This window comes from Glandiceps talaboti, chromosome 20 (assembly GCF_964340395.1).
Source record: "Glandiceps talaboti chromosome 20, keGlaTala1.1, whole genome shotgun sequence".
Classification (NCBI taxonomy): Eukaryota; Metazoa; Hemichordata; class Enteropneusta; family Spengelidae; genus Glandiceps; species Glandiceps talaboti.
The window spans coordinates 2284782-2428960 of NC_135568.1; the positions used below are offsets into that span (position 1 = coordinate 2284782).

Consider the following 144179-nt stretch of genomic DNA (forward strand, 5'->3'; position numbering starts at 1 on the left):
TGAATTTATTACGAATTAACCACTAAGTCGCAGTTAGTATCGAAGAACAGAGAAGCCATCACAGTGTGCCTGAGTTGTTGAAGTACAACAAAACAGCTTTGAATCTAAACCAATGTTGTAGTGAATCAAGTAGTAAGGCCATATAATCAATATTGATGTAATCTCTACGCTTCCAACTACAACATTTTCAATTCTACATTCTTCATGATGGACGGTTACCCAGGTAAGAACAAAATGACGTCATTTAGCATCTGACAAATTCTTAAGATATTTATTTGAACTAAATTCCATTTTGAGACCTTGATTATAGTTTTTAGCAAAACTGAACTGATAAAGTTCAGTAGTGAACAAAAACCATTAAAAAATGTATGCAAATATATCTAGCAACATGACCTCGCCCATAGCAACAGCCAAATGATTGTGTATATCGCAAAGATAGCAACATGGTTGGATAGGCAACTGGCTAGTCATTCAGCAAATGAACACCTATTGTTAGCATGGACTAGCATATGGATAAACATTTTTAAAAACTGTACAGTTGTGCTACAATGCCATTGGCAGTATTTTTTGACATGTACAGCTTTCAAATAAACCCTTTAAGTTGACAATGTTCATGATAGTTATCCAGTTCAAAACAAGTTTTGTTAGTCCCTTGAAGAAGAGACTAATAGTATTATAATGCTCCGTCCATCCATCCATCCATCCATCCATCCATCCATCCATCTATCTATCCATCTGCCATCCATCCATCCATCCATCCATCCATCCATCCATCCATCCATCCGTCTATCTGTCCATCTGCAATACATCATTTCTCTGATATGCAATGTTTATTTTCATTCAAACCCGGCACAAAGGTGACATATCATACTGGACATACAAATTTGACCAAATGGCAGCTACATTTGTAGTTAAAAATCATTATTTATAGCATAACTTAAAAACTGTAATACACAGAGGCTTCATTCAGATCTGGAAAACAAAGTAGTTATTGTTAGAAACCACTTTAGGTTTTGATATACCAGTACAAATTGAAATTTATCCTTCAGTCCTCCTAACTACATTTCACAGTTTCTATCTTCAATGGTACTATGAGGTTATTCAATACATTGCAAAAAGCCAAAAAATGTGTAAAAATGTTTATTACAAACATTTGACACATTTATTATGCTTTTGCAATTAATTCAACTTCAAATCAATACCCAATCATCATCCATTTTGCCACTTTCTTTAATTCTTGAATTAATAGTGAAGTTCATTTTCAACAATATTGACAAAGTTCATGGTTAAAGTAGGTGACCTAGTTAAAGGTATGGCATGGTGACCTTGATATCACGTTTGCATGTAAAATTAGGTCAAGATCACCTATATCGTCAAATGATTATCCTATCAATCAGTGTATACAGAATATAGAGGAATGATACTCATAAAAGTCAATGACCTTCAGGTTCAGTTCCTGTGTTCAGTTTCACTTTTATACAGTGGCACCAGATGTTGCACTTATTACATTCAGTGAGTGCCCGTACTGTTAAAGTAGCCATATGGATGAGGATTAGGTTTGTGTTTTCGATTTTTAATTTAAAAAATAATTGTTATCATGGCTTCCTCAATGTCAAACAACGTATGCCAAGTCTGTGTTTGCAACTCAATACATTACAAAAACCTAAAAAATGTATTTAAAAATGTTGTTATTGTATGTACAATAACAAAGATTTGACACATTTATAAGTCCTTTACAATTTATTGAGTTACAAACACAGACTTTGTCAATGTTGTTTCACATTGAGGAAGCCATGATAACAATTATTTTTTAAATTAAAAATCCAAAATAAATACCCAATCATCATCCATATGGCTACTTTAATGTGTGTGTTTTCAAGTATATAACTATGATATTAGTTTTGATTCTGTGTTTATAATTAAATGCTGTTATTTTTTTAACATAGTCATAATTCTCATTCCTGGAGTACTCTAAATACATATTTCAATGTGTTTTTAATATTTTGATATTGGATATTTGAATGACTTAAATTTCATATTCGTTCTATATTATTAACATAATAATATTATGTTACAAACAATATAATTATATAAAACAATATAGTTGTGGTTTTTTAGTTACTCAAGATTTTAGGACCTAAGGACAAAGGAAGAAAGTGTTTGGTGGAACTTAGATTTCCATACCTTTTGTTTAAAAGCTCAGTAAGATACCATAGACATTCATGTAGGTTTATAGACCAGTCTGATTAAAATCTGATGTAGTAACTTGCCAGAATTTCTTTATTTACCTCTCATCAAGTTCTTTTCAGCAGTTCTGTTTCTTCTTTTTGTCAGATTATTCGGGTGCCATGAACACGACTGGTATGACCATGGGTACAAGTATGTCAGACTATGCTTACAATCCATCAACTTCTTCAGTTGCCACGACATCAGACACCAACTCATTATCACCAAGTTCACCAGACTCACCTCCTCCTCCAAGAGTTTATAAACCTTGTTTTGTGTGTCAAGATAAATCATCGGGATATCATTATGGGGTTAGCTCTTGTGAAGGTTGTAAGGTAAGGAAAACACTTCATAAATTGTAGATAAACCCTCAGGATGTCATTATGGGGTTAGCTCTTGTGAAGGTTGTAAGGTAAGGAAAACACTTCATAAATTGTAGATAAGTCCTCAGGATATCATTATGGGGTTAGCTCTTGTGAAGGTTGTAAGGTAAGGAAAACACTTCATGAATTGTAAGTATTGCAACTTGAACTTGAGTTTATACAGGGGACTGATAGAACTGGTTGTATTAATAAGCAAAGATTTGAATTCCAATTATGGAATTATACAGTAACCATTACCATTGCATCTGCAGACTTAAAAACTGCAGTTAACTTGATAACTTGAGTATAAATACTTTTTGATTACCCAACCAACAAAATATATTCACTAAAACTTTGAAAAAATACCAATAATTAGACATTGTACATGTTAATTAGTGATCAATTGGCAGGCCATTGCAGACTGCAAACAGGAAATTGAGTATACAGCGCCCTCGCTCAGATTGGGGGTATCATCACCTCATAATACCGTTTCTTAAGACGTTTGTTCCTTGTATTCTGTAGAAGTGTAAATCAGGGATGTTTTTCGTATTGATCAGACAACATGGAAAGCAGCAGTGCTCTGTGATTAACTGAGTAACCTATACCGTGCATACTCCTAGGTACACACATACAGGAAGTAGAGCGCCACCATGGCAAATTTTGGAAAGGCCTATTGTACCCAGAAGTAGTACAGTAACAGGTTGAAATCACGATTGGATTGGGACGTTGACTTTTGGCCAAAACTCCAAAATGAGTTTTGTTGGATGTATTGTATCAGCTACACAAATACATTTACCCACAGGTGATTCAATACTGTTCAGGGTGTATGATATATTTGGAGTAAACTGTTACACAGAACAAAACAGATTCAGAAAAATGTTCCCATTCCAGCTAGTGCAGCTTTTAATATATAACTGTAAATAGTAAAAACATTGACATAATTCATTCCAGTATAGTCAGATGCGCTGCGATGCCATTGGTATTATTTTTTACATACAAAATTTCTTGATTGTCCATACTTGTGTTTTCTCAGGGATTTTTCCGCAGAAGTATCCAAAAGAATATGCAATATACATGTCACAGAGAAAGGAAATGTATTATAAACAAAGTTACCAGAAATCGATGCCAGTACTGTAGATTACAAAAATGTTTTGAGGTTGGAATGTCAAAAGAATGTAAGTGTTGTGTATTTATATCTTGAGAAAACAAAAATGTTATATGTGCAAGAACACCTTGTTTTTAAATAATTGCTGTATATTTACATATGAATATAGTTATGACAACACATGCAACCAATTGAGAAACATAATGAAGGACGCCCTCATAGTTCATCTCTCTGTATACTTTTGTTTTTCAGCTAATTGTATATTTTTCATCATTTGTATTGACACAAACACATTTAACTGTTGTTTTTAGTACAACTGAACTATACAGTTCAGTAATGCAATTTATTTTGTATAAAGCAGAAATAGACAATGGTATTCACGATCCAGTTAATAATTAAAATCTCTAGTTTTTTCCCCAGTTTCCATTGATTTCCATTTTTATTTAATTTGTTTAGCCTGCCATGAAATAATGTTGTTGTTTATGTTGGAATATCACAAGAGACTCATGAAAATTCTTTTGAGCAACATACAAGAAATGTTGAACTTTGTTGCAGGACATTGTAATTATATTCAGTATTTTCTATCCCAGGTGTGAGGAATGACAGAAATAAGAAAAAGAAAGTAACTCACGAAGTAACAGAAAGTTTTGAGATGACTCCTGAGATGGAAGAAGTCATGGACATTGTGGTCAAAGCACACAAAGAAACGTTTCCCGCGGAGACACCAGCCCCAGGTTTTAAAGTGGTAGGTACAGTCAGATATATATGTGGATGTGAAGTGGTGGTTGTCTGACATATGGAAATTGATTCTAAAGACATTGTGTGTGTGAAATAGAGTTGAGTTGAGTTGTCCAGAACATGAATAATGGCCCCTTAAGATATGTTGTTAATTGTCCAGAATATGAATAATAACACCTAAAGATATGTGTGCAGTTGAGTTATCCAGAACATGAATAGTGACCCTAAAGATATGTGTATGCGAAATGAAGTTGAATTGTCCAGAACATGAATAATGGTCCTATAGATACATGTATGTGAAATAAAGTGGAGTTGTTGACAACATGACTTATGACCCAAAAGATAGATGTGTTTAGAAAGTAACCCATAAATCTAGGATTTGATAAGATTTTGAATTCAAAATGATCACTATAATGAATGTTGTTATAGTAAACCTGACATAATAGCTATCCTATGTATTTTCACAGAAATGAATTTCAAGTGTATACGTTTATTAGTCTTTTACTTTCTTCTTTTCTCAATATTTAAATTAACTTGAAGAATTTTGCCTTTATAGTGCCTCTGCTGCTGAAAATACCAAAACAGAGAGAAGCAATATTTTGACTCCTGTCTGGTATAACTTCAGTAGAGGTCATGATACTGGCAGAGTTCTATAACCTTTGCCATGTCTGGCATTTTATTTACTTCCATGTTTTCATCCTGTCCATTTTTGTACATTTTACAGGCATCAGCTCCTACGCCTGGAATTAGAACAAATGAGACTGATCTACTGATGTTTGAATACGTCACAGATATGTCATCTAGAGCCATTATCATGGTGGTGGAATTTGCCAAAAAAATACCAGGTTTTCTTCAACTTAAAACTCAAGACCAGATTACTTTGCTCAAAGCAGCATGTCTGGAAGTCATGGTAAGTTTTGTGTTTACTAGGTCTTGAATGATATACTATGAACATTAGTATCACCAATAAAGAGAACCTTAAATAAGGCACAGCAGTTAGAGAGAGAGAGAGAGAGAGAGAGAGAGAGAGAGAGAGAGAGATAGAGAGAGAGACAGACAGACAGACAGACAGACAGACAGACAGACAGACAGACAGACAGACAGACAGACAGACATATACAGAGAGCGACAGACAGACACACAAAAAAAAACAGAGAGGGAAGCAGGCTGACAGAAACACAGACAGACATACATACAAAGTAGAAGTGTGAAAGAGTTGGAGAGAGAGAGAAGTCGCAAGGAGGGAGGTTGGCAGACAAACAGTGTTGACTGTTACAACTGCCATCATTTGACTTTATTGTTTGATTTCATTTCCTTTGTAGATTCTCAGAATAAGTTTCCGATTTAACAGTGACGATGGAAGTGTGACATTTACATCAGGGTTGATGTTAACAAATGAACAACTGAAAAGTGGAGGCTTTGGAACATTAATTGACACTATTGGACAATTTGCAAAGCAAGTTTATAGTCTCAATTTAGATGAAAGTGAAGTCGCCCTCTTGTCAGCGATATGCCTTATAAGTGGAGGTAAGTATAGAGGGATGGGGTGGGGAAGGGGGGACTTAAATGAATTGATTAGATGAGGTACTCTGATTAATACATATTATTTCTCAGAAAAAAACCCATTCATGTCAGATGAGTTCATTTCAGTCATTGCAAACATAAAACCAAACAAGTGTATACTGCTTGTTACTAATCTAATCAGTGTTTTATTTGCAGATCGATCTGGGCTCCAAGAATCTGAAAGGGTTGAAAAAATGCAAGAACCGTACTTAGAGGCGCTGAGGATTTATGTACGAAGGAGAAGGCCGTCTGAACCACACACATTTGCCAAAATTCTGATGAAAATCACAGATCTTAGGAGTCTAAGTGTGAAAGGTAAGAACAAAAGTGTTTGTTGTTATTAACCCCCAATGTGCACTGAACTCAAAGAGGGCTATAGGAATGACTTACGTTTACTCCATCCATCCCTCAGTGTGTGTGTGTGTGTGTGTGTGTGTGTGTGTGTGTGTGTGTGAGTGTGTGTGTGTGCGTTTGTGTGCGCGTAGATGTGTTTACAATGTATGACAAATTATGCATGTATGTATGTATGTATGTATGTATGTATGTATGTATGTATGTATGTGTGTGTGTATGTATGTATGTATGTATGTATGTATGTATGTTTGTATGTATGTATGTATGTATGTATGTATGTATGTATGTATATGTATGTATGTATGTATGTATGTATGTATGTATGTATGTATGTATGTATGTATACATGTATGCATGTTTGTGTGTATGTGTGTGTGTGTGTGTGTGTGTGTGTGTGTGTGTGTGTGTGTGTGTGTGTGTGTGTGTGTGTGTGTGCGTTGCATGCATGTATGTGTAATGTATGTGTGTAGGCATGTGTGTACGTACGCATTTATGTATGTATGTATGTATGTATGTATGTACCGGTATGTATTTATTTATATGTATGCATATATGGCATGATGCATGATTGACTTGTATTCAGGTGTGTGTTTATATACCTGCTATTCAAGACTCATAAATTCATACCTTTGTTTTCATCACCAGGTACTGAGAGAGTGTTACACCTAAAACTACAAATTCCTCGTGAATTTCCTCAAATAATCAATGAAATGGTAGAAGAAGATGATGAGGGAGAAGGTGAAGAAAAAAGCAAAGACAAAAATGACACATCAACGACAGAAAGTGGTTCGTCAGCGTCCAAGACATCGACAGAGCTGCCAGTGAAGAGAGAAGAAGAATCATCATCATCTCAGGAGTTATCAGTGGAGGAAAGAACTCAACAACTTGCCATGCATAGTACAGATCCGTTGGATTTGATGAAAGCAGCTTTGTTTTCATGATATGTGACGGGTAGTTGTTATTGACAGATTTTATTTTAGTTAAACTTTATTTTGGTAACCCTCAAAGGGATGCTTAAATTATCCTTTCTGTGTGCCTCCAAATAATATTTCAAAATTTGAATTATTGTTTGTTTTCCTCCAGTGCAGGTTATAAAACAAACTAATGTCTACAAATTATAAAAATTGATCCATTTATATTTGTTGTCCCTCTTGAACTGTTTTCACATGACATTGGGGAGGGGGAGGGGAGAGGAGGGGAGGGGGGTTACTACCTCATGCCAGCCATCAGAAATTGAGTGGTGAGTTAGGTATGTATAAAGTCAACTTATTATAGAATATGATATGAGGCACACTTTAAACCAACAATGATAGATGACGTGAGTATGGTTTTTTTCAGATACACATACACACACACACACACACACACACACACACACACACACACACACACACACACATGTACACACACACACACACAAATATATATTATACACACATACATACGCACACCCAGCTGGAGTACAAGCACACATACACACATGTACATATACACACATATGTATACACATACATACGCACACATACACACACATATATACACACACACATACATGCACACATACACACACATGAGCTATGACAACCCTTTACATTACAACAACTTAGTTGGTCTAAAGTGGCAATATTATGTATCAACCAAATCTATTTATAACAGACATAACAACTTTTGTCAAATGGGAAATATATTTGCCTTTAATATCTTACTCTAACTTCTCTTTTCTAAACTTCCACACAAATAACTTGTAGACTTGTTCCTGAAAGAGATCATCAGGTTTATAGGAACTATTTCTTTCTTGACTTTGAGAAATCAGATTCTAATTTTCTACCTCAAAGAAATATTTATAGTTGAATGTCATGTTTGGCTGCCAAATAATAAGTAGTGTGGTGTTTTTCACTAAGTCAAGGTCTTAGGTCACTTGTATTCAAGGATATGGAAACCCCTTTACATCGCAAGGTGAACTCAGGTAAATTCGGATTCCCCTTAAAAGAGGAACAAGGCATGACTGATTATATCTTTAATTTGAATTTTGTTATGTGTAGGGGACCTGGCAAACTCATTCCATCAATCCTGCAATGTGCAACCTCTCTAAGATAATCTTACAAAATCTGGCTCAAAACAGGCCTTTTGTACACTGGAGTGAAGCATTCTGGGGAACAAACAAACAAACCTAGGAGCTAAACATGAAGCTATCCTTGGTATTGTTTTGGCAAGGGTTAGATGGGTCTTTAGCTTCTAACTTAGTTCTTTTTTCCCAGAATGCCTTACCTTGTAATGGCAAGTCACTTTTGCCAGTTTAATGACTTTTCTGTGTCTCCTTGCTATGAGCTTAATAAACATAGGTCTTAAAGGTCCAATTAGCCTCATCTGTGCCCCTCCCCCTAAAACAACTGTATAGAACATTGTGGGTTTGTTCAATTTATCAGATCACAAATTTTGTTTCTTCCCTGACTCAGTAGAAAAGTTGTGATGTGGAAATTTGAACACTATGTCTGTTTTTATATTCAAAGTAAGATCAGTATTACCAGGTTTTTTACAACAATGAAGGAAAGCGTCATTAGTATGGTTACCATAGCAACATTAACACATACAATTTTATTATCACATTTAGCCTTTACTTCTATACCACTAGTATGCTGGCTAATGACATGCCATCATATTTTAGTGCAATGAGATATTCTTACCAGTAAAAACGCATCTTTTACAACAGTGTTTACCCTGCTCCATTCTGAAGTAAATGTTAACTAGAATTTGTTCTGTATTGAGGAGGTTGTTAGTTTTCTTAAAGGATATATCGCCATTTTGTTTGTGCAAAAAAAAACTTTAGTGCTAGAATTTTGTACTCAATGTAGACTGCAGTGGATTTAGCATTATTTCAAATTACTGCAAGTAACTGTACACACAATTTACAAAAATTAAAGTGGTCATATGGATGAGGATTGGGTATTTATTTTGAATTTTGAATTTATAAAATAATTTTATCATGTCTTACTACTTGAAAAATTAATGTCACACAACATATGCCAAGTCCTTGTTTGTAACTCAATAAATTGCAAAAAAAAATAATATATGTGTAAAATGTTTGTTATTGTGTGTACAATAACAAACTTTTTTACACATTTTTTAGTTTTTTGCAATGTATTGAGTTACAAACACAGACTTTGTCACTGTAGTTTCACATTGATTTTTCAAGTAGGAAGCCATGATAAAATTGTTTTGTAAATTAAAAATCCAAAATAAATACCCAATCCTCATCCATATGACCACTTTAAAATGGATTTATTTGGTTTTAAATTTTCACTGCTTAGAACTGCCAAGAATGACTAGGGTATGCTATATCCATATATGGTCAGTATGCTATATCCATGTATGGTCAGCATGCTATATCCATATATGGTCAGCATGCTATATCCATATATGGTCAGCATGCTATATCCATATATGGTCAGCATGCTATACCCATATATGGTCAGCATGCTATATCCATATATGGTCAGCATGCTATACCCATATATGGTCAGCATGCTATATCCATATATGGTCAGCATGCTATATCCATATATGGTCAGCATGCTATACCCATATATGGTCAGCATGCTATACCCATATATGGTCAGCATGCTATATCCATGTATGGTCATTATGCTATATCCATATATGGTCAGCATGCTATATCCATATATGGTCAGCATGCTATACCCATATATGGTCAGCATGCTATATCCATATATGGTCAGCATGCTATATCCATATATGGTCATTATATACAGAAAGAAATTCATGTTTTTTCTTGTTACGTACTACCTATACAATAGGGCAGCTTAATTTATGTAACATTTAAATACAATCACGTTGTTAGTTCACTTAAAAAATAACAACTTGAAAGTTGGTCACACAACATCTGAAAATATGCAAAACATTCTGTATTTAAAGGATGTGTTTTGTTATAGGAACATGATTTTGTGTAAAGTCCGTTTTGTCATTGACCAAGTGTTATCAATGATCCAGGTCACAGGAAACCTTGTCAGGAATGTATAACCCAGGTCATGGAAAACCTGTGTGTTTTGTCAGGAATGTATTACCAATGACCCAGGTCATGGAAAACCTGTGTGTTTTGTGAGGAATGTATTTATTACCAATGACCCAGGTCATGGACAAACTGTTTGTTTTGTCAGTAATATATTATCAGTTACTGTTTTATCAGGGATATATTATCAATGACCCAGGTCATGGAAAACCTGTCTCTTTAGTCAGGAATATATTGCAATTGACCTAGGTCATGGAAACCTGTTTGTTAACTCAGGGATACTAGTGTATTATCAATGGCCTGGTCTTGGAAAACCTGTTTGTTTTGTCAGGAATATATTACAATTGACCTAGGTCATGGAGAACATACATGTTTTGTGAGGTACATATTACAATGTCCCAGGGTATTAAAATCTGTCTGTTTTGTCAGGATATATTATCAATGACCTGGTCATGGAAAACCTGTTTACTGACTCAGGAATGTATTACAATTGACCTAGGTTATGGAGAATGTATGTATTTTGTCAGGGATATATTCCAGGTCATACAAAACCTGTCTGTTTTGTCAGGGATATGCTATCAAAGACCCAGGTTATGAAAAGTCACTCTGATTGGTTGTAAAATGTCAAATATATATAGACACATCATATGTAAAGTGGACACTACATAAGACAAACTGAAACAACTGAGTAAAATATGTTGCCATGGTAATAAAAGGATAGTTTGAGACAATGGTCTGCACATCAGCAAACCGAATGTTGTTCACACTGATGATCACAGGAGTACTTTCACTGCTTGGCTGTGTTTTCTAGCTACTTATTTTGTGTTTGCTCAAAACATCTTCCTGTAGGCATAACTTTGTGAAAACAAAAGAACTGTATTTAGTAGACTGTGAGGGCAGCAAACATAAAATCCCTCCTCCCAATGTTAGGACAATTGAGATTTGTACAGCCATTAATTCATGTGGCTTCAATTGTTTACTTTGGTACTGTTATTAATATTACACATAGACACATGATTTTTATGGCTTCAATCAACTTATAAGCAACTTGACTGCTTGTCAGTTTCTGCATCAAAACTGTGCAAGGCATCTCTCTATGTGGGGTTAGAAGTTATCTGTGTTTGTGTCCCATAAATGAAACGTTACACCAAACCTGGTTTTACTGTAATAGGTTCATTCTTGACTTAAAAGTGTGACTTTTTTTTCAATCCTCTCTGCAGTTTTGAAAGTGTGAAGCAGACATCTTTGTAAGTTGCAGTAACATTGCAGTTTACATTTCTAGACGTGTATTATTTGTGTGTTTGTTTACTTATTGCATTTCACAATGATTTGCAACTTCAGTACTTGGTCCCAGGGTGAAAAAAGGAGATGGTTGAAATATGGTGACCTTAATCACCCCTAAATGAAAGAATAGTTTGTTCTTGTTTATTCAGAATCATTAGTAGGGTCATACCACTTTCTCCTCAGAGGAGGTATAGGTCATAAAAAGGAGGACTTCCCTTTATCGTGTGTCTGTGAGAGCAACTGATTTATAGTTTGGTTTTAGGCGTTGGCTGAATTTTGCAGATTTTAAAAGAGTAAAAAATATATAAACAAAATGGCTGCTATCTCAAGGAGTGCTATCTTGAAACAATTTACTTTTCAGGAAGAACATAGTTGTTGATTGGTCAGTTGACATGATTTGTAGCTTTGTCAGCCAATCATGGTGTTCCTTTGCAGCTTGTCTGCTGTAAAAACTATTCTCATTGTTAGATTAATTACAAGCTGTAAACTATATAACCAATGACAAGAGTTTCTTATGATTTGCTAAGAAATTCTATCAATATTTATGACTTTCTGAAAGTGAGTTCAACCAAAAAATAAATTGTTTTATTTGAATATGTGGCAAGTAAAGTGCATGAAATGGGATACTATTTATAGCTGTATAACTTTCAAAGTTTGGATTTTTTTGTAGTTGTTAACTTTAAGTTGTGTACTCGTAGAGATTTTTTAACAAAAGTATAACTAAATATAACTGAATATTTAAAAAAGAAAACCTTTAAGTTTATTTCAAAGAAAAATGTAAGGAAATTAGTTTACTGCATGTATTCCTAAAAGGCTTATTGGATTAATGTTTGCATTTTAATGTTTAACTCATTTGCATACATTTATTTGCATATGTTATGGGTGAAATAAATTGACCAATCAGTAGAAAATGCAATGTTTTTGCATAGGTTAAAGGTCAAAATTGACCAATCGATACTCATAACTTTGCATATGTAATTTATGAGTATGATGATGCACAATGTGGTCTGATGTACTGCAAAATATTGAAAATATCTCAATTTATTTGCGTCTTTTCTTGTTTAGTGCCAATATTTATGTTATGATGTAGAATTTGTTGTATTTACGTAGAGCTCAGCATTTGATGGGAGCTTTAAACTATTGTTGCGTGTCTTCTCTGAGAAAGGTCAGCATGCAAATTTAAAGTTGTAACATGTGTATAGTAAGACATATGAAATGTGTGAAGTTTATAGTTTGTAGAATAGAAGTACTGTTAAACTGGTAGTTGCAAACATTCGTTCTGTAAATTGGAAATTTTTCAATCTATAACAAATTTTTGCTTTTTTCAAAAAAAATTAAAGATATAAAAATATTTAGTTAGTAGAATTTCTGTGTACAATCATGCAATGCAGAATTCTCAAAAATGTGCAAAATTCTGGAAGAATTTGAAGACTGAGAATTCACAGAGCTGTCTGTGTACGACAACTGAACACAAGCCTCAATGTCATGGATTTCATAAACATGAACTTCTCAATAATGTGCTTACAAAAGCAATAATCAAAGAAGTATCTATCATTTTTGCATCACTACACTTATTTGATGATTAGATACGAGTCTAGAAATCTATTTGTTTAGAAATTTTATGCATGGTTTTCTGATTCTTCCTGAACTGGAAAATATATATAAGTACACTGAGTCTGATAAATGTCTATATACAACATTACAATGCATGTTATACTTTGTAAGGTTGGCTCACACCTTCTGGGGGCAAAATATGCTTTTGAAATAGTAAACTTTAATAAAAATCATGAAAGCTTCAACTTTTTTCTCTCTCAAAACTGCCACATATAAACTTATTGAAAGCTAATTTAGAACCCTACAAAAATTCTGAGAAAATTATATATTCACAATGCTATTTTCGTTATTATACATCTGTTGTAAAAGTCAAACACAGTTTGATGCTCATTTTGAATTCAAATGTAAAATTACTTTTCATTTTTGACAACTGATGAAATTCTTTGTTCTGTCAAGTTTGTTTTTAGCCTCGCCAGCAGACTGCACAGTTAACCTGCCAAGCCTGTGAACTCAATAATTCAAATGTAGTACTTTTCTTAGAAGCTAATTGGTTGAATCAGTCACATGATGCATATATTATGTTAATTTAAATCAGTCACATGATATATTATGTTAATTGTGTCAAGTTCCCTGGAATTGACTTAGTTGGCCATATGTCAACATATCATATACTAGTTTTATTCTAATTTTTACACATATTTGCAGATAATAAAATAACACTAAATACTAAATTTGAATTATTGAGTTTACAGGCTATGTGTAGAGAACACACCGGGTTGACTATCCAGCCTACAATGGAGGCTAATTTATTTAGTAATGAACAAGAAATGTTCATAACTATATTGTACAAAGGTCCAAGCATAGTTTGACGGTTTATGTACATCCTATATTTATTAATGAAAACTAATAGTAACTGGTTAAAAACAGTTCCAAATACTCAACGACTACTTTCATTTCAGAAATAAATACTATCCAGTAATTTACCCATATATCTTTTTTGGAAACAAATTCAAAGAATTGTTTTCATAACCCTAGAATGATAATGTACTAATGGTATACTAAATTGGATTTAACTTTGGTTCTAATTCTTGGAATATGGTCAGAGTTGAACTGTAACTAACAGCGCCCTCAAACAACAGAATTCTACCATGATTCTAAGGGCAAGTACTGTGAGTGTTAAGGCTTGAGTAAAAAATCTCAAATTTTGATTATGAATGTTTGCGTATCTATATTTAATCTTATAAAGATATAAAATTGAAGGAAGATAAAACCTGTTTAAAACAGAACATTTGGCTACAAAGTAGTATAACATGTAGAAGTTATCCATGTATAGAGCTAATTCATAGTTTACCTGCAAAACAGCATGAAGACACTTTGGAGGACAAACAAACTGTGTTATGTGTGAGAAACAAACTGTTGAACATTAGAAATATTGCAAACACATGCATATCCTGACAGTTTGTCACATCTTGGAGCTACAATAAGTTTCTCCAAGTAAAATAACAAACTGACTAAAAAGTCAAAGTATACAAAGTGCCATGTAGAGTCTAAGAAAAAGAATTGTACTAAAGTTAGTAGCTCTAAAAAAAACGTTTAATTTTCTTTTTTGAATAATTTACTGTGCTGTGTATTTCAAGCTTGTGCAAATATTGGGTAGAAACATTTTTATTGTGAAAGCTAAACTGAGAAAAGTTATAGAAAGAAGTCTGTGTCTGTAGTTAAACTATGTTGTACATTTTTTCTGTATCTGATACACTCAGTTCTAGGGTGTGAATGTATAAAGCAAATAAAAACACAATTCAAACCAAAAATAGAGAATGTGTTATTGTTTTTGTATATGATACAAAATGTAAATGAATTTGATTGTAAATGTGAATTTGAGAAAAGATCCATTTCCCTGTTGCTGTGTATGATACTGTGACTGTCCATGCATTTATTTTGTAGCACAAACCTTAAAAGTGGAAATAACATATTTCATATTATGACCCCACTTTATTTTGGCGCTAATGAACAATTTAGACAAAAATGCACATAAACTTGATAAAGCCACATCACTTTTGAGAGAGAGAGAGAGAGAGAGAGAGAGAGAGAGAGAGAGAGAGAGAGAGAGAGAGAGAGAGAGAGAGAGAGAGAGAGAGAGAGAGAGAGAGAGAGAGAGAGAGAGAGAGAGAGAGAGAGAGAGAGAGAGAGAGAGAGAGAGAGAGAGAGAGAGAGAGAGAGAGAGAGAGAGAGAGAGAGAGAGAGATATTGATTGGTTGGTTGGCCATGATGAGGTGCCCTCACGCATCGATCTCTAATCGCGTTGTGACAAGTTTAATAAAGAATTCTGAATTTTTTTATTCATGAGGCGATGAAATAGAAAATTACAGGTATCCGTTAGCGCCACAGGCAAGATAGAAGCCTAGAGGTAATGGGTAGGGTTCCGATGTGTTCATAGGGGGCTTATAAGCTCTGTAATCGTCTCTGGAAGTTTTCAACATATTTTATCATAAATTTAATCAGAAATCCCCTCTAAATGACATGTTTGTCCATTAATTACTGCTAAAATATGATTTATTTGGGCCATGCGCACCTGTTGTTGTTGATAATACCAAGAAAGTGTCATTTTTCAACTATTACGCAATAAGCCGTTTTTGCAGTCCAAACGGCCCCAATTTCGCCTTTTTTGACCTTTGTGAAGAAATCGCGTTTCATGACGTATACTACCCTCTACCGGTGACCTTATATTTGTCCCCGTCTTTCTCTAGCCGGAGTAACGTTCATAATGCACGTGTATATGAAATAATCGGATTTTCCGTTATTATTTATCATAAATTATCAAAAATCCCCTCTAAATGTCATGTTTGTCCATTAATTACTGCTAAAATATGATTTATTTGGGCCATGCGCACCTGTTGCTATTGATAATACCAAGAAAGTGACATTTTTCAACTATTACGCAATAAGCCGTTTTTGCAGTCCAAACGGCCCAAATTTCGCCTTTTTTGACCTTTGTGAAGAAATCGCGTTTCATGACGTATACTACCCTCTACCGGTGACCTTGTATTTGTCCTCGTCTTTCTCTAGCCGGAGTAACGTTCATATGCACGTGTATATGAAATAATCGGATTTTCCGTTATTATTTATCATAAATTATCAAAAATCCCCTCTAAATGTCATGTTTGTCCATTAATTACTGCTAAAATATGATTTATTTGGGCCATGCGCACCTGTTGCTATTGATAATACCAAGAAAGTGTCATTTTTCAACTATTACGTAATAAGCCGTTTTTGCAGTCCAAACGGCCCAAATTTCGCCTTTTTTGACCTTTGTGAAGAAATCGCGTTTCATGACGTATACTACCCTCTACCGGTGACCTTATATTTGTCCCCGTCTTTCTCTAGCCGGAGTAACGTTCATAATGCACGTGTATATGAAATAATCGGATTTTCCGTTATTATTTATCATAAATTATCAAAAATCCCCTCTAAATGTCATGTTTGTCCATTAATTACTGCTAAAATATGATTTATTTGGGCCATGCGCACCTGTTGCTATTGATAATACCAAGAAAGTGACATTTTTCAACTATTACGCAATAAGCCGTTTTTGCAGTCCAAACGGCCCAAATTTCGCCTTTTTTGACCTTTGTGAAGAAATCGCGTTTCATGACGTATACTACCCTCTACCGGTGACCTTGTATTTGTCCTCGTCTTTCTCTAGCCGGAGTAACGTTCATATGCACGTGTATATGAAATAATCGGATTTTCCGTTATTATTTATCATAAATTATCAAAAATCCCCTCTAAATGTCATGTTTGTCCATTAATTACTGCTAAAATATGATTTATTTGGGCCATGCGCACCTGTTGCTATTGATAATACCAAGAAAGTGTCATTTTTCAACTATTACGCAATAAGCCGTTTTTGCAGTCCAAACGGCCCAAATTTCGCCTTTTTTGACCTTTGTGAAGAAATCGCGTTTCATGACGTATACTACCCTCTACCGGTGACCTTATATTTGTCCCCGTCTTTCTCTAGCCGGAGTAACGTTCATATGCACGTGTATATGAAATAATCGGATTTTCCGTTATTATTTATCATAAATTATCAAAAATACTCTCTAAATGACATGTTTGTCCATTAATTACTGCTAAAATATGAGTTATTTGGGCCATGCGCACCTGTTGCTATTGATAATACCAAGAAAGTGTCATTTTTCAACTATTACGCAATAAGCCGTTTTTGCGGTCCAAACGGCCCCAATTTCGCCTTTTTTGACCTTTGTGAAGAAATCGCGTTTCATGACGTATACTACCCTCTACCGGTGACCTTATATTTGTCCTCGTCTTTCTCTAGCCGGAGTAACGTTCACATGCACGTGTATATGAAATAATCGGATTTTCCGTTATTATTTATCATAAATTATCAAAAATCCCCTCTAAATGACATGTTTGTCCATTAATTACTGCTAAAATATGATTTATTTGGGCCAAGCGCACCTGTTGCTGTTTGTAATACCAAGAAAATGACATTTTTCAACTATTACGCAATAATCCGTTTTTGCAGTCCAAACGGCCCCAATTTCGCCTTTTTTGACCTTTGTGAAGAAATCGACTTTCATGACGTATACTGCCATCTACAGGTGACCTTATATTTGTCTTCGTCTTTCTCTAGCTGGCGTATCGTTCATAATGCACGTGTATATGAAATAATAGGATTTTCCATTATTCTTTATCATAAATTATCAAAAATCCCCTCTAAATTTCATGTTTGTCCATTAAATAGTGCTAAAATACGATTTATCTGGGCCATGCGCACCTGTTACTATCGTTAATACAAAGAAAGTGACATTTTTCAACTATTACGCAATAAGCCGTTTTTGCAGTCCAAAAGGCCCCAATTTCGCCTTTTTTGACCTTTGTGAAGAAATCGACTTTCATGACGTATACTGCCAGCTACAGGTGACCTTATATTTGTCTTTGTCTTTCTGTAGCAGGAGTAACGTTCATATGCACGTGTATATGAAATAATCGGATTTTCCATTATTCTTTATCATAAATTATCAAAAATCCCCTCTAAATTTCATGTTTGTCCATTAAATAGTGCTAAAATACGATTTATCTGGGCCATGCGCACCTGTTACTATCGTTAATACAAAGAAAGTGACATTTTTCAACTATTACGCAATAAGCCGTTTTTGCAGTCCAAACGGCCCCAATTTCGCCTTTTTTGACCTTTGTGAAGAAATCGAGTTTCATGACGTATACTACCCTCTACCGGTGACCTTATATTTATCTTCGTTTTTCTAGGGTTGGCGTCATGTTAACTTTAGGGCCAATTATAAACGTTGAGGCAATAAAATATCCTCTATATTTTTATATTGAATTGAAGCATGCATTCTTAAGATGTAGCCTAATTACTGAAAAGTATTAATTATGCAAACAAGTCATTAAAAACTACAAGCTACATTATCTAACCTATCTCTGAGACATACACTTTGTTATCATCAATGTGTGTGTACCGAGACTATCTCACAGTCTCGAAGCTTCGCATAAACAGCTAAAACTTGGGTTGTTTTGTATATATCTACTGAATAATTGTACTCATATACTAGTATCCCAGTATCCCTAGCCCTGTACTGTGCGCCCTCATTGATCACATAGGGCTAACATTTTGTTGAAGTATTAGGCGAAGTCCCGAGGCTCGCCTAACACATCAACAAAATGCCCTGAGGCTCGCCTAACACATCAACAAAATATTAGCCCTATGTGATCAATGAGGGCGCACAGTACAGGGCTAGGGATACTGGGATACTAGTATATGAGTACAATTATGCAGTAGATACATACAAAAAACACAAGTTTTAGCTATTTATGCAAAGCTTTGAGGACTGTGAGAGAGTCTAGTGTGTACCAAGAATTTGAAATACATTCTTTATAGCCTAATTACCAAAAACCATTAATATTCATGGCATGTTTACCAAAACCTAATCAGTTCTAGCCATTACCCTAAAGAATATGTACACTAATTTTGTTTGAATTGAGCTAGCTATCGATGACAGGAAGACATACACACAGACACACACACATCCATCCCTAAATATAACCTTCCCTTTAATATGGAAAGTGACAAAAACATTACAACAAAGATATCTTGTTCATATTTGATTAATTTCTTTTATTTATTTCAAAATTGTCTGGTTCAGGCTTGAGAAAGGCCCATATGAAAAAAGTGGAAAATACATACAGATACTAATGATCTAGTGCATAAGTGCAAACTGAACACTGAACTTACCGTGGCAACCATAGACCACCCTATAGTAGAAATGTTATAAAGCACCTTTCACAAAGGATACTGTGCAGTGTGCACTCTATGTCAATTTGACATGCCACTGATGTACATAATTTCTAGTGACACACTAAAATTTGGTGTAACCCTATTCTTAGTCTCTGTTGTAACTCACAAGAAATGCCAGTTTTTATCATTTTGACTCACAACAATAAAATATGGCTATCATTAGAGGGCACGACTGATGCTGTGACCATAGTGTTCTATAATAATTACCTCTGGCATATTGGTCCTATAAAACTTCAACTCAAAATACCCTCCCCTCCCCCCTTCCTAAGTGTGACATACACACGTATATCTATGATGTAAGCCATAATTAAAATTGTAGCAGTCACATCACTATGATCAATGCGATGTAAAAACCCAATATTGTATCTCACATTAGAAAGAAATAATTTGAATCAACTTATCAACATCTCAGCAGTAAATACAGAACCTGTTATTCTTGAAGGAGTGAAAGTTTTCAGAATTTTGTTAGAAATGTGAAAATGAAGTTCAGCTATCACATCAACGCCATACCCCCTCTCCCCCCCCCCCTCCCCCCTCTAAACAAACAAAGTTTAATTGTTGAGTTTGTGTGACATTGTGCGATCATCCCTAAGGGCAAAAAAACCAACACTTTTGACAGACGTTTGTACAGGCATAGTGGGAATGCAAAACTCTGAGCTACCATACTTGGTATTTGCAAAGTCCACATTAGGGTTAAAAACTAATCAACAAGATGTTATAAGACAAAATCTCTCTGCTAATATCAATGCTGCTTGCATGTACAAAATTACATCAAATATAAAGCATGCACTATTATGATATAGCCTAATTACTAATCACTCTCATTTGAGGAGCAATTCATTGCAATAACGAGAAAATGTCACCTCCTGGTTGCACAATTTGTCAGTAGTAGCATGCTAATTCATGCAATCTATAGGACATAATGTAAAACAAAAGAAAATATAGCACTACCACAACCAACATAGCTTGGATTACAATGTTACCTTAAATTCTGATATTAAACTATCCAGTGACTCAGTATTCATATTACTATCTTCATTACTAGACATGTCCTTAGATTCTATGCATGACTGCAGTTTCTTGAATAATTCTTTACAACTTTCTTTCTCTGTAGAACTCAAGAAGTCTAGCGACAATGAGAATCTGTTGGTTTTGGATAAGTTATCAAGAATAGCACACACAACATCCACGTCATTTGGGGAGAAACAATCTTGTAAGGCGATGATGATTTCTCCAAGAAGTCCAAAAGCAATTTCAGTCTTAAAGATCACACCAAGGTGTCTGCCACCGATTCGAATCAGATAGTCATATTTTTGTGCATTAGTTTTACAATAACGTTTCCAGTCACGTGCAAATTCGTGTCCATTTTTAGGAAGTGTGGTTTTATCCTGAAACAACAACAGAAAGAAGATAAGATAGTTATACTCATATAATAAGATGTGAATACATATTCATTTGTACTTCCAAAATTTATGTAACAATAAATTTCACTTTTTTATTCATCAAAATAAAGTGAAGTCTAAGAATGAAAATTGTCCTTCCACTGAAATTTTGTGTTCCAAAATAAATACATTCACAGAAAATGTTAGAAAACACAGAGCACAAACATGGTAGATTTGTAAATACAGTAAATCAAGCAACTCAAGCCTAGTTTCTGTAGCAGACCTGTTCTAGTTGGCAAGTACAGATTATGCAAATTCAATAATTCAAATTGAGTATTTTTCATGGATATCAGGAATAAAAGCTGATTGGTTGAATAAGTCACATGATGATATGCTGATTGAGTGAAAGTTGCCCAGATGCTAACCAAAGCCCTTCTCTTCTCCAGATTCAGTGTGCCCTCTAAGCCAATTTGACTGCACTGACACACACAATTTCTAGTGACGCACCAAAATTTGGTGTTTCCCTATCTCTTACTATATGGTAACTAACAAGAACAAGAAATCCCAGGTTTTCTCATTTTGACTCACAACAACAAAATCTGGCTATCATTAGAGCCTAGAGGGTACACTTATCAAAGTACGTACTTGTGGTAATGTCTTATCAGTCGTAACATCTGTACCAGTTTGCTTGGTTGCATGTGGGTTCCATGGAGTTGGTTTCTTCTCACTAATTTTATCTTTCTTTTCCAGAGGTTTTATGTGGGCAGCAGCAACAATGTCTCTGTAATGACAATATAAGAAATTATTTTATAAATGAATTGGATAATACATTCTTGTTATTATATTTATACCTCATTTTACACTTCTATTTTTAGAGCTGATTATTTTCTTTTTTGATTTAGTTACCTCCATTTTTCATTTCCATTTACTTGCTAGTTTTTACCATTTTCTATTACCTTGTTTTACCATTGAACTTTAGTAGTTTTAATTTTATTTTTGTCGGCATATTTTAGCTCCACCTCCACTGATCTTATTTACAATTTTACACTCCACTGTAATTTTATTTCAGATTCTGAGGAAGGTGTTCTGTGTAAGACCGAAATGTCAAATAAAGTGTTTTCTATTCTCGAAATTGAGCCTGGTGACATTGATTTTTTTTTACCAAACTTGCTGTCACAGTACGCATTTCATATTTCCTTAACTTCTGTGTATTATTCCATTCTGAGAATTTAAGTAAGTTAAATATAAAATGTGTGTTGTGACACAGCGAGCATTCTGAGACTAAAATTCTTTGTAAGACTCCACTCTTTGTGACACAGCACACATTTTATACTTACCAGAACTCTTCATTTTTCAAGACTCCACTCTCTGTGACACAGCACACATTTTATACTTACCTGAACACTTCATTTTTCAAGACTCCGCTCTTTGTGACACAGCAAGCATTTTATACTTATCAGAACTCTTCATTTTTCAAGACTCCGCTCTTTGTGACACAGCAAGCATTTTATACTTACCTGAACTCTTTGTTTTTCAAGACGCTATTCTCTGTGTCATAGCACACATTTTACACTTACCGGTACTTAAACAATCTTCATACAATTCCCTATTTATGTGACACTGTCACAGCAAATATTTTTGACTTACTTAAATTCTTCATATGACTCCACTCTCTGTGTCACAGCACGTATTTTTGCATCATTTTCTCTCCAATATTTGGCATCAGCCTCTACTGCAGCATTCAATTCCTTCTCCAGTTTACTGAAGTCAATTCTCTCCTCATCCTTGCCTGAAACCATCTTGGCTTTTGACAGTATTTCTATAGATATGCTTTAAGATGGTAAATAAAATAAATAAAATTAACTAAAGTGCTCTTCTCACCCAGAGAAATCAATAAACTGTATGATCAAAGCAAGCGTCACCACAGGAAATCAAAACACATGGTATCGTTAACAATATCAGACACTATAATAGAGATCATGGACTTTACAAGATGTAGTCTTGACCAGTATGTCCTCTAATGTTTGCCAAATTTTGTTGTTGTGCGTCAAAATGAGAGAAAAACTGGGATTTCTTGTCAGTCACCACATAGAAAGAGATACGAGAACACCACATTTTGGTGCGTCGCTAGATATTGTGTGTGTCAGTGGTACGTCAAATTAGCTTAGAGGGCACACTGGTCCTGACATATTTTGTTGATTCGTAGAGACTACAGTCTATGGTTGATACAAGTTCAACTGTTGTGATGTCCTGTGATGTCAGTACTTTGATTTCCAATGTTAGTGAGTTCCCCAGTGGTACAACATAATAATCAGAAAGGAATTGTATGAGGGAACCCAGAAAGTTTACATCTTGAATATTAATTGACAATAATATGAAATAATCTTCTTACAATCAACACATTAAAGATACATCATGGAGGTGTGACCTGCGTCCTCCATACAAGCTCAACTGGCAGAGTAAGTTGGGAAACGATTCTGGAGTAAAAGTTCTAAAACCACCCCATGGACATCTCGGCATACTATGTACTATAAAACCATGGAAACTTCCATGACTAAACTATGGATAACCCCATTGGGGATAACCTGGCTTGGTACATTCGCGCTGGTATATTTCGACTGTGTCCTCTGGCATAAATTTGAGAGGACGAGTCCATGCTTGCAGACGGAGTAAGTAGGAACTCAGCTTTCCTAAGGACAAGGTCAGAATCGAATCAAGACCTACACTCCGTCTGCAAGTATTGACTTGTCCTCGCGTCGCAAGTTTATGCCAACGCCAGGACATACACGTACACTACACTACAGTCGAAATCCACCAGCACGTTAGCACGAAGGTCCTAAGCTATCGATAATCACACCAGTATCCGAACGATTTACTTCCCAGAGTAGAGTTAAAGAAATTTAAAAGCAGTTGTCATATACTTACTGTGAATAATATCACTGGTATGTAGCAACACCGTTACTAAATTCCGGATAGTTTAGCGTCCTTGTCAACCAATGTGAATCGCCATATTTGATTTCAGGAATGACGGGAAGAGTACGCCATCAGAGCTGGAATGTTGAAAATTACTTTGTTTTTATTTATGGTGGCAAAGAATGTCGGCAAGATTTTTTGTCCACACCACTAATTCTTATATTACAACAATTTTCCTTTCTTTATTATAACTCAAGTCTGTTGTTTTTCTTAAATTATGGCAAACAATTTATCTTTTATGTAAAGTTTTTGCAATCACTGTAAACCTATGTATTTTGGTTCTTATTTAACCTTATTCAGTTGAAACAATGTTAAACAAACATTGTTTGTGCCAAAATAAATTAGGGTGAATATGAAATCAGTTGCAGTGAGAAAGTCTGAGTAACTGTATGTAATAAAGGCAGATTTATTTGGCGTCAATCAATTCAGTAAATTACAAAAGTGATGTGGCTTTATGTACATTTTTGTCTTTCTCTCTCTCTCTCTCTCTCTCTCTCTCTCTCTCTCTCTCTCTCTCTCTCTCTCTCTCTCTCTCAAAGGTGATGTGGCTTTATCAAGTTTATGTGCATTTTTGTCTAAATTGTTCATCAGCCCAAAAATAAAGTGGGGTCATAATATGAAATATGTTATTTCCACTTTTAAGGTTTGCGCTACAAAATAAATGCATGGAAAGTCACAGTATCATACACAGCAGCAGAGGAATGAATCTTTTCTCAAATTCACATTTACAATCAAATTCATGTACTTTATGAATCTTATACAAAAACAATAACACTCTATTTTTGGTTTGAATTGTGTTTTTATTTGCTTTATACATGCACACCCTAGAACTGAGTGTATCAGATACAGAAAAAATGTACAACATAGTTTAACTACAGACACAGACTTCTTTCTATAACTTTTCTCAGTTTAGCTTTCACAATAAAAATGTTTCTACCCAATGTTTGCACAAGCTTGAAATACACAGCACAGTAAATTATTCAAAAAAGAAAATTAAACGTTTTTATAGAGCTACTAACTTTAGTACAATTCTTTTTCTTAGACTCTACATGGCACTTTGTATACTTTGACTTTTTAGTCAGTTTGTTATTTTACTTGGAGAAACTTATTGTAGATCCAAGATGTGACAAACTGTCAGGATATTCATGTGTTTGCAATATTTCTAATGTTCAACAGTTTGTTTCTCACACATAACACAGTTTGTTTGTCCTCCAAAGTGTCTTCACTCTGTTTTGCAGGTAAACTATGAATTTATACATGGATAACTTCTACATGTTATACTACTTTGTAGCCAAATGTTCTGTTTTAAACAGGTTTTTATCTTCCTTCAATTTTATATCTTTATAAGATTAAATATAGATACGCAAACATTCATAATCAAAATTTGAGATTTTTTACTCAACTCTTAACACTCACAGTACTTGCCCTTAGAATCATGGTAGAATTCTGTTGTTTGAGGGCGCTGTTAGTTACAGTTCAACTCTGACCATATTCCAAGAATTAAAACCAAAGTTAAATCCAATTTAGTATACCATTAGTACATTATCATGCTAGGGTTATGAAAACAATTCTTTGAATTTGTTTCAAAAACAAAAAAAGTAGATGAATTATAATTAGGTTGTAAAATTGTTGACAAGTAAAAACTCTTTCAGTATTAATAGTCATTCCATGATGAACCTAATAGGATGTCTCTTTTAAAATACATAAATAAAAGACCTTTGTACAAAATAAACCATTTTCAAGGGTTCAATAACCATGAAACATCTCTCACAAAATATGGAAAACCTGATAATAATTTTGTATAATTTTAAATGTAACAGAGCACTGACTTCTTTTAAATTGTGAATATAATATCTTCTGTAGCTTAAATATTTCACTGTTGGATGATGTTAACTTAGTCATCTCATTCCACACAGCTTAGTTGACCTGTTGCCAGTTCCAAGATGCATTGCGTGTCTCTCCATACAATGTACTGTGTACACACTGAGGAGTTTGCATGTGCTACTCAGGGGGATGGTTGTCACCTGACTACCCTGGGCTCACTTGTTTGATGGTGTTTAGTCTTTGTTCTATAAAATCACTCATAATCAAAGACGTCAACATGTCTTTCCATCACTTCCTTATGAAAATGTTATTTCAAACGTAATAAAGACAAAACAAAACAAAACAAAACAAAACGTAACAACACAAGCGACATCCTGTCGTGCAATGCATCTTGGAACCGGAAAATTGACAATTCAAACCTAAACACTTTAGAACTACAACATCATCATGGATGGATGGAGAGGGTAGTGATTCTGTTAACATAGTCATCTCATTCCACACAGCTCAGTAGTTCATTCAAAACCTAAACAATTTAGGACTACATTATCATGGATGGATGGAGAGGGTAGTGATTCTGTTAACATAGTCATCTCATTCCACACAGCTCAGTAGTTCATTCAAAACCTAAACAATTTAGGACTACATTATCATGGATGGATGGAGAGGGTAGTGATTCTGTTAACATAGTCATCTCATTCCACACAGCTCAGTAGTTCATTCAAAACCTAAACAATTTAGGACTACATTATCATGGATGGATGGAGAGGGTAGTGATTCTGTTAACATAGTCATCTCATTCCACACAGCTCAGTAGTTCATTCAAAACCTAAACAATTTAGGACTACATTATCATGGATGGATGGAGAGGGTAGTGATTCTGTTAACATAGTCATCTCATTCCACACAGCTCAGTAGTTCATTCAAAACCTAAACAATTTAGGACTACATTATCATGGATGGATGGAGAGGGTAGTGATTCTGTTAACATAGTCATCTCATTCCACACAGCTCAGTAGTTCATTCAAAACCTAAACAATTTAGGACTACATTATCATGGATGGATGGAGAGGGTAGTGATTCTGTTAACATAGTCATCTCATTCCACACAGCTCAGTAGTTCATTCAAAACCTAAACAATTTAGGACTACATTATCATGGATGGATGGAGAGGGTAGTGATTCTGTTAACATAGTCATCTCATTCCACACAGCTCAGTAGTTCATTCAAAACCTAAACAATTTAGGACTACATTATCATGGATGGATGGAGAGGGTAGTGATTCTGTTAACATAGTCATCTCATTCCACACAGCTCAGTAGTTCATTCAAAACCTAAACAATTTAGGACTACATTATCATGGATGGATGGAGAGGGTAGGAATTCTATTAAAGCTGCACTGGCTGTAACTGGAACATATTTTTTTTAAACGGTTTTATTAGATAGAATGACTGACTCATAATATCATTCACCCTCTACATTATTGAATCACCTGTGGGTAAACGTACTTGTGGAGCTGTACACAAAGTATGGTACAAATAATCCATTCAATTTGATTTTTTGGGTCCACACCAAAAATCAGCGCCACAGTGAATCATAATTTCAACCTGTTTCTTTACTAGTTATTGATAAAATCGAGTGTCTAATTAACATGTACAGTGTCTAATTAACATGTACAGTGTCTAATTAACATGTACAGTGTCTAATTAACATGTACAGTGTCTAATTAACATGTACAATGTCTAATTAACATGTATAATGTTTAATTATTAGTATTTTGATAATTTCCAGTGAATATATTGTTGGTTGTCTGATTGAAAAAATAATGTCCAGTTACAGCTAGTGTAGCTTTAAGGTATTTTTGTGCACTAGTTGTGCAACGTCATTGCTTAGATTTCCTTAAAAGGAAACTGTGAGGGCGCTCTCTATGAATCTATCTCAGTACATAGATATTTGTTGCCATGTAGTGAATACATAAGAAAATGTTTTCATTTATGATTGGCTGATCCAATAATGACACCACGTCATCAACATTCACATCACATGTGGAGATGACACTAACATCAAATACACCAGCGGTTCATTTTCATTTAAACTGAGTAAAAATTTGTAACTGTTTTGGGGACGACAAATTTTTTTTAAAGTAAAAAATGTTGAATTTGTCTAGTTCATTTGTGGTGGTGAGACAACTCTGTATCAGCACAGTGACTATGTCATCTACAATCAAAATAAGATTTCAAACACTCTGTGCCGTTGCTAGGCTTACACTCGAGATATCACATATCTTAAATATGACTCTGTAGCACTCTAAATTCTTAAGGAAACAAAAAACAGCTTACATGAAAAAAAAGAGAAAATGTTGGCACTATACAAAAAAAATGTTATTTGAATTTCAATAACATCAGTCTTCAGTAGTACTTCACTATTCTGAATAATTACATTCAAGCTTTACATATATGCAAATACATTAACATGCATACGACAGTGATTGGTTTATCATATGACCTTTAACCTATGCAAATTAATTCATGCAAATATGTATGCAAATAGATAAAACATGTACTTCATATTCAAATGCAAATATCTATATTTTGCCCTCGGAGTACACAAACTATGTTCCTTTCCCTTTTTCTTTAAAATAAAGTTTTAGACTAATATTTAGTTGTATTTAGATGAAATTTAGTTAAAATATTTGTTAAAAATCTCTACAAATCCACAACGTAAAGTTTACAACTACAATACTCTAACTTTGAAAGTTAAATTTAAAACAACTATAACACTACACAAAATATGGCATCTCATGCATTATAGTTTCATTTTTTTTTAAAATGAAACTTGTAAAACATACAATTTGTGCTAAATAATGAGATTTATTTTTCACTTTTGGAAAATTATATGAGTTTCTATGAGTTCTTTGAAGACATGATAATTTTATATTGGATATTTCAATATCTTATCTACCAATAGGTAAGCTTCTTACAAACAACTGAAGTAAAATAGAACACCATGATTGGCTGATAAAACTACTAGTAGTCATCATTGACCAATTATCAACCACGTTACACAGTAGATACCTGATATTGAGAGCTGAACAAGATCATATATGCTTCTGATAACATACATCATAACACACACAAGCCAAGTTGTATGTCTTCAAACAGAAAATATGACATTTACACCTTGGTTGTTCTATGTCATGAAAACACATCTCTGCCAATGGTTCTGTGGCATTCTCACAATATGCATAAAAAAGTTCATAATTAATGTTTATTATTACATTTTTGCGCAGGTACAATTATATTATTCTCAAATATTTTCTTCACTCAGCCTAAAAAACTTGTAACCAAGAGTTTTGTTCCCCCCCCCCCCGCCCTCTGTCAGTTGTATTTTCCTCAACTGAATGAATAAGCATATTGAGGCAATAATATCCCCAAGTATACTAATTTCAAATATACTTTTCAAACATAAAAAAAGAAAGTTCTATCCATAGCTAAAATCAAATATTAATCTATAACTCTTAAAGAAATGTTCCCCTCACTATACACCAACACCTCCTCTGAGGAGAAAGTGGTATGACCCAACTAGTGATTCTGTATAAACAAGAACAAACCATTCTTTCATTTAGGGATGTGATTAAGGTCACCATTTTTCAGCCATCTATTTTTTTCATCCTGGGACCAAGTACTGAGCAAATCATTTCATTTCAACTGACATGTTCAGAAATTACTAGCAAAATAAAATTTTTCTAAAAACAAACCATGAATTATAGATAAAAACTTTTCTGCTGAGACAGATTACCCTGACTTTACATTTGTGGTGTACGTGTTATTACGACTTTGCAGACAAAACCTACAATGAAAATCAATCAAATTGCAAAAATAGAATTGACTGTCGTAAGGTAAACTGCACCTTGGGGTCAAAGGTCATTGGAATTTAAAGTTCTCCAAACTTTGGCATATGGTAGCTTGCTTCTGATCATTTTTGAAGTATGACAAAAAATTTGGGGTTTCACCATCTAGTTTTCAGGGAAATTAACAATCTGATAATTTCTCATACAGTACTGCATGAGAAAATATGACAATATGGCCACTGAATACATACAGTGTTCAACATTGAACACGTACTGTATTTGGTGGCCATGATTATCAACTTTGTCTGGCAAGCATTCTCTACACACAGCTACAGTAATTCAAATTGAAACATATTTTTTGTATCTCAACATCTATAAGCATAAGGAAATATTGGCATAAAATTACCATATCATGTGTTGGTGTCGCACTTCCATATATGGGCAACTAGGTCACATCCAGATAACTTGACACATCAACATAATATAGGTATCATGTGACTTAGTTTAACCAATCAGCTTCTATGCATGATATTACTGAGTTGTCAGTATCAAGTTTGCAGGCTGTGTTGAGAGAAAGCTTACCAGGTTGACAACAAAGCCTATCTAACGTTATAATGCTTGGACATTTGGCAAGATTCCGTCTGTTTGCTACTAAGTTTATAAAACATCTACAAAAACATGCCCACCTGCAATAAAACTGAATCTGAAATACTGCTTTGACTAAATTAATAATATAAATCTGACTTTCCCAAATTATTCTGTAAATCTGAACTTTTTGCTTATTTCATGGAAGAGAGGAAAACTAGAACATATGTACCATACAAGTTGAAAACTTGTTTGAATTTGAACCACAACACACACTATTACAATGTACTAAATATACTGTGTGAATTGTTTAGTCTTCAGGAACCTGTTATAGACCAAATGTTCACAGAATTTGAAATGCAAATTATGGAAAATATCACAGTTAACAGTAATCTTGGTATCTATTCTTGCAATAGCCAGACCAAATTCAGTTCTTGTTTCTCCAACATAGCCAGACCAAATTCAGTTATTGTTTCTCCAACATAGCAATACCAAATTATGTTCTTGTTTCTCCAACATAGCCATACCAAATTCAGTTCTTGTTTCTCCAACATAGCCAGACCAAATTCAGTTATTGTTTCTCCAACATAGCCATACCAAATTCAGTTCTTGTTTCTTCAACATAGCAATACCAAATTACGTTCTTGTTTCTCCAACATAGCCATACCAAATTCAGTTATTGTTTCTCCAACATAGCCATACCAAATTCAGTTATTGTTTCTCCACCATAGCCAGAGCAAATTCAGTTATTGTTTCTCCAACATAGCAATACCAAATTACGTTCTTGTTTCTCCAACATAGCCTTACCAAATTCAGTTATTGTTTCTCCAACATAGCCATACCAAATTCAGTTCTTGTTTCTCCAACATAGCTATAGCAAATTCAGTTATTGTTTCTCCAACATAGCCAGACCAAATTCAGTTCTTGTTTCTCCAACATAGCCAGACCAAATTCAGTTATTGTTTCTCCAACATAGCCAGAGCAAATTCAGTTATTGTTTCTCCAACATAGCCATACCAAATTCAGTTATTGTTTCTCCAACATAGCCATACCAAATTCAGTTCTTGTTTCTCCAACATAGCCAGAGCAAATTCAGTTATTGTTTCGCCAACATAGCCAGACCAAATTCAGTTATTGTTTCTCCAACATAGCAATACCAAATTATGTTCTTGTTTCTCCAACATAGCCATACCAAAGTCAATTATTGTTTCTCCAACATAGCCATACCAAATTCAGTTATTGTTTCTCCAACATAGCCATACCAAATTACGTTCTTGTTTCTCCAACATAGCCTTACCAAATTCAGTTATTGTTTCTCCAACATAGCCATACCAAATTCAGTTATTGTTTCTCCAACATAGCCATACCAAAGTCAATTATTGTTTCTCCAACATAGCCATACCAAAGTCAATTATTGTTTCTCCAACATAGCCATACCAAAGTCAATTATTGTTTATCCATCATATCCATCATTTTTATGATGTGAGATGTTAAGTATTTTCTGTAACAACAATCTTTCTCCAATGAACATTCAGAAAGTATTTGTTTCCTTTTCAATATGACATACATGTTCATACATCAACAATTTGAATACAATATATTTGTTGGCACATGATGGCACAAGAAATTCTGAAATCTAGGATTATTTCATTTCCTGTTGAGAGTTGACCCAAAATATTGAATAGTGGGGTACAAGAACCAAAAATGTATTTGGGAAGAAATAGAATACAAATATTTTTTTTGTAATCCTTTGAGGATTACCAAAATAAAGTTTAACTACAATAAATCTGTCAATAACAACTACCCGTCACATATCATGAAAACAAAGCTGCTTTCATCAAATCCAATGGATCTGTACTATGCATGGCAAGTTGTTGAGTTCTTTCCGCCACTGATAACTCCTGAGATGATGATGATTCTTCTTCTCTCTTCACTGGCAGCTCTGTCGATGTCTTGGACGCTGACGAACTACTTTCTGTCGTTGATGTGTCATTTTTTGTTTTGCTTTTTTCTTCACCTTCTCCCTCATCATCTTCTTCTACCATTTCATTGATTATTTGAGGAAATTCACGAGGAATCTGTAGTTTTAGGTGTAACACTCTCTCAGTACCTGGTGATGAAAACAAAGGTATGGATGTATTGCAACTAAAGTAGAATAATGCCAACCTGTGTATTAGCATATGTACAGGCATATGTAATGCACACCACACACACACACACACACACACACACACACACACACACACACACACACACACACACACACACACACACATACAAATGGCAGCACCTATTTCATACATACATACATACATACATACATACATACATACATACATACATACACACACACACACACACACACACATAATAAAGTACAAATTACAAGTTACATATTGTACACTGATTCCTGATGATTTACTAACAATGGTATAAAACATTTTGATTTTTTCACAAAAGTTTACCATTCCTTGACACTTACCTTTTGCACTCATACTTCGAAGATCTGTGATTTTCATCAGAATTTTGGCAAATGTGTGTGGTTCAGACGGCCTTCTCCTTCGTACATAAATCCTTAGTGCCTCTAGATACGGTTCTTGCATTTTTTCAACCTTTTCGGGCTCAATAAGACCACAGCGATCTGTAAAGAAATCTCAATTGATTTGTTCTTGGTTTTGGAATACAGTATTACGACTTAACAGAAAAATCCAGTCAGACTAATTTCTGGCATTAGTATTGATTACTGCTATCATATGATTTTAGGTTATACATGCATATGACTTCAAATCTCCTCTCTAAACAGGAATATATATATATATATTATTATTTTTTTTATTTATTTTTTGTTCATACCTATTGCGCTCTGCCACTGCGGTATAGAGCACTGTCTTAGCAGATTGATACTCACCGAGTTATATATATCTATTGTGCAATCAGACTCTTTCATTATTAAAGTAAAGTCTGACTAATTTTAATAGTCGTCTCCCCCCTCCCCCACCCCATCCCTCCATACTTACCTCCACTTATAAGGCATATTGCTGACAAGAGGGCGACTTCACTTTCATCTAAATTGAGACTATAAACTTGCTTTGCAAATTGTCCAATAGTGTCAATTAATGTTCCAAAGCCTCCACTTTTCAGTTGTTCATTTGTTAACATCAACCCTGATGTAAATGTCACACTTCCATCGTCACTGTTAAAACGGTAACTTATTCTGAGAATCTACAAAGAGGAAGTAAAACAAAATATGAAAGATCGGTAAACTATATACAACAGTCAAATAACAGATAGTTGTTAGTCAACAGTCAATAGTACTCTCTCTCTCTCACTGCTGTGCTGTATTTAAGGTTCTCTTTATTGGTGATACTAATGTTCAGAGTACATCATTCAAGACCTAGTAAACACACAACTTACCATGACTTCCAGACATGCTGCTTTGAGCAAAGTAATCTGGTCTTGAGTTTTAAGTTGAAGAAAACCTGGTATTTTTTTGGCAAATTCCACCACCATGATAATGGCTCTAGATGACATATCTGTGACGTATTCAAACATCAGTAGATCAGTCTCATTTGTTCTAAGTCCAGGCGTAGGAGCTGATGCCTGTAAAATGTAAAAAAAATTTACAGGATGAAAACAAGGAAGTAAATAAAATGCCAGACATGGCAAAGGTTATAGAACTCTGCCAGTATCATGACCTCTACTGAAGTTATGCCAGACAGGAGTCAAAATATTGCTTCTCTCTGTTTTGGTATTTTCAGCAGCAGAGGCACTGTAAAGGCAAAATTCTTCCAAGTTAATTTACATAATGAGAAAAGAAGAAAGTAAAAGACATACATACACTTGAAATTCATTTCTGTGAAAATACATAGGATAGCTATTACTTCAGGTTTACTATAACAACATTTATTATAATGACCATTTATACTTTTTACCATTCAGGGCCATTATTCATGATCTGGACAAATTCACTTCATGTACACATACACATATGTTTTGTATTACTCATTGTAATATGAACGCTATAAATGAGTGTAGCACATAGAGAAAGTGCTTTACTTCAGTGTTACTTGTTGTAATATGAATGCTATAAATGAGTGTAGCACATAGAGAAAGTGCTGTACTTCAGTGTTACTCATTGTAATATGAATGCTATAAACAAGTGTAGCACATAGAGAAAGTGCTTTATTTCAGTGTTACACATTGTAATATGAATGCTATAAATGAGTGTAGCACATAGAGAAAGTGCTTTACTTCAGTGTTACACATTGTAATATGAATGCTATAAATAAGTGTAGCACATAGAGAAATTTAGTGCTTTACTTCAGTGTTACACATTGTAATATGAATGCTATAAACGAGTGTAACACAGAGAAAGTGCTCTCTGTGTTTGTTATTATAATGTAAGTCAATGGATGACTAGTCAAGTAATGTGACTGGATGACTAGTCAAAGAATACTATTGGTTAACCAGTTTTGTGTGCATGCCAAATTGTACTTGTTTGAACAGAACATACAGGGAGCACTTTCTGTTCAACATTCAAAATCATGGTATCATTTCACAATATTTTTCCGCATTCAGCTGGGAAAACACTCATGACATAAGTTATGGTTTTGTCGCTATGAGTCAAAGGCTCCTTATGTTGCTCATATTTCCCTCAGCTGAACAAGTCAAAGGCTCCCTATGTCATTCATATTTCCCTTAGCTGAACAAAGAAAATAGTGGATAAATCAACAGACAACATACATACATATGACCAAGAAATTATTGATAATTTAGACTATTGATTATTAAGATTTATCAAATCACCATGATCAAATTTCGAAATATTTGTTAATCGCACATTCTAAATGGATGACTAGATGTGCGATGTCATTGGATGACTAGTCAAGGTATATGATTGGATGACTAGTCAAGCTACAGGATTGGATGACTATAGTCACGGCATATGATTGGATGACTAGTCAAGGTATATGATTGGATGACTAGTCAAGCTACAGGATTGGATGACTGATCAAGGAATGTGATTGTATGACTAGTCAAGCCATATGATTGGATGACTAGTCAAGTAATGTGACTGGAGGACTAGTCAAAGAATACTATTGGTTAACCAGTTGTGATTGACAGGATGGGTATGAAACATGAATTATTGGAATCATTGATTAATCAATGGGTAAAGGAGCAAGAAACAAGTTTTACTAACTGTATGGCCTTGCCCAAAGGGTGGAACTTGTAGATTTGCAGGCTGAAAGCAAAATGTGAGAACAAGATAGGTAGACAGATCCAAAATAATGTTTGCAAATGAATTATGGGTTGGGCTGAATAAGTCATATGCTACAAACAATAGCACACAGATATCTTCACCCTGACACCCCTAAAGTAAAAGAATGGTATGGCTCACTGCAAAGAATGATGTAATGTAAGCTTATTTCCTTATTTCTTGCATAAAACTGAAAACAAGACAAGACAAATGCATACCTCTTCACAAGAAATACTGGGCAGCAATTTACTTACATGTAAAATTCTGTGCTTTTAACTTTTTTTTGTACATTTTATACCAACATTTTAATAACCATTAATAAAGCAATATTATTTCTGTAAACACAATCCAAAATAAAAGATGGATTTGACAAAAAGTTAGGAAAACAAAAAGAATGTTCGTCAATGAATTTTGAAAATAAAGAATAGTGAAGAGGTTTGAATGATAGGGTTGTTGTACATGTACGAATATAGCGAAAAGTAAGGATGACACAAGAAAGGAATAACGCAGAAGACTGCATGTTATATTATCAAACCTACTAGTTATAATATTACTGACAAGGATAAAATATGAAAACTAGAAATCAAGAATATGAAAATACAAAGTAATTAAGGTAGAATGCACCCAAGGGATGAAAATCAAACTTCTTAAAATCTCTCCAAGCTTTGCCATATGAGGGTTTGTTCCTGGTCCTTTTGAAATAAACAAACAAATTTAGTTTTCAAGGAAATTACTCATCTTTCATTTTCCCAAAGTGTTAACACTGTATTCCTAGTGGCCATATTGGATTCTATGGCTATATTAGATTCTACGGCCATATTGGATACTAAATGGCCATATTGGATTCTACTGCCATATTGGATTCTATGGCCATATTGGATACTAAATGGCCATATTGTTCTACTGCCACATTGGATACTAAATGGCCATATTGTTCTACGGCCATATTGGATACTAAATGGCCATATTGTTCTACTGCCACATTGGATACTAAATGGCTTAATTTTTCTGACATTTTGACCTCTATTTCAAAAAATTTGTCCAATAACCCCACAATTTTTTTTTGTAACATGTAGAAGTGGTTCTGTAGTTCAGTTCTTCCACTATCCAGTTTTGTTTTAACAAAGTAATAAAGTGGTTAGTGGTTTCAGACGATGACTCACACACACTATAACATATTTCACACAGAAATTTGGTAAAATATTGCACTTTTAAATTATAGTCACCATTTTACAAAAATTCTGTTTTTACCCCTAATTTGTGTTGGTCATTATGTGTACGCGTCTAATTTGAATATTTCAAAAAATGCACTGACTTGAAATTAACAAAACTACGTAAACTACCTTCTGCGTATCTACATACCAGATATCAAAGCAATCTGACAAGCAGTATTTGAGAAGAAGTTGAAAATATCATTTTTAACAAAAAGTAAAAAAAATCCCTGAAAATGGCACAGATCAACTTGGCATGAATAAATCTGAATAGCTCCCTCCCACCCCCCAGGAGCATGCAGACCAAATATCAAAGTATTCTGACTGTCGGTTTTGGACAAGAAGATGAAAATAACAAAAGTTGATGTACAGAAGATGAATGACAACAGAAAATCGACCTAACCCTTAAGCTCTTCTCAGCTGTCGCTGACAATGGAGCTAAAAACTGAATTTTACAGTAAATGGCAATATATGGCATGTTTATAGCATGATATGCTGCAATACACTTTACAAGAACATCACTTCATGCAGTAGCCTCTATGTAACAATGACTTATCAACCCATGTAGTGTGAAAAAATATATTTACATAAAAATTATCATATCAAAAAATACAATCATATCACAATCCCTCTATTATCAGTATGGAAACATACTGATAATAAAAATTACCAATTTCTGTTGGACACAGCTTGCCACAGGTAAACAATCCATTCACACCAAAATTGATACACTTGAAAATCTTATTTCAAACCTGTATATCTGCTACCACGCCCTCTAGTGGCAGCAAGTGAACAAGGCTAACTGTTCCAGTCAAAAAACTTTCATAAATGCTTCTACATTTGTAGTTATGTGAAATTGGTTATCAAAATCTACTTATTACATGACCAAGTGGTCCCAACATTACGTAGATCTTGCACTAGTCAGCATTCTTGAATTAAAATTAGGCGTAAAAAAATTGTGTGGTTCCGATTACATTCAATTTTAGAATAGGTGGGGTAGGTTGATTTTTTATTTTATTAAAATTTTTTTTTTTTTTCATATGTGAGTGTCTAGTTCAGGTATTATGTTTTCCATTGTTTTCCATATGGTCTCTGTGTTATTGGTTACTTTTCATCAGATGTACAGCCATTACAGTTTGGAAGAGCAGTTTTATATTGTCTTTTTAAATTGATGTCAGTTTCTGAATCCACTATTTCTTGTGAGACTTCACGATTTTCGCAATTTTATTATTTTCTCGAATATTGAAAAATAAGTTTAGGGTTGGTGTGAAAAACTAGGTGGGGTCGGGTAACCGGAACCGAACAACTGTTTTTATTAGGCCTTGTCATAGCTGCGATGTACAAAGCATACACACAGCAACTTTCTTTCCTTTGGAGATGACAATGCTGACTTGCTATCTGGCTATGCCATGGAAAATTTGATAGTGAAAGTGGCAAAAGCAGTTAGAATTTTGCAAAAATCATTCCATATAAAATGAAAATACTTGGTGTTTACCGATGACAAGCACTGTCTAAATTGTTCAGGGAATTCATACGGTTAACAATATATCTTTCCTATCAATAATAGAGGGACTGAAATAAACTGAACATATTACACTAATATCTAGTTTAGAGTTCTAAACTGGTACAGTACTATGTTTTAAAAACTTCATTACTAATACGAGTTGAGTCATGACTGTTGTTCGAACACAGAAATCTGTGCTCCCTCCAACCGTGTTCATATAAACAGGTTGACGTTGTCGCGTTCACACGTGATTTTAGTTTAAACAGACTGGAGGTGGAGTCCTGGTTCAACATTTGCATATCAGTGCAGTCCTAGACACGTTAGAAAGGTCAAAAACCTGTCTCAGTTTGTGATGGATTACTACTGACATGCACCTTTTGTGTTTCGTTCACCACAGGGGAGCACCACAAATTAACACCTTTTGTAACCGTCATGACTAGACTGGTATTAGTAATGAAGTTTTTAAAACGTAATACTGTACCAGTTTAGAATTCTAGACTAATTAATACCATAATTATAATTTTGTTTTTATGCAAACTGTTGTCTCTAATATTTTTCACCATACAATTATACATGAATACCAAACTATCATTTTCATTTTAAAACTGGATGTGAATATTGCTCAATAACAAAAACAATGCATCAATATGGTTAAAACTATACTTTTTTGTCAGTACGCCTTCTATAGTCCAAAACCAGTGTGACATCCACTTTAATGCTAATTTGCGTAAAATACACCACCATTATTATTCTTTATAGATTAAACTTGAAAACAAGACAGATACAACACCTACCACTTTGAAACCAGGTTTGGGTGTTTCTGATGGAAAGGTTTCTTTGTGTGCTTTGACCACGACATCCATTACTTCTTCCATCTCAGGCGTCATCTCAAAACTTTCTGTTACTTCATGAGTTACCTTCTTTTTCTTATTCCTGTCATTTCTCACACCTAAGAAATAAATAAAGTTTATCCTGTGGTGGTTGATGGTGGCTGAGCAGTTAGCTCATGTTGTGTGCTTTTTACCACTGCAGTGTATGTTAGAACCAAGTGTACGCTGGATTTCATTTAGTATAAGATTGACACTTATACAATGAAATTCAAATGACCAGCATGAAAGGAATATACACATGTTTGATTATCAAGATAAACTCAATTGATAAGACCCCTGTATATAAACAATTACACTATTTGGAAAGTTCAATTCCAACAATCAATGCCAAGCGTATCTGAAAAGCACAATGCTAAGTGTCTATTCCTTTCACGCTGGTCATTTGTATTTCATTGTATCTCTAGTGAAAACGACAATACCAAGTGTGTATTCCTTTCACACTGGTCATTTGTATTTCATTGTATCTCTAGTGAAAACGACAATACCAAGTGTGTATTCCTTTCACACTGGTCATTTGTAATTCATTGTATCTCTAGTGAAAACGACAATACCAAGTGTGTATTCCTTTCACACTGGTCATTTGTATTTCATTGTATCTCTAGTGAAAACGACAATGCTAAGTGTCTATTCCTTTCACACTGGTCATTTGAATTTCATTGTAGCATTACTGAAAAGGACAATGGATTTGGAGTCGGGCACTATAAAAAATTTATTTGATTAAAGTGGTTATATGGATGAGGATTGAGAATTTATTTGGATTTTTAATTTATAAAACAATTTTATCATAGCTTCCTGCTTGAAAAATCAATGTCAAACATCATTGAAAAAGTTTGTGTTTGTGACTCAATAAATCGCAAAAAGTTAAAAAAATATGTAAAATGTGTATGTACAATAATACAGATTTTACACATTTATTATCTTTCGCAATGTATTGAGTTACAAACAATGACTTGACATATGCTGTTTCACATTGATTTTTCAAGTAGTAAGCCATGATAAAATTGTTTTTTTTTACGATAAAAATCCAAAATAAATACCAAAATCCTCATCCATATGGCTACTTTAATTGATTGATTGATTGATTTGATGATTGATTGATTGATGATTGACTGACTGATTGATTGATTGATGATTGACTGACTGATTGATTGATTGATTGCTTGATTGCTTGATTGATTGATTGATTGATTGACTGACTGATTGCTTGCTTGCTTGACCGATTGATTGATTGATTGATTGATTGATTGATTGATTGATTGATTGACTGACTGATTGCTTGCTTGCTTGACCGATTGATTGATTGATTGATTGATTGATTGATTGATTGATTGATTGATTATATTCCATGGGATCACAATACTTACATTCTTTTGACATTCCAACTTCAAAACATTTTTGTAATCTACAGTACTGGCATCGATTTCTGGTAACTTTGTTTATAATACATTTCCTCTCTCTGTGACAGGTATATTGCATATTCTTTTGGATACTTCTGCGGAAAAATCCCTGAGAAAAAAAAACACAACAAAGAAAAGACATAATTTCAATGCTTACAATACAAAATTTAATCCTTTTTTTAATCAATACTGACAATCAGCAGTAAACCTGGGAATACCACACAAAATAATCCATGGAATGCATTATTTCTGCTGGGATTTACTGTCTCTTTCTTCGCAGGAACAAATTTTCCATGATTCTATGATATTAGGTATTAACAACAAATGTTTTATCTAACTACACAAAGCAAATGTGAACAATAACAGTGCCAGATAGAGTAAAAAGAAAGCCTGGCTGACTACTCAAGTAGTTCACTGTAGCACAGTAGAGAAAAACAAGATAAACACAGATAAAATGGGATAAAATTGAATGATAACAAGATAAATGGTTGACACTGCAATATGAATATCAGTGACCAACTTGGTCACGTTGCAATGCTAAATTTTACAATTTCCTATCCAATGTGCCTTCTTAAGAAAGACCTAATTTGTTGTGAGTTAAAATAATAAAAACTGGGTTTTCTTGTAAGTCATCGTATAGTAAGAGATAGGAAAACACCAACTTTTGGTGTGTCACTAGAAATTGTGGTGTCGTGTTGCACTGGCTTTAGAGGACGTATTGCTTCTACAGTTTGGTTTGCAGGCAAGTGTTAACATTCAACACTCAATCTCAATCAATTGCCTTGTTGACTTAATTATCATTTACAACATCAAGTACATTGATGGAATCATCTGCCATGACACCCACTACATCATTGTCTTTTTGAAAGAAATGACTCATCTCAGCAAGGTCAAGCTATAAGCCTATTTATACCATGTACGAGCCCAGTTCAACAAAAATTATAGAATACAGCTAAAACATCGAGGGATCGCCGAATGACTATGCGTATCATACACATTTTTTGTTTCCTAAGAACGATTTAGATAGATAAGAAACAGGATTCCCACAGACCACTCATTACAAATTTTGAATCAATATACTTGTATGTGTCAAAATCTGAGCCTGCAATGTGATGACTTTCAATAGCTTGTTTGTTCCAAGGACGATGTGTGTGTGTGTGTATCAGTAGGGGTCAGATGGTGTTGTTTATGTTTGTATTGAGTGGCATGTAGGAAGCCTGTTTCTTATCTATCTAAATTGTTCTTAGGAAACATAAAATTGTATGATACGCACAGTCGTTCGGTGATCCCTCGATATTTTAGTGGTATACACTCTGGTCGTTCCATGCCACGATAATGCATGTCTATGTCACAACAATGTATGTCTACATCATTGGGTCTGCTGTGTTCAAAATATGAATAAAAAAGCTCATAATTAACATTACTTTCCTTGAAATTTTTTTTCATATTTCTGGCACTTGTATAATTATTTTATTCTCCAATATTTTTCTTCATTCAGCTTGAAAATACTTGTGACCTAAGGGTTGTCACTACTTGTCTAGTGACTCATAGTAACAAGGGCCCCTAAGGCCTTCATATTTAAGGCCATTCATATTTTCCTTGGCTGAAGTGAATGAAGAAAAATATTGTGGAATAACATCTAATTATACATCCATAAACAGAAAAACATCAACAAGAAAATCAACCCATACCAACCAACATGTTATTTTGAAGTCTGTGAGATACAATCCTGCAGTAATAAAGTATTCCATGCTATTCCATAGCATTTGTACATCGCCCTCTATAGTTAGTTATTGACTATCATACTACTGTATTATACATCTGTCACCTAATATCCTAGATTTCAGATATGCGGGTGGTATTAGAATACACTATATTATAATAAGTACTTTCCCCGAAGAAATAGGTATTAAGGAAGTAGGAGATCACATCTATTTTAGATGTGTTGGAAGGCCTCTTCACATAATAGTTAACATTCACAAACAGATTAGAAATCCCCTGGCATTTAATGTACACATAAAAGGCCATAAAACTATTCTTATCAAATGATGGAATGTAATACAAGTCTCTGTACTTTCAACATGCTGTGCAAAGTGTTATTAATCCAATTCATTGGTTTACTTTCACTTTTTGTAACAGGTTCTGTTCGTCAATGCTTTGATGTCAGCAGTTGTACGTTGCCAGGACGTCCTTCTTATCCCTCCCCTTATGAATGTATGCACACTGAAGGATAGCACAAGTGGAAATCAAAGTGAAAGAATCTCACCAACTGTTACCAACAGATGTCTGATAGATGTAAATCAGTTGCTGACATCCATTATGTAATCTCATATTTGTGGGGCCAAATATCAACATTCACACATATCTGGGAACTATCAGCCATCTTTATCTGATTTTGATTACACACACCATGTGCAATGTGGGTGTCAACACGCAAGATGAGAATAGCAATCACTAACACCCTTTCCATCATTTGTCAAACAGGATGAGCACAGCATCCACAACAGCTGATATCTATGAACTGTCACGCAAGAGATGAGGCGACATATACATTTTACTCAGATCACAGTATAAACTTAAGTTCAAGTTGCAATACTTACAATTATGAAGTCTTTTCCTTACCTTACATACAACCTTGTTGGTTGGGTAATCAAAAAGTATTTAATTCAAGTTATCAAGTTATTGCAGTTTTTAAGTCTGCAGATGCAATGGCAATGGTTACTACATAATTCAGAAATTGGAATTCAAATCTTTACTTATTTACAACCAGTTCTATCAGTCCCCTGTATAAACTCAAGTTCAAGTTGCAATACTTACAATTTATGAAGTGTTTTCCTTACCTTACAACCTTCACAAGAGCTAACCCCATAATGATATCCTGATGATTTATCTTGACACACAAAACAAGGTTTATAAACTCTTGGAGGAGGAGGTGAGTCTGGTGAACTTGGTGATAATGAGTTGGTGTCTGATGTCGTGGCAACTGAAGAAGTTGATGGATTGTAAGCATAGTCTGACATACTTGTACCCATGGTCATACCAGCCGTGTTCATGGCACCCGAATAATCTGACAAAAAAAGAAGAAACAAAACTGCTGAAAAGAACTTGATGACAAAGAATATTCAGCAAAGTTTTTGGAGACATCAATATTTTTGTCATGCTTATTTGCTTTTCTGCTGACTCCAATAAGACAATATATGTCCATGGAAAGGACCTCCACTAAAGAATGAATCAGGAAAAAGTGTCAACTCAGTGTTTCTTGGCAATTACTGCGTAATGTATATGATACAAAAATGAAATAATAGTCTAAGAGAATATTCTGCCATGTTTTTTATTAGTGGTAACCCGTTGACAGCTATATAAACACATGCCCTAGTCTAGAGGCTATCCATGGCTTCCAATCTCTCTTCCCCCATCTAGCTCAATGAGATATCATGAACCAAAAGTTGTTCATGCAAATGAGTAAACCCCCAACTGTTAGAATGATGTAAACAATGTATAAGTAGCAGCCCGAGCTGACAAATATACCATATTTGGACATTACTTTACCATATTTGGAAATTACTGTGCCATATTTAGATATTACTGTACCATATTTGGACATTATGCAACTGCCCTGATAAACACTAACTTATCATTGGGCAGAATTGGCTGTGGTTGAATTTGCAATTGCATCTCAGGATCTCATTGACCTAGACATGATGGATAGCCTCCAGACTACAGACGCCCACTATCTCCATACTTTCCTGTCAATCTAAATTTTGTGATCATGATGTCACCCTTTCCATCAAAACAACTGAAGACACATGGACTTGTGTACATACATTTATCACGTTTGTGGTTTTTTAGGAAAGCACTTAACTGAATCAATTTAAAGATCTCATTTGTAAAAAATAGTGGTTTATAACATTTCAGAAGAATGTAAAATTGAACAACAAATATTTTATGCATTTCCCCCTACATACGATAAGCTAAAAATAAATGCCTGTCATCTCTATATAAAGTATGATAACATGTTAAGATGTCAGCTGTGCTTTCGATTCAGAAAATTGCTCACAACAGCAGTACAGAGCTAACAAAACAGATTTTGATGGTAACTAATTACATCATTGTATATCCATAAATTTGTCCTTCTTCTACGGCAGAGTTTTTCAACCTTATCTAAATTAAATACATTATTTATTTCCTTTTGAGTAATTTTTGTTCAAATCTTCCCTGGCAGGTGTTGTTATTGTAATAATGTATATATCATTAATAATTCAATGAGATTAAGACAAACTGACACTGTGGGTAAATATCAAAGGGGCATAACCTGGGTTTATACATATTTTGGGGGCTAATTTTCACTACATATTGGGGAGGTGCTAATATTCACTGCATATGGGAGGGGGGTTAATTTCACAACATCTTTGAAAGTAATTTTCACTAATATGGGGGAGGGGGTTTCACTATATATTTTTACAGGGTAATTTTCGCTACATATTTATTTATATTTTTGGGGGGGGGAGGGGAGTAAAATTTTGAGGGTACTTTTCACAACATATTTCGTGGAAGAAGGTAATTTTCACTTCTTATTGTTTTTTTAATGACATCGAAGGTATGTATTGACAATAAACATTTTATTAAAAATAGTTTATTCAAAGTGTTTCCAGATAAGTTGAAAAATATCATTATACTCAGCTTGTACAGAATTAAGTCATTTAAAAATTCAAATTGTAAAAAAACCCTAAGTTTCCCATACATTTTATGATTGTTTTTGTATAAATAAGTGCAGTTTTATCCCCTTACCAGCAATAGCGAAAAAATTACTTCCTTACATCCATAGCAGAATCAGATGAAATTGACCTAATTTTTGCATGTAAACATGTGGGGCCAAAGGTCACCAGTTATGTACTTTGTATATGTAACTAGGTCACGTACATTAGCCTTGACCTTTGTGGATAATTTTAGAATTGAACTTTATGCTAATACTTTAGTAAACACTGATTTGAAAATGATCACTGCCTTATATTTGATTAGAGGGTGGTATCAAGAAATCAATAAGCTCTCTTGTTTTTTCACTCTTGTTTTTCTTTATACAAATGCAAATTTACAGAATTGTTTTTCTTTAATTTTCATATTATCTTTTCTCTGTTACTGAGATCTAATACTAACTTTACCAAGCATACTGCAGTGGATGTAAGCATATGTTTTTGGCACACAATCAGAAGGTAACCTTGAATCTATGCAAACTACTAGATATTGTCAATACACCACACAAACATGTTGTCATAAACAGTACCACCTGATTTCCTTTCCATTTACCTAAGTCCTTAAATACCACATAAGAATAATTTCAATCACTCTCAGAACCAGAAATAGCATTTTATTTCACACTAGCATGTCAAAATAGAACAAGTAGGTACACTTTGATATTCTCATTCACATCCAGTAGTGCACGTACCATGCAGAGAGAGCAGAAGTCGTCGTGTTGACCAAGGAAATTGAATGATTACTATGACTGCACATGACATTTAAATTCTATTTCATGTAACAAGAATTTCAACCTTCCCGAGCACGCACAGATATGTATTTGTCAGTTTGGCTCATCAAACCATGAAACATTAAATATAATATATGTAAGTACGATAAACATTAATATTTTCAAGTGTAATTATTTTCATTTTATTTGCTTTACCTGATAACGTCACGTTGTATGAAATGAGAATTAGGTAAATTGAATGCAAAATGGACAAAGTTTGTGCTTACCTAAGTGGTAAGATATAGATCAATGTAGCATAAAAAATAAATTAATTAGTTAGGCCCCACCCCCACCCTTTTAAATAAAGTGGCCAAAACTGCTTCAAACAGCACAATCACGTTCAAATCCCTGTAGTAGTATGTAGTGGTATGAATACAAAGCCACTATTAAGTGAGGAAAAAATAACTTTTGTTGACTTTACTGTATTTTAGTGCCCTGCATTTACTATTATAGCAAAAATTCTTCTATTTCTCAATTTGACGACATTTTTAGATATATTTGTATTCAGGGGTACAAAACAGATTCCATTAAAAGTAAAATCGTTTTTGTACGATGAGAACTAAAATGGCTCAAAAACCCCCAACCCAAAGTAAAAGAATTTAGTTTTTTTAATCCTACATTGAAATATTGATCTTGCCCCTAAGTAACAACATCTATCCTGTTCAATGACAAAGTGAAAGTGTTACAGTTTGAAACAACACATGTCAAATACTGCTCTGATAGAATCACAGTATTACGATTAAGTTCAAATAAAAACTTAAAATGGAATTTATTTACTTAAAGCATCTGATCATGATGTCATTTTGTTCTTACCTGGGTAACCGTCCATCATGAAGAATGTAGAAGTGAAAATGTTGTAGTTGGAAGCGTAGAGATTACATCAATATTGATTATACGGACTTAATACTTGATTCACTACAACACTGGATTAGATTCAAAGCTGCTTCGTTAAAAACCAAAATCACACTTCAATGGTTTCTCCCTTATTGAACACAAAGGCTGACCCACAAGTTAACTCGTTTAATGACTACGTCAAATTCTTTGAACATCACTCCTATAAATCAAACAGAAGTGAAACTGTATTAAGCAATGTGGAAGCAAAGGAAAGAAAATTAAAAACTGTTTTAAGTTTGAGAACATATTTTACGGCATAGAACATTGTTACGTATTTTAATAACAGTTTTCCAAAAAAGAATTGCATTGCTTCTTTTTAAAACTCAAATTTAATAAAAGCCTCTGAAACATAAATATTTTTTAGTTGGTCATCTGGAGGTGACAAGTCCACATCTCTGTTATTTCTGTTTCTTTTATATCTTTTTCATCACATCTTAATTCACTGTCACCTCTTTCTCTTTCGTTTCCCTATTATTCTCTATGTCTGCATGGTCTGTCTGTCTGTCTGTCTGTCTGTCTGTCTGTCTGTCTTGTCTGTGTCTTTTTCACCCTTTTTTACTCTCTCCTAGCTGCCCTCCCACCCTCCTGTATATCAAGCGGTTTCTCTCTCCTCCCCCCTCCCCTCCCTCCCCCTACCACACATACTGTTTAAAGACTACCATTGTGATACAATAGACACTTCTTGACATGCACAACAACATGTTAGAAAGATAGACAAGTCTGAAACATAAGGAACAAATACTTGTCATACAAAATGAGTCACTAGACACTAGTACTACAATTACAATGCCAATATCAGTGGACGAACTGTTGTTACAAACAATGAAAGTAAACTTATGAACTGGAATAATAACACTTGGCACAGCATGTTGGAAGTACAGAGACCTGTATTGAATTCCATCATTTGATAACAACAGTTTTATGGCCACTTTACACAATATTTTATGTTCACAAACAAATTTCCAGCTCCCCTGGTACTTCATATACACATAGAGAAGCCATAAAAATGTATTTATCAAACCATGGTGTGTAATGCAAATCTCTCTGTTCCAACATGTTGTACCAAGTGTTATCCAATTCATTTATTTACTTTCCCTGTTTGTAACACTAACAGGTTCCATTCATCCACGGTCTGATGTCGGATGTTATATTACAGCAAGTAAAGTTCTAAGTACTATAGTTTAACACAATGACACAATTGTATCACCTACTAAACAGGCCCCTTGTACATTAGAAGTATGAAAAAAACAACTGTTAGTGTTACACAGAGAATGTGACCTTATCCTTGTATCACACACAGGCAAAAAATATACCATTGAGATCGCATACCTTGGTGGACTTTCACACTGACAGTTGATAAACAACTCTGACCTCGGAAGTTGAACTGTTTGATCCACGAAAAGTGCTAAATATATAGCTCTATTTAGAGTACATGGTTGACCACTTCCACACAGTACAAGATGTCTGGTTGAATACAGTGACTATACTTTTGGAAAACTTCCAAAGCAATACATATGATCCACTAGATCCAGCAATGCCAATTCAAGATGCAGAAACCACAATAATATCACCTTTGGCCTCAACTGACCTAGATACAAAGCAGTGCCCATTGTCAGATTTGCATAAATTATGTAAACCCATCACAATGGCAACACATGACCTTATATGACCTCTTACACAAAGGTCAATCAATACAATTTGCATAATAAAGTAAACATAGCAGCTGCTCTTTGCAGTGTGACATGATTGCATAATAAAACAGTCAATTTGTCCTTATTACATTCCAACATGTCTGTTCAAATCTCCTCAGTGTCTTGTTGCTCAAAACAGCAATGTTGTCTCTGTCAGGATAAAATCCTTGATTGGCCATGTCATTATCTTATCAAATTACCAATATATTACAACAATGTATTGACTTGTATGTACATATGGGTCACAATCATTCATTAGTCATTCACAGCTATCTGGAAAGACAGTTGTTGTTGTTTTTTGGCTATGGTTTCATAACCTGGTAACAGAAAAGGGGAAATCTACTAGAATTTCTACACCAAGTCCTAGTAATAACAGCTTCTGTAACTTGTAAGCACATAGGATTGAATCATTCACATTGTAACCTCTATCCTACCAGGTCCCCAATTACACCACTAAGTTGACTGGGGCTGGTCAAGAACTTAGCCATTTTAACAACTGGCAGAACTGTGTAGTCTAGAGACTAGCCCAATGAGATCTTCATATTTCAACCAAATGGCTAGCTGCTAGACTAGCAGAGGTGATCAAGGCAAATTCCAAACCAGGCAATCTACTAAACCGTCATGACAATCATGACTCCACAACCTACAGATTCCAAGCCAGCTACTCTAACCAATCAACCATCATGACTCCACAACCTACAGATTCCAAGCAGCTACTCAAACCAATCAACCAACATGACTCCACAACCTGTAACCTGCAGATTCCAAGCCAGCTACCCTAACCAATCAACCATCATGACTCCACAAGCTGTAACCTACAGATTCCAAGCAGCTACTCAAACCATTACTGGGACAAAATAAGCCATTAGCCAAGCAAGTGGACTTGTTATCAAAGAGTACCAATATTTACACATGTGATGATGGGCTCTTACATAACACAAGTAAACAGCTGTAAAACCTCTATTCAGCCGTCTGCATGGACTGCAATTGAGGCAAACCTTATCTCCGTCTTATATCAGTTGTTATCAATTTATTAGGCTATTATAAGTAACGCTACAAACAGCTTTAGAGATGCAAACAACTTTTATGACACCCGTTTTCGCCAGGCAAGCCAGCGGGTTTGTTGCACTTGGACCGCTAATGGTTTGTGACTGTCATGCCAATCAACCATCATGACTCCACAAGCTGTAACCTACAGATTCCAAGCCAGCTACCCTAATGAATCAACCATCATGACTCCACAACCTACAGATTCCAAGCCAGCTACCCTAATGAATCAACCATCATGACTCCACACACCAAAAGATAGCTAGGTTATAGTTTGTGAAAAGATATCACATCTCCATTAGGTTGTTCAAAACAGTTTTTGGCTTTGAGAAATATCTTCTACAACGAAAAATCATGTTTGTAGAAAACTAGTGACTAAATTTAGAATTTTGGATTATAATATTCAATTGAGTTGGGTAGACGGTCTACTCCTAGGATTCGTATAGATGAAAGATTTTGTAAATTTTGTCAACATATGGTAGAAGATGAATTTCATTATTTAATTATTTGTTCTCATTATAAAAATGAAAGAAAGGCACTTTTTTCTTTTTTGTCAATAAATAATTCAAATTTTCATTCCTTAAATGACGAAAGTAATTTTTTGCATATTTTGACCTCTGATATTAAACTTCCGCTTGAAAAATTTCTTGGTGATGTAATCTTGACAGTACTCCAGCAGTTGGCTACAGGATTGCATTCAAGTTATTCACTGTATGTTATGTTTGTATGCTTTATCATGCTTGCCATGGCATGTTGTTATGCATGCTTGATTAACCAACAGAACATATAGTAATAGATAGTAAGTAATAATGGGGATATGATGAAATCTACCAGACAGTAAATATTCAGGGTATGTAATCGATATGTCCATAGCACAATCATTTTTTCCCCACATTGTCCCTCTCTGTATTACTAGTCCTGTCAAACATGATTAATGAGCCATGTGTACATAAGGTGATTGTACGATGTCCACAAAGCTAGGTCAACAAAATGTGGTTAAAACTTATACAGTGCAAACACAATGTGGTACACATTGCTGAAGATACTGTTTTCCCGCTAAATTTACTAACACAAATTGTTGTTTGGTCATAACTTTTTGGAAATAACCCAGGTTAATTTTGGTGTAGAAAGTACATTTTTCTGCCAAATGTGATGGTTATGTATCAATAACATGATTCCCTATGAACAGAACAACATGTCCGTTTTTATAGAAGAACAACAATTTCACACTAAAGTTACCTAACACAAATTGTTGTTTGGTCATAACTTTTGGAAATAACCCAGGTTAATTTTGGTGCAGAAAGTACATTCTTCTGCCAAATGTGACGGTTTATATGTATCAATAACATGATTCCTTTCAGGCAAGAACAAAGTGTAGGGGAACATTGTTTTCTCACTAAAGTTACCAATTGGCAACACAATTGTTGTTTGGTGATAACTTTTGGAAAAGTGCCATGTTAATTTTAGAACTGAACAATATTTTTTTCTTGAAAATGCAAAGGTTGAGTATCAGGTGATGTAAAATGACACCATATGCTCAAGGGTGACCCTATTTTTTCTGTTACTTACATGTATTACCCGACCGACCCAAATTTTCAGCTCCGACATAACATTTTTATTTTTTCACCTGACTTTTGAAGTTATTTGAAGAATATTTTGTGCAACAGCACCCTCTCTGGCAAGAATAAGCAAATGTCTGGACTGCTGACATCATCTACAGTCATGGCAGTGGTCGACACTTGTTCACCATAAGAGCATTTCTTTCATGACGGAAGTTATTCAAGTAGGGGGCAGAGAACATGCCAATTGTGTAGAGAATCAAATACAAAGGAGATTGAGAGGAGGAAAAGGAGATGTAGAGAAACATGAAGAAGATGATTTTTTACTCTTTTCTTTCAAAATCGATCGACCGACTGACCGACTGACCGACTGACCCATATAGATGCTCTGAAAAAGTAATGAGAAAGATATTTTTTTAAAAAGGGCCACCCTAATCTACTGTCAATGTATCAGGGAATCAACAAAATCTTGAGAAGCACTGAACCGAGTTACACTGTGAATTAATACACCTTTCCTTCAACTTGCTGGATCTGTGAATCCGCTACTCTTGTCCTCTATCCAGCTTATCCTGGTAGCAATTCAAACCTGTTAGTAAGTATTACTGAGTTTTGAAAGTGTTGACACTTTATAAAGTAATTGGCCAGCTTATCCTGGTAGCAATGCAAACCTGACTTTTGAAAGTGTCCATATTATAAGATAATATTCAAAATATATTATAATTTTTTACGTGTGTCTGCAAAACATTTTTCCAATGTAGGACAATTATAAACAATAATTTACTATTGGTATTGCCACTCTAGAACTATTCTGATAATATCTTATTATGAAAATAATTTGACACCCCTTGCAAAGTTACTCATAATAGATCTGATTCAGTCTATAATCAAGATGTGAAAATTGTTTTACTTTTCATGAGCATTGCAGAGCAGAGTCGGGTGGTCAAGAAGTTGTCTGTACTGAAATTTGAACTTGGATAGGATGTGGTCAATGCAAAAATATTATTTCATTCCCAGAATCATTTACTCACTGTATAAATGAAAACCATACACTTTGAAATTATTTAAAGCAAAATGCTACTAGTATCATGATTAACTTTAGATCTTTGGCTAGATATTTTCTTTAATTCTCTGCTTTGCAAACTATACAAACCCAAGTTTTTACCGAACACACATTATATCTTGATACCAGTGTGAAGCATGTGTTATTTTCTAGTTTTATCACTCTGAAGTGCCATATACTGTAACATTATAAGTTTTTGTACCTATATCAATGAAATTGGATAGTCTTGCAGTTTTATGTTTTATCTCTGTCTGTTTTTAGTGATAACAGACCTCAACCTGGGCTCCTCACCCTACCCACCTTACATTAATTGCATTTTGTATAGTTTTGCAAAATATCCCACGAGTTAACCATTTCTCCCTTGGTCTATACTCATCCAATCTTTGAACTTCATTACGTTCAGATACACTCCTTTTTGAAGCAGATTATTTCAAATAACATCGTGTGAGTCACTTTCTAACTTACACAAATATTAATGGCACCTTTTAAATATGTCTATCACAAAAATAACATCATTCCTTATTGCATGCTGTTTTGTTAAAAAGTTCTATTTTTACCAAAAAATATTTTTCACATTGTACAATCTAGTACCTGTACAATAACATCATTCATTATCGCGTGCTGTTTTGTTAAAAGTTCTATTTTTACAAAAAAAATATTTTTCACATTGTACAATCTAGTACCTGCACAATAACATCATTCATTATTGCGTGCTGTTTTGTTAAAAGTTCTATTTTTACAAAAAAAAATATTTTTCACATTGTACAATCTAGTACCTGCACAATAACATCATTCATTATCGCGTGCTGTTTTGTTAAAAAGTTCTATTTTTACCAAAAAAAATATTTTTCACATTGTACAATCTAGTACCTGCACAGTAACCAGACATGGTTATACATGTATCCTAAGTGTACCAACACAGGTAACATACAATACTATGACAGAAACCCTATGCCATGTGAATACAAATATGGCATTATTCTTTTAATACATGAATGCTTACAGCTCTTTGTGGTTGTACATTCATGGGCCAAGCAAGTCAAAGGGCAGCTGAAAACATAGACTGTAAGATACGTGGTGTTGTTCAGAGCCATCAGACTTTTTATTAGCATGCACATTCTATATACTATGCACATTCTCCAAACGGAGGGTACTATCTACAATATCATCGTGAGGCAGCCAGTCACAAATGAATCTACCCTGCGCGAGTTTATAGGCTTTGCCTAGTTATGATATTTGGGTGGTGGTATTTGAATTCTTCAACATCAGGGTTTTATTATAATAATTGAATTCAACTCTACACCTGGTATATGTGTTTTTATTGTCATATATACATACTGATACATATACAATGAAATGTGAGTTGATTTTGTGTGTAATGAAACATTTACAAAAACAGTATTCTGTATTCTCCTAATACGAGATTAATGTCTTAACAGAAAACTTAAATTCCACCAATTTAATACGTGATAGCACATCCTCGCTTGGCTCACCACTGCTGGTACAGAGCACAAGGAGTTCCTCTCTTCCATAGGTATAGATTCAGATGATTAAGTGATGAATAACGACACCAAAAGAAAAGTACTAACAGCACGCAAAATCGTGTCGCCACGCACCAGCACCGTCGTGATACTCAGATAATTTAAGCCAAGTAAATAATTTCAGCTACAATATTCTATAGATTTCCACTGGTCTAACAGCCTGCAACCAGCTCCATATAAATCTGGTAGTCACGATGAAATGCTTAAAAATCTATGTACCCAGGAGTATAACTACTAAATTTTAGCTGGGGACCTGAACATGCACAGACATATGTTTATTAACACTAAACAAAGACCTTCAGAATCTGTGTTATTGACAAACAAGAGTGCAAACATTATTCAAGGACTCCTTTTATTGATCTTTCGGATTGATCTTACTGTTATATGTCAGCTTTCAAGTGCCACTAGCCACTGAAGCTTCAATATTTCATATATATACATGTACATTACATGAATAAAAATCCATTTTGGAAGTATTACACTCAGCAGCATGTATAAAGAGTTAGAGAAATGAGACGCACTTCATGTATGTTGTGTGATTTCTATAACTGACAAATTATGTAACAGTTGCAATACAACTTACAAAATTCAATAAGATTTGTTCTATTGTGACTTGCATTTTCATATTCATTTGACATCATAAAAGGCAGCTTGTGATTGAAATGCATATAAAGAAATTTCACCTTCCTTCCTATTCATGAGACATGTCTGTGCATGGCTTGACATTAACAGTAGTCCCATGTCCACAGACTACTAATTCTTGTCATGGGGCTACCATAATTTGCAGCTGGTAGCCCACTCAGGCTACAAAGTACCATTGATTATGCAATATTTTAAAGGATAGAAGATTTACTGACATGAAAGTATCTTAATAACAAATGTATTCCCAATAGAGGAACATTCTTTTCAGTTCCAGAATATGGGACTACTGGCCACACCACCGTCTGGCTACCAAATTGTGAAATTGGTAGCCCACTTGGACTACCATAGAAAAAAGTTAATTTCAAGCCCTGCTATGTTTTTGTTACATCAGAGTAGGATTAAAAGCTGGGTGTGAGCAACATTTGTTTGGCACCATTATAGAAAAAGTTGGTCCACAACAAAAGAATTATCCAATATATTCCTTATACGATGTCACTTATTGCAATGACATAGGACTGAAAGATAGTCCTTTAACTTTTAAGGACATTAATTAGCTAAAATCTATCTGAGTTCCCTAGGTGTTTATCTGGATTGTTAAGCTGTGTTTGTGATTAAAGGTAATTATTAAAGTGGATACAATGTACTCATGAGTTTCCCAGTCATTTTACCAGGGTTCCCTACCAGTGTTTTTGTTAAGGGTGGCAAGTCTGTAAAATCTACGTGAGTTCCCTAGTAATTTAACCAGGGTTCCCTACCAGTGTTTTCGGTCTGGGTAGTAAAATCTATCTGAGTTCCCTAATCATTTTACCAGGTTCCCTACCAGTACCAGGGTTTTTGTTCAGGGTGGTAAGTCGGTAAAATCTACCTGAGTTCCCCAGTTATTCAACCAGAGTTCCCTACCACTGTTTTCATCAGGGTACCTAGTAAGTCGGTAAAATCTACCTGAGTTCTCTAATTTTTTTATCAGGTTCCCTACCATGGTTTCTGTTCAGGCATTATAGATACAGATAAAATCTAGGTATTTTACTAAAACTTTGGTATTAGGTTTATAGAATTTGTTGAGGTTTGACCAACTTTACTCTTCTGTTACCAAGGTCTTCTAAAACCACGATAAATCCTGATACAAGCTATATGGTATCTATCGAAGTTTTATCAAATTTACTCTTTCCTGTTACAAGGTATGTAGAAATCTAGACTTGAAGGACTACAGTAACACTACTACACTCTTTCAACTATTCTAACTGACATTGTGATTTTTTGAATTTTCATTCATCCATCTCATCTACAAGCTCATAATTACGAGTAACCAACCAGAATCCATCTTACAATATCACAATATTGTCTTACAATATCAACATTCGAAATTGAAAGAAAGTGAATGACCAAACAATAACAATAACATCATTGTCTATACCCGTATGTTTCGGCGTTTTATGCTTTTTCATTGGTTGAGTGAATTCACTCAGCACTCTTGTATGGCTCGGGAAAACCCATCATATTGTATCAGATGTATGTAATGAGGGCTCACAAAAGAACTCAACTAGCATTATGCAATTTTTCTGATTTCCATTAATCACCTTTGTATAGTTTATATCTCGATTTGTAAAACAGATATGCATAATAAACTACTTAATATATTTGAGTGGCAGACAAGAATTATTGATACTCTGGCTAGTTCTCAAGGCTAAACCATAATGAATAGATCAGCACATTCAACAAGTCATACTGACACAACAATCTGAAGACATACCTCGCACATCAGGGTAACAATAACAGTAGTTAATACTGGTTAACAGTTCTTGTCTATACCAATTAGCACTAGACTGTGTAATTAACAATTGTTATCAAATTCATAACTTAAATTATCATTACTTTTGAGACTTTCCACCATTTCATTATCATCCTATAGCCATCCTTCACCTCAATGACATATTTATATCATAACATTGGATATACCAGTCATATCAAAATGTATCTAATGGTTTCTCGAGGCTTAAAACTAATGAATATATCTAATTCACAAATAATACCAACACTTATAATCAGAAGACATTACCTCACACATCAGGGGTATAAACTGTTACAGATAAATCATCAAAAAGCCACAGCTAGCTGATCTGGCATAATCCAGGGATAGGAAAGACAACAACACTGACAGACAGGTAGTGACAGTGTGGACAGGATGCAGCCTTGTCCCTCAATCTATCTAACACAGATTTACATATGCTGCTACTAAACTAATCATTTATCTAGACCTGCTATATAGTTCTGTCTTTTATGTTACTAGACCAGACAACCTTGTGGTGTATTTACAGTGACGTGGTTACGCCTTTATGTTTTCAAGGCTAAGTTAAAAATAATGATTGCACTGTGTGATTGTTCCATCTGCCCATCAACACATAAAAGGCTATAAGTTTAAGCAGTTTTATACTTAACCACAAACAAAGTATTGGCTTACAATACCATCTGACATTTGTGATGAGAAATGCCTCATGAACAATCAATATGCTCAAGAGATTTCTGTGACAGAGATAGGTTTGATAATATATGCCTTCTAAGTTCTAGGGGTAAAGGTCATATCTCCAAGATGTTTAGCAGTATGTCATTGGCTTCCAAAGTATACAGTTATCCTAAAGTGATTTTCTTTTATCTGATTCAGGTATATAATTGAAACAGTTTTGGAACTTTAAGTTCAAAGGTCGAACTTTCTTTAGGGTAAAAGTTAAAGGTCAAGCTTTGGGTTAGGGTGAAATGTCAAAGGGTCAAACTCTGCCTTAAGATATTATGTCTGTTTCACAAAGCCTGAGTCACATAAGATACCCATTCTGATTAACTGAGTCACATCAGATACCCACTCTGATTAACTGAGTCACAACAGATACCCACTCTGATTAAAATCTGACGAGGTGAAAGTGGCCAAATGTCTTTATTTATCTTTAATTCAATCATTTTGTGTTGTTTGTTTTGTGCTGTGTGATCGCCACTTCACCACATCAGATTTTGATCAGATTGATCTGATACCCATCACTCAAGACACGCCATGTAAAAAATATGGCTACTGTGGACTTCAATTATTCAGCTGGGTGGACTGAGGCACAGCCATGGTTCAAATCTTGCCAAAGGACTTAGCCACTCAGAAGCAAATGGCAGCAATGGGGTGTTGGACACTGTAACCAATCGCCCATCATGACTCCACAACTCTAAAAGCAATATAGCATCCTTCCATTTCACTTATGTTTTAATACTAGAGACAACAATACCGATCTATTAATAGGTGGATCAATAAAATATTACTGAGTCAGAAACATCCTTTACCTTATTTTGCATATACTGTCATGCAATGTATACATGTGAAGTCATCATGGTTCAATGATTTTTATAGTCACTGGGGGTATTAGGAATCTGCAAGCTCTTGGTTCGAGCCTCAACATGACTGCCATTTGTTTCTGAATCACTGAAATCCTTGGGCAAGATAATGAACCACATTTATACCAAATTCAACGAAGCTGTATAACTCATTAACTGGGGGCCTGATACAATAGTACTAGCAGTTCCTATATTCAATTAATATAAGCATAATAATCATTAGTTTTATTATGTTATGTAATGCTTCTTTTAGATAGTTTATTAGTTGTGTTATTACTTCCTTTTATGTTTTTTACCTTTAACACTCCCCAGAGTTTTGTTATGTGTACTCAAATAAATGAAATAAATAAATAAATAAATAAATAAATAAATAAATAAATAAATAAATAAATAAATAAATAAATAAATAAATAAGGAAATAAATAAGGCAATAAACAATAAATATTAGATATGGAAATTTCTACTCACAGAGTCAAAAACATCTATTGGAAGAGAATCCAAAATTTTCGCTAACGTTTTCTCAGGATCGTCAGGTGTATATGAACATTCATTCTTGTGAAAATAGATTAAGTTACAGTTACTATTAATCAACAGTTGGTGATTTAGAATCTACAGGTATAGTATCATGCACTGGTTTCAATTTGTACATAATCCTTGTGTAAAGCATTAGGTTATGGTTATGAGAAACAAATGAACAGATATGATTGGCCAAATAGCGAAGTGTTTTTGTCCTGTGGGTCTACATACAATCAAGAATTTTACATACTTTGGGAAGCAATACATCCTTCTGTTCGACATCGCATGATGGGGAGTATGGTTACAAAAACATAATTTCAATTGAAATGTCATCCTTTTTGTAACAAACTTTGCTTGTTCAAGCTATGCACCATATACCTTATAGGCATACATGTACTCTGATACAAAAATCCTAGGTAATCATCACATGACATTTTGAAATCACGTAACAGAATGACTCTGAGTCATAGAAAGAATTATAAACATACCATAAAAATGTTGGGTTGTTATTTTCACCCTTTGATATTCTACACACTATTTTGCTTGGGGTAAGATGTGCTAATTTACAACTATGACTTCTGATTTTGTCTTTTTTTTCAATTAAATGTAGGTGGATGTTTGTGAAAAGCTCAGCACCTGCATTTTGTAAAAGGTTGAAATCTGTAAAAACAAGTCTCCATGGCTGAAGGATATTTAAAAGACATCTTAAGAATGTAGTCTGGTATAAATGTGGGCGGATATCTTTCAAAGTACACTCTGTATCTGTAACTTTTTGTCCTGGTTTGTCCTTTTTTTTTCTTTTTTTTTTCTGTGTACGTACTCTTGCAACAGGTTCCATTGGGAGAACAGTGCTAATGTACTGAATGGTGTGACACTGTCTGTATATAAAAGATTAATAAATAAAAAAAAATAAAAAGCATATTTGCATGAGCGTCTAGTGATTATGATATTCTCTGTAGCCACAGAAGACACATGAATAAAACCTCAGTGTATATTTCAAGGTATCAGATGAATTGAAATTTCAGTATTTTACTATGAACTGGCCACCTTTCTGTCAAATTTTACCATGTCAAAAAGACCCCACTACAATGACATCCAATGCCTATAATACCATAGTATCACACCGTCACTGCCTCGAGTGTTTGATAAAACTTGAGTTCCGACGATCATATAGTGACTAAACCTGACTCAAAACTGGGTAAATAGAACAATACACAGAACCCCATGATATGTGAGTGCAAGTTTGCCATACTTGGGGTATTTGCACGAGTGTTTGCAGTGTTCTTTGTAGCACAATTTTCACGAGCATAGCGAGTGAAAGTGCATCAGAAAACACTACAACCATGAGACAGTGCATATACATGTACCTCTGTGTACCCCCTGTTGGAGGAGCACAAAATTCTGTGCAAGAGTCACAGGCTTGACTAGACGGTGAAAGTATGAAGTCAACATCACCATCAACTAGACTACTTCTGGGAAACTAAACTCTTTGGGTTCTTAGAGAAGTATGGTTGCAAAGCTGAAACTTAATATTATTTTTGTACTACACCTACTGACTCATTCATAGAGAACAGACCTATTATAAATCATATTTTTTTCTTTGTTTTCCACAATGAATGTCCAAGGTTAATATTTTCTATTTTTGATTAAAAACATTTCAATACAACAGCTACCTTCTTTCTGTCCATATTAGGTCAAAATTAGAGTAAACTTGTCCTTTCTTACAGTTGTAATCAACTGATATGGAAATGGTCAAGGATACAGGTCTCATTGAATAGACATGCCATTACTTGACATATATACTAAATCCCTGTTTGTAATGCAAACAAATGCAAACCGTTAAAAAATGTTTAAAATATTTGTTGTTGTACAAAGTCATACAATAACAAACCGGTTACACATTTTTTTAGCTTTTTGTAATTAATTGAGTTACAAACACAGATTTGGTCAATTATATAATTCTTTTTCACATTGTTTTTTCCAAGTAAGAATCATAGAAGGGTAATAGAAAAATCCAAAATAAATACCCATTTGTCATCTATATGACCATTTTCACATGCAAAATTAGGCTCTTCCTCCTCACTGGATACCAGTTTAATTTGCCAATTTTGTGTCTCTCCATCCCATCCCACCCCATAGCTACTAATGAAAGCAATCTGATCAATGACGAAACTAACAGAAAATCCACTAAGAACTAACCCTTAAAGCATGGCTCAGCTTTGGACTTATTTAACCCATCCCATCCCATCCCACCCCATAGCTACTAATGAAAGCAATCTGAAAATTGGTTTTAATGACAAAACTAACAGAAAATCCACCTATCAGACCTAACCCTTAAGCATGGCTCAGTTTTAGAATTATTTAGACATCTGTAGTACCTTTTCATCAAAGAATTTAATACTCTGACTAGACATGTTACAGTGACAGGACGTTACCATAACAACACTTTTTAAATTCACATTAATAAAGTTACAGACTGAGGTTCAATGACATAGAGTTCCTTGGTCCTGAGCACATTTCCATTTGTATGATAATTTCTAGTTCTATGACATTGAACTTTTCACCCCTTGCAAATTCTTCCCTGATGAGGGCAACTCATATCGTTTTATTTGTTTCTCAACCTGACTATGCTTTTTACTACACATATTTCTATGGCTCTTGGTTAATATAACATAACATACATGTAATATAACAAAGCATAACATAACATGACATAACATAACATAACATAACATAAAGCATAATATAACATAACATAATATAACAAAGCATAACATAACATGACATAACATAACATAAAGCATAATATAACATAGCATAACATAACAACATAACATAACATAACATGACATAACATAACATAACATAAAGCATAATATAACATAACATAATATAACAAAGCATAACATAACATGACATAACATAACATAAAGCATAATATAATATAACATAGCATAACATAACATGACATGACATAACATAAAGCATAACATAACATAATAACATAGCATAGCATAGCATAACATAACAATAGCAGTCTTATTGTTATACACACTGCTTTCCCACACTCCTTGTCAAAATGCTTTTCAATTACATAAATTTTTTATCATACTACTTAAACACACACAGCTTAGATTTTTTAAAGTGCATATCACATACACTTGTACAGCTTATTATACTTCCGGGACATACAAGCCATTGTAGCTCTGTAAATGTATAGCATATGGAACAATCTTTCACAAAGCAATCAATGTTCTACAACATCCCCACTCCTATAACATTGTTGACTTCTACAGAGATCTATTCATACAAGTCATCTTGGCAACAGACAGAAGGCAGTTTCCATGGCAATGCTGACGCCAAAGCGCACATCAATCCAGTAATTTATTATATGTCTAACTGAGAGTATATTTTATCCTGTTTAATAAAATGACATTTTTATGATGCCAATTGCCTGACGAGAGAAATTACAAACCTGGATAAGATAAAGCAATTACTTTCTTGGAATTCTGTGAGTCTAAACTAAGGAGCATGTTGCATCCAAAACTGCCTTTTATTATAGTTACACTACATCTGTCAATAAATACAAGGAAAGGAATTCTACACATGACTAAGTGAAGGGACCTGTTGAAAGTTTTGTTGCGTATCTACGGTAACATTCCAGCTATATGTACATCGATAACACATTTTTACAAAATATTAAAAGAAAAGGGACTTTTTTCAATTGTTTTCTTTTGCCACTAACCTGAGCTATTCTAATCAGACATATCCAACAACATCTACTCACTTAAAATGCACCTTGGCTGTAACTTAGTATATACTTTTTATTAACCTTGACTAAAAGCATAATAAAAAATTCTAGGAATCTATCCTTCAGGCTTTTAATGATAGTAAATGTACCTTCTTAGACTAATCATTCATAGCTGCAATTTGTCCTCTAAGGCAATTTAATACACCACTGACCAGTGTGTCCTCATAACGATAGCCAAATTTTGTTGTTGTGAGTCAAAATGAGAAAAACTAGGATTACTTGTGAGTCACCACATAGTAAGAGATAGGGGAACACAAGTTTTGGTGCGTTGCTAGAAATGAAATTGTTTGCCAGTGGTGTGTCAAATTGGCTTAGAGTGCACACAGCCACTGACACACAGCAATTCCTTGTTTTGTTCACATACCAAAATTGTAGTGTCTCCTTCTACTTACTTACTTATGTAGCTAGTGACATTAGAAAATCTTTGTGTTATCATTTTGACTCACAACTTTGTCTTTCATGAGTGGACACATTGAATAAACATCATGTCAAGTGTTTTATATAAGTTGTAGGAATTCACAAGTATAAAATATTCTTGGAATTCAGTCATTCATTCTTCAGCAATGTACCTTGTTACAACTGCCGACATCAGACTGTGGACAAATAGAACCTGTTACAAACAGGGAAAGTAAACAAATGAATTGCATTAATAACACTTGCCACAGCACGTTGGTAGTACAGAGACTTGTATTATACATACCATGGTTTGATAAGAACAGTTTTATGGCCTCTTTTGTACTTGAAATGCCAGAGGAACTGGAAATTTGTTTGTGACCGTGAATTTTGTCAAGTTGCCATAAAACTGTTCTAATTATCAAATGGAGATGTGTAATACAAATCTCTGTACTTCCAACACACTGTGCCAAGTGTTATTAATCTAATTCATTTGTTTGCTTTCCCTGTTTGTAACATGTTCTGTTTGTCCATGGTCTGATGTCAGTAGTTGTATCCATTTGTCCATGGTCTGATGTCAGCAGTTGTATCCGTTTGTCCATGGTCTGATGTCAGCAGTTGTATCCGTTTGTCCATGGTCTGATGTCAGCAGTTGTATCTGTTTGTCCATGGTCTGATGTCAGCAGTTATATATCCGTTTGTCCATGGTCTGATGTCAGCAATTGTATCTTTAAGGCTCTGTTACACAAGGAAACTCGAGAGGACTACTTTTCATTTAATTAGTTACTGCAAGAAGACTTGACCTTTACAATTGTCCTTGTATTTTTTGTATGTCTACGCATGAGCAACAATTTGGCCTAGCAACTCACAAAGTAATTAATTGCTTTGTGTACTTACTCATTCCTAGGTTAGCCTCTTTGCATGCTACACATTACATTACTTCATGCATTACCCTGTGTATTAACTTGGCTTTCCGAAGCAGTTATATTGATCTCTTGAGTTAATCAAGGTACTTCTATTCAAACCTGGAACACACTCTCACTTTCAGCCACTGACAATAGAAAACACAATAGCATTATAGAAGATAGAAAGACCTTTCAGAAAATGTATGGGGTGATGGAGTAAACTTTATTCATTGTTGGGAAATAATAACTTGAAAATATGTCACCCTTCAAATTTGCTTTTGTGCATCTCCACCTTAAAATGACAAAATATCCTAAAATAATCATTGCCGGAAATTATTCAATGATATCTGTTCTTTAAAAGTCATCCTGATATGCAAGATGTGATGTCACCATAGAAATATTTCCTAGAAATAATTGTGAATCATTAATTCTCTTTTCCTAGAACTCTTTGATGTTGACACGTACCACAGAATACCATATACAATATCATTCACTTTGCCACGACAACCGCATTGTGTTACTATAGAAACGTCCTACATCATGATAATGCAAGTGTTTCGATATCTGCTAAGGTTTGGAACCCTGGTAAGTTTATGAGAGGGGCAAAGGAGGTCAAATAGATTTGCCTACCTTGTAACATAATTTTAATGGAGGGAATTTAGAGGGAGAATCAATAAAATTTGAATGTATTTTCAGACCTTGAGGGAATTCCAGTACCACTACTAGAGGGGTGAATTTTGTATAAATTTTCATACCTTGAGGCAATTCAATTTTCTCCCTTTCCAGTACTACTACTAGAGGGGGAATCAATAAAATTGCAAACATTCCCATACCTTGTACCATAATGTTAATGGATTCATGGTAATTAAAACAACTGGGAAACACAGGTAGAATTTGTCTAATTACTACCTTTTGCAAGCATACTAATTTTGCCACAAATTCATTCATTCATTCTGTAACAGAACTTTATGATATTGAAATTGAGGAATACATCTCACAGTGATATTGTCATTTGGTGGGTACATGGTATGGCTATTTACTTGATAGATATCTGACAGTAACTGTATTTACACAGACATCAGTTTTTGCCATGGTTAATAATTAGGGAAAATCTGCTGGGATTTTACCGTGTTTCCCAAACAAAATTTAGGTAGATTCTATCATGGGAAACTATGCCACTTTTACTCTTTTCTCCCTTTCTGTTACCACGGTTCCCCAACCTTAGCAAATTAAACCTCACACTTAGTATAAGCTGATAAGAAACTAACTGATCACTTTGTCATGCATACATAAGCTGTTCACTCATCTCTGAACGGTCAAGGCCATCACATAGACAACTAACCTTCTTAATTTCAATATTGTACAAAACACTGAAAACAACAAATAATAATCGTGTCTTGGGAGAAAAAAAGATAATTTTGAACACCAGTCTTAGGAAGCATTCAATTTATTTTTTTCTCTATTTTTGATACTTTTTGAGTAACTTTGTAATTTTTCTCAGTGATTTAGCACAATTTTTTTACTTTATTACCATGTTTTTAAATTATACAGGTCATAAGCCTGAAATGAAGCAATTATCTGATGTCAATGACCCCTTTTTCCGTTTGGCAAACACAATGTCTCCTAAATTGGTGACATCATTTCTACATATATTATTATACCATGGCCTATTTACATGAAAGTGACACATTAAGTGTAGTCTTGTTTCTATATGGTATCCTTACGATTCAAACCTCATGGTTTAGTTATAAATCATGTTGGCATCCTGACTACATTAAGTGCAATTAGCTTCCTTTTTTAAATATAAATTTCATATTCATACTACAAATTTATAACAATAATTATAGTTGCAATGCAGAGTCAAGAAAGAAGAATTACATAGTTCACAGACTTGGATCATCTAGTGACCAACATGATAGTAATACTTTAGTCAACCAAGAGGGCCAATTGGGCTAAGAATGACATTGTCAACCCAGATAACTGAGTCTCTGGGCTAAGAATGACATTGTCAACCCAGATAATTGACTGATTCTCTGGGCTAAGAATGACATTGTCATTCCAGATAACTGAGTCTTTGGGCTAAGAATGACATTGTCAACCCAGATAACTGAGTCTCTGGGCTAAGAATGACATTGTCAACCCTGATAACTGAGTCTTTGGGCTAAGAATGACATTGTCAACCCAGATAACTGAGTCTCTACGCTATCAAAGAACGACATAGCCAAGCTGTCAGATGACAACCCCACAAATGTACATCTGAGTGAATATTATCATTTATTGCTGAAATTTGGGAAATTTAATCAAACAAATACTTCAAAGTTTCCTTCTGACTATTATTATAATTATTAAGTCTTTTAGAATGATAAAGTACGATTACGAATTGAAAGTATCACCAGTATGTACTCATACACTTACTTTTTTTAAATTTCCAACTCACCAACCCATCATTTTTAAATTATTATGATGAGAAACATAACATTAAGTATGGGTGGCCATACCTGTCTAATGCTCCTTCAAAGTGTTATGATGAGAAACATAAAATTAAGTATGGGTGGCCATACTGGTCTAATGCGCCTTCAAAGTGTTATGATGAGAAACATAAAATCAAGTACAGGTGGCCATACCTGTCTAATGCTCCTTGATGAGAAACATAAAATTAAGTACGGTTGGCCATACCTGTCTAATGCTCCTTGATGAGAAACATAAAATTAAGTACGGTTGGCCATACCTGTCTAATACTGCCTAAAGTGTTATGATGAGAAACATAAAATTAAGTAAGGGTGGCCATACCTGTCTAATACTGCCTAAAGTGTTATGATGAGAAACATAAAATTAAGTAAGGGTGGCCACACCTGTCTAATACTGCCTAAAGTGTTATGATGAGAAACATAAAATTAAGTAAGGGTGGCCATACCTGTCTAATACTGCCTAAAGTGTTATGATGAGAAACATAAAATTAAGTATGGATAGCCATACTGGTCTAATACTGCCTAAAGTATTATGATGAGAAACATAAAATTAAGTAAGGGTGGCCATACCTGTCTAATACTGCCTAAAGTGTTATGATGAGAAACATAAAATTAAGTAAGGGTGGCCATACCTGTCTAATACTGCCTAAAGTGTTATGATGCGAAACATAAAATTAAGTACGGGTGGCCATACCTGTCTAATACTGCCTAAAGTGTTATGATGAGAAACATAAAATTAAGTAAGGGTGGCCATACCTGTCTAATACTGCCTAAAGTGTTATGATGAGAAACATAAAATTAAGTATGGGTGGCCATACCTGTCTAATACTGCCTAAAGTGTTATGATGAGAAACATAAAATTAAGTATGGGTGGCCATACCTATCTAATACTGCCTACAGTGTTATGATGAGAAACATAAAATTAAGTACGGGTGGCCATACCTGTCTAATACTGCCTAAACTGTTATGATGCAAAACATAAAATTCAGTATGGATGGCCATACCGGTCTAATGTCACTCACTGGTCACCTAAATTTTGATTTACAAATTTACCAACTTCAATCCAGATAAGTAATTATTTGTGTGTGTGTAATTGAAAACTTTTCTCAATACACATGTTTGAAATACTATCTTGTCTACATAACTTTTTCAGGTATCAATTTTGAAATATTATATTTATGTATACACTTGTTCATATAATACCCATTTCATGTACCACTGATTAAAATATGATATTATGATTAATTTATATAAAAACGTTTTTTTTTATATCTATACTAAAATAAATTTCTTCTCATTTACAAGTATTATGCTGTTATTAGTTTGCAATGTTCTTTTTCAGTTAAACAGGAATGCTACGTCTGGAAGAAGTTATTTTCATAAACTATACGTTCTGGGGAGTCATTTCATAATTTTATATCACCTACAATTACTTGTCAGGGGTGAACAAATCCACTGGTCCTGGGTCTGGGACTAGTGATTTTTTTGGGCGGACCACACAAATTTTACCTTGTCTGGTCTGTCGTACCAGTTACCTTACTGTTAATAACTATGTTAAAAAGTCGTCTGAATATACAGATTCATAGGCAAGATTTACTGTTTCACATTAGCGGGACCTGGGACCACTAATTCTTTCAGCAGGACCACTGGATTTTTAAAGACACTGGTCCGGGGACCACCAGTTCACAAAAAGATTTGTTCACCCCTGCTTGTGATTTCAGAAAACTATCAAATTGATCTTGTACCTTTAAGGAGTTTCTGCTGTGGACTATTGCATCATGGGAGTCATGAGTAATAATATATTCATGATTGCACAATTGGAATGGTGTTCCCCTTTAATACTGATGAAAATAATCAAAAATCTTCTCAAATGTCAAACAGTGAAAATTTGATATTATTATTCAAAATATTCTTTACAAATCAGACGAGTCATTCTGCATCACAACAATACACGTCTACATCATGAGTTCTGCAGAGCTCAAACTATCAGTCAAAACATTCTAAATCTCAATTGTCATTCTGCATCACAACAATACACGTCTACATCACGAGTTCTGCAGAGCTCAAACTATCAGTCAAAACATTCTAAATCTCAATTGTCATTCCTTGTATTTTATAAATTGTGCTTGTGCAGGTATAACTATACATTTCCCTCAAATTTTTCTGATTCTTGATGAGGGATCTGTGGTGCTTTGTCATCTGACAGTGACAACTAGTAACAAAAAACCTTAAGGTTACAAATATTTTCCGGCTAAATGATGAGAAGTATAGAGGTATCATCTAATCATATCTGCACAACCGTAATTTAAGAAAAAATAAAGAAAAAGACTATACAGGAAATAACAGAAGTGTCGTGACCAATGAGAGGATTATCGGTACAATTTTTTATTCCGCTAAAGGCATGTATGATGTAATCACAATTTTTTTATTTAGCTTCACCACATTAACACAGCCATTCTCTGATTGGCTGGTATAGATATAGAACTCACGATCCTTTTGATATTTTTAGTGTCTGCAACTTGAGTGGTTATCACCATGACAACAGACAAACAGATAACAGATTATCTTTTTTTTATCCAATAAGAAAAGTGTGACCTTGGTAACTGGTTCCCAAACAAATATCTAAATTAATCAGAAGTCTGACTTTACTTTACATATTCAAAATTTCAAAATACAATATCTAAAAAACATAATTAAAACATTAAAGTATGTTTCAAGAAACCTACACAAACCACAAACTGAAAGCGCTACATTTGAAGTACATTTATGCAAAATTTGACCAATCAATGTTGACCTTGACAGGTCTGGTGACCTTTGACATGTGGTTAACTTCTTTTATAGACAGAAAATCGGCTGTTTTTCTTTCTTTGAAACTGTATGAAGTGGTTTGTCTTGTCTAGGTGTCAAACTATACAATGAACCAAATCTACCTGCGGCAAGGGAATACAAGAGACTAAAGCCCTTTCACATACCAGATTTTTCAGACAATTCCATTGATTTTGTAGTTTCTGTATCATGCAAATTATGTTCACAGTCTATTCCCAATGATTTGTTTAAAGACTGATTTCAGTGACCACTGTATTTCTGTTAACTTCAATCTTTTAACTTTATTTTTCAAACTTGACAAATCATTTTAAAAGCCTTCTAGGTTTTCGTATGAATAAGCTAGTTTATTAGCGGTGAAGTGTGTGTGGAAGCTCATGAATATAAACAATACCTAAAATAGAATTTTGATATTTGACAATTTTTATATTTATGAATACACTAATAACACAAATTTACACATGTAATAAATATTCAAGGTTTGGCAAACATTTCCATCTTAATTTTGACTGATTTCAATCTATTACTTCTGACATATTACTGATGAAATGCGACAAGAATGCAAACTGTTCGGTTTTACAAATTACATAGTAGCTTATGCAGTGGCGACAAAGTGGCTGCATAGCAGCTCAATGACTAGTACGCATGCATGTCCTATATACTATGCGATGTGGTTTTTTTTTGAGATTATACCCAAGGATGCATTGTGGCGCAATAACTACACATGCGCGTTCTATACACTATGCGCATTCTTCACACGGAGGGCGTTACCTACAATATCATTGTGAGGCAGCCGGTCACAAATGAATCTACCCTGTGCAAGCTTATGGGCTTTGCCCTAGTTTTGATATTATATATAGCATGGAAACTCAGGTACATTTTACTGTTCTTACCACCTTGAACAAAAACAGTAAATATTCTGTAAAAAAATTTAATGTGCTGGTCTTTGGTTTCTTTTATGTGATTATTATATTTAACAAAAATTGAATTTTTGATGAAAGAAACTTAAATGCAGTTTCATAACCAGAGTATGAAATAAATAATTAAAAAAAAGAATGATATTGTGCTTTCATTTTTGCCAAAGTTTGCAAATGTGGGCAATAAGGGAGGAAGGGAGGAGGGGTGGGGAGGGAGGGGGCAGGGGGGCAAGGGGTTTCTGGTGCAACTTTTGAAATCTTAAAAATATTAAATTTGCATTCCCATACTTGGCAAAAGGACTGATATTATTTTTCATTTTTTGTGTCATTAATATTTTCCTGTTAAATTATTGTACAATGTATGGCAATCTAACTTGTACCATACTCCCCCCTCCCACCACACCCCACCCCACCCCCACCCCACACACTCCCCAATTACCAACATTCCCAAACTTTGGCAAAAGTACTACTAATAATAATAATTCATTTTATTTTCAGCAAAAAGGATGACAGAACTTAGACTGGGAAAGTGTACATGACAAATATATAATTTAGTATTGCATGGTCACCCTCCCTGGTGAGGGCCATGGAAATAGTTCAGTGGAACTAGTCTTAATCCAATGGCCCAGACACACAACATATAAACTACAAAACAGAAAATAATAAAACAAAAACATCTGAAAACAAATTTTCTGTAAGAAATATATACACTAAGTTACATACAAAACAAACAAGCCCTTAGGTCTTAGATACGATGTGATTTCTTAGTTCCTCTTTGAATGATTTTCTTGAATTTATACATTTTATACTGACATTGGTCTCCTTTGTCAATTATTTTTCCTTCACAAAAATCCTTGCATGTGCTGTATCCTTTTCCTGTTCTCAAAACGCAAGGTTAACAGTAGAAATATCAGAGGTCAAAGGTCGAGATAGGAAATACCACTGCTACTACATCTTAACAGAGAAATCACAAACATCAACTTTCTTCTGGAAACACATAAAAGTACCTGGTAACCAGTAGGTATATAACTCTGTTATTTTTCTTTGCTATATACTTTTTTGTAAAATACATCATGCTTTCTCTAGAAACTATTAAATCCTTATCGTTAGCTGTATTACCAAATTAGTATAACCAATTTTATGTGTTCTGTTCTCTAAATAACAATAATTTTGCCAAAATTTATCCTTACACATTTTAGCTGTTTTGACTACAAAGCCTTTTCCTAACCAAACTGATTTCAGAAAAAATATCTGATTTTTCTGATTTTTATTTTTACAATTATCTTCGTTTTTGTTTGATTTCATGGACAGAAATTATATTCATTGACAGCTGTGAAACTTTTGTGCATAGATGAAAAAATTAAAAATGTACCCCATTTATTGGAAGGGTTGAATATTTGCAGTCACAATATTCAATACATGTGATGCACACCCAACGAAGTTGTTTGTGTAAAAAGGTGTTTGTACATGATTTTTTCAATGTCAGAGGTGATTTCGTTGTTTTAGTCCATGGGAAGTGAAAACAGCCAGAATTTGAGTGGGGACAACGCATAATTCAGCAGACTGTGTTGACATGGGAAGGGAAAGGTACCAATCAAACTAAAAACTGTCTATTAACATTTTTTGTGTGCTTTTTTCAAAAGAATTCAGAAAACTTAACTCTTTGGCTGCACCTGTCAATAGCTTGGAGTAGAACTACTGATCAGTTATGATGTGGCAATTTTGAAATACAGATAATATTCTATAAAAATTGCAAACAGCTACATATAATATATTTAATATCATAAATTGACAACAAAGTTACCACCTGAATAAATGCTAGGTGCAAAAGCCTTGCCTGGAATCAAAATGTATCTGTATTGAGATTGCAAAATCTTCTATCAAACTGCACAAACATACCAACAATATATACAATAGAGTCTAAACTGAACATGTCAAATCCGCCACAAATAACACCAGAATTTCATTAGCCCATTACAAAATGTCCTGATAATTAGCTGTCATTAAATATCTCATGAAGAAGAGATGAATTTCTCCAAAATTCTATCGATTTTTGAGAATTCGTTTAGTCAAAAATTTCTGTCTGAGACGTCTGTTTCAAGATTCAAACACATCGTTAATTCAACCCTATGTGAGTATGTCCAACCCTGTACTAGTCAAGCGTTCGACTGAACTTTGGTGTCAAAAATCGACCATCTGTACCGATTCATCGTCTGGGACGTTTGTCATGCATGTTAAGAAAATTACGTGTGACGTGTACTATTAAATACTGTCTTACGAAATACCGTTATGTCGCAAACTAATGTGTGATAGTTTTAGAGTCGGAAAATGGATCGCTACTTTTGTTGAACCGTGGGTGATACTTCCATGACTGAATATCCCAGGACAGCTTGGCGAGTTGTTTAATGGCACTCGAGGGATAGTACTACACTTGTTTGTGTGTGATGCTTTTAGGGCGCATATCACATGAACAGGTTATGACTATGAGTATGAAACTTGAGTATGGGTTATACTTCCATTTTGTGCCTCGGACAAAAGGCGAAACCCCGGCGAAACCTTTGCTCTTATAAATGTACAATTAAAATGAATTTTAAATTACACGAACCATGATGGACTACAGAGGAATAAAACATTCACCCAAAACAAAAATCCGTAGAAAACACGTTTGACGTCATACACAAGTCATCAAAGTTCACCATCTACCTACGCTACGTCCCACTCCAACTTCTAACGTTACATTAAAAACATAACGAATCATACGACCAACTCCATCCACTGTGGAAACTTGCAAATCCCCAAATATCGATAACAACACAAATGAAACCCTGACATTTTGGCCCAGATATTTCATTTGGGATCCGGGAAGTGGTAAAATACAACGAAACTGCTGTGATTATTGAGCCACCGTACGTGCTAATCATTACCATGATAACTTCTGAAACATCTCTCGGATTGTTATATTCGGGGGCGGAGTTGCCATTGTGCGAAATAGCAGTTTAGTTTGGCCAAGGTCACCAACACATCGGAAACATAAATTATGTCGTCGCACTTTTTATACTGTACACACGGAGTATTATTACCATGTTACACTGACCTTGAGTATACGGTACGTTCAGAAATCGTCGGCGACGTTGGTCCACTTCGAAATAATCACAGCCTTACGTTCACTATCTAGTCTGTCTTCAGTTTTCTGGTGTATATTCCAAGTATGAAGTTCAGAAGACCTGTCAAACAGAACAGACCGTATGTTGTTACGCGAGTGGACGTGAGTGTAAGTTCGAGTAATATGTACAGTACGGGCCTCGAATCAGCGCCATCAACTGGAATAAACATTGATGAAATAGCTCAGTCAATTAGGACGTCTACCACTATATATAAGTCCGCTGTACGTAAATGAGTTCTTGGATCAAACATGCCGCAAAGTTGAAAATGACGATTTCGCACATATGAATTTGATTGAAACAAAAAATGTGAAGAAATACTTTTTTTGCATTCAGCCGTTGAGGTTTTGTATCAACAGAAGAATCCTCGCCCCGACACCTCTAGTACAAGCGGATTGATATCAGACAAGGTGGGTATAAACCTTATTTGCATAAACAGTGGTTACTTGAGGTCAAACGAGGAGATTGAAATATGGTTGTTTCGACATTGAACAGTTTGAAAACTAATGTATGTTAAGTGGTACACCACCGTTCACTTTTCTTCTGACACACCAGACTGAAAGTATCAAAACTTGGGCTTATTTTTGCGTTTTGGTTTGCCTCCGTCGCAACGCATCGGTGAGTTCATCTCAGGATGACAACAGCCGACACTTGCTGCGGTCGCAGACAGTATCTATTACATAACGGTGCGTCGAGACGGAACGCATGACACCGCAAAACATTACGTAAGCGTTTCATGAAGAGCGCACCACCACCGTTCAGTAGGAAATCGCAATGACCTTAGCAGCAAAACAGGACCAAAATGTTTTGTTGCAATACCTAATTCATTTATCAACAAATTTATTGAAAAATTGGATAGCTGTTCAGCCAAATTCTGAGCCAAATTGGCCTACCAATTAGCATATTGAATAAAATGTCAATCCGAGTTTATATTTAAAAATGTGGGTTAATTACCTGCATTTAAAAATAAAATGAATATAGATGCACAGCGATATACAATACGTAGTACTTTACATTTTGGAATTGTTTTCCAGGCACATGATCCTAGCTATACGGTGGCAGTAATCACAATATATGTTGAGCCTGTAGACAAGGAAAAAAAGCAACCTTAATAAGAGAAATACTACGTGTGCAGACGCAGATCTATGTACCGTTTTGTACGCTGTGTAAGTCCAAGGGCGCAGAAGTTATGACAGGGGGTTGAGGAGAAAGTAGGATCGCGAACAATTTTTTGGGGATGGGGGTGCATAATTATGATTGAGGGCGCACTTTACTCATCGCCGAGATAACCTACGAGATAGCGGGCCCGGCGCACCCGGACCTTCAGTAGTCGGAGATGTACAGGACTGTTTTTTTTCTGTGTGTGTGTATGTGACTGACTGACTGACTGACTGTCTGTCTGTCTGTCTGTATGTCTGTCTGTCTGTCTGTCTGTCTGTCTCTCTGTCTGTCTGTCTGTCTGTCTGTCTCTCTGTCTGTCCTGTATGTGTATATTTGTATCCGTGTGTCTGTGTGTGGGGGAGGGGGAGTCAAGTTCATTACCAGAATTAAACTTGAGTCTCATAAATGTGAAGGTAAGACCCCCGGGGGGTAAAGACAAAGCAAAAGAGACGCGTAGTCTTACTTTCAAGGTTATTTTGTAGTAGGATTTACGAGCTGTGTGCATGTGTATGTGTGTGTGTGTGTGTATGTATGTATGTATGTATGTATGTATGTATGTATGTATGTATGTATGTATGTGTGTATGTATGTGTGTGTGTGGGGGGGGTGTCGGTGGGTAACGCGCGCGCATACACACACACACACACACACACACACACACACACACACACACACACATATATATATATATATATATATATATATATTTATAAATGACTTGTTGAACAGGTAGTACTAGTGTTCGAAGTCGGCCTTACTTCCAATCCCAAAGTAAAATACTAATAAGCGATAACAAAATAAAAATACACCATATATATATATATATGGTGTATATTATAATATATATAAACTATAACAAGAGATAACAGACAGAATAATATTTACGAGTTGTTACATGTACATGTATTTTGAAGCACACTATTTATTTATCTATCTATCTATCTATCTATCTATCTATCTATCTATCTATCTATCTATCTATCTATCCATCTATCTAGTTAGCTAGCTAGCTAGCTAACCAGCTACCTGCCTATCTGTTCGTCCGTCCGTCCGTACCCACGCTCGAATGAATGAATGAATGAATGAATGAATGAATGAATGAATGAATGAATGAATCGGAAATAATGAATGAACGAACACACGAATGAACGAACGAATGAATGTATGAATGGATGGTTGGTTGGTTGGTTGGTTGGTTGGTTGGACGGATGCATGAATGAATGATGAATGAATGAATGAATGAATGAATGAATGAATGAATGAATGAATGAATGAATGAATGAACGAATGAACGAATGAATGAACGAACCGTGGGAACGAATAAATGAAACGTTGTATTCGTCCACATACAAGGAAGAAATATATTCCTTGTATGTGATCCGTCAGACCTCTTTTAGTGTGTTTATTTGTCACTTTAATCTTGAAACGAACAACAAAGCCCTGATTCGACAAAAAAGGCAATTTCCCTCAGAGGCCATCTTTCATGTGTGACTATTGTTATTTAAACGTACAATGGTTGACATCATTACTGATGAATGAAGACAACCCAGTACCGTCACGAGTTTTTGCATAGCTAATATATGTATTGTAGGAGTGGTTACGTAATCAAAATCTAGTAGTCGAGGTAAGGCAAGCAGCTTTACACGGTGAAGATGGGACGCAAACACAAATATACTCTCGGAGTAAGTATTGCCTTTTGTGATTTTTCATACATATTTCATCGCTAAGAACTAATGCAGTAGTACTAGAAGTTTGCGTTGGTCCTAGAACGGTGTCAATCGTATAATCTAACAAGGTAGTGAGTTCCTCCGTCTGTTTATCATAGTTCTAATGATCACCGACATGTAAATTTAATATTACAAAGTCATGTTCTAACAAAGCGATACTATACGTCTTCAAAGTTCGTACTTGATGACAAATCTGTGTTGGTTACTAGTATTCTTACTACGCCCTTTAAGTAACATCGAGGCCCCTCTGCAGTAGTTTTATCTTTCATTTATCTCATATTCAAGTTGAGTTAGGATTGATCCACCAACGTGCACATCACTAATTTCCTTTGTCTTTTGTCATCCAATGACCTAATTATCTTAAATCTTTGTCGACAGTAATTGTAAGACGCGCTTTTCAGTACGTTCATATCTTGAAGCTGTTCTGGTGACGGCATTGACACAAATGTTAGTTGCCCTGTGACATTGAATGTATGGAGATAACACCGGGGAGATAATGCCCTCTTTTAGCCTTGACGTTAACGATGGCCACGTGACACATGACAATTTATACGTGGTTGCTCAATAACAATACATTTCATTGAGATATATACAGTCATAATGGGGTGTTTTTTTGGATATGTTTTTACTTTGTTTATGTGTTTTAAAGGTTACTTTATTTTATTCGTTTATGTTTTAAGAAGAAAAAAGCGTTTATGAATTAATTGCATAGTTTTGACAGTTTCTCGAAAGCATCAATATTAATTTAATTTAACATAAAGGAATTTTAATGTTGCGTTCAACTTGAAGACAAACACGTGATTATCATAGGGGCCGGGAAGGTTTTCCCTTTGTTTGCGATTTATGTTATTATCCTTGACCATGGTTACGTATTTATAAATCAGAATAAATTGTTCGTGTAATATTTTGGAAACAGTGAATAGATTTCGTGGAATTTACAGTGCTGTTTTGCCGTCATTGTGGGCACTGATATAAAATGTTGAAGGGCCGGGTGTCCAGAATTACACATTGTAATGGTAATTTCCATTCTCTGCAGCTTATCTGACCTAACGTTGAAAAAAACCCTAATACATATTCAAGTAATTACAGCTGTTAATTAGCTTTGTTTGTAACGATGAAACCGATTCGTTCAAATGACACACGTCTTAATACTCAATATAATACAACATATTGGATTCTACGGACAAAAAAATAAACATTTACACCGACAAGTAAGAATCCCCCGAGTGACGTAACAACCTTGTCATATATACAGAAAAATTAAACACTGAAAGCGCTAAATTAGAAGAATGTGAAAGCAAATTATGCATAAATTATAGCGCCAGAGAGACACAGACAGACAGACAGACAGACAGCCAGACAGACAGACAGACAGACAGACAGACAGACAGACAGACAGACAGACAGACAGACAGATACACACACATGCATACATACATACATACATACATACATACATACATACATACATACATACATACATACATACATACATACATACATACATACATACATACATACATACATACATACATACATACATACATACAGCCCGACTGACAGACAAACAGACATACAGACAGACAGACAGACAGAGGCCGCAATAGAATGCAGGCGAGAAAGTGAGGGAAAGTAGGCGACACATTGACAGAGTACATAGATACATTGTACAAGAGAGGGGATGGAATAGTAGTCTAGTCCCTACGATGGAGAGATAGCTCATATATAAAATACGGATACACGTATAGTAATAACTAGACTATAAACTGAGACAGAACTATTTTGCTGTTATTGTTATAAACTCTGGGTTGTATTCATCAGTATAAAGTAATATTTTATAGCTCCGTGCGATGATTAATATACTGTCATCTGAACAAGATACTTACTTAGTTAAATTAATTCGTTTTTAATTTTTAATTAGCTAGATGTCGTTACATAATAGTTTCTTGTATTGTTGGTCGCTTGACCAGCTTTGACAGAGACTAACCTAAATGATAATCTACGCGAAAATTCACTTTAGTCTAAAAATGCGTTTATTCCAAAATTGATAATACAGGCGCAAATTGCGGTTATTTGTACATATAGATGTACATCTATTTTATTATATGAAATATCCCGTTATGTAATTGTTTTCTATCGAGACGGTGAACCGTTCAATATTATGTGTTCATGTGTGTGTTTTTGCCAACATTTGAAACTTTTATATTCTCAGTTCTGACAACAAAAATACCTATTGATGATATATGAGGAATTCATAGAGCTCCTGGTTCGTTATAACCCCCCCCCCCACCTCCATGTAGGGTAGGCTAGGGCGTAGGGGCGTGTAATATTTCATAGCAATAATACGTGCCCCTGTGGGCTAGGATAAGAAAAGTGTCAAGTAACGCCACACTTAATGATATCAGATTTCAAGGTGAAATTCTTGTACACGTAGTGATAAATGAAATCTGAACTAAACCCTTAACCTTCACGGTAACAGAATGGTCAATGTCCGCGGTGAACCATTGATCGCTAAAGATATCATACGAGGGACAAGGTTGGAATTTGCACTTGCGCGAACTTAAAGTTATCTTCATGATCTTGCTCACAACACAAGGGATGTGGATTTCGGCATTGTGTAGAGTAATTGAGCTATTGTGAATATGGCCAACAATAAAACTAGAAAACCAAACCGTAATATAGGGTTAACAAGCCATTGAGAATGACATAGTCCCCGCTATGATTGGGTTTTAAGGAATTAGCACTACTCTGATCACGCAACAACACTTGTGAACCTAAATCAAACAAACTTAGATATGTTGTGTCTGCTTGTCGGACATGGAACATGCCTACAACAATAAAGGATTGGTCGGGTATGGGGGATCATATCAATATGAAAATGGATATGCAAATGTATGTCATAGAACACTGTCCTAATACCAACTCTGAATGAGATCTGTTCAAGCATGTCTGAGTTGGCTTTGGACATGGAAAATTCACAAACAAAATGGCTGCCAGGTGGCCATATTGGATCGTATCATGACAACAATGAATATGCACATATATGCCATAGAACACTGTCCTAATACCAACTCTGAATGAGATCTGTGTGAGCATGTCTGAGTTATGGCTTTAGACAGGGAAAATTTGCAAACAAAATGGCTGCTAGGCGGCCATATTGGATCGTATCATAAAACAAATTGACGTGCATATGTATGCCATAGCATGTTGCCCCTGTACCAAGTTTGAAAAAAATCGGTACAGGCATCTCCAAGAAACGGCTGCGGACGGACGGACGGACGGACGCACGGACGCACGGACGGACAGACGGAACCCAATCCATAAGTCCCCGTTCCGGACTTCGTCCGCGGGGACTAACAAGCATATTAATGAGTACTACCATGGGATTTGAAACTTTACTCAAGTGAAAATATTTACAGGTTTGAGTTCAGTTAATTGCAGTCGAGGATTCAGTTTAATAATGTACGGCAACCGAGGAGGCTCATGATATCACATATGTGATATTATGAGCCTCCTCGGTTGCCGTAGTAATGCGAGTACCTTTTTAAATATGCAACAATAATGACGTCAGAAAACGTTTAAAGTCAGCGTGTGTCCCTTTAATCATACAATAAGTGCTCCCAGATCTTCCATTTTGTATTTAGAAACAGACATCGAAATATTTCGAACAAATCACTTGTCCTTCAGTATCGGCAATGTAGTACAATAACCTATTACTCGTATCTTAACAATGTTAAGTGAATATATTGTTGGTTGTCCAAAACAAAACTATTCCAGCTACGGTTAGTGTAGCTTTAGACTTTCTTACATCTCATAACAGTTAATTTCCACTTGTATCTTTTTTGTTGTTGTTTTTGTTAGTTTTTTTTTAACCTCTTTGTCTCTTTTAGCTTATTGTGCAGCGCTTTTGAGTATTTTTAAAATAGAGGAAGCGCTTTAGAAATGAAATACATGTTAAAAATGTTAAATGGTAAAAGGTTTTGCGCTATATTCAGTGTTTTTCACAATTTGGAATAAAGTTATAGGAGGGTGCAAACACGTGACAACACAACAAACGTGCATATAATAATACGATTGTATAAGAGAGCAATAAAATAAAAGAGAGAATTCAAAAGGGACATTGAAAATAAAGCCAGTAATACCAGGGTGCTAAATACTAAAGCAGATAGTCCTGCTTGCAGATGATGGTGCACGGGTCTAGATTACTGACATGAGGGACGACTTACTCAGTATGCAAGCAGGACTATAAAGCAGGGTGCAAATTATTGATAGCAGGGGTGCTGGACCCTGTTAAAAAACCCTCATGGAAAATACTGATATATCCCCAGCTGATACCCCTCTTAGGAAAATTTGTATTTCGAACTGTGTTGTACTGATGCGAGACTTCTCAACGAAAAATTGCCCCACAAAGATAGTGGATCAATGCTCGACTGTTGCTCTTCTTCACAGAACACCGTGTTCATCTGTAAAAGTAACTTCGATGCGTTCGATAAAGGTCAATCAAAGTGGGGTCATGGCAAATGTTACATAATAGGTATCTCTATAAAATCCATTCACTAGGTACAGGAGAATGTATCAGTACCGTGGGAAAAATGTTGGATTATATAAGAAAACAGAATATAATTAAATTATTATAATTTCACAAACTGATTTATTGTAGTCTTAGTTTACATATGTGTTTATTTTGATAAATATACTGTGTAAGTTACATGTGTTGATTGACAGGTATTCACATTGTTTTTGGAGTTGGAAAACACGTGACGTTAAAGTTGCTTGTTTTAAAATTACAAATCTCAATTAACTTTACGTACATTTTTTATTCATAATTTGGCTATAGAGTGTGTTGTTCAGGTGGCTCTTGTATGGATGTTATGGTCCAGAAATACATATATAGCCGTGTTTTTGACGAATGGTGTAAGGGAGCCAACATTATTTTTGACCGGGGAGGGGGGGGGGGTCGGAGGAATTGTTTTGAAAACAAGAAAATTTGAGTAACCCCCCCCCCACCCTCGGCCTGGCTTGAAATTTTTTGAGTAACACCCCCCCCCCCCCCTCCTTCACACCGAATTTTTTAGTACCCCCCCCCCCCCATTTTACAGTTATAACTGTTAATGGCTTTCTACAAATATTACACAAATTGAGGTTGAGTGTTGCACTGACACACACACACACACACACACACACACACACACACACACACACACACACCTGCATACATACATACATACATACATACATACATACATACATACATACATACATACATACATACATACATACACATACACACATACATACATACATACATACATACATACATACGACCCCCCCCATCATAAATAATGACGGCTCCCTAACTATGAACTTACTGTACACCAGAAAACATTTATTGTAGTCAGTGCATCTCATATAAAATGTCGTCAATTGTTAAGATTTTGACTTTCAAGTATAAAGTCATAAAATAAATTTACAAAAAATAGTATAACACTGACCAAAGTTTTGACCATGGAGTTTGTTCAGTTACAAAACGTTTACACAAGTTACTTTATCAAACATGACGTCATTCATACCAGCAGCTGCTGCCTTAAGAAGTACATTTAAACTTCAAAAATGAGAATCAGTGTACTGTTACGGTCCCTTTAAAATAGTTTCAATGCCCCTGAAAGATGATACTTTGAGAGAGGCAGTGAACCCTAACCTAGGAAAAAAAGGTCAATAGAGTAATTATTGATTTATCGGTCACGTGACTTGGTTTACACGATACTGGGGATCTAAATTAGTCTCACTTAATTGGTAGTTTGGAGTCGACTTCTTACAAGTCAATGTAGTCATGAACTCACAAGCGAACGGATGGAAATACGTCAGAAGGAATCGGAGAATATCGGTGAGCATACAGCAGTCTGATTTCTCTGAGAACTTTTTTTTCAAAATGTACTTAATTTTTACTGAGGAATGAATTTTACGGTACGTCGTAAATAGTTGATATTTGTATGTGGGTCTAGCATATGGTCTTGTTGATACATTGATGCTGTACATTCCGCGGAAGACGCAAAATGTCCTGTGACTATGTATGGATACTACTGTGGTGTACAAAATGCGGTCGTCTTCATTTTGTCGACTGTGAACTTCAATATTGCAAGGATCACGTGCGATCAAATTGCGAAGGTGAAGGAAAAGCCTGGTTTAGATTGCTGACAGAACGATAGATAGCAGTACTAGCGTCTTTAACTTAGTTAATTACAGTTAAAATGATGTAGGCTTGGTGTTTCACTCATGCAACATGACATTTAATACACAACCTCAAAAGAAACAATTACATAGGTGCTGTGCACAGTGGGGATGTAGAGTAGGCAAGTTGATATGTTGATGATCAGTTAGAAAATACACAATTATTGCAGCCACTAAAATCATGAAGTCCGTGTGTAATGTTTTCATTAGAAGCCTGTTTTTACTGCACTGTCAAAGAATAGCAATGCTTATCAGTGTTCAATGTGATTGGGTAAAGGATCCTGCTGTGTTTGCTGTGTCTCTGTTATTGTTAGTCTAGAGTTGAAATTTGTTTATCGTTGTGTTAAAAACATAATGTCCCATGAGTGAAACAGCAAGCCTACATCATTTTAGCTGTAATGTCCCATGTCCATGAGTGAAACACCAAGCCAACATCATTTTAGCTGTAATCACATTTTACTTTAGTTCAGACAAGCGATGCAATAAAAAAAAGGAAGGTCGTGTCTCTTCATGAGCGATAAAGGACTTTATTGTCAAATCAATGTTCTGGTCATTTTTATAGAGTTGAAAATATTTTATTTTTATTTTGTTCAGTAGGTTTTGTTCATTTTCGTTTCGTTTTCCTGCAATTGCAAACATTTTCTCTTTAATAGACTAATTGTCCGCTAAATTCACGTATTGAACCGTCAGCGGCGTTGCTATGAAGAAAAAATTGTACTTTGGTATATTTACTCTTCGTTTTTGTCTGACAGAATTTGGAGTTGTCAGTTAATCTTTCTACTGTAAAGTTTGAACTCACAAAGTGGCGAGACATGTTATTAAATATCTCGAACCAAAGTAATCTTTCTGCTCCTTCCTGTATTGCCTCTATACCTTGTCTTAGAGGAAATTGTTCTGCCGTAGTCACAACATGGTAACCGTGACGTGGATTTACGACGATTCACTTTTCCACAGTTTTTACTGTGGTACCTTGCAAGGCAATGTTTTATGTGGATTCATTAAAAACAGATTACAGATATAAGTATATAATATGTAGCTGATTCTATCTATTCGTTACAATGGATTCTATTTATTGTTATTGATGCGAAGTCCATAAAAAACGACAGTCTGGTCATTAGTCAAAAATCTTGGTTGTTTTTCTGAGGCAAAATACAGATTATACGTTATTTTTGACACACTTTTCCAATTTGTCTTGCGATTGTGTGTCAGAAGCTGCGTAAATATATATCTTTTGAATGGAAAATACTATCAAATACTGTTGCCACCCCGCCTTCAAATTCGTCGGACTACAGAGCCAGACATTCGAGTCATGGATAGAGAATGTGTAGACTTTGTGTGATGTTGTATTTGTATTTATCCTAGTGTTACTGGTATGTCAAGGGAAAATGTAAAGGTCAAACACCAAGAGGGATACACGTTGGGATTGTTTTTCAGATGTGGAATAAAACTCAAATCTTGCTGAAAATTTGAGACATGTATGTAAGAACCATATAACGAAACTCTCAGCCGTTCGATACTTCGTCCGAACTTGCACCAACACCATTTCTCAAATTCGAGCTCTGGAAAGCTGATACGATGGAAAGCTGATACGAATTGATACCTTTCTCTCGATCGACGGAACTTGTCCAAGTAGGAACCTCAAGCTTTGTGAAAGATGAAAACTTTTAGGTGCCAGATAAGGAAATAATATGAAAGGAAAGTGTTTTCGACCTGTTCCTATGGAAATAGAAAAAATAAATACACACTTTATGGCCATGCCAAATTCACACGTAGCCATGTTTGAGATAACGTTGTCAAATATTTTGAAATATTTTGAAATATTTCAGTCATCTTACAGCTGCAGTATGTTCCCTTGATTGTATAACGGTGGTTTAAATGTGTGTATATATGTGTGTATATATATATATATATATATATATATATATATATATATATATATACATTTATATATATAACACAGTATCAAGCATCACAGGAGCCATTACCGTTATATATATATATATATATATATATACTAGTATATATATATATATATATATATATATATATATATATATATATATATATATATATATATATATATATATATATATATATATATATGCGTGTTAGTGACGTAGTGAATACTTTCACTACGTCCAACGGCATGCGTACATGAATACAGTGACTTGGTTTCGTAAATTGTTTTATATTTTTTTGCGGGGAGGATGGTTAATTTGGTTAGCCTGTTATATTTAGATGAAACCATGATAATGCCATTGATGAGATTCTGTGTGTCGAACTTTGTATCTAGGGACTTCATTTGTATAAGACAAGTCCCTATGGTGGTACTGTGTATTATGCAAGAGATCATGGGTGTGTTTTCAAGTGTCAATTTGTATTACCGGGGATTTTAGTGATATTACCAACATGTGAGGTTTCTTCTATGTTTGGTTTATATTCGTAAAGTACGATATACCGGTCAATAGTCAGTTCAGCTACAACAGATAATAAAAATAACAAAAACGTTCTTTTTCCGTAAAATCGTTCCTGAAAATGACCAGTCAAAAATCAACTGTCAGTCTGTTTCTACCACTTTGTCGCCACTTTTCTTTGTTTCATTATCAAGTCAACGTTAGGTTTCCCTTTTACATTTGTAAGTGGTATTGGTTTTTCTAACAATAACGTTGATACAATAAGCTATTGATTACGGCATTTGATTGCCAGTACACGCTTTGTTCACTACCCAACTGTATTTATTACAGTACACATAATTAAAACAAATTGTTAGCGGACTATTCTTCATGTTACTCCTCGAATTGATGGTTCTTTTTATGTTACTCCTCGAATTATATTAACCCTCAAACCACTACATTTGTCTAAGAATAACCACATTGTTAGTCAGGCTACCACTTCAAACTGTGTAGATCTGTTGTTTGACTGTGAAGCAGTTAATAAATCCCATTGGGAAAACATTGCATTGTTTCCCAAACGATACTGAAGTTCTCATAATGGATTCTTTTCTATATTAAACCTTTCATCCACAAACCAACCCACATAATTGACTAATCTCCATTCATTACTGTATGCTAAAAGTAGGTACCTCTGGTACCATTTTCTATACATAGATTAGAATGCATGAATCACGGGGTTACTAACAATAGTGACATAGATAAGTGTGATAGTTCATAGTTACATCCATGTATGTATGTATGTATGTATGTATGTATGTATGTATGTATGTATGTATGTATGTATGTATGTATGTATGTATGTATGCATGCATGCATGCATGCATGCATGCATGCATGCATGCATGCATGTATGTATGTATGTATGTATGTATGTATGTATGTATGTATGTATGTATGTGCGTGTGTGCGCGCGTCTGTCAGTCTGTATGTGTGTATGTGTGCGTGCGTGCGCGCGCCTGTCAGTCAGTCAGTCAGTCTGTCTGTCTGTCTGTCTGTCTGTCTGTCTGTCTGTCTGTCTGTCTATCTGCCTGTCACTTTTTGTTATCTCTAAATATACATTTATCTGCGTTTGTGTGTGTGTTTGCTAGTGTGTTATGGTATAAATATTCACATTTATAATAAGTTACTCATAAATGACCAAATAATCAACACATAAAATATATTAATGAATTAAATATAACACTATGATTAATATATTAATTAAATATGATTACCATAGATTAAAAAATGAATTATTGATGGACAATTTTGAACAAATTTCAAAGTAGAAATAATAAATGTTTGCGAATATTTTATACTTTCAGCTGTTGATCACTAATTTGTCGTAACTCAAACGCTTTCTTATTTTGATCTCGTGCTTGAGTCATTCTTCAAGTTTTCGTCTAGTTCCGTGGACTTGTGGTGGCAATTCCTAACTCACCCTGAAAATAGAACACTGTAGTTTCCTTCTACCTACTAATTCAAGAGTGATCGATTAAATATTTAATAAACCTGTTTAAATACTTCTCTACTCTCTCTATAGTAACCCTGCTTATGAATGTTTTTCGATTTTATTAGTAACCAGTTTACTGTGTTGTGTTATTTTACGTTAAGCATATCGGAGATCCTAGTGGCAGCTTTGTATAATAATAGTATTCAAAATGTCAGAGATAATAACAAATTAAATATTTGAAATATGAAATAAAATTAACCGCTAAAACTGAAAAGTAACATATGTAAGTCTCTTTAAGGACAGACGCCAAACGATCGTCGAAGGGTACAAAAATACTTAATTCCTGTAGTTTTTCCGCAGACAAAGCCCCGTACACCCTTCAAAAACTAAACTGACTGAAATTGATAACTTTTGGGACTTCATTCAACATCATGCATTTTACCCTTAAATATATGTTGCACTAACTCCGATGAAAACACAATACTATTACAGGTATTTGAAAATTAATGAAAACAAGTATTGCAAACTTCAAGATGTAAAACAATAATTACCAATATTCCCCCCTTTTGACAAATCTTATCCCATATTAATTATGCAAAATAGATACCAAAAAGTACATCCATTTGAATTCACTTTGATTAATTTGTCTAATTGTTAATTAACTGTTATTGTCAGATGAAAATTTAGTCGACCCCTCCAGAGTCCCACCCTCCAAACTGCAGGAAGTATTTTTTTATCGCACTTTGATTTTTGGCGCCATATTAAGGACTTCTGTTTCGTTTTGTGTTTCTAGTCAGTAGATATCGATACTACGAAAGGAGGTGACGCTGGTATACAACTCTCCAAAGTTGAGAAAGGAAACGAAGATCAGAAAGATGTACCAAAGGAAGATGCGTTTACGGGTGGGGGCGACTCTGGAATTACATCAATGGTTATTTGTATAATTGTCTTAGTTGCGATTCTACTTGTTGTAGTAATAGTTGCAGCTACTTTAGGAGCACTGGGTAAGTGTAATGAGTTAGTTGGTAAGTCTATTGAGTTAGGTGGTAAGTGTATTGAGTTGATTAGTAAGTATATTGATTTAGTTGGTAAGTGTATTGATTTTGTTGGTAATTGAGTTAGTTGGTAAATGTATTGAGTTAGTTGGTAAGTATATTGATTTAGTTGGTAAGTATATTGAGTTAGTTGGCAAGTGTATTGATTTCGTTGGTAATTGAGTTAGTTGGTAAATGTATTGAGTTAGTTGGTAAGTATATTGATTTAGTTGGTAAGTGTATTGATTTAGTTGGTAAGTGTATTGATTTTATTGGTAAGTGTATTGATTTTGTTGGTAAGTGTATTGATTTAGTTGGTAAATGTATTGATTTTATTGGTAAGTGTATTGATTTCGTTGGTAAGTATATTGATATCTGATAGTCATCAATATACGACATTTTGAACGATTGTGTTTTCATTTTTAGGATATTTGAATATACTCAAACCACAAATAAAACCAACTACACCTCCACAAATTAACATGACGACAGAAGTACCAGAGATGACGTCATCTAAAGCAACAACCAAGGTAATTTCCATAGTACCTACAACAGCAAAACCATCGACAGAGATACCGGAGATGACGTCATCTAAAGCAACAACCAAGGTAATCTCCATAGTACCTACATCAGCAAAACCATCGACAGAGATACCGGAGATGACGTCATCTGAAGCAACTACCAAGATAATCTCCATAGTACCTACAACAGCCAGATCATCAACATCAACTCAAGCATCGCTAACACCTCCTTCAACTCCCTCAAAAACAACTCCATCACCATCAACTCCATCACCATCAACAATATCGCCACCAACAACTGTAGTTGATGGCTCAACTAAAGGACCAACAACGCCCCCTCCGACGACACATACACAAACAACGGTTGCCAGAGAGACGACAACTATCGTGGAAGTAACCACTGTCGAAGGACCAACACAAAGTAAGTACTATTTTTAATTTCTTTGATCGCCTTCGTCATCTTTGCACTTTTATATGACGAATGTATACAACGAATCACCCCATTAAATGGTGACAGCAGCAGCAGCAGCAGCAGCAACAACAACAACAACAACAACAACAACAACAACAACAACAACAACAACAACAACAACAACAACAATCATTTTCTAATCGAGTATACTTTGTATTTGCAGAGTACCCACCATCTCCATATGACTACGGTGAGGTTCTCCACAAATCAATCCTGTTTTTTGAGACACAACGTTCAGGCCCATTACCAGCCAATAATCGTATACCGTATCGTGGTGACTCGGCTATCGATGATCAAGGAGAGAACGGTGAAGATCTAACAGGTGGTTGGTACGACGGTAAGTGGACATCCGAAATTACAACACCCACGCACCCACCCACCTTACCCCCACACACGGACCTAACAAGTTCCTTATTAACCATCCATGTCATAACTATTATTATATGACTGTGTTCTTTTTTTAATTCTAACAGCTGGTGACCATCTGAAGGTAACTTTCACCATGGCGTATGCCCTCAATGTGTTGTCATGGGGATTCCTCCAATACAAAGATGCGTACATAGCTGCTGGAGAATATGATATTTTTTTGGATTCTGTCAAATGGCCGTTAGATTTTTTACTGAAAGCACATACCATACCAGGTGAAGAACTCTATGTACAGGTTAGTGCAAATACCTTCTCGCAAGCCGGAGTATACTGCCCATTTCAAGTTACAGTTTTAGTGGCTGTGTTTGATACAACCATGCAAAAACCAATTCGGAACTACACAGTCAGCCAGTCAGTCAATCAGTTAGTCAGTCAATCAGTTAGTCAGTCAGTCAGTCAGTCACTCAGTCAGTCAGTCAGTATCAATCAATCAATCAATCAATCAATCAATCAATCAATCAATCAATCAATCAATCAATCAATCAAAAACATTTTTAAAAAACACCCAAAGTCAGAACACAGAACAAAGAGACTATTCCGAAATTTAAATAAATGTTCCTGGATTTAATAAAAAGACCGTGACAAAGTCTGTGATGTCCTCTCAATACAGGTTGGATCAACATCTGATGATCACCAGTATTGGGGGCGCCCTGAAGAAATGACAATGGACAGACCAGCTTACAAAATAAACACGACGAACCCAGCTTCTGATGTTACCGGGGAAACAGCGGCTGCGTTTGCTCTTGGTTACTTAGTCTTTAAAGATGAAGGTAGGGGCTACGATTGGATGATGACAGGAATGACGTCATGCATGATTGTGTATGACGCGGATGACTTGTGATTGCAAGCTCAACGTTCATCAGATTTAGCAGAATTCTAGTAGATCACGTGATACTGTCTTTGACGTAGTTCATTGAATATGTTTATCGGCGAAAAATAACAAACTCGAATAATGAAATAGACAAAACAGAGCAAACAGATGAATCCTTGGACGGGATAAATTGCGATGCGCGTATACATTTCGTACAATTCGTATTGAACTATAAATAAACTCGTATTTCTAACTTGCCAATTATTTTTGTGTGCAATTTATTATTTTTCAATTTCAGACTCAACTTACGCAACAACTTTATTGGAGAATGCTCGTCAAATGTACACCTTCGCCACCACGTATCGTGGTTTGTTAAGTGATGCGTTGCCTGGGACAATTTATGCGTAAGTACCTTGGTATAGATCAATTCAAAACCCCCATACCCTTGAACATCACACTCCGGTGGCGATGGGGCTGAGGGTGGGGTACACCCATAGAAAGGTATGCTACTATGTCCTGTCCAAATGAGTCACTTTTCACGAAAAAATCCCTGACATGAGTTGGCTTTTTCATCTGAAAATACCCTAGGCTAATCACGGGGTCGATAACATAGGAAATGTCTGAGTGCTTTAACTGTAATTGGTCCAAGCAAGAAGTACCTCCATGGTCCAAAACATGCATGATCCAAATTGTATCATGAACAACTCTGATGGCTCAAGATGCAGGGTTTCATTTTCTATTTAGGACGGCAGATTATGGTGATGAGTTGGGTTTGGCTGCAGCGTGGATGTACAAAGCCACGGGAGAACAGACGTATCTGGATGACACCCTAGCTTTCTATGACGAATTCACGTTAAAAAAAACCCAGCGAACTCTTTCATGGGACACCAAGGCAGCGGCCGTTCAGGTGTGTACAGATCAATAGATCAAGCTCCCTGTTTATATAGTTGTGTCACTTGCTGGTACAAGGTAGTCTGGACGTCAACAGTGTATCAGTAGAGCTGACAAATATACCATATTTGGACATAAATATACCATATTTGGACATTACATGACTGTCCCAATAAACACTAATATTATGGGGGACTGTGTTATTGGTTAGAATTTTGTGACTGATTAACAAGACATGATGTTAATGAATGTGTGGGTGTCTGCGGATGAATTTTAAATTGCATCTCATGCATCTCGGGAATTCTGGAGAAACGACTTTGACTAGACTGTGAGTGAAGGTATAAATCGTTACGATACTGCATAGGAACTAGACTAGTACAAGGCGTATCAGAGAAGGAATGCAACTGAAATCATAAAGTTAAGAGAGGTGATATATGCATGTAAAACTGAGGTCTTTCTGAGTCTTTGCAAGTGAAATGGGCTGAACGAAATTTTGCTATTTATTCATTTTTTTTGTTATTTATAATCTTGTTTCATTCATATGACTTTATACATTCTATTACGCGTTACCAATGGTAACGGACATGTCATAATGTTATTCTTGTGACTTTCCCTTGTATTATGGGATATAACGTTATGTAGATTGGCTACAGACAATAACAATAAAAATACAGTTGACTCTATTATAGAACCCAGTTGCTGGTCGGAGCAAAATAAAAAGATTTACTTTTTATAGATAAAATAAATGAAAACTATCACACAAGGTTAATTTTAACTTAGTGTTGTTTTTAACTCGCCAATTGTGAAACCTACTGGCAAGGTTTACTTGTTGAATTCTTCACTTATTTCTCTGTTCTTCGTCTGTTTTAATTTTGTCTAGATGTTACTCTATAACATAACTGAAGGAAATGCATACAAGAACAAAATAGAAAAGTACTTGGATAAGTGGCTTCCAGGTGGTGGCGTACCCCGTGTTTTTGACGATCAACTTGCTGTTTATCTCGACTGGGGAGGTTTGCGTTACAATGGTAAGTCATACTTTAGAATCAATGTATTTGTACTATTGGTGATTTTGTGTGATCACCAATAGTATAAATTATGTGCAAACTATATGGGAAATTGGCAGGCTATCTGATATAGTTTTAAATTTTTGACATTTTTTGTGTCATTTTAGAATTGATATACGTAGTCAAAGATACGATGTGATATTTCTTCGGAAGCTTCATACACGTTGACGATGGCGTGTCTTTTTGGCCAGTTTCCCCAAAATTGTATCACTTTTTATAATGTATAGTATACAAGTATAATGTCGTGTCTTTATATTATAGAAAACGTGCACCTTTCTGTCACGGTGTCAGGCGTTTTATGACATTGGTCACACCCATAATTATGAGCGCCACCAACGACATCGTGTAGGTTTTATTTTGTTTCGTTTATTAGTATGTGTGTTGTACATTTACAGCGGCTACATGTTTCATGGCGTTGGTTGCTGCTGATATGGGTATAAAGACAGAGGAATATCGAGAACTAGCTATCAGTCAGATAGACGTTATGCTTGGCAGTGCAAATAGAAGTTACGTGACTGGTTTTGGTGAAAACCCTCCAGTAAGCCCTCACCATCGGTCAAGGTAAGTTGTTTGAACTCTTAGATAAAGGTCACCAAAAGTGTTATATTGTAACATTCATACACTTGCTAAAGTACGGATAGAGAATTCATAGATTTTACCTTCACTTGCTTTGATATAAATCCATCCATCCATCCATCCATCCATCCATCCATCCATCCATCCATCCATCCATCCATCCATCCATCCATCCATCCATCCATCCATCCATCCATCTACCTACCCACCCAATTATTAACATATTAAATTTCTTTAATTTTGACCCCAGTTCATGTCCTGACCCACCAACACGATGTAGCTGGAATTACTTTCGTTCAACTGATCCCAACCCACAGACATTAGAAGGAGCTTTGGTTGGCGGTCCAGACCGTACTGGTCACTATGATGACGCTAGAGGTAACCATGAATTAAATGAAGTAGCTTTGGATTATAATGCTGGATTTCAGTCAGCCCTTGCTGGTAAGTTTGACATATATTTTATATTTTAACCGGATCTCACTTTTTCGTTTCCTATAGGCCCTATCCTGCACATAGCTTTGGAACATTATTTTATATTCCATATATTGATACGTTTCATCATAGACCCTCCACCAACGTTGATGGTCTATGGTTTCATCTAAAAACGAAAATATGTATGAGTTTTAACGTTGAGGGCATCCGACCACAAAATATATATCTCGTACTACCATGACTACTTGATGACTTCCCACGCCAGTGTTGGTACGATATACGCCCCGCTATACGCCCTTAACACAGGCTGACGTAAGCTGTTATGTTATTCAAAGAGATGGATCACTATTTGCATGCACTGTGTGATGTATGGTGGATAGTTGTAAAGATGTGAACGCCTCCCTGACCGGTACCAGACGGCTTTGTTTAGATTTGAAGACTACGTTGTCTAAGTTTCTTGATAATCATACATTTACTCTATTTTCTGTAAATATTACATATTTTATATGATACTTAATCATATTTCTATTTCGTTCGACAGGCATGATTAATTTAGAACTCATTGGTGAGCGTAAAGGTCTTACATAGCAGAGCACAACAAAAAACGACCAGGGACTTTTGTGTAAAACGAATCGTTTTGACATCAGAAAAACGGTATCAGTGTGGTAATTTTAGGCTGTCTGTTCCATTATTTGGTATTCCTCTTACGGACGTCTCTCACATAAAAATGAAGTGCATTTTAATACGAATTCTGTGACGACTGTACCTTGTGGATGGTGGAAAGTAAGGACAGCAGGGAGTTCGGAAAGTGTCGGCAAATCTCAGCGAATAAGTGACGTTCATTGAGCAAAATCTGTTGTGGAAACACCGTCATTATATCATATTTGAAGGACCTTTATCGAATATAAATTCGTCTTGTTGTACATATTCTAATTCGTTGTAAGCAATGATACTGTCCCAAGATTTTTGCTAATAATTTGTTACATGTAAACCGGCAGATGATGTATGTTCGCGCGAATTTCACAATACGGATATCACAGAGACCAAATAACTCATCGGTCACTTTTGTAGTCGCAGTCCTCAGTACTTAGAATGTTGTATTAGACTAAGTGTAAAAAATGTGGAAGGTGACGCGGTACTGATCAATAAGTCTGTACACAGATTAAAAAAAAGGAAAAACCTATCACAGACAATAAATCGTGCAATAAACCGTTTGCTGAAATTTGATACACCGTACATGGTAAACACGGTTTATAGTCAAACTCCTGTACTGTACATATATGGAGCCGTAAAATATGATTTTCCTGACATGTATGTACACTTCACAGGTTGAAAGAAAATGGTATGGAAAAAGCTCTGACGCGCACGCTCTGGAGGTGACGCAGGCCGGAATGAGAAACAGTGTCTTTTCTTGCCTTCGTATGAATTAATTTACTAGCATGCCTGAGTTTGTCCATAGACCCTCCACTCTGGTTTGTCCTAACAAATAGGAGATAAATAGTAGTTTTGATGGTAGAAACTGTGGACTGTTTCACTGTGCCAAATGAATTATTGAAGACCAAAGAAAAAGAATCAAAAGATTAATTGACAACAACTCTAAAAAAAAGTGTTAAAATTTTATAAAATTTTGAAGAAAACAGACCCAAAATTTACAAATATTCAGTTGTAGACTGTTTGTGGGAGTCAATACAATGTCGTTTGGGGTCAGGGTGGGGTAGGGATATACACTTTCAAGTTTCATATACATTCTCTTAGACGTAAACTTATATGCCAAAACGGTGTATGGAATATTTTTGACGAAAATTGCAAGTATGATCAATTTTTATTATAAATTTTCAATCATGTTTTGTAATTAATGATTATTTTTTTATGATTATGATCGAAAATAAGGTTCAGATATGACAAACGGTTACAGAAAATCAAGATTTTTTTCAAAACATTCGGCGGGAATGGCCGAGTACAGAACTGTGTACAACTCTCTGACTATAGTCATGCCAAGTGGTAGCATATATACATGTGTTATTGATAGTCAATCTCTTTTCAAAGTCAACTATATAGATAACAAAATACTAACAAGCTTTATACACGGCTATGACACAGACAATGCCCGTTTGTAAAACTGTTTATGCAATCTTACCTCTATTTTCTATATTCATTTTTGTACAGTTAAATCTGCAATTATTTTTATAGTGTATAATTTTCAACAGAAATACAACAATTTGTTTTGATATTTTATACTGACACAAGTATCTTGGACCATTACATTTACTCACATGTTTAACTTTGTAACGTCACCAGTTGTTAATATATCGACCATTTTATTGCGATATTCAATATGTTTTTTAGTATGATTTTTATGGCAATTTTGTCTATTTTTATAACTGACTGGTCAAACATGGCGGTGATTATGTATCAATAAATGTGACCAATGTTCTACATGTTCTACATGTATTATGAAACGAATGGTGTACGCTCTATTTTTGTGTGGATACGTGATTCTTTCTTTTATTGATAACTGTAGACGCTGAAGAAATCGAGGCAACCTGAAGAGTGGTAAATATCACTATTTGTATGTGTTAGTATTCGTTAGGATTATTCGTAAGTTTAAAATGACAAGCTAAGTTGTAAGCTGTGAAAAACAGCTGTCTCGCAGTGATTTGGAAAAATGTCGGTCCAGAATAAACGAACAATCCTATCATTATGGCTCCAGTGATAAGATAACACTAATGTGAGAACCTGGGATTGAAACCCAGGTCTTTAAAGCTTGGGTTGGGCTCAGGGTTTTGTAAGTGTAATCGATATTGTATTTGCAATAATCGAACTCTGCATTCAGGTCACACTGTACTATTTCTAGCAGTATCCTAGTGTAGATCGAAGATTATTATGCAGGTACTGGAAAGTGGGATTGATGGCAGCGGGGTCAATAAAACAGATGTCAACGTCTGGGTACTGCTACTACTATCAACGTGTTATTAAGAACACATTGGATATTTTGTTTTAACTACTAATTACTGTTTCTACCCTTTATCTGCTTGTCTCTGTTCAACGTCGCAAATCACAGCCTCTTTTACGGCACCGCCAAGACACACGTCAATAGGATTTCCATTACGTGGGCTGAAATATGGATTGCTTGTGAGAATGTCGCATTCTCACAAACCAGAGTTAATATTTCTACCACTACATTTCGAAATAAGTACCTGTGGGAGGTGCGTTAAGAACGTTGCCGTAAAACAGGCATTGGTTTGCGACGATGGAATGTCCCTGTTCTGTATTCTGACAAATGCTTTCTCTACTTTACCAGGTATCGTCTCAACTAATGTTTTCTTTCACGCTGTATTCTCGCCTCCACGACATGATTTGTCTCTCTCATTCATTCAAATGAACCACACGCCGCTTCAGTGTCGAAAGTAGTTTATTCATCCATAATAAACATGAGAAATGTTCACAAAGGAAATGAACAAGGAAACCAGATGCAAACTGAAAGTCGTATATTAAATCCCATTATAGACGATTATAAAATTGCGTAGAAAAACACAAAACCATAACCATTCTTAAAATGAAAATTCTTCTGCTTTGGTAATCCATAGTTATTGGATTAATTTTTGATACACACACGAAACTTGAAAATACAAACTTCCAGACACCTATGACCCCTTACTAGTCTCATGTCTCAACAAGGTCACGTGTTCTGAATAGCGAATCAATCCGTTGGCAAAGACTGAAGTATGCAGTCGAAAGTTTCAGGTAAAAATTTTAAGTCTGTCTTTGTTTCAAAAGTTTAACCCGGTTATAATTACATGTGTATAATCATATTATGTAAATGTCATGTCTTTAAACAAAATAATAATAAATAAAATCAATACATGTTATGATCGTCGAGGCTTTAAAGGCTGGTCTAATCATATTTGAAATTAACTTTCAAAACAGGATACATATTATGTACATGTATTTGCGACGATAATATCTGACAATAGAGGCATGCCTTACTTGTGTACGTCATTTAAATGGGGTGCATGAATGAACAACTCTTGCGAATTACTGAGAATATCTCGAGAGGTTGTCGTAAGGATAAACTCATGGATGTCTACCTACCTCGAACTGACACGCAATTTTATTGTTCGATGAAATTTTTCGAAATTGATAAACTAAAGTCACCTGAAGTACTAAATAAATTAAGTTTTTAAGCAGAAATGCACAGAAAGAGACAGAAAATTACAAAAATGTAACAACATCATTTACACAAAATAACGTCATCATCAATATACTACGTCAGACCCCTATAGTACAGGAAAGTGTCGTTTTGTTATAAAAATTACACTACTCACATGTAAAACGGTGTAAAATGTTCAGTGTTCTGAAACATGTTTTAATAATGTATTGGTATAACACGGTTATAAAGATGTGTCAAATAGCAAAACAGTCAACTCTGTGAAAATATGAGAATTAATCAGTGTTTTCAAGTATTATCTTATTCTCAGTGCCCTTATTCGTAAACGCCAATTGTACTTACAATCAATTTAACGCGTAAAAACTGACTCTTATAACATTATAATGTATTTTAAATTATCAATAAAAACACATTTTTTGGTAAAATTGATATAGACTAATGTATTGAAATTGAAGCTAAAATCATCAATTTTAAAAATGTAGAAATGGATCAATCATTAATTGATGTGCATATCTTTATAATGGTGGGTTTCTTTTAAATAAATCACTGGTGCGTGAAAGGTGGTTGTCATGGAGACGTCGTATCAATGTAGTGACATGTAGGATAATAGTATTATTTTCTGGACTCAATGATGTAGAAATATTTACAATTAATTTCATAAATTTATACTTTGTTGTGAACCGAACGATGGGTCATATTGGTTCAAAAAGTTTAATTAAATTGGTTTACAAAATGTATAACTACACTGTGGCCACGTGGGGGTAGGGTAATGACAGTGCCGTGCGGAAAACGTAAACATACATCCATTGAGTATTTTACCAGGCACTTGGGGGTAGGGGCTTTTAAATCGGTTTCCCTTCTCCCATCAATTTCACGTACGTGATGGGACTGGATTGTTAGAATTTTGTATTATAATGTATATATATATATATATATATATATATATATATATATATATATATATATATATATATATATATATATATATATATATATATATATATATATATAGTATATATATATATATATAGTATATATATATATATAACTCGGTGAGTATCAATCTGCTAAGACAGTGCTCTATACCGCAGTGGCAGAGCGTAATAAAACTATATATATATATATATATATATATATATATATATATATATATATATATATATATATATATATATATATATATATATATATATATGCGATGGTACGTCTTTATGTGTAAATATTTGTGCAAATTCAAATATCACTCAATCTTCTTGGTAATTACATATTATACACCAGTTATGCTCTCCCAACCCTTGTCACAAATTACTTTCCTTAGCCCTTCACACAATTTTATGAAACGCATTGTAATATTTCCATTGATAAATATCTTTTATGTTTTAAATGTTTCGTCATCATGTTGGGGTAATACCTAGAGAAAGTACTGGAGTGACGTTTAAATAATTTCAACATCACTGTCATCAAAAGCAGAGAAAGTTCTGTTGTCAAAGGCGATACTTTGGTGTTCTTCGTCTGCTTCTCTCTCTCGCTTCTTGCAGTACCAGTGAACTAACGCGGAAACTCCAATGGTGACGGCTGCGAATGACCCAAAGACGAGTATACCGATCTCTGATCCGCCCATTTTCGAATTTGAACGTTGTCGAACTGTTGGATGTATAGGTGGTGATGATGTTCCATTCACTGTTACACCTGGTGAGATTGATGACGTTTGTTCGGTACTGATTACGACAGTTATCTCCACTGATGCGTTACCAACAATATTCCGACCCCAGCAGGTATATTTGCCCTGGTCTGATGGCTCTATGTTGTTAATTTTAAGGGACGTGTTTTGTGTCATGTACTTGTTGTCGTTGGTATCACTTGGTGAGTCGTTGGTCACAACTTTACCATTGGTATTGTACCATGACATCACGGGTTTTGGGAATCCAACCATTTCACATGGAATGATAACACTTGTACCCAGTGTAGCCATTACTGTCGGTGTGTCATCACTGGTCACAATCGGTGCTTTGCAGTCCGTCAACATTGCCTTGGTCAAATCTAGCATATTTTGGTCTTTCAAACTGGATGGTGTCTCGCAGACAGGGATGACTTTCCCATAGTTTATTTTGCCTTCTGCATTCCATTTAGCCAACCACAAGACCCGACAGTCACACTGCCACGGATTTTGGTTCAGTGCTAGCGATATTCCACTCGTACCCGCAAACAAACTATCCGAAATAGTTGTTAGGTTATTTCCTGACAGATCAATGGATTTCATATTCGATAAACCCCGGAAAGCGTCATTTCCTATCTTCGTAATCTGGTTATTCTTCAGTGAAATAGTCTGGAGCAGTGTACAGGCAGAAAACGCCTTGGACGGAACAGAGGTGATGTCGTTGTCATCAAGCAACAGCTCCATCAACTTCACATACATTGGTAAAACCTCACTTGGTATATCTCTAAACCGATTCCTTGATAACGACAATGTCTCCAAATCTAAAAGTCCCATGGCTATTTCATACGTGAATTCCTGTACTTTATTGTCGCTCATATCTAGAATCCTAAGGTTTGTTAATTTCCGAACTGCCTGGGGTACACTTGTCAGATCGTTTGCAGCAATGTTCAGTTCTGTCAATGTATCTTCAATACCCTCAAACACATCATCAGGGAAGCCACCACTGGGGGATACACTCGAGAGATGAAGTGTTTCCAAACGATCGAACTTCATGAACGGTTTCCCATCCATTGCAGACATTTGGTTACCACCTAGGAAAAGTTCTTTTAATGATGACGAAACAGACACCGACAAAGAAGGAATTCCAGTCAATCGATTTTCTTCGACGCTCAATTCTTCAAGTGATGTCAAACCCTCGAACATTTCTGGCATAACACTTTCCAAATGATTTGAATCGAGATTGAGGCATTTCAAATTCGCCAACTCCGAAAAACTCGCAGCACCTACCGACGTAAGTCCGCAGTTGTTTAGTTCAAGCTCTTCCAAATTTCCAAGTCCGCCAAAAATATTATTAATATCGTCAACAGGATTGTCACTTAACTTCAAAACATTTAGGCGTCCGAGTCCCTTGAATGCATTTTGTTCGATATGTCGAATCTGGTTGTTTTCTAAATATAGGCGCTCTAGGCTGGTCAAGTTCAAGAACGAATCGTTCCTTAAAGTTGATATGTTGTTACTCTGGATGTGCAATTCCAATGTGTCGGTGGGTATATTTTCAGGCAACGTCGTAAGATTCGCATGACTGCATGTCACTGTCTGTACACCTTGTTCACTGTTACACACACACTTATCTGGACAGCAGACGGTCTGCGTAACCAACAACACTCCGACAACGACAAAAACCTGCAACACACCTTTCCCGACGGTGACGAACATCATGTACCGTTTATATCACACAGAATAACAGAAAGAATGTTGTGAATGCCAAGAAACTGTACCGAAATTAACCATACGCCATGTATACAAAGATGGCTTCCATCTTCTTCGCCTGCGCACCTTTCCACTTTCACTGTAAACAATGTGCGACGATCAATAGGAAAGCGTCGGGTAATCCACCAGGAATAAAGCAATTCAAGGTCGCTAGTCGTTCATTTTCAATCCAGTATTCGTCGTATAAGATAATTTGACTCCAGGTTATACATATCAAAATGTTACTGATGAGCGACCTATAATTTGAATGTGGTTTTTATTACACATTGTATTTTGAAGGTCGCGAAGGTAGATCACCAACACCGTTATTTTTTGTTAACATTTTAATCACGTGATAGCTATTGTATGCCGACAAAGGTAATGAGTTGTTTATAAGAAATACTATGAGTAAGCGAGTTGTGTGATCTCGTGAGATAACTCGATATTTCGCATACAACACATACGTGACATATATACAAATCTATAAGATATTTTGAAAATGTCAAAAAATGGCTGGTATGAAATTTCCTCAGTGATTTCCTGTTTGTGTTAATAGAATAGAATAGAATGGAATAGAATAGAATAGAATAGAATAGAATAGAAAAGAATAGAAATAACTTTATTGTCTACAGTGTGTATATGGAAAATCGCTTTCAGTCACTCAGGTCAAAGATTGACATACAATAATCAAAGAACATAAATAACAACAAGACAGGCTAAAATTACGGAGACAATGCTGATCAACAGCTAGTTAAAATGGGAATTGGATGATATAACAGCTATAAAGACGACATAAACGTGAAGTTAAAGTTCCCTGGAATTTAAAATTGAAATTGCTGATGGAATAAAAGTAAAGATGGTGTATTTAATTTATAGATTTTGGATTTTTCAATTCTTAAAATAAATTGTTATCTAACAATGTAATTAATTTTTTTTAATGAAAGAGGTCATTAATATGTTTTATTGTGTGTGTATCCTTGCTTTGCCTCCATCATGGATGTATTGATGAACTCCTGGTGATAATACATCCATGCTTCTTCCAAAGAAAGTGACTGGCAACTATTTTTTTTTGGCAGATGAGATTGAGACGACGTATTGAAAGGAGCTGGGACATCAAAAGAGTGATCTGAGAAAGAAGTCCGCCACTAACAATATCGCAATTGAGTAATCTGAGCAGGTTTTCGCATTAGCATGATTAGTGTTATCTTGTCAATGGAGCCATACAGTTTACCATAGACAGTGGTCTGAGAAGAAACATCTCCACTGTCTATGGGTTTACATATTCTTTTGTACGGGACAAACTTTTTTCTAAAGCTCTGCCTTTTACACACCTAAACTTTCATTTTAATCCGGACTGGGCTACTACAGTAACTGTACAATGAAGGAAGCCAGCAGCAACCATTTTTATCAACCCAGTCCATCCCAATCCATGTGGCAGTGCAGTCCATCGTAAATTTATATGTCTTAAAAACGGACTGGGGTTAATATTATGTGGCCCAGTATTCCTAAGTATTTTTGGCATCATAACTTACCTGATACACTACGTTATGTCATCTTGCAATATTGTCTGTATTCAGCTACTACCTACAAAAAGAAGAGTTACCTAATTTAGATCAGATGTGATATTTACAGACATACAATTGTAACGAAAACGAAAAAAAATGAAATAAAATGCAATGCATCTATTTCTATAGTCCCCCCCCCCCCTGACTGTGAGGGCGTGATACACGTAAGTACACAGAAGTTTAGAATTGATAAGTTTCAGAACAGTTCTGGCAGATTTTCCATTGCATGAACGTATACTTTTTCTGGCAACCTAGTTTGCTCTAATGGGTTGTCTTATGAGTATCCTTCCGAATATACAAGACACATTTATAGAGGCAACGTGGTATTAATGTGTATGTATGTATGTATGTATGTATGTATGTATGTATGTATGTATGTATGTATGTATGTATGTGTGTGTGTGTGTGTGTGTGTGTGTGTGTGTGTGTGTGTGTGTGTATGTATGTATGTATGTATGTATGTATGTACATGTATGTATGTATATGTATGTGTGTGTGTGTATCAATTTCTTTGTTAGTTTTATTAACCCTGAGTAATATTTTACATTTCAATCAACTATCATCATTCACTAAAGATATATCAGGGTTCACGACTTTGAAAAATAGAGGGATGGTCTCATTTTCATAATAATTTGCATATCATTCACATTCCAGACGATATTTAAGATGTTGGAGGGGATGTTTTCAATATCAAGGCGGCCTGAAAGATGCATGAATTATATTCCTATTTTCGGCAATGGTTGTATACCATATATTTTGAAGTACTAGAAATAAAGATTTCAGGACAGCTGAGAAAAGAGAAATGTTATGCCACATAACCCCCCCCCCCCCCGGATTCTTGCAAGCCAGGGTAATAATTAGAGAGAAAAAACATTTTTATGTATTAGTGTAGCCAATGTTTGTTGCCATTGGTAATGTGCTATAAGCACATTTATACATACATACACACACACACACACAGAGACACACACATGCACACATACAAACACAGACACAGACACAGACATACACACACAGACACAGACACATACACACATACAAACAAACAAACACAGACACAGACACACATGCATACTAGCAAATATGTAGGACCTGGAGACTAAATGTATGTATCTGCTATGATTGACTTTATTGAAGGTCATTTGAATTTACACTGCTAGACAGTATTCATAGCATTCACTGTATGTTACTATCTGCTACATCAGTATCTACTAACCACACCATAGCATTAATACCCACACACATCAACAATATTTCTCTGACAATATCAGACAATGTGCAATGCTTCGGTACTCAAGTTACTGAAAGAATATTTAGCAAAAAACAGAAATATATAATTGCCAGTATTTCTACATCAAAAGCAGAATTGATTAGATTGACCAAGTAAATATGTTTTTAAAATATATTTATCAATTTAAAGAAACAAATGTGTTAACTGTCTAAATGCTATGTGAGAGCTGATACAGCTACTGCAGACACAGCATATACTTTGGAGTGTAAATACACAACTTTATACAAATCACGTTGAAATCTACATGTACAAGATGCAAAATGTACCATGAATATATTATAGTAATCTTGACATATGAACAATTTGACAGGATGACAGTTTAAGATGTATCAGGAAGACTTTATTTTGGCAGACAGAATAACACATTCTCACAAACCAGAGTTATTATTGTTACCACTACACTTCGAAATAAAAGTAGGGTAGGTCCAGTGCGGACTGGCTTGTTAAGAATGGTACCGTAAAACGGTCATGGTTTGTGACAATGGAATAACAGGAAATTAGTCACTACTTGTAAAAACTCATCTGGGTTGGCTATGTATATTCAGTACAATTATTATCAACACACTTCACAACAACTGAATATCAAATTATGCAATGAATACTACAGGATTTTTTTCGAAAACATGCCCATGTATCCTTTATTTATAACACAAATTTGTATAATATACATATGGTATGTTAGCAAGTTATTTTTGCAGGAAAACTTTTGTGTTTATTCAATTAAAATACATCAAGTGTTCAGAAAAATACATTCACAGTTTCTGTTTTGTTACACAAATATTGCGTTTTGAGAAGTACTAGTCTGATGTGTATCATATTGTTAATGACAGTCCCTTTACATTCTCTGTGTTTATTTACTAAATTGCAAAAAAGATTAATGACAGAAAATTCACCTAATTTACATTTAAAACTTCTGTCAGCCCAGTAGTTCAAACCATCAAACACTGCATGAATTTATCAGTGAGGTACTTACTAAAAAAAAGGATGGCAGAAATTGATCAAAAATTCTATTCCTAATATATCTTCACTCTACAATATAGGTGTGATGTATGCGGCAACGAATTGAAAATTTACTAAGCTTACTATAGCAGATTAAAGTGCTAGTTTTATTATGTGTGATAAACCCACTCTTTCTCTCTGACATAAAATACTACCTGTTTCAACAGAGTTCAGAAAAAAGAAATTCAGTTTGGGGTTCAGTGTTATACCATGTATAAACCCATTCTCTGTGGCTTATAACAACCCCCCCCCCCTACACCCACCCACCCACCCACAAAAAAAACCTGTAAGTTCACACCTGTGTCGACACAGTTGGATCTGAAATGCTTACATAAACCACAAAAATACATCTATATTAAATTCATAATTGCTTCCAGAAATTTCTGAAATTAAGTTTTCACTATTTTAAGTTTACATTCTTTATTAGTGTGTAAGATACAATGTATTATGCTATGCCTGAATGACAGCAAAGAGAATGACAAGATGTATCATACTGTCTAATTACGCATAAATATTTTACTATATGTAGTCAGTACAGAGGTGTATGATAATGAATGATTTTTTTTCAAGAACTATTAAAATTTGTTTTGCACAATTATAGAAGCATACATTTGTCAACATTTTTCTCTTTGAGACTGGTACTACTGTGGAAATATGTGTTTCTAATCTTTTCAAGAATTGTTAAAATTTAGTTTGCACAATCACAAACATACTCTTTGTCAACATTTTTCTCTTTGAGACTGGGACAGCAATGGAAACGGTGTAACGGTCAGTACTGCAGCCAAAAACTGTTTCATGTTTAAGATTTCCCTGGCTAAAAAGTAATGGTTTGAAAAGAATAATAATACAGTGTTTTTGTTATGAGTACTAGGTTGGTAAAATCTACAAAATGACATCACATGTTTTCGCATTTAACAATGTTTGAATCCCATGGCCTTGGATTACTATTATCTTATCAGTGGAACAATTGAGAATCAATAGGACTATTCTATTGTTCAGACCACATTGTTCTTATACATCCAGTTAACTTTTTTTCCCTCAAAATTTTTTTTCTATAAATCCGACATTGGCCTTTTAAGTGTGTGCTAATACCGTAGCAAAATCACTGTAATATGATATTTTGAATGACCCTGTGTGACCCTTTATTTAATCTTAATCACTTGTCATGGCAGCTAATAGCTTTCTTTGTCCCTTGAATCCCAGTCTGGAGTGTTGGACATACACATTGTCAAATACCATCAGGTCTCTCTTCTGCATCTGAAAGCCAACGGTTGATTGCCATATTATGTCACGGATATGTTGAATGACTTCTGGTTCAATTTCTTTGCCGTCTCCATATGTGGTGTGATATGCATATCGGAGATATGGACGATCTTTATCGCTGGCATACTTAGGATGTTCTGAGAGATTAGTAGCATGATGTCGTGTCACATGAGTAAACCAGACTTCTTCACCTACGACAAGAGAAATAATGAGAAAGAAATATATAATTTACATAAAGGACATTATCTAGAACGTAAATAAGCAGAGCGAAATTAGCGATCTACATCACAATAATATTTGTCCATGGACATTGATTAGTTCCTACGAACTATTTCCATGGCCCTCACCAGAAATGTTCTATCCGTTGCTTTCAAAGTTTGTGTATATTTTTTTCTTTTCTGTTTCAATTTGTCTATAAATTTCTATGGTGTTCAAAACATTGAGAGTTGCTATAATTTTCACCATTGTTTTCATAAACTAAGCTTGTGCAGATGTAACCATATTTTCCCCAATATTCTTTGATCTTCATTCAGCTAGAAAATACTTGTGACATATGGATTTTGTTAGTTACTATATGTATTCATCTTGGACTCATAGTAACAAAGCCCCTTAAGTCCATTAATATTCTACTTGGCAAAACAAAGAAAAGATGGGTGAATAATATGTTACTTTATTTTCAACATGGCCATCATAAGAATTGCATCCATCAATATCTTTGTGTCATACCCACATGTATATAATATATACTTATATATGTGAAACTGTGTCACGATAATAACATCATATCTATCTATCTATATGCAGTATTTCATGTTATCAAATAAGATAATTTGAAAATCTTATATTTGACACCTTGACACGTTTTTGATGACAGCCCCCCCCCCCCCCACTTCGATAGATTATACTGTCCCCCATACACTGTCAACTGATATCCATTCAATCCATTGAAAGGATTTACCCATGGAATGATACAAACACCTGACATTTTGTAACAATGCCCCATTGATAAAGTTTGATACTTTGTAACAACAACTTACCTGTTTTTGGATGTTTATGAAATACTGGAATAGTATGTGAGTATGATAGAGCTCCATCATCTTGCCATTGATATTCATATTCTGCATTTTTCATGTATTTTTCGACCTCTTTCCTATCGTCTGTGAAAAAAGTCTGTAACAAACAATGGTCACAATTTAAAAAAGAATACATACACAAACACATCGTTGCAAACCGTGGCCTGTTTTACAGCACCGTTCTTAAGTGCCATCCCACTGGCTTTATTTCAAAGTGTAGTAGAAGATATAACAGCTCTGGTTTGTATGAATGACACTAACAATGGTGACACTCAAGTCTTCTGAATATGTACATTTTATGTAAGAATGACAGATTGTGCACTCTGCCGGAGTCCAAATTATTCTCAATAATTTTCTGACTGTAAGTAGCAATATTTTATGTTCAGAGGTCATAGGTCAACCCTGTGACATGTAGACAGCTTGGAACACAGCTCTCTGAGTGTGCTTCACCTTCACAAACAAACAAACAAGCAAACAAACAAACAAACAAACAAACATATAACATATATACTGTTTGTAAGGACTCTCTTACAAACTATTTTGGATACATTTACTGATAGATAGAAAACCAATGAGGTTGATACCCCCTGTACTGTTCTGATGTGGTTATCAAGCCTTCAAATGATTTATTGATGAAGTGGCAATAATTCTTTCTGGTAAACTGTTCTAAATGTCTACAACATGTTGACTGAAGAAATACCTGTGTATACCCGAACTAGATCTGTCCTTACAACAATTTACAGCTGTACAGAGGTTTTAATCTTTATCAAAACTTTGCAAAAATTACGATAGTATCAGCTGTTGGTGTGGAAATAATGTCATACTCCGAGATAGATTTATGGTTCTAATACATTGACAGGGAAAAGTTTATGTATGGTGCATTTCTATAACTATGTTTATATATGAATAACAGCTGTTTGCATATAATGGTATATACACATACAGAGTGTCATTTGGACCACTTCCAATAATGTTCATACTTCATAAATGACATATTTCTCACCTCTTGCCAACTTTTATACTCGCTGTTTTCTTTAGAAGGAAGGTAGCAATGATATTTCACACCAATCTTTCTAAATTTCTCCATAACTTCTGGATCAAGGCCTGCTTTGATATCTCTTACATGTGTGAGTCCACTTTCACCACCACATCCAGGTTGAGGGGGTATGTCACAGTAAAAGAACAGCTGAAATTGTACAATAATAATACTAATGACACTGCATCTCCGGAAAGATTAGTACATTTCTATTAGTTTGGTAGCTGGGTGTTGCCTGCCATTTTGAAATTCCAATTCATTCATTCAATTTTGTAAATAGATGACACTGAATACTATCTTTACAATATTTGTACAATCATGTAATTTAGCATTATTAGGTCGACTACAACATTCCTTGTCTACACTCACTCATTATTTAGCAACACAAGTCACAAATCTCTGAATCTGAGGCTAAACTTTTTGATAAACAACACAAATTAACTTTGCAGTTACAGGGTGATGAACAGCAAAATTAATTAAAATGAATTAGACATCTTTTTTTATGTCTGTTAACTAGATTACCTTCATTTGATCTTTTCATTAGGTAAATTAGATAGTATTTTAATACCTTCAACCAATAATACCGACTTTATGATGAACTTTGACCTTTGATTGACAGATTGTGGCATTGTTGTTTAGATTAGTGACAACATATTGATGTCTCTAAAAGTTATCCACATATATAACCATGCACATTACTGAAATCTGACTGAAATTTGGCTATAACACTAAGTTTTGAAGTTTTGCTAATTTGCATAACAATAACCATATAATATATGCAAATTACCACATCATGTTTTCTGAGAACATTCTGACTTGCATATAAACCTATAAATTTATCACATTTCACAAAATCAAAATTACACAAGCAAAGTATGTGTCCGAAAGCGACCTGTATGTATTCATGAATATTAATCAGGCGACTTTATGACGTCATAGTACATTGAACTTCTCATGATTCTGGTAAACAATTATCTACGCATGTCTCGTGCGTATGTGTAATATTACGTACCTTGTGTGGAAAGACTTCAGAGTAAGCCATCTCGTTGTGTGGTTGTATGGTTACCTCCGGAAGATCGTCGCTTGCCGTCAAAACCCCCTTGGCCACTTTCTGACGAACTGCAAGCCCACCTTCATAGCCCATTGTGTTGTATCCTAAATTTAGAAGAAATTCTGAGAACCCCTCTCCCCCATGTACTGGCATACCCCGGAACAAGATAACACCAAATTCTGTCAGCTTGTCCTCCATGAGCTCCCTCGCCACCTTTGCCCATTCAGCAGGGGTACCTTCTTCGCTGTCAGCTTCGTAAACAGCGGGGAAGTTAGGTCGGGGCGATGCGAGGTATTCTGGATATTTACTGTTCGGATTCAAGGCACCGGGGACCCATTCCCGACCGGCGAGTTTCGAATTTGTCTGTGGTGGAACATCTAGTTTTTCGCGATAGGTGAACGACAGACGCTGCGCACACGCCCCTACTACCTGGGAGTACTGACGTGCATAACACCCGTGGAAAATTTCCACTGATCGCGGCAAAACTCGCACCACTGCGTACATTTTGACTTGCTCTTTCCGCCTACCTCCGCTTACTGTTTTGATTTTGCAGAATTCAGAGGTTTTAGTCACAAACAAGAACGGGTCCAATCCAGTTTGAGATGACCTTGAGTAATTATTTTCAACCGGTTATAAACAGCACTGCGGTGCACATACGTTGTCACATGCTGTGCCTTGAATGTACTCATTGCATCATGTGTATTGGCAATGTTCCACCTCAGATTAAACCTAGATTGTACTGGTTTAGACCACAGGAGCTTGTGGGTTATAATTATTATCTTAATAAGTGTCACTAACCTAAAAATCCCATTCTTCAAACTGATCTAAATGCTACACCTGCAACATGTGATTGAAATTTGTAAGATTATATATAAGAGCCATTAAAACGTTTAAAAGTTTGACAACAAATGCTTGACAGCCCACTGCACTGGTGACTGTGCGTTATACTTTTGTTTACACCTCATCGCTGTTTGGTGGCGCTATTCACTTTAATGCGCTTTCTGTGACCAACATTTCCTTCTAGTAGTTCTACAGCTCTCCACAGACTCTCTCGATCTCGTAAACAATAAAGCCAACCTTTTTTCTATGGTTCAGCGTCTTGTCCGTACCAAAAAGTAAACCGATATATTTTTATATCTATTTGGGGCTGTGGTCATATAAGTCTTGCTTGAGGATGACACTAGAAATGACATAATAATGAACATGTTTTTTGTAAGGTCTTTTTATAACCGTATTTCCGGTTTGCCGCTAGAAACACAGATTGTAATCCCTGATTTCGGGTGGCAATAGTACAGATGAAAGAAGGATCTTTCGTCAACATTTTCAACTTTCCGAGCAAAGTCTCGTGGCCTTGGTGGATAGAAGGCCTCCGTGGACTAGCAAAAATCACGGAGAAATTAATACATCTATATGATTACGTACGTCGCGCATACGAATATTCCATGGTTTGGGTAATCTATCACGTATTGACAAGTACTTCTTCAAATCGATACTTACTAATATTCAATTAGTCTAATTGTGTTACAGGTGATCATGTGACGTGTGGGTTACATCGAGAAACAGTAAAATCACCAGTTTACATCTCAAAGTAAACCATCAGGCACAGAGGACAGTGGCGAATATAGCCGGCCCTGTCCTGGGCAGGGGGAGTATGAGCAGGCCGGGTTCTTTCATTTTCGAAAATGTTGAAACTATTTTGTTGCCATTTAGTGAGTTTTTTGTTGAAATTTTAGAAAAGAAACTTGTGTCAAAATTTTTTTTCGACAAAGTATATTTGCAACAAATATACATTTCCATTTCTAAACTTTTCAATAATTAAGGGGGGGGGGGGGAACCTCGGAACATTGGACCAACCGGAGATAATGCTCTTACAGTCGTCAAATTTTGCCGGCTACCGTTTTTTAATGAACAGATCAACATGATCAAGTGTCACTCTGTCAACTGTGCTAGCAATGACATCAATATCAAAATAATTAATTCGATATCCTATTACATTGTTGGATACGACACCATGCTAAGATCTATATTAATCGACTCTTATATTCCGGTCATTCTCGCAAACCAGAGTTTATTTTTCTTCTACGATATGAAAAATCATCTTGACGGTGCCGTAAAATAAGTGGTTTACGGAGATGTATTTCGGTTTCAAGTTATATACGGATATATTTAATCGATTGATTTGTTTACCAACCAACCAACCAACCAACCAACCAACCAACCAACCAACCAACCAACCAACCAACCAACCAACCAACCAACCAACCAACCAACCAACCAACCAACCAACCAACCAACCAACCAACCAACCAACCAACCAACCAACCAACAAACGAACGAACGATTTCGTGGAAAATTTATATAACCAAACCAAATCAAACCGTATATAAGTTTAACATAGATAGTTATCTTGAAGTGATTGGAAGCAACAAGTTAGTTGTAAACTTGAACGAAAGAAAGAACTATCCATTGAAGATTCTCATTTCTAATAAATTTATATATCTCTTTTATATATAAGCTTATCTTTTTAACACATGCAGGTTGTATATTTTATCCGGGAACAAGGCTTTTTTAAATTTCTTTTATATATTTTCCGCATCAGTAGATTATCATAGGGTGGGTGTAGACATCCCTTGGCCTGATGAATTAGATAGTGCCTTCGACATATTGCATTATTACTACAACTGACAACAGAAGAATGGAAGCACATATATTAAAAATGTTTTTTATTTGAAAGCAAATCAGACCGAATACCAGAGTCTTTCGAATAGAATCTGACATACCATTATCTTGGTAGCAATCAATCAAGTATGCAAATTTCTTACGTCACGCCCTTCCCCGGCAACACCAAACAATATGGCGCCCGCGAGGATGAAGTCCGCGCTAGGAAACTTACAAACAAACTTGGAATTTCAATGACTTAGCACAGGATTTGCCGAGATCAAGAGACCTACTGTTCTACCAGATATCAAAAGGGAGGTTTTCTTGAATTCAAAACGTATACAACTCGAAAATAAGCTACATATATGGTATAAAGCGTCGAAGAAAGCGAAGCAGACGGTAGACGTAGCAGTAGGAAGTCGCAACGGACGGACACCTGATGCACTGCACCGTAGTCTGTATGGATGCCTTTACGCTGTAGTGTAACCGACCTCAGGAGATATCCAACATGGCGGGGATAGGACTGTCGTTGCTTAGTAGAGGCGTTGGGTCGGAAATAGACAAGAAAGGACACAAGAAGTTAAACGTGTCACTTGAACCAGAGGTAAGAAATAACGTTAAATATAGTAATAAAGCTTCGAGATCGAGAACAGGAACACGAACAGGTAGAGCATATGGAAGTACGACAGTACTTCCAAGGATAGAGCTCGCATACACAATTTTTGATAAAATTTACAAATGTACACAATCATTTCTCATACTGTCTTACGGTAGGGACCAGAACGTAAGTTACAGGGACTGCAGACTACAATTTCCAGTTTATCACTTTTATTCATTCTTTAATCAATTATTGTGTCTATCGATGCATTAACAATTATGAATATTAATATATTATCGATATACTTTTAATTGATGACTCAATGACAGTCGAAAGAAACATGGTCACATAACCTTACAACGGAAGTTAACGATGTACTTAAAATGTTGTGACGGTTCGCTTATAATTTCCTACAGACTGAATTATACAAGCATACATTTTTGTCATGAGGTGAGTGGGGGTGGGGTAGGGAGATGTTGGTATGTGTTATACACAACTTTATCACAGTTTTAAAATTGAGACGTTGGGGAGAGTCTCTCTCCTATATCTTTAGTTTCACGTAATTGCAATGGCATAAATTGTACCGTACTACGACAGCCATATTTTGAGATAGATCTATTTTGAGATACATGTAGTACTAACACCGGAAACACCTGACACAATATTTACTTCTCCCAAATCTGGAAATTCAATTTGATAATAAATTGGAATGAAACAATTGACACATGCTGACAGATAAAAACCATATATAAATACATCACTCACACTGAACTGTGTACAAGGCTTTAGGTTACTTACACTGCATAGAATATGTATGCGTATGGGTGTGTAGTTGGCCAAAATAAATGAGCCGTTTTTTGGGTAGTGTTCAGTTACTTTAAAATAATAATATTGGTGAAAACTTTCCTTTAGTTTAGCACCAACAAACATAAATGGATATTGTAAAACTTAGCACAAAAAGCAAAAATGTAACATGAACTTATAGCATTTGGTTCATACTACTTAGTAAATTGTAGAAGCAAACATCACGAATTCCAGGCTAGAACTTGTTGAATTTCGTAAATGTAGCTAAGTAGTTGCATTACAAATTTATTTGTGCAGGTGTTTGTAGCAATAAAAATAAATGTCTTTGAAAGTCCAAGTTTAGTCCCTGTTATTGGAAATGAATTGGCTCTGCCATTTAGACGTGATAGACCTATCAGAATACATACAATTGCCATTGTACCATTTAAGCTGCAAGTTCTAAAGGCAAGTGGTACATATTTACAAATATAATCTCAATGTTAAATTTCGGTGTTTGCTTTATCACAGTACACAATGTACATATACTGTGGACCTAGAAACCCAGGTATAGGTGTAAATGGTGTGTGACTTCAATTTAACTTTATTGTACGAATATATTTAACAAGAATAGATTTTATGACCTAGTCAATTTAATGAGTGGTGCAGTTGATGTCAGTTTTCTATTGTTGCCGTCCAGGGACACCTACTAGGTGATGTCCTTGGACACTGTTCCTATGACTCTCAGCCAGTTTTACATGTATATAATGATTAATATAGGCTTAAAGGGACATGTTTCAATCCCATGTCATCCAATTAGTGTTATCTTGGTAAGGATTACTTTTGTTCTGAACCAACTTTTTTTGTAACTCTGCCAAATAACTGTTTTTCACACCTAAATTATCAATACAAACTGGACATTTTTTAATTGAATTATGTTGTATAGCATCCAAAGAATACCTATGACTGTAAAATCAATTAAACCATGTTAGATTAGGATTAAGATTTTGATTAAAACAGTTGTCTGACAGAAACATAAAATGTTCTCTTGAAGAAAAGACTCACCCAATTTAAACCTCATTTTAATTCTGTGACGTCTTTGGGTGTGGGGTGGAGGTGATGTAGGGGTAGGAGAGTTGGTGGATGAAAGTACATACATACCATTACATGTATGTGTGTGTGTGTGTGGGGTGGGGGGGGGGTGGGTGGGTGGGTGGGTTGAATGGATGGATAAGTTTGTAAATATAGAATTTAGAAATATCCTGCAAACAGAGATATTTAGACATTCACTAATTCTTGTAAAACAAGTATTTAATTGTCATACTTAGTTTCATTCAATAGTTTTCATTTCAGGATATTTCCATTGCCAATAGACATCTAAGTTACATTAGCTCTAGCATATACACCATTGAATCCCACACACACAAACAAATGAAAGCCTATTGTTAGAGGCTTAGTGGTCAAATCATAACAACATGGTTATGCTGGCATGTGTACATACAATATGTATGCATTGCATGGTTCATTCCATTACAAAGTTGTTTACAATCATGTACAACTAGTTTATTTCCTCATGTACACTTAATGTTTGTAAAAACGCATAATTTCAGGATCCAATTATTAGGATTTTATTTGTCCTAAATAGTTGTGTTGACTGTATTTTGTACACACATGGTCTGCACATTGTACTTGTATACGTACATAGTACATACATGTATGATTGTATTTAGACTGTGTGCAGTCACTGGATCTGATATGACATTAGCAATCAAGGTTTTAACTTAGGAAGATAGACTTCAACTAAAACTATTTTTATGACATGTATGATGTAGAGATAAGGTAGTGAATGGTCAACAGTTTAATTATACTGACAGTAGGGTGGCGTTTCTGATGACTTTTGTGATCTTGTAGTCTACATTTTTGGGGACTTCCAATGTTTACACTATCTTGATCACCATGATCACAGGACGATTATATCCACATAACAGAGGTACTGCTATCACCCACTTATACATGGTGAACAGAAGTATGTACAACTGCAGACACAAGACCGTGGATGAATGGAAGTTACAAACAGGGAAAGTAAAGAAATGAGTTGGAATAATAACATTTGGCACAGCATGTTGGAACAACATAGACTGGTATTACACTAATATACACCATGGTTTGATAAGAACAAATTTATGGCCTCTCTACATGTGTACATGAAATGCCAGGGAAACTGGAAATTTGTGAACTACATTATGTAAAGTGGCCATAAAACTGTTCTTATCAAATGATGAAATGTGATACAAGTCTCTGTACTTCCAACATGCTGTACCAAGTGTTATTAATCTAATTCAGTTGTTTACTTTCCCTGTTTGTAACAGGTTTTTTTCGTCCATGGTCTGATGTCTGAAGTACATGTATGTATACATGTAAGTGTCAATAGTATATATAGTATTGACAAATACAATCTAAAACAGAACTACTTCACTACCTGACGTCCTATTCAGGTAGTCACTCCTGGGTCATTGTCAGTGACATGCTGACACTCAAATGAATAAATATCCTGACGATACGCTCATACGTGTCAATATGTCAGCCAAAACAGAGCTCAAAACATGTAGAGTTGTGTAGTTTTTTGGACACTTAAATTCATGAAATAGACTGTCTATTTGGCATGACAGTATTGTACCGAGGCAACTTGATATACATGTATTGTACCGAGGCAACGTGATATACATGTATTGTACCGAGGCAACGTGATATACATGTATTGTAATGTACATTAACAAAAGTCAGGTATTTTTCATTTTTTGAGATGATGGTATTTCACTCCATACACATGATAGACAGTATCTGATATTGAATTAGAAAAGTCAATATTTCTCTATATTTGAGATGACCCTTAATTTCGTTGAAGTAGCATCCTATTCTTTGATTGATATTTAGAAAAGTCTGTATTTGTTCTGTTTTTGAGATGACCCTTAATGTTATTTCATCTCATATACATAAAATTATTGAATTAAAATATTCTATACTTGCTTTATATTTGAGATGAGCCTTAATAGTATTTCATCTCATATACATAAAATTATTGAATTAAAAAATTATATACTTGCTTTATATTTGAGATGACCCTTAATATTATTTCATCTCATATACACAAAATTATTGAATTAAAAATTCTATACTTGCTTTATTGAGATGAGCCTTAATAGTATTTCATCTCATATACATAACATTATTGAATTAAAAATTCTATATTTGGTCTATATTTGAGATGAGCCTTAATTTCCATTTCATTTTACTAACAAGTCTGGTAGCAATGTGACATACAATTGTATAGATGTATTTAATGGAGTTATACATCAGGGAATTGATGATTTTATTAGATTATGTCTTCTTAGTTCTACATTGTAACTGTGCTTTTATGCAGGATGTAGCGTAGTAGTTAAACATATATCCACAAAATTAGGGATTCAATATATATAGGAAAATGTGGTTTAATCTGAAAAGATATTCCTGTTTATGTTACCATGGTTACAGGAGATGGACTCTTTATCTATAACAAACACTAGTACATCATGTACAAGTAGATATGGATAATGCAAATACATGTAAATAAAGTTTAGAGTAGTGTCTGAATATATGGCATGATCACATTTTTATGGGTATTTCTGGCCTTACCTGTCATAGCGGCATTACAATACAAACATTCATATAAAGTGTAACGGCAAGAATGAAATGGAAAATTTTCCATTACTACAATGAATTAAAAAGAAATTTACAATTATAGAATGATATTTCAACCAAATATATTTTGATCTATTTAAAATTCAGTTGTAAAAAAGACTTTTCGTAAAAAAATTATGAAATGAACTATTAACATTAAATGAAAAACAATATTCCTTGCAATGATAATTTAAAATCAAGTTAATTTATTTATTAAACAAAATCTTTTTATTGTGCTTCACTTCAGTAATAAAAGTATAAAAGTAATCTTTTCACTAGAGAATTAGTAATAAATAAGAAATATGAAAGAAATATTCTGTTAATGATAAAAATATGATACTGAATTAAAATAGAAATAATTTATTTATCAGCCTAAACTTCTTTGATATCAGTGGCGTTTTTCAATTAGTAAAGAATATTAAATAAAAGAAATATTCTTTGTAATGGTAAAACCCGATAATTAATTTTAGAAAAAAGATATTCTGGTAATTTATTTATGAATCCAAAGCTCCTTGAGTGATAAATATGAAATAAAGTAATCTTCACTTCTATGATTAAAAAAATAAGAAATTGATAATATTACAATAGTTAAGTTACAAGCAATTTTCTGTCCTAAATTACTATCTGTATTTTTCATGATAAAAGCTGTATTTTTTCTACACAATTGGTACAGGTTGTCAGTTACCATGGTAACAGGGAAGGCACATTAGGTGAAGATACATGTATACCATATATATCATATAAAATGCTTACATGTAAATGGAAGATAAATTGTACATATTAAAACACTGGTGTTGTCAATTGTCTTAACAATGTTTTCTAATCATGTCTATTTATTGTGAGTTTATAAATATATTGTATAGACATACTTGAAATTAGGGGCAGGTGCAACAGCTGTGTTTTTAATTTGTTTCAGTTTAATTATGAGAATAGAGGATATTAACTCCTCTTTAACTACATTTGTGTCATAAATACACGTACCAGTTAGAAATAGCGATGTATTTTTTCTAAGTCCTGCAGAACTAGAGAGTTTCTCCCTGTATGAAATGTAAATGTATATCAAAATCAATCAATCAATCAATCAATAAATCAATCAATAAATCAATCAATCAATCAATAAATCAATCAATCAATCAATCAATCAATCAATCAATCAATCAATCAATCAATCAATCAATCAATCAGGTTGAACTATTAAATTTGGGCACTTTTGTCATTTTCTCTCCATTGATCTTTAGTGTGTTACATGATTATGGTAGTGGTAGATTGTGTTGATTTATACCAGAGTCTCGTTCCAAAGTGTCAACAAAGGTTGCATATAACCAGTGTTATTATACGATACAGGTACATGTATAAATGTACTTGGTAATACATTGTAGATATCTTAAACTTAAATGCCCACTTAAAAAAAGAAGTTATGGGAAAAGTTGTTCCAGAACAAAAAAATAATCCTATGTAATCCTTATGGTGCCACTGATAAAGTAACAAATGTGAGAAGCTGGGATTAAAACCCTGGCCTTTAAAATGTCATACATGTACCTGACACTTCCTTCCTCACTTTACCTTCTTGATGGCCTCACCATTGAATACATTTTCCATGTTGTAATAAAAACTGTTTTGTAATTTACATGTAGATGATACTGACTTGTACAGGTAATAACATTCTTTTGATGTCCACACAAAATACAGGGACTGTATATAAATATGTAATGAGAGAATTCATTTATTTGTATCCATTTGTGCATATTACACACTATAAATGTCTACCTGATTCATGTGTGTTTCTAAAAGGTTTTTAATGCAAAATATTGGATTCCTAGGTTCCTTCATTAGTAGTAGCTTATCAGTGGAGATGTACATTTATATTCTGTATATTATACACAATGAAGTATTCAGTACATGTGTGTTTCTTTATTATTAGCTTGCCAACATATTTCAGTAACCTTTGAAGACAATTCTCATTTTATATATTAAATGAAGAAAGAAAATCAATTGGGCATTTAAATTTTTTAATCAAAACCCATGCACAATGAAGCAGCCACCCTTCAAAATAATTAGTATTTGAAGAATTATTTGTAAATGTGAGTTTTGGTAAAAAAATTAAAACTTCAAAACTACTTGGCAGATCTACATACTAAAAGGAATATCTACATTATAAAATAACAGCTTGGATTTCAATATCAGTAGTGCACAACTATTTATTAACAAAATACATTTGATATTGAAATACATCTCCTCTGGGATACTACATGTAGTGTTTTAACACTTCAAAAAAGAGAGATTATCCTGTAACAATAAACTTATATCTTGGATACTTGCAGTGTTTTTTGCTAGGGTTGGTAAGTACAAAATGTACACATGTAGGTAAAACCTACCTTTGTTCCAGCCCCAGGTATTTTACCTGGGTTCCCCACCAAAATTACGCTACAATGTACTATGTATAGAAATTTGGGCAACTTATAAGTTTTACCATATTTTTCCCCTCTGTTACCAGGGTTACCAAACCATAGCAAAAACACTGACTAGTATAATGCATACATTTTGTAAATAGAATGAAAACTGTCTTTCCCTCGTTGCATTTATCGACTACTTTTACCAGTTTGTTGTACTTCAATACAGGATTAATTAGTACAACATCTTTTGTTCAAAACCTAAACACTACACAGTCTGTGAATAATTTATGTCGCAATCCATGAAATGTATGAATAATTAATGTAATATAAATTATTAAAAGGCCACAGGCAGAGCAGGTGAATCTGTTTTCAAATAGTCCTAATTGTTGTAAAAAAATGTCTGTTTATAAACTCTCCTTGGTTGCTAGGGAACAGATACAGTAGTGTAGAGTATGTTATTGGAGTGTTAAATTTAGAAATGTCAAACATATACATGTCACATGATTTCAAACAACAGAACACACAGGACAAATTGGAAAACATAGTACAGTTGTCTTAAAAACTGAAAATCCAAATAACTAGTAATTTGTCATCCATATATGGTCACTTTGACTGTATTTTGATTGTAAATTCACCATAATTATGAATGTATTATTTTACTTCTTCATTGTTCTGAAGTTACCAGTGGTACAGATAACACAGGGACTTGTCATTTTCAAAGAATATATCAAACGTATATACATGTATATAACGGTACATTTTTTGTTGTACTTTGGTAGTAGTAACCATGACAAGTCTCTGGGCTACCTTACAAAAGACACCATGATAAATGAATGTTTTGCTGAATGCATGAGTACATTCATTGTTCAAAAAGTGTGACATACATTCTTAATTGGATGCAGTTTTTGACACTAAGAACTACGGCAAAAAAAAAATGTTTCTGGTCATGACATTCTGTCTAAAGTAGTGCGATGACATGCTTTTTAAAAAAATTATAATTTTTTGATTTTTTTAATTCTCAACAAACCTGTCACTCAATCTACATGTACGATTTATGGCAGTTACTGTTCATTTTTTTTTAGTACTTTAGAGCAATTGTGTATGTGGGGCAGATGTCATTTGTTTGTTCATGATTGGCTCTGCAGTTGTCTTTAATGAAGTAGGGAGGGTTATTTTTGTGTTTCCCCTCGGATCTGCAGACTGCATGGGCTGGACAAACACCAAAAACAAAGACTGATGTGAGGATATTTAAGTTATGCGTGCACTGATGAGAACAACTCTTTTTTGACCTAGTAACACTGTTCAGAAATTTTTTTTAAACTTGATCTTGAAAAGTACATGTATTCTGGTTAGTTCCTGAATCCTAATTTTTTTTGTTTTTTTTTTGTCGCTAGGATTATCACAACATTCAATCCAGAAAGTTTTATCTACCGCCAATTGAACAGAAAGTTGCATGGGATGATCAAGAAGAAGAATATGATGAATCGCCACGGGAACTGCCTCTCCACAAGACTTTCCTCACTCGTAAAGGTGCTATGTTATTGTTCTCAGAGGACATGGCTAACAAGGCATCAAGGTACAAAGGACACGGCTATAGAGGAGATAAAGCTTTAGAAGCGGAAGATTTTGATGGATTTGAGATGAAAACAATTGAAGATTTACGTAATGCAGTTCTTAGTTATGGAATGAGTGTAAGTATTTGTAATCGCAACACAGAGGGTGCTCTTATGTGATCACATGTCACATATTCATATTCTTGCTTAGTGCATCTCCACCAGCAATACAATGTTGGGCGCCTTGACTAAGAACGTTGATTTATTAGCCACTTCTGGGCATAGCCCAAATTGTTAGGGTGGGAAGGAGGGGTGGGAGGGGGGGGGGGGGGGTGGGGGTCATTGTGTTGTCTACAAAGACTCGTTGTACACTTGTGAATACCTCCCATGTCTCATATCAAATTATAGCAAAAAAATGTTTTTGGAAAATTTGAAAAACAACAACTCTGTAAAGGTTCTGTGTATTGAGTGTAATTGCAAATTTTTGTACACTTATGAAAACCTGTTATGTGTTCCATAATTCTGTATATAATTATGTACAATGTATATCAAAGTAGTAACTCTGTAAATAAATGTAATTTAGAGAAATATGACCCAATGATCATACAGTTGCTTTAAAAAGTGACTCTGAAGAGCGCCCTCATAAGGCAAAGTTTTGTACAATGCCAGGATTGACTCAAACCTTTATTATGTAACATTAATATCACAATTTTTTCCAGAGGTTTTGAATCAAGACATCAAGGCGGAGAAACTCTAGGGAATAATCAATTCATGTTTAGTTTTCTGTGCATATATGTAACTCACTGTGATTTTAAAAAGTGAACATACATGTGTATCACACATACATGTACTTGTACCTATTTGTCCAAAGCCATCGTGCAAAATTGACTGTATTAGTTTCTGTGCATATATGTATTACAAACTCACTGTGATTTTAAAAAGTAAACATGTCACACATACTTGCACCTATTTGTTCAAAGCCATCATGTAAAATTGAATGTAAATGCACAAAGCCAAGACCAATCAGATATTGTGTAGTATAAACAGACCAATCAGACACTGCATAGTATAGATAAGCTTTAGATGACAAATAGACCAATCAAACACTGCGTGGTATAGATTAGCTTTAGGTGACAAGTAGACATATCACTTTGCACAACAGCATTTCAGGAAAGTGTCACATTATTACAAATTTTAGAAATGTTGTGGCACGTTTTCATTGCTTTCTAGATTTCACACAAATTTCGGGCAGCAGAAAATACAACAATGTAGAAAAATGTGCAAGATATTCTTATTTTGTTTTTTTAAGCACTGGTAAAAATGGAGCGAGATTTTTTAGCACATTTTATTTATTGCAGGCTTTTTGGGTGATGAGAGGGGTCATTAAAAATAATAGAAGCAGCATAGAAAGTAAAATGAAAAAAAATGTAACAAAACAATATTTTGTGACTGCTACAGGGTCTTCTTGAAAAAAAAAAGAAAGAAAAAATATGACTGCCTAATGTGTAAAAATTGAAACATTATAAAATCAAATATTGATCAAGAATCAAATCTTTATACAATCTTAAAAGTTGGGCTTCAGTTACAGACTATGCATGTCATACTTAACAAATTATTTGCAGTTTTCTAATTATATCTGTCACTGTGTAAAACAAAAGTTTACCTGTCTGTTCTTGTATGTACACATCATACTCTGTCCATAATGTGTCACTACATGATCTTTTACATTGTGGTGGATTCATACATGTTGCCGTTAGTTACCATCAGTGTAGTCTGCAAGGTACATCGTATTGGGGCGCCCTCACACATTGGTCAACCCCTCTCATGGTTAGTTTCGGTTACCCAGCCTCTTGCCTCTGGGTGCTCTGCCTACGAGACCACCCCCAAATGAGAGTCTGGGGAAACAAGATTTCAACTATCCCACGCAGGAAGTAGCTTCTAGAGCAGTGCATCATGGGGAGTATGTACTTCATGTCCAACATTGTAGGCTGAACGATTTGGGTACCTTCACTACAGACTATCACTTCTCAAACGACTGACATATATTAATTACAACAAACAGGTCTCGTAGGCCCATTTTTAATGACTTGGAAGAAATGTACTGTGTGACTTCCATCCCAGGGTAGTTGAAACATGGTTTTCCCAGACTCTTGTCTGTGTGGTCTCAAAGAAGAGCCCCAGCGGTGTGAGTCTGGGTAACCGAGACTATCTCATGGTTGGTGAGGGCGGAGTGATACAACATATCTTACAGTGTACCATCAATGTTTCCTCTTTCAAAATGTTATTTTGTTGTCAGTAATTAACATAATTTATTTGTTCAAGTTGTGATTGTCTTCTAGTATAGTCATCATTATTTACATATAATTTGTTTGTTTGTTTGTTTGTTGTCTCATCGTTGTTTCTTTATGTCTTAATTGATTTAGCAAGAACGAAATGCAAAGGTCATTTTCCTCCCAAAAGGGGTGAGTTGTGCATGTAGCCATTGTGTATATGCAAAATGACCCTTAGCACAATGGCATTGCACCACGCTAAGTTCAACACACCATTAAACTTCATGCATGCTTCCGCATTCACCAGCGTTGTTCTGTTTTATTTTGCAACTAATGCTAACTGTATATAGCATACAGTGCAAAGCAGTTGATGCACCCTAGAAATGAAGGCTAAGTCCTTGTCTTAACAGTTGGAAAATAAACAAGTTTTACCCCATTGCACATAGATATATTTCTCATCAATATTCATGTATTGATGTACGTGTACACTCATCTAAAAAGTGTTACACAGAAATTAGGTATGCCACATGATTTTTGCTCTTGAAACTGAAGTAAATTTATTTTTTTTAAATCCATGCATTCTTGATTACTCAACACTTTATAATTATGGCAGCATGTTCATAGTTTGCTGTTTGTACGTGCTTGTGAAAGATTACACATTTTTGCTGCCCTATGGAAGTGGATGATGGAATAAAAATTCAAAGTTTGGCGACCATGCCTTCTAGAGTTTGATCAGTGAATGATGTTTTTTGGTTTTCAAATTTGGTGGCCAGTTTGCCTGCAAGAGTTTGAATTACTGAAAGAAGATTTCAAATTGTGTGGCCATGTCGAAAGCTGCCCTCTAGAGTTTATTAAAGAATGAACATTTTTGAATTGAACAAATAAAGTGGCGAGCTATGTTTTCCAACTCCTTCATCATAAGAATAATATCTTCTAATATTTTACTGTTTGTGTATTTACTTCCAGAAGTCCACTGCTTGCATGAGATGACTACCATTCCCATTTTGTGAATGCATGGTTTGTTGATTTGAACTACAACCATGGAAAGCTTACTGTAGACAAGCTACAACACTGGCAACCTTACTGTGGAGTTTGCTCTGTAGATGTTTACACAGACATAGTCGTAGACAACTGTTATGTACACATAAACAAAGCAACTACATTCACATCATGATTGTTGATTGTAGCTAGGACCCAAAATGAGTATCTTTGATGTTAAACACACCACAGTACAATTACATCAGGTAGTAACTTTCATCCCGAAGATAACAATTGTTGATTGAATCCAGCTTCCCTTTGTGTTAACGGCTTCCATCATTCCAGTTGCTGTACATACCATGAATTTATTACATGATAAATGTTTTTCCCTGCTGACTAAACGTGATACTTACATATCACTGCCACCTTTGTGATCACCATTTACTATTGAAGGGGTGAAACTAACTGTCTGATGTAATACTGTGTACTGTAGTTAACATCGATGACATACCTTTTCAGAAGCTTGTTTTGAAGTGACGTTTGTCTGAATTACCCAGACATCATTAGCAAAATGATATTACACTATTTGATCATGTGACCTCCTAATGGAGTCACCTGACAGTAGATTATTGTAAATAGGTAAAGATTGAAAGCTATGTAGTTGCTTTGAAACTAGATGATTTCAAGAAAGGTAACTTTATTACTATTAAAAAAAGCACACATTTCTAGTCTACTTTCAATGATAATAAACTCAACAGAGTGTTTTTTTTTTACAATCATCGATACAACTGGGTTTTCTTTGTGTTAATATATAAAGTTATCTACAGAGCAAAGTAAAACACTAAGCTTGCCAACCCTGTAAAGATGTATAGATAACAAAACTGAAACCACTGGTTAGGATTCGGTTGACATATATATCATTTGTTGATATTTATCCAATGAATGTTAATATTTACACTCACAGTTTCATTACTACAGATTTGCATCAACTTCTAATACCAACAATATTTTTACTGTTTTGTTACGTTTTGTTCAAGTTTATTTACAATTCAGTGGAAAAGTCTGCTTAAGTACAGAACTCATAAACTTCAGTAGCTTTTGTATTGAAATATTGCAGATGCATTATACATCTATGTATATGTGTAATATCACTCTCATTTGATATCATGTACAATGATGTCGATATTTTTAGCAGAAACGTGCTCACAAATTACAAGAAGGTGGATTCAGTTTATTGTCTATCATGTCAATGTCTACTGTAAGCTATTCATCGTAATACTATGTGGCTATAATGATGTACTTCTACATGTATGTATTTTGAAAAAACTATATATAATTTCAGAGTGGAGAGTCAGTTAGTGATACTGCACAAGGAGAAGCACTTTATTTCAACTTTCTCCGTCGTCAACGACAGTTACCAGAAATGCGACATGTGCGTCCAGGGTTCTCAGCTAAGAGATATATGTCTAACTGGTCTAGAAGTTGGGATGATAGTATGCTAAATACATTGAGAACAAAAGGTATGGACATAAAAACTACAGTCACTAACTTAGTAACTCACTGCAGTCTGGTCTAATACTGTAGATCAAAGATTGAAACTTTATGTGAAACCTTATGTGGGCATGGCATTTCACTCGCGAAACGGAATGTCTTTTGAATACATTTTTGCAGAGTATGTAAACCTAGCACAGTATTCAACAATTCTATCTGCTCCTGAACACTGCCCTCAGTGGCAAAACTGTACAATCTTTTGTTTTTCCAATAACTGACGTATTGCATAGTCCAGTGTAAGAATCCATAGATGTTAGTCTTTCTCCAATGTCTATGAAGAATCACTCATACAATGTAATTAATGAGTGCAAAAAATGAAAAGTACTTACCTGTAAATTGATAGGTGGGGTGGGAGGTGCGGAAGATATATTCAGAAAGTGTTTTCACTGTTTCAACATACAGCAAAAAGACAACTTCCGCAGTATGTCTGAAGTAGAATTTTATTGTTATATGTAATATTTTCAACTTTTTTATTTTCAATATATAGGTCATATATGGGACAAGAATCTGTTTCAACAGAACGCTATAGTACCACATTTGTATAGACGTATAAACGATGACCTATCACATATGCCTGCACCATACAGAATTAACAGACGGATGTTAATGTCACCTGGAAGTCTGGAAAGTTATGAGTTTTACAAAATACGACCTGACAGTGCTGATTCTGGTAAGTTACTTTCCAATCTTATTAAAATCTGATGTGGTAAAAGCGGCTAAATGTCTTTCTTTACCTCTATTTCTATCATTTTGTGTCGTTTGTTTTGTTTCAGGTGATTTCTGCCTTCACACACCTGACCCTGTGTATTAGAAAATTTTGTTTGAATCTCAAGGATCTTGGACTTATTTTGTTTTTGTCTCAACTCATCTCATCTTGTCGTTACGTTACTTTACCTTATTTCATTTCCACCATCAGGTCGTCAGTCAGAAGGTACTGCATCAGCAGGGAGAGATTCACGTGCTTCAGCACCGGGTGGATCCATCGCTGCGATTGCCCGTGATGAGGATGACAAAGCACATGCTGTGACATATGCAGACCTTGAAAAGGAACAGCAGCGTCAAGTCTTACAGAGATTACTTGTACAGAGTGCAATGCATCATCAACAACAAATATTAGAAGAAACTATGGCAAAGATACCCAGCAAGTCACCTCAGTCTGCTTCACAACCAAGTATCAAAGAAGTGGATATGGTACAGGCTATAGATGTAAGTACAAACTCAAAATACATCCAAATGAAAAAAATTGAAAAAACCCAGTTATTACAACATTTCACTTTACTACAATATTTGCCCATTGAAAAATCCACAAATCCCTTACTGGAACATTGTGTTGGCATATGAATACCATTGTACCAGTGATTACTAGCATCTGTACATATGCATGATACTAGTGGTATTTACTCTATAATGCAATACCTAAAACATTTGTTATCATATCCATATCACTTCCATTTAGTGAGTAACAGCGCCCTCACATTTGTGTAATAATTTGCCATATAGTGCCCAGGCACACTTGCCCAAATAAGGTCAGTTGTGCAAATTGTGGAACCACTATTTTCTCCAAAAAATAATGCGTTCTAATGTATTTGAATGCTCCATAGTGTATACGATACAAACTTTACGGATGAGATATAGGGTTTGTGGACCTCAGTAGTACGGCTTACAGGCCATCCCAAGGTCAGGTCCTAATGCCATATAAACTTGGTCCGTAAAACCCATATCTGGTCCATAAAGATTATTATCGAATAGTTGTAATTTGTATGCAAATGATATGCAAATGATATGCAAATGATATGCACATGATGGCATTCCTTGTACACGAAATCATGGGAACGTACAATTTTAAATGAAATTTGCTGGTTGGATAAAATGTAATGACAACAGAATTCCCATAAGGCATGACTGTCTGTGTGGATACTTCTATGTTATTAAAATCATGATTGCAGAGACACCACAAAAACTGACATGTTCAAATATCCTGCGTATACAGTGCTGGCAATCACAGGTTCTGTCACGCTATCACACTAGATAATTCTAACATTTACATCAGTTAACATGTCCTAGCAAATAAAGTGTATTAAAAGACATTTTTTTCCTTCAGCCACAACCTTCGTAACATTATGGTTGCCATGGCAATAACTACACTCATACTTTTGCTATGTACTTTTCTACATTTATTTCCAACATTTTATTATACTTTCTGCTTCCTGTTCCCATAGCAACCAACTCCTAGTCCTACTGATGCATTTTTTGAATCAGAATATATGTATGATGCAAAGGTACAAGTATAGTGTTCATTAGACATAGTTGTGATGTCACACAGTGGTTTGTTTTGACTTGGATGCCATGATAGTAGCCCTAATCATTTGTATGTTTTATTGCAAATGACGCGTTATTAGCCGTCTAAAGTCACTGGGTTTGTGACTCGACTAAACTAGTTTCACTAGTTCAGGCAAGTCACTGATCCAATGATATAGACTGGCTACATCACTACGTTTTCTCCCTGGAAAAGTTAGTGGTTTTTTTACTTGATGGGTTTAGGCATGACAGTACCCTGAGTGACATAACAGTTGTACATTACAAATGACACATTATTAGCCTGTAAAAGTCACTGGATCTGAGACTCAACTACATTTGTTTCACTAGACCAGAAACCAGTTCAGGCAAGTCACATATGTAGTGCTGTCAGACAACTGTTCTTCACATCTTATTTCTAATCCTATTTTAACACAAGCCTTTCTAAATTGTCAGTATACATGAAGTGTCACGACATTATTTCATCAGAATCCCTAATTTTGAAACCACTTTGTGGAGAACACCTACCATAGTTTCCAGTATGTATGCATGGTTTGTGCATGATTTTCACTGTACTGTATGCTGTGTGTGAAAACAAATTGATAAGATATGGGGAAATTTAACTGTTATGAAATCAAAGTCCTTGCAAATATTTTTTATAACATTAATATCTTTCTATGCATACCAGTCTCAATCTTGAATCATGAAAGATATTATTAGTTCACAAATACTGGTATATTAATTGGTACTTGTGAAATATAGTTTAACATCAAAAGGGTACAACAGTAGACATACAACTTTTAGATATGGGGTTCTTTATACATTTGCATAGATACGCCATGTCACAGCGCCCTCACCCATCCGTCTGCCCATCGCAGAGTACGCCAATGAGGGCAGCATGACATGACATATCTTATTGTCCAGTGGTTCTTAAGTTAAGTTTAAAGTGAAGGCAACAAAGTATGGCATCACCCATCAATATTGATATGTTCGTTACCCATCCAAACTTACTAGATTTATTCTTAACAATAGTCTGTATCTCTCTACTGCCTTCTATCAAACTACAGGAATCTGGTATTGACACTATGCATCCTTCGCAAGTCACAGTAAGTTACTTTGTCCTGTGTCTCCATGACAACTGCAGTTCTTCATCCTTATTGCAATGGTTACTGAATCATTATCTTTGATATAGTTACACAAAGGTGTCCCCTCACCTACCTCTATGTAGATAGCAAGGCTTTTCCTCACTGCCATCGATATAGAGGCCTTCCATCACTGTCCTCCATACAGAGGGACTCCCTCACTACCCTCAATAAAGGCCTTCCCTCTCTGCTCTCCATTCAGGGGCATTCCCTCACTGCCTTCCATACAGAGGCTTTCCCCCACTACCCTCCGTACAGAGGCTTTCCCTCTCTGCCCTCTATACAGAGGTCTTCCCTCACTGCCCTCCATATTTTCCTTTAGAGCGATTGATTGGTATATTTGATCACAAATGAAATAATATTTGTAGAATGTAATTCATGTACAATGTGCTATAAATATAGTGTTAAATATCAGACAGTGTGTGAGCTTACATAAAAAGCACACTACAGACTAAAAAAATTGATCAAGTTCTTTCCACTTCGTGATTTCTTGCTTCATTTTCCTTGTGATGGTCCAGGACTACTGCATTTCTCATGACAATGATTCTGTCTCTGATGCTCAAATCAGTGAAGGGAATGTAAATGAAGTAAGTGTATTTATTATAGCACAAATCACCGGCTATGAAAGAAAAGTAATCTACTGATAGCTGATATCCAGATTACACAGATGCACTTCCCAAAACCTGCATGTATCACACTGTAGTGTATGATTGGCTGTATGAGTTCCCAAATATGGCATGCTGGGACCTATGCACTTTCTGATAGGTTATATGTGTTCCCAAATATGGAATTGTGGGATTCTTGTTATCCATCACACTTTCGGATTGGCTATATGAGTCTCCAAATATGGAATGCTGAGACTTATGTTATCCATCACACTTTCTGATTGGCTATATGAGTCTCCAAATGTGGAATGCTGGGACTTATGTTATCCATCACACTTTCTGATTGGCCATATGAGTTCCCAAATATGGAATGCTGGGAATTATGTTATCCATCACACTTTCTGATTGGCTATATGAGTTCCCAAATATTGAATGCTGGGACTTATGTTATCCATCACACTTTCTGATTGGCTATATGAGTCTCCAAATATGGAATGCTGGGACTTATGTTATCCATCACACTTTCTGATTGGCTATATGAGTCTCCAAATATGGAATGCTGGGACTTATGTTATCCATCGCACTTTCTGATTGGCTATATGAGTCTCCAAATATGGAATGCTGGGACTTATGTTATCCTTCACACTTTATGATTGGCTATATGAGTCTCCAAATATGGAATGCTGGGACTTATGTTATCCATCACACTATCTGATTGGCTATATGTGTCTCCAAATATGGAATGCTGGGACTTATGTTATCCATCACACTTTCTGATTGGCTATATGAGTCTCCAATTATGGAATGCTGAGACTTATGTTATCCATCACACTTTCTGATTGGCTATATGAGTTCCCAAATATGGAATGCTGGGACTTATGTTATCCATCACACTTTCTGATTGGCTATATAAGTCTCCAAATATGGAATGCTGGGACTTATGTTATCCATAACAATTTCTGATTGGCTATATGAGTTTCTCTTTTTGAAATGTGATGGAAAGTGTTTTAATACTATAATCAGAATCTTAGATTAATAATTTTGACATGTTTTATTTCCAGGATTTGGTGAAAGCTAATTCAACTAATTTGGTAGTAAGTGGTGAAGATGGTGTGTATTCAGAAAAAGACGTGAAGACACATTACAAAAGTGTTGTACACAGAGAAAAGCATTGTAAGTACAGGGTTTGAAACTATCTAAATAAAAATAATGTACTTTAAAATCAGAAAAGCAGTAAATATGGAAAGAGCAGATAACAGACTGGCAGACACTAAATTAGCATCATACTGCTAACTGGTCACTTCAAACAAGTGAAGGCAGAAACAAGAATGTATTAATTTAGTAAAAAAAGTTACATCAGGATCAAAATGATGACCTCTCAAACTCGTGACAGAAAATCATAGCATTGTAAACTTACAACAACAATTTTTGATCGTGAATGGAGGTATTGTGTTTATTTGACCTCATAACAAAAGTGTCATATGAAGAAGTGATGGGTTTTAGCCCCAAACCTGTATATATTATGGGTGTCTAACATGCTCTTCAGATTGTCAAGAGAGGGCGCTATATGCATTCCTTCATGCTTTAGTCTGTTGTACATATACCAAAAGTATGAAATATATGTATCTATTATTTACTAAGCTCTTTGACATTAATCTGTGACTGAAAAACTGAAAAGTGCCTTCTTGTACAATTATGATTTGGGCTTCCATGTAGACTAAATAAATGTCTTTGTTTTTCTAGTCGGTTCGTCAGTGATTCCTACTCTACCTCCAATACCAAGTACAAGGCAAATGCAGAGGAATCAAACTTCAGACGGTAGAGGAGATGGACTGCAAACTGGTTTACCTCTCATTACAATGGAACCTCCTACACCACAACAAACCTTTATTAGACAGACCCCTCAGTCTAGTCAAAATATAACCGAGTCCTGGACAAGTAAGTGGTTATATTACAAGATCTGTACTAGTTTTGTTACTATTTGTTATTATACTCTTATTTCCTGGCTATGAGGGCACTAGTAGACATCTATTACCCCGAGGGCTGTTATGTAGCAACTATTTCTTGAGGCTGAAAGCTGATGTAGATAGTTACCACATAACAGCATGAGGAGTAATATGAAATCTGATTGTGCCTGAATACGGTCACGAAATAAGTGTTTTATAAACGTTACATTCTCAGTCTCATTCTTTCCACAGTCAAAGCAAATCACAGGTAGAAATCCTGTGCCACACTGTAATGGTGCCCTAGGGAAAATAAAAAAGAAATATTGTCCTCTGTATGCAAATTGAGGTCACTATGGGTCAATAGTCCATACCACATGACACAGTCTAAGCCAATCACTGAAGGCTGTATGAAAATGATGCATTATAATGTTTCTTATTGCGAAATTTTAATTTTTTTAAAAACCATTTCAGTTACTGTCACTACTAAGGACTTGGACTTGTTTTAGATCCTTGTATGATGTCCAACCTTCAGAAGGGGAAACGTATTCCATTCTAACCTCACATTTAGAACTGCAGGGGTGAAAAGTGGTCTTTGAGAACCTTTTATGATAAACTTGTCTGACATATTTGTATACAGCATAATATGGTAAACATGTTGCCATGGATACATGTCTGACATATTTGTATACAGCACAATAGGGTAAACATGTTGCCATGGATACATGTCTGATATACATATGTCTTCTTATCTACAGCATCCTCAGAAGCTGACCCCTGGCATACCAACATTGATGAAGAGGAAATCTTGAAACAAACAGACCGGTCTAGTAAATCTACAACTCTGAAGAAATCATCCTCTAAACAAAGCATACTTAGCATAGGTAATGTAACACACTCTGTCATTATCCAGATATGAAGCTCTACACCCCCCCCCCCCCCACCCCACCCCATCATCCACATCTTTACAGGGCCCACCCATCATCCAGAACTTTACAAGCCCCCATTGCATCCATTCTCATCACCCACAACTTTGCAGGCCTCTGCCCTTCATCCCATCACCTGCAACATGTAAGCCCCATTCCCACATCTTTGCAGGCCCCACCCATCATCCAGAACTTTACTTTGCAGGCCCCTGCCCTTCATCCCATCACCCACAACATGTAAACCCATCCCATCATCTCCCCACAACTTTGTAATTGCCCCTGCCGCTCACTCCATCATCCACAACTTTGCAAGGCCCCAGATGTCTCCATCACCCACAAGAACCAAATCTTGAGAGAATTTGTAGGTTTGAAAAGTAGACCAAGTCACTAGTTTCCAAAAAAGAAAGTTCTTTATTACCAGTAATTGCTAAAAATGTTTCAAACTTTAACTTGTAGGAAACATTTTTTAAAAAATGTTAAAATTTTGACTTGTAGGAAGTGGACCCATAATAGCTGGTGGATCACATCTACAAAGTAGTACTGAGAGTCTAGGTGACTCAGTTAGTGTACACAGTGCTATGAAAGGAAACAGTCTTAGAAGTTATAGAACTAACAAGAAATCATCTAAACGAGGTGAGTAGTCAATGGAAATGAACGATTCAAAGTTACTTGATCATCTGTGTGCCCTCAAAATGAAAAACAAAACATTGTGTCATAGGTCACACAGAGAAATGAAATTCTTCACATATACAAAGAGTATGAATACAAAGGGATTGTAGTAAATGTGATGTCATCACCAGAAATGTTCCCATAAATCCTCAAAATGGCCGAACACATGTCAAGTGCAGAAGGGCTTTTTTTACAAGATTTCTAAGTTGAGTAATTTTAATGTGCTATTTTATCACACAAAATTGTATGTAAGTTGATAGCAGTAATCAATACAAGTGTACTAAAAACAGAAATAAGTCTGACTGGACTTTTCCTTTAAGTTGATAGCAGTAATCAATACAAGTGTACTAAAGCCAGAAATAAGTCTGGCTGGACTTTTCCTTTAACATTGACATTGTCATTAACACAATAATTATATATATATACCATTGTCATTGAATTAGGTACAGGCAGTGAAGTGAGTGGTGGTACAGGTAGTGTTGTCTTTGGACCTGATGGTGAAGTTATCAGCGTTGGGGGCGCTGTAGGAGTTGAGAAGGAATCTGCCGCTTCCTATGACATTAGTGCTGTTATTGATGCAAATAGAGGTAATGTATAAGATAAACATTAAAACATAATCACTGCATGCATTTTCAAGTTCAAATTTATTTCGACTGAAAATTTGAAAATGTGATAATAATTTTCTTCTTTTTTTTACTGTTTTGTCACTTCGTTCATTTGTTAGAGTGATCACCTGTCTTTTGCATACTCATTTGCATACAGCTATCAACACCTGGGATGCATGGCTGAACCAATAAAATATTGTTGTTATGAGAATTAAGCATGTCCAGTGAACAGCTTTGCCAGCAACGTCATATTTTGCTGTATTTTAAAACTCAAAGAACCATTAAAATTGGTTCATTTTCAATTTCTCCTACCCTTCACTTTCATACATTGATATAAATACAAGGATTTATTATTTGAAAACTTACAAATATATATAAATCACTAAATTCAAATATTTATTCAAAATACTGAAACCTCAAAATCTGCATGCAGTTTTGCTTCACTGAGACATATCTAATGTGAGTTTGAGTCTCAGTGTGTATGTACACTTGCATGTCTGTGTATGTGTCCACCTGTTTGTCTTTGTCCGTGTCTGTCTGTGTCAAGTGTAAAAAGTGTCACCTATCAACTCAATTCATTGCTTTTATTGCCTGGAATAGAGACATCCAGTAAAACTAAAGTAGTTCACTTTGCTGAACTAGTGACCCTTCAAGAAGAGGAGGAGGAGGAATATGAAGATAACGAAAATGAAGAAGGTAGTTGGTGTGAGCCAACCCTCTACCCCTCCCCTCCCTTCCAGTCTGAAATCTCTTCCTTTGCAATCCAGGATCTCAGTTTGTACCATATGGTGTACACAAACATATTCCTCTGTTGTGTTGAGGAACTATGACACAACAAATAGATTGAACTATATTATAGGGTTACTTATCATCTGTCTGTCTGTCTGCCTGTCTGTCTGTCTGTATGTATGTATGTATGTATGTATGTATGTATGTATGTATGTATGTATGTATGTATGTATGTATGTATGTATGTATGTATGTATGTATGTATGTATGTATGTATGTATGTATGTATGTATGTATGTCTGTTTGTGTTTGTGTGTGTGTGTGTGTATGTATGTGTGTGTGTATGTATGTATGTATGTATGTATGTATGTATGTATGTATGTATGTATGTATGTATGTATGTATGTATGTATGTATGTATGTATGAATGAATGTATGAATGAATGTATGTATATATGTGTATGTGTGTGTATATGTGTGTGTGTGTGTGTGTGTGTGTGTCTGTCTGTCTGTCTGTCTGTCTGTCTGTCTGTGCAAGCATGCAATGTACATACGTATATATGTATGTATGTTAGGAGTAATGCAGGAATTCTTTCCATGTGTTTCCATGTTTTTTCAAGTAAAATAAGTGTTCTACTCAGGAAATCATAGTATTTTCATTCTCAGAAGCCAGAGCACATATTTCTTGTGAAGCAACGAAATAAGTAGTTCTGGTGTCTTCTATTGTACTGTTCATGATTTTATAGAAATTATAAATATCCATGAGCAATGACATCATGACAATCCGACCAATCGCTTAGTGGGTACTTTTTGGACAGTGCCATAAAGAGACCTGGGGTTTATGATGTTGAGAATTTCTCCCATAGATATACTTCTGATCACTATGTGTATTATTTGGTGAAAAAATTGACTTTTTAAGTCCAAATTGGAAAAATCATGAAGCTTCTTTTTCCCTGTAAATATAGTATAGGTAATTATATTTGTATAATAGGGTTAAAAAAATTGAGTTTTCAAATCCAACATTTGTTTGTATCATTTTTGCTTCCGTGGACTGATCTAGACAATAATGACGAACCTCAAAAGAAGAAAGTTACTTTGGCAGATCCCTTGGTTTATGGTTACTATGGTAACAGTTTACCAACATTCTATACATTATATATAGTATTATTGATTCCAATTTATGCATGGTGCATGTATTTATCAACGATAGAGTTTTAGAAAAAGTTATTATTTACATTTATTTATATTGCCTAGAATCAAAAGAATGAAAGTTTGATGGATAAACCTTTTAGAGGAAGAGCGCCCTCTCAGGTCAAATCTTTCTGTAGAAAAATACTCGTGTGCAAGAAAAGAGTGTTCAGAATTTGGAACAGACGTCATTGGCTCTGGTGTCTATGTTGATTCTAGGCAAATATGGCACATATATGTATTTCATAAACTGAAATTGCTGGCATGTTAATTTGATTGCATTTATATCATACAAATTATAATAATTGATGGTTTCTATGACAACATTTATCATCTTTCAAGCCCCAGTAGTTGTTTTTGGGTCGCTGAAAAATATACAAAACGTTTCTATTAGAAATGTTACAATCCTTTGGATAAGTTGAATACACAAGTATGTCAACACTGATGTAAACTTTTATCAACAAATTTGTAATTAGAATTCTAGGTAATCATATATTCTTCAATATTAAAGTACGTCAATATTGATAAGTTGAAAACGAGAATACAGTTTTGACAAAACATAGTTCTCGTTTCAACTACTGGGGTTCTTATCAGTGGTTTAATTTACACATAGATGTATTTCATCACCTAGTATATCACAGATTGATATATAAAGTATCTGTACCATATAATGATATATCTTAGATTGTTGTAATGTTTGTTGCATGATACAAACATAACCACCCTTTGACCTTCGACCTTTGCACCTTGAAAAGAAATCTACATTTTGAAATGTACATTGTTTATATTTAATCCTTTGTGTTGCTTGTATCAAGCTTTTTAAATAAATGATCATTGCACGCTATAAAGATATAATATCTCAAATTTCAGAACACTTCCAGTCACAATTTATAAATTTTAGAAATTTAAATGCAAAAAACTTTTACATTTTTACAGTGAGGTCAAATTATTTGTTAAGATACTACATATTTGATATAAGAAAAAGAACTGTTTTTTAAAATAAATATTTTGTTATTTCACCTTTTGAAATCGAAACTGACAACATAACCTAAGTTTGTCAAATGCTAAAAACTGACCAATCACATAATGACAGCTGCTGTCATGTGATAAAAATAAACCAATCACATGAGACCAGCTGTCATGTGATACAAATTGACCAATGACATGATGACAATAGCTGTCACATGATAAATACTGACCAATCAGTTAACAGATGATATTTGCTGAGGACTAAACTTGACCTAACTCTGACACCTAAGTTTACTATATTCTTTGAATCTATCATTCAAATTAAATAATGACTTTATTTTTTTTAACAATCTTACAGATGCAGATGAAGAGTCAGATGACTCGGGTCACTTGTCTGATGGAGAAAGTTATCCTGCATCCGTGGCAACAAGAAAATCAAGAGCTATGTCCCAACACTCACAGAAAGGTAAATTTAAAAACTTCACATCTTATCAAATACTTTTCTGCATAATTTGTTTGAATGGAAATCACCTAAAAAGAAACTTTACAAAAAGCTAGTACTTTTAATGATTCTAGTGATAGTTGAAAATGTGTTCTTTTTTTGATTTGACAGATGTATTACATCACTTCCCTTCTCACAGAGGCTTACCGAACAATAATTCTTGTGTACATTTTGTAAAATAACATATACACTGATTTGAATTAGTTTATTGTAATCTGTATCCACATGTAATTTTCAAAGATATTGAATTTTGTTAACATTGTTTCTAGATGGATGATGTAAGTGTATTATCAGATTCATGACTGTTTACTAAAACAAAAAAATTAACATTGAACAGAGACAGATGAGAAATCTTCTGTATGATTCTAAATTGCTTTCTGACTAACTTTTGATCTGTTCTCTCAGTAAAATAACAACAAAACAAATTCTTGAATGAATAATTAGGAGAGTAGACATATTGGTTTATTGTAAAATCTGTGATTTCTGTCTGAAGTAAAGTTTCATCAAACCCATTTGTGTATGGGCTATGGTATGATATATAAAAATGGTTACCATGGTAACAAGATAACAGTATAGCCGGCATCAAATAAAAAGAAACAAAAGTTGTACACTATTGATAGGAAAGAGATTGAAATGTTTATTTCAACCATAAGAAGAAGAATATTAAAATAATGATAAATTCTCTACTTTATTGGAATTTTATATATGATTGCAATGTCATATTGCCCTACTTCTACTTCTACAACTGTATAAACATCTAAAAAGGATTATTAACACACAGGCGTAACTCTGGTGGCATCCTTTAGATCTCACCCGTGTTCAGGGTGAGCATGATCTATGAGATTAGTGATATCGATGCTAGAAAGGGCAGACTTGAAACTGTCTTGTTTTAAAGCAGGAGGAAACCGGCATAATTCAGGGTTCAGACAATGTAGGGTGGGTTCAAACTGAAACTGGTAATAAGCACATAATCATTGATATACAGATAGAGAGACACAGTGTATACATACATATTAGTCACTGTCGCAGTAGAAAGTGATTGGGAGGGAATTGTGAATGGATTGATTCATTTTATTTGTTGATGTAAACAGTCATAACAGATTGATGACACTGATAATACACATATATCAAATATTTCTATTCCTGCTAATCAGTTTAAACCAGGACTTCACCATTTTCTTTTTTCTCCATTAAACAGGGGTGTATCAATATCATGTATATTTTGTCTTGTAGCATGCACATACATAAACACAAAACACACCTCTCCCTTGCAAATGGTTTAGTCTAAACCCCTCCCATAAAGCCGTAGCTATATTCCATTTTATGCTTATTAAAATGGAATTGCAAACAGCTTTATAAGGTTGTATGGTAGTGGACTGAACCATTTGCAATGAAGGGAAGGAGGGATTAACTCTTCAACTTGTCTCTTCCTCAAAAACCCCCCAAGAAATTGATCTTACTGCCGGAGACATAGATGCTACTATGTCTTTCACTCGTTGGAGCTACAGAGGTGCTAATGATGCAAATGAATCCGAGGATGAAGACAAAAATACCCAGCATGCTTTGAATCAATCCCAGCATGCTTTGAGTGATGAAGAAGGCATTGATGATGATGCCATTGAAGGTATCTGCATGGAGTGATGATTTAACAAACTAATGAATGTTTGTTCTGGCAAAGTTTCTCTGATGTTGTCAAAGCTCTTCAGTCTCTTTGTGTTCATCAAAATTTTTCTTCTCTTCAGCATTTCCAAATACTTTGTAAAGTTTACGCATCATTTACATATCATTACCATATTTCATACCTGTTAAAAGTCCCATTACATGTATTCTGCAAATGTCTGTTACTATGCCAACATGTCTCACTTAGCATTGTGTTTCTTCTTACAGTAGCCTTGTGGAGCTGAACTTTCACCTTTGACCCCTGCAATCATGACCTTTAACCCTTTACATTTATACATAAGCATCATCTTCTTATCCATATAAAAGTTTCAACTTTTCAAAACTGTTCTAGTGGTTGTTTTGGACTCTAGTTGTCATAGAAACTCTGTAAACATGTCAACTTTGGACTATCGTCAAACTTTCTAGATTTAAAATGTTTCGTATCAGCTGTGGTGTACTTGAAAAATGTTGTAAATTTTCTGGTGTTATGTCTTTACTCTGAATAACTTTGTGAATATTGTTGACTTTATTAGGTGTACTTACTGTTTCAATAACTCTATAATTCTACCCTAGCACAAACTTCACTTCACTTCTATGCACATGAAATGACTGCAAATCAAAGTACCTCACGCAAGTCACAATGCCAGCAAAGTTGCTAGATTTGTAGCATTCCAACAATCACAAATTAGTCTAGATGCTACACTTGCAAATCATCTCTTCAGAAAGATCTTGAGGTCGATGCATGGATAGCACTAGACTACCCACAAATATGCAGTGTGTCACCTTGAATTGCAAAGTATTAACAATGTTCTTGTGGTTTGTTGTGTGTGGTTGATGTGCATTTAGTTTGATATTTACCAACTAACAGTAACCCCACTATATATGCACTTGCAATGTAAAGAAAATAGTGGCTCCTTCAAGTTTGTGTTTATTGAAGGGGGTGCTATTATGAGCTCTGTCTGTATGTCTGTCCATGCATGTGATTTCTGCATTGTGGTTGTCGTTGTTGTTTTTGTCGGTGTCTTTGAAAAGTTCAAATCACAATAGTCATTTAAAGTATCAAGAATTTCACAGAATATTAGTCAATCAAATCAAACACAAATTCACTACACACACGTCATAATTTCAGTGTCATTTCATTTTCTGCAAAATTCCAATAAAAAGCATGTCATCCCACGCCAAAAATGCTAAATTGTCAATTTTTTAGTATAAATTGGTATTGAGAAATGAGAAATATTAATATTAATGCATGAGTGTGTTGCATGCCAACATAGAAATACTCCTTAGAAATGCCTGCCAACTTAGAAATGCTGCTAAGTTAAGAAAATGATGAAGTTTCACCATTATCACAAATTTTACTAAAACTATTGACAAAGAAAAACTAGATTAAATGGCACACTAACGAAGCAATTATTAATTAAAAATAACAATTAAAATCAAAAAATAATATTAATATTTACTAGCAATGAGAATTAGCCTTGCATTTACATTCATATTCATATTTAGAATTGCAGTCGACAGAGATGTGGTCGGCAGTGTATTCATATTCACATCAGGAATCCATGCAATATTAAATACAACAATGGTGGATGTCTGAACTATTAAACCATAGACATTGAAGACAAAGTTTGGCCTTCATTTTCTATGTGTATAATTATTACCATTTTAGCTGGACGTTTTTATGGGATATGTTTCCAGTCAAATATTAGCAGTCAACATAATTTGACTTTGCAAAATGTTACTTGAATAGTGTATGTACCTATTAACTTATTGCAGTGACCATGTCTGGTACAGAAATAGTGGTAGTAGTGAAATTTATGTAAAAACAGGGAAGCGAGGAAACAAGAAAAGGAGGCCATATAATTACGTAAAATGGGAGGAGCCCTTGTAATAGGAAGGGAGGGGGGAGGACTACATCATAACTTGACAAATGTGTATAACTCCATTGTTGGTAAAATTCTGTGATAGTTCTCATTATGACATGTGATAGAGTTGAATTGTCATGTGATTATGAATACAGCATAACTTAATGAACATGTACAACAATTCAACTCCATCACTTCTTACCAACCACCTGTCACTAGATCATTAGTCTGCCTAAAGGAGCATCCAGGCAGTAGGAGAGAGTACAATGGCTCCATTAGTAGTTTTCCGATATAGCTATTCTTTAGAAGTTTTATTTTTAACCTTTGGTTGTGTTAATATCAAAATTTGAAATGCATGTAATCTTATTGAATAATTAACAAAACTTGCTAAAACAAAAGCAGTGGGTCCTAGCTCGAGTGAGGGCGCTAATGTAGTTAACTACGGTAATTGGATACCACAAGTATCATCCAAATTCGTTAAGGAAAATAGCAAATTAAAAAGATTCCAGCCCAACTAAAATGTCCAGCTATATGGTAGGTGATATGAGTTGCAATCTTGAAAATGAATGCAGACACATCTAAATAACAGTCTTCCTCCAATGTCGCATTTAGCGTTACATCTACATGGTTTCCATAGCAACTAAGCCGCGTTCCATTCTCTCATAATATTTCCATTACAGAGTAATGATGTCATCCATAATAAAAGATCCTTGCTTTCAGGAGCTTGTTACCATAGCAACAGAATCATTCATCGTGCTACCATGGAAACATAACATTGATACAATTGCATCATTTAAATAGTTGTAAAATGTCTTGATCTTTACTTCTATGTCATACATACCCACAACATTCTCACTATGTTACACATAACCATACATAATGTTTATTTCAATGTTTGTAAACATGTACCAGTTTTTTTGAACCACACAATGTTTAAATAATAACAATTCCATATTTACTAAATTTCAAATTTCCTCATTGTCAAAGTTTTGTTTATGTATATTGTGTCCAAGAGCTCATTATATATAGTTCTATCACTTGATTCAGTATTTTGGAATGTTCTCAAATTCCTTCAGGATTTCATTACAGCCACAATAGCTGAAGTTTTTCTGATTTTTTTTAATTTCATAAATTTGTTGTTCTTTGAACCACAGCATATTTTTCATCCAGTGATTTATCTGTATACTGCCCTCTATCATTGTTTTTTTGTCATCAAAATAATTTTGAGTGCGTGGCAAAATTTTGAAACTCAACAGCACAAAAATAAAATGGAGGTAGTACCCGGTATGTGTGTGATTAAACAATAAAACATATAAAACATATAAAACACTTAAAAACCTTGGTTTTAGGTGTCATCCATGACCAAAATTTAACCCATTTTCCAAATCTTGGTGCTCATTCACACATTTTAAATCTGTAAAAAATTACTGCAAATTGGCAACCAGAGTACCGCATATTTATTCATGAAAACTTTAAAAAAAATTGTTGATTCTTGGCAAAAAATAGTTGATGAAATCTGCTATTGTGGCTTTAAAAGATTCTGATAAGTATAAAAATTGACAATTGAAAAATTAAAAAAAATAGTTCATGTTCAGTTACTATAGTAACAATTTTTGAAAGATCAAAAATCAGGAAAATTAAAATAGTAAGAGGTGAAACATCTTCCATGTTGTTAGAGTTTACATATACGTAATACATTGATGATATTCCATTGTCCAAGTTGACAGAGTCAAAGCTTCAATAGATAAAAGGATTCTTCTATCTAGTGTCTTCAATGACAGTAGTATATACTCAGAAGAATATCCGTATCTATGGTAGCTTCTTGTCTCCTCAAGGAGGACTTCAACTGATCTTTGTACACGTTTCTGTGACATAGAATATTTCCTTGTACATATAGAGGAAGTATGTCAATTTCACAGGGAATCTATGTACATATTCATTGCACAAAATCCAATAGTATAAGCCTGCAACTTACCGTACGATAACGCAATGAAAGCGTGTGCAGTGATAAAAACAGCAAGAAAAGGAACAGCAAAATTTTTTATGTCAAAATTTTGAAAAAAAATTTCAATTTCGTTTGGCAGAAATGGTCATGGTTTCAATGCCAATATTTAAAGCAAATGATACTGAACAGATATTTTTTTTAAAAATTACTGTATTTTGATCAGAATCAAACGAATATTCACTTCTAAAATAGATGATTTCTTTTGGCTGTTTGAATTTTTTATTTAAAGTTCAGTTTGTATCTCAAAGGATCATTTCTGATTTGTGTTGTCCAGAAAATGCTGTTTTATGTCATTGCTATGTGGTTTATACTTTTGATAATAGATGTTAGTTGTACATGTAGTAATACTTGATGTCAAATAACCATCTATATTGGTGTTCCTCACTCTAAATCTCACAGACACTTCTCTAAAACTATCACTTTTCTTATTATGTTCCTAGGTGATGGACAGAGTCATGTGTCCATCCCAGTAGGGGATCTTTCACCACGAACTGAGTCAGTCAAATCGGTAAAATCGGCCAAATCGGCCAAATCGGGCAAATCGGAGGTGTCAGCTAAAACAGCAATATCTACAAAGTCACAACTAGAAGTGTTAGAAGATCATGCTTCAGCTGTTGCAGCTGCAGTGTTAGAACGGCCTGGAACAACAACTGGTAGAGATCTTGCCAAAGATGCACAGGTAAGTAGTGACATGCTAATTAGACACTGTCTGCCATTTTGAATTTGATGGCCATATTGAATTTGATGGCCATTTTGAATTTGACGGCCATTTTGAATTTAACGGCCATTTTGAATTTTACAGCCATTTTTGTAGATCACGTGACATGATTGTACATGCATAAACAAATATGAAATGACATTCATATGCAAAGTAAAGGTGACTTCGCAAATATGCAAATAAAAATTACATCACGAATATGAAGCAGTGTATTTTCTAAGGTTTTAGAATCATTGTACATCAAACGAGATATCTATTTTAATATTAGCACATCTATTTGATATTGGACTCTTGGTAAAATTTGATAAATTTGATGATAGATGCTTGATAAAATATGTTGCAAAATCATGATCTTTTTATTGACGTGTTTATCACATGACTACAATTTAAGTTTCAGCAAATCTGAAAACCAAGCTCATACACCTTCATTTTCTTTTCAAGGAAAATAAAATTAAAGTCACCCCTCCAACAATCATCAGAATTCTAGGTTGATATTTTGATTTCATTATATACAGGCCGCTGCACAGTTATGGTCTAAAATGTTAGGCGAGTTATTCCAAACTGATGACGTTCAACCAAACAGGACAAAATCTGCTGAAGAATGGCATCGTAGGAATTCTATTGATTCTTTATGGAGTGTAAGTATTGATGTTATGGTGGAGGTAGGAGTGGGGTATGGGTGGGGTGGGATGGGGGTGGGGGTTTGAATTCTATTGATTCTTTGTGGAGTGTAAGTATTGATGTTATGGTGGGGGTATGGGTGGGGTGGGATGGGGGTGGGGGTTTGAATTCTATTGATTCTTTGTGGAGTGTAAGTATTGATGTTATGGTGGGGGTATGGGTGGGGTGGGATGGGGGTGGGGGTTTGAATTCTATTGATTCTTTGTGGAGTGTAAGTATTGATGTTATGGTGGGGGTATGGGTGGGGGTGGGATGGGGGTTGGGGTTTGAATTCTATTGATTCAGCGTGGAGTGTAAGTATTGCTGTTATGGTGGGGTGGGGTGGGGTGGGATGGGGGTGGGGGTTTGAATTCTATTGATTCAGCGTGGAGTGTAAGTATTGCTGTTATGGTGGGGTGGGGTGGGGTGGGATGGGGGTGGGGGTTTGAATTCTATTGATTCAGCGTGGAGTGTAAGTATTGCTGTTATGGTGGGGTGGGGTGGGGTGGGATGGGGGTGGGGGTTTGAATTCTATTGATTCAGCGTGGAGTGTAAGTATTGCTGTTATGGTGGGGTGGGGTGGGGTGGGATGGGGGTGGGGGTTTGAATTCTATTGATTCAGCGTGGAGTGTAAGTATTGCTGTTATGGTGGGGTGGGGTGGGGTGGGATGGGGGTGGGGGTTTGAATTCTATTGATTCAGCGTGGAGTGTAAGTATTGCTGTTATGGTGGGGTGGGGTGGGGTGGGATGGGGGTGGGGGTTTGAATTCTATTGATTCAGCGTGGAGTGTAAGTATTGCTGTTATGGTGGGGTGGGGTGGGGTGGGATGGGGGTGGGGGTTTGAATTCTATTGATTCAGCGTGGAGTGTAAGTATTGATGTTATGGTGGGGTGGGGTGGGGTGGGATGGGGGTGGGGGTTTGAATTCTATTGATTCAGCGTGGAGTGTAAGTATTGCTGTTATGGTGGGGTGGGGTGGGGTGGGATGGGGGTGGGGGTTTGAATTCTATTGATTCAGCGTGGAGTGTAAGTATTGATGTTATGGTGGGGTGGGGTGGGGTGGGATGGGGGTGGGGGTTTGAATTCTATTGATTCAGCGTGGAGTGTAAGTATTGATGTTATGGTGGGGTGGGGTGGGGTGGGATGGGGGTGGGGGTTTGAATTCTATTGATTCAGCGTGGAGTGTAAGTATTGATGTTATGGTGGGGTGGGGTGGGGTGGGATGGGGTGGGGGTTTGAATTCTATTGATTCAGCGTGGAGTGTAAGTATTGATGTTATGGTGGGGTGGGGGTGGGGTGGGATGGGGGTTGGGGTTTGAATTCTATTGATTCAGCGTGGAGTGTAAGTATTGATATTATGGTGGGGTGGGGGTGGGGTGGG

General features: G+C 35.0%; 5 protein-coding genes across 11 annotated transcripts in view; 2 read left to right on the forward strand and 3 right to left on the reverse strand.

Moving 5' to 3' along the window:
- Window positions 1-207: 207 nt before the first annotated feature.
- On the forward strand, window positions 208-7379 carry LOC144450499 (retinoic acid receptor beta-like). Its single transcript, XM_078141137.1, has 8 exons — window positions 208-223; window positions 2335-2561; window positions 3622-3763; window positions 4284-4438; window positions 5156-5341; window positions 5754-5958; window positions 6151-6309; window positions 6994-7379. The coding sequence occupies exons 1-8, from the start codon at window positions 208-210 to the stop codon at window positions 7287-7289; spliced, it is 1386 nt and encodes a 461-aa protein (XP_077997263.1). The 3' UTR covers window positions 7290-7379.
- A 12759-nt stretch (window positions 7380-20138) lies between these two features.
- LOC144450692 (dynein axonemal assembly factor 19-like) lies at window positions 20139-23934 on the reverse strand. The gene is made up of 4 exons (XM_078141351.1): window positions 23861-23934; window positions 22583-22765; window positions 21581-21716; window positions 20139-20941 (listed from the first exon to the last, which is right to left on the reverse strand). The coding sequence occupies exons 2-4, from the start codon at window positions 22732-22734 to the stop codon at window positions 20525-20527; spliced, it is 705 nt and encodes a 234-aa protein (XP_077997477.1). The 5' UTR covers window positions 22735-22765; window positions 23861-23934; the 3' UTR covers window positions 20139-20524.
- Window positions 23935-29106: 5172 nt separating this feature from the next.
- On the reverse strand, window positions 29107-72887 carry LOC144450485 (retinoic acid receptor beta-like). Of its 4 annotated transcripts, none has more exons than XM_078141107.1 (10): window positions 72672-72887; window positions 46758-46998; window positions 43264-43490; window positions 40391-40532; window positions 38931-39085; window positions 35365-35406; window positions 33579-33764; window positions 33182-33386; window positions 32647-32805; window positions 29107-32274 (listed from the first exon to the last, which is right to left on the reverse strand). In XM_078141107.1, exons 2-10 carry the CDS (start codon window positions 46774-46776, stop codon window positions 31979-31981), a joined length of 1431 nt encoding a protein of 476 aa, XP_077997233.1. In that variant the 5' UTR covers window positions 46777-46998; window positions 72672-72887; the 3' UTR covers window positions 29107-31978. The 4 variants fall into 4 exon arrangements, with proteins under 4 accessions (XP_077997233.1, XP_077997234.1, XP_077997235.1 ...); XM_078141108.1 differs by lacking the exon at window positions 72672-72887 and adding an exon at window positions 63362-63432; XM_078141109.1 differs by lacking the exon at window positions 72672-72887 and adding an exon at window positions 48168-48287.
- A 30795-nt stretch (window positions 72888-103682) lies between these two features.
- Window positions 103683-108507, reverse strand: LOC144450668 (dapdiamide synthesis protein DdaC-like). The gene is made up of 4 exons (XM_078141316.1): window positions 107783-108507; window positions 106738-106920; window positions 105699-105831; window positions 103683-104852 (listed from the first exon to the last, which is right to left on the reverse strand). Exons 1-4 carry the CDS (start codon window positions 108323-108325, stop codon window positions 104551-104553), a joined length of 1161 nt encoding a protein of 386 aa, XP_077997442.1. The 5' UTR covers window positions 108326-108507; the 3' UTR covers window positions 103683-104550.
- A 2178-nt stretch (window positions 108508-110685) lies between these two features.
- LOC144450695 (uncharacterized) overlaps window positions 110686-144179 on the forward strand; it is a 62193-nt gene continuing 28699 nt past the window's right edge. For 2 of the 4 annotated variants that reach the window (XM_078141354.1, XM_078141357.1), the window contains exons 1-15: window positions 110686-111083; window positions 119362-119658; window positions 121944-121982; window positions 124111-124288; window positions 124807-124989; window positions 125236-125525; window positions 129423-129534; window positions 130105-130299; window positions 131063-131188; window positions 131726-131863; window positions 132343-132486; window positions 135749-135856; window positions 137340-137516; window positions 141862-142100; window positions 142655-142777. In XM_078141354.1, the coding sequence (XP_077997480.1) occupies window positions 110988-111083; window positions 119362-119658; window positions 121944-121982; window positions 124111-124288; window positions 124807-124989; window positions 125236-125525; window positions 129423-129534; window positions 130105-130299; window positions 131063-131188; window positions 131726-131863; window positions 132343-132486; window positions 135749-135856; window positions 137340-137516; window positions 141862-142100; window positions 142655-142777 (2445 nt within the window). In that variant the 5' untranslated portion in view covers window positions 110686-110987. The remainder of the gene's footprint in view (window positions 111084-119361; window positions 119659-121943; window positions 121983-124110; window positions 124289-124806; window positions 124990-125235; window positions 125526-129422; window positions 129535-130104; window positions 130300-131062; window positions 131189-131725; window positions 131864-132342; window positions 132487-135748; window positions 135857-137339; window positions 137517-141861; window positions 142101-142654; window positions 142778-144179) is intronic. The other 2 variants (XM_078141356.1, XM_078141355.1) reach the window with 2 other exon arrangements.

Excerpts from the sequence above, each read along its gene's own strand:
- LOC144450499 (XM_078141137.1), top strand. Across the intron at positions 5,959-6,150 it reads GATATGCCTTATAAGTGGAG|ATCGATCTGGGCTCCAAGAA; the intron begins GTAAGTATAGAG and ends TTTTATTTGCAG. Across the intron at positions 6,310-6,993 it reads TAGGAGTCTAAGTGTGAAAG|GTACTGAGAGAGTGTTACAC; the intron begins GTAAGAACAAAA and ends TTTCATCACCAG.
- LOC144450692 (XM_078141351.1), bottom strand. The coding sequence starts at position 22,734 with ATGGTTTCAGGCAAGGATGAGGAGAGAATTGACTTCAGTAAACTGGAG. Across the intron at positions 21,717-22,582 it reads GAGTCATATGAAGAATTTAA|AGACATTGTTGCTGCTGCCC; the intron begins GTAAGTCAAAAA and ends TTGTCATTACAG. Across the intron at positions 20,942-21,580 it reads CTGATAAGACATTACCACAA|GATAAAACCACACTTCCTAA; the intron begins GTACGTACTTTG and ends TTGTTGTTTCAG.
- LOC144450485 (XM_078141107.1), bottom strand. Across the intron at positions 39,086-40,390 it reads AGTTGGAATGTCAAAAGAAT|GTGTGAGAAATGACAGGAAT; the intron begins GTAAGTATTGTG and ends TTTATTTCTTAG. Across the intron at positions 32,275-32,646 it reads TCGAAGTATGAGTGCAAAAG|GTACTGAGAGAGTGTTACAC; the intron begins GTAAGTGTCAAG and ends TTTCATCACCAG.
- LOC144450668 (XM_078141316.1), bottom strand. The coding sequence starts at position 108,325 with ATGTACGCAGTGGTGCGAGTTTTGCCGCGATCAGTGGAAATTTTCCAC. Across the intron at positions 106,921-107,782 it reads CTGAAGTCTTTCCACACAAG|CTGTTCTTTTACTGTGACAT; the intron begins GTACGTAATATT and ends GTACAATTTCAG. Across the intron at positions 105,832-106,737 it reads AGTATAAAAGTTGGCAAGAG|ACTTTTTTCACAGACGATAG; the intron begins GTGAGAAATATG and ends TGTTTGTTACAG.